Source organism: Sus scrofa, chromosome 17 (genome assembly GCF_000003025.6).
Source record: "Sus scrofa isolate TJ Tabasco breed Duroc chromosome 17, Sscrofa11.1, whole genome shotgun sequence".
Taxonomy (NCBI): Eukaryota; Metazoa; Chordata; class Mammalia; order Artiodactyla; family Suidae; genus Sus; species Sus scrofa.
The window spans coordinates 33,295,658-33,438,876 of record NC_010459.5 but is presented as its reverse complement, the minus strand read 5'-3'; the positions used below and the strand labels follow the sequence as shown (position 1 = coordinate 33,438,876).

The following is a 143,219-nucleotide window of genomic DNA, read 5'->3' as shown; positions in this document are numbered from 1 at the left end:
CCTCATGGTTCCTAGTCGGATTCGTTAACCACTGCACCACAATGGGAACTCCATGGTCTGAACTCTTGATGATGCTCCCACTCCTCTCGCCACTTACTGGCTTAAGAATGGGGAACACAGAGGAGTTCCCATTGTGGCTCAGCAGTAACAAACCTGACTAATACCCATGAGGACTCAGGTTTGATCCCTGACCTCCCTCAGAGGGTTAAGGATCCGGCATTGCTGTGAGCTGTGGTGTAGGCCAGCAGCTGCAGCTCTGATTCAGTCCCTAGGCTGGGAGCTTCCAGGAGTATCTCTGAAAAGTGGAAAAAAAAAAAAAAAAAAGAATGGGGCACTTGGGGGTTCCCATTGTAGCTCAGTGGGTTAAAGACCTGATGTTGTCTCTGTGAGGATGCAGGTTCAATCTCTGGACTCACTCAGTGAGTTAAGGATCTGGCGTTGCCACAAACTGTAGTGTAGGTGAAAGACGCCACTTGGAAACGGTGTTGCCATGGCCGTGGCATAGGTTGCAGCTGCACCTCTGATTCGACCCCTATCCTGGGAACTTCCGTATACCACAGGTGCAGCTATACAAAAAAAAAAAAAGAATGGGGCACACAACCCAGCTCTTGCCAGGAGCAATGAGGGGAAATCTGACGAGGTTCTGGGAAAGTTTTCCTCGGTCACACACATGGACATGCTTCCTGTCTTTTCTGCCTCCACACAGTGACAGCAGCGTGTCATCCCTGGAACTGACATCCACGGTCATCTTGGGACCCTGAGGGGGATGAGACTGAGGGGATGAGCCGAAGAACTAGAGATGGCAGAGCAGGAATATGGAAAGGAATTGAGTTCCTTCCAAGTCAGGAAATCGAAGTAGCCAACTCGGAAAATCCTCTACTTCTCAACTTCTTGAGTGAAATAATAAGATTTCATTAATGTTTTCAGCACTTTGAGTTATGTTCAGCCATAAGTTTCCTAACAGTATAAAAATTGTTTATACTCTGCTTTTTAATTAACCTCTTTTTTGAAACTTTTATTGCAGGTTTGCATTTCTTGCTCATTTGCTTCCAGCCCCCCATTCTGGGGATTCCCTGTTATTTATTTATTTATTTTGTCTTTTCTAGGGCTGCACCCACGGCATATGGAGGTTCCCAGGCTAAAGTCTAAGTGGAGCTGTAGCTGCCAGCCTACACCACAGCCACAACAACGCTGGATCCGAGCCACGTCTGTGACCTACACCACCGCACCTGGCAACACTGGATCCTTAACCCATTGGCAAGGCCAGGGGTCGAACCCACAACCTCATGGATGCTAGTTGAGTTTGTTAAGCGCTGAGCCACGATAGGAACTCCGGGATCCTCTGTTAGAAAGGAGGATTCAGAACTGGTCAGGCAGTTGCAGGGCTCCAGCTAGGATTCTGGAGAGCAGCTAATCTCCCCAGATTGGGAGTGTTGGGGCGCAGAAGGGAAGAGTCTAGAAGAGGGAAGGCCCAGCTCAGCTGTAGGAACAAGGGGGTCCAGGGGTTGGGCCAGATGTGGTCAGGGTCTAGAGCCCCTGCAAAGGTCAGCAGGTAGTCAGGTCCTGGGCCTTGGGGGAGGGAAAGTGTCAAATGGAAGTGGGGACCAGAGAGCCCATGGAGATAGGAACTGGCTTTTGGGCAGCAGGGTCCTCTTGCAGTCCTGGCATATCTCACTTAGTATCAGTAACGGGTGTTCTTAATGAAAATGCCAAAAGGAAACCTACTCCCATTATATTAAATGGGGAAAATCATGCACACATTAGGGCAAAACCTTCAACCAATTCCCCGAAATTTTACTAATGTTCAGGAAAATGTGTACATACACAAACCACATATGTGTTCATATATGTGTGTGTGTATTTTTTAAAAATTCTATTTGTCAGGATGTAAGATGCTTAGCCTCACTTCCAGAGCATCATCAATTGAATGAACTGCTAAACATCCGCTTAGGGTAAAGTGACATGACCTCCCTCTCTCTGCTGACAAGAGCCGAGGTGCAGGAAGCTCTTGTTATCACTCAGTTGATTTTTTAAACTATATATTCTTTTATTTGATTCATCCAGGTGTATTTATTGGTGTGTAATTTTTATCACTTGCTTTTAGAAAAAGGAAAATGAAAACACTGTATCAGGATTGTATTTGGAAGCTTAGAGCAGAAGACATGAGAAAAGAGGCACGAACAACTAAAAGGCTCTTACGTCTCATGTAACAAGGAGCCCTGGGTATGCCTCCTCTCCCCTTCCTTTCTCTCTGTCAGAGTGCAAAGACTTTCATCTTCAGCTTTGCAAGCCTCAGAACTGTCTGATGTTTGCTGTACCTCTAGGCAACACATCGATGTTTCAGGCAGAAAACATGGACTAGGGGTAAAAAGGCCAGAGAGGCCAAGTGAGTGAGGTCTGTTCATCTATGAAAGCCTTCCTGGGAGCCTCACCCAGTGACCTCGTCAGCCAGCATCCCTTGGTCCTAGAGGGTCTGGGTCACTTGGTTGCTTTTTCAATATTTCTACATGTAACTCCGATTTATCTATTTCATGTGAGTTAAAATGTGAAACTTTTTTTAGTCCCAAGTAATTTGGTTTAAAATAGTCTATTGAGGGAGTTCCCACTTGGCTCAGGGGGTTAAGGATTCAATGTTGTCTCTGCGAAGATGCAAGTTCCATCCCTGGCCTCGCTCAGTGGGTTGAGGATCCAGCATTGCCGCAAGCTGTGGTGTAGGTGGCAGATGTGGCTCGGATCTGGTGTTGTTGTGGCTGTGGCATGGGCTAGCAGCTGCAGCTCTGTTTTGACCCCGAGCCCAAGAATGTACATATGGTGCAGGTGCAGGGGTTAGAAAAAAGAAAAACTCTCTCTATATAGATAGATAGATACATAGATACATAGAGAGGTACTTAGATATAGATATTTTCTATTGAGGTTTAGGGGTGTATTTTTATATGCTTTCCTATATAAACATTTGCGCAAAAAAAAAAAAACATTGCTATTAAGAGACATATGTATATACCATTAAGTTTTCACATTGTAAATGAACAGTCATTTTAACTGGGGCAACATTAACTAGAGAAACATCCTGCAGGATGTGCCTTAATACTGGGGAGGTTTTCCTACATACAGTTCTACTTCATCTTTGGCAAGAGCTACCTAATAAAGAAGCTGTTGTGTGTGCCATATTTGATGTAAACTGCCCTCTATTTTTGGACATTTAGAGTATCTCCAATTTTTCACAGTTATAAACAAAGCTGTATTGAACATCTTTGTACAAACATCCTTACCCATTTGTCCAATTGCTTTTGAGATAAATCAAATCCTTGAAATGAAATGGCTGGGCTGAAGTTTCTACAAATTAGAAATTTTGGTACCTATGGCCAAATTGCCCTCCAGAAAGGTTGTACCAATTCCACTACGTCGCCATTACTGGAGCAATGAACATGCATCACGGTGGTACGCTGGCCCACCTAGAGGGAGAGAAGGATGGATGCCTCGCTTAACACAGCCTTTGGAAGCAGAGAGCTTCATAATTCAGGCACTAATTACATTTGGAAATGAGGTTAGCACATGGAACCGACCCACTCATCTCTCTGGAGTTTCAAGGTTCCATTCCTGGGCAGATGAGACAATAAAACAAAACTGGTGAAACGAAGTTAATGTGGATCCAGGACACTTACACTGATGAATGATTCCATTTAGGACAGACTTTCAGGGCAGTTGCTCAGCTCTGACTTGACGGAGCATCAGCATCACGCTCAGTCCCAATGTTCCCAGGCCCCAAAGTCTCCTTCCTGAAACACACACACTGATCCCATCAGCTCCCTTCTTAAAAGTATGTTATGATGCCCGACCCCAAACATGGTCTTGAGAATAATGTCTACCATCCTAATAGAACAACTGCAGTTATTCAGTACCTAATAATAACAGCATCAATAATAATAATATAAAAGTTAGCCCTTTTTTATATTAGTTAGTAAAAAGTTAGGAATGGAGAGTTTAATGAAAACAGTTTCAGTTTGAGATGATGAGAAAGTTCTGAAGGTTAGTGGGGATGGTTGCACAACCATGTGACTGTACTTAAGGCCTCTGAATTGGGGAGAGTTAAAATGATCATTTTATTTATGCATATTTTACTACAGTGAAAAAAATGTAAAAAAAACCAAAAAAACAGAAAAAACCACACACTGACTTCCAGTTTCCAGGCCAGCATGTAGGAACTTAGAAATTGTCAGTCAAACAAATAAAAAGCTGAGAAAAATCAACTAAAAACAACTCTTCTTAGATCTATAAGAGAACTGAGGTCACAGAGCAAACTTCAGTCCCCTGAACAGGAGAGACGGGCAGATACAGAGAATCAGACTTACTGGAGCAGAAACCTCCACAGAACCAGGGCCAGGGTACGAAAACCTGAACCGTAATCAGGGGATTCCAGGTAAGAGAGATAAAAATTCTAGGGGAACCTAGTCATTAGGAGCATCCATGCTTTTGTGAGTCTCACCCCTGGGAGGTCGACCAGGTTCTCGCAGTGCATATTGGAATTTCAATGAATATAAGAGAGCAATCCCTTCATGCTTTGGACAGGAAGAGAGGAAATATACTGTATTTTATTTATGTATTTATTTATTTATTTTTGTCTTTTTGCCATTTCTTGGGCCACTCCCACGGCATATGGAGGTTCCCAGGCTGGGGGTCGAATCGGAGCCATAGCCGCTGGACTATGCCAGAGCCACAGCAACGCCAGATCTGAGCCACATCTGCGACCTACACCGTAGCACACAGCAACGCTGGATCCTTAACCCACTGAGCGAGGCCAGGGATCAAACCCGCAACCTCATGGTTCCTAGTCAGATTCGTTAACCACTGCGCCACGATGGGAACTCCTATACCATATTTTAAAATATGCCAGGAGTTCCTATCATAGCTCAGCAGAAATCTGACTAGTATCTATGAGGACGCAGGTTTGATCCCTGGCCTCACTCAGTGGGTTAAGGATCTCGTGCTGCTGTGAGCGGTGGTGTAGGTCTCAGAGGCGGCTCAGATCTGACATTGCTATGGCTGTGGCTAGGCTGACAGTTGTAACTCCGATTCGAACCCTAGCCTGGGAACCTCCATATGCCATGGGTGAGCCCCTAAAAAGACAAAAATAAGATAAGAAAATAAAATAAAATAAAATAAATAAACAAGACCCCCCCCCCTTCAGGAAAAACTATTTTACCAGAGCCCAACCTATTAGGGTTTTCTCAGAGCCTACTTGCCCTGGGGTAAGTGAAATACAGAACTCAAGCCTTCTCAACCCATTCCACCCCATCTAGGGGAGGGAAAAACCTGAAGTGTCCTTGTGAAGGTCACAGCCCAGAGAAACAGGCTCACTAAAGACTGAAACCTAATCATGGGGCTGTATTGCTTTCCCTCCCCTCCCCTCCACCATCACATCATTAAAAATCTGTCTACCAGAGTTCCTTTCATCCAGCCTGGCTTTCAACAAAAAGTTACAAGGCATACTAAAAGGCAAAAACACGGTTTGATGAGACAGACAAAACATCTGAACCAGACCCAGAAGGAGCAGGGATGTTGGAATGACCAGATTGAGAATATAAAAAACCTTGATTAATGAGCTAAGGGCTCTAGTAGAAACAGTAGACAACAAGGAAGAACAGATGGGCAATGTAAGCCAAAAGATAGAAATCCTAAGAAAGAATGAAAAAGAAATGTTAGGGATTAAAAACTGTCACAGACGTGGAGAACGTGGTTGCCAAGGGGGAGGAAGGAGGGAGTGGGATGGACGGGGAGTTTGGGGTCAGTAGATGCAAACTCTTGTATTTAGAATGGAGAAGCATGAGGTCCTGCTGTATAGCACTGGGAACTACATATAATCTCCTGCAATAGGGCATGATGGAAAATAATATTTTTTTACAAAAAGAGGCACTCCCCATGTGGGTCAGCAGGTTAAGAACCCAACTTAGTATCTGTGAGGATGTGGGTTCAATCCCTGGCCTTGCACAGTGGGTTAAAGATCCAGTGTTCTGACACGCCGGGGTGTAGGATGAACGGTTAAAGATCCAGTGTTCTGGAGTTCCCGTCGTGGTGCAGTGGTTAAGGAATCTGACTAGGAACCATGAGGTTGCGGGTTTGATCCCTGGCCTCTCTCAGTGGGTTAAGGATCTGGCGTTGCCGTGAGCTGTGGTGTAGGTTGCAGACACGGCTTGGATCCTGTGTTGCTGTGGCTCTGGCATAGGCCTGCAGCTACAGCTCCGATTCGACCCCTAGCCTGGGAACCTCCATATGCCACGGGAGTGGCCCAAGAAATGGCAAAAAAGACAAAAAAAAAAAAAAAAAGATCCAGTGTTCCGACAAGCCGGGGCATAGGTTGAACACGTGGTTCGGATACAGTGTTGCCATAGCTGCAGTGTAGGCCTCAGCTGCAGCTCCAGTTTGGTCCCTAGCCCAGAACTTCCATAAGTCATGCAGGTGCACCCATTAAAAAAATAATAAATAAATAAATAAATAAATAAAACATATATGTATGTATAACTGAGTCACTTGGCTGTACAGCAGAAGTTGGCATAACATGGCAAATGAACTATACTTCAATAAAAAAAATTTTTAGGCAGTTCCTGTTGTGGCTCAGTGGTAATGAACCCAACTAGGATCCATGAGGATGCAGGCTCGATCCCTGGCCTGGCTCAGTGGGTTGGGGACCTTGAGCTGTGGTGTCGGTCACAGACATGACTTGGATCCTGCATTGCTGTGGTATAGGACAGAATTGGTAGCTCTGATTCTACCCCTAGCTGGGAACTTCCATATGCTGCAGGTGCAGCCCTAAAAAGAAAAAAAAAAATTTTTTTTTAAAACTCAGGCAGCTCTTCAGAAATGAAGTGCTCCCAGACTTCCATGAAGACTCATAATGTGAACAATTCTCCAAATACAGCAAAAATGTTCAGATGTAGGGAGGCCTCCAAGTAAAATGTCTCTTCCACATTTCACGTGGGTTGGGGCTGGACCGACTCAGACACTTGATACCATTCTCCTGACAGATGCTATCATCTGGTGCTGAATCAGAGGATTGGAGGTGTTGCCTTGACCTCAACTTCCCTTTTCCAACTTTAAGTTCATGTTCACAGTATTCCCAAGAGCCTCAGTAAGCCCAGCCCTAGGAAGGTAACCTAAGGACAGAGGCGAAAAGAGTTTTAATAATTGCCCTGTCTTATCCTGTTTCTTTCTCCAGTCAGCTCACTCTGCTGTCTGCTGAGCTTTGAAGTGTAACTCAAAGGCCTGAGCTGATTGACTCCTGAGCACCGATCCAGTCCAGCTCTCAGCCCAATTAGCAAGTGCTTTATCCTGAGACGGGGCAAGCGGGTTGCTGCCAGGATATTATCACTCAGCTCTCCAGCCAAGCTGTTGGGAGAGGAGGGGCTTTTGCACCCAGAGGCAGCAGGCATATCCTTCCGCAGGAGGCTGAGTGAAGTGTACAGAGGGCTGAGGAAGCACCGAGCAGTCACCCAACCCGAAGAGAGGCTGGGGGTCAGGGAAAACTTCCTAGAAAATCCGATAGTTCGGATCAGTCTGGAAGGAAGTGTAGGAATTAACTCTACTACACAGGAGAAGGTGCTGCAGTCAAAATATCTGCGCAGGCAGAGTTCCCAAGGTGTGAGAGTTCAAAAGACACTCAGGGAACAAGCCCAGGAAGAGAGCTTAGAAATTAGTCAATAAGTGGCTCATCATTGCTCAGGGCATCAGACCCCCGGGGGATCTGATAGGTTCTACTGCAGACTCCAGCCCATAAGCACACAAGCAGAAACGGACACCTGCTGTCCAGGGACCCCTGGATAAGGGTCCTTCACAGAAGTCAATTCTTCATTCACAGGTGCCCAAACAGGCCAAGAGAATGTCAAAGGGGCATTGGCAGCAAAGCATGGCCTCTGGAGCAATATTTGCTTTGGTCTCTCTTGTGCAGACTGGAAATTTACCTCCAGTGACTAATGGTCTTTATTTCAAAGTGAAGCAAGTGAACGCTGACTGAAAGCTTTGCAAGTGTGGAGAAGGCTTGACAACTGATGTGTTTCACTGTAGGGCAACTGAGTGCCCAGCCAGATTTTTCTGAGAAGTCCCAAATGTCACAACAGCCCATCTTTTCTTTTCCCTGGGGCAGCTGGGTTTCTTCATAAAGGGAGCTTCAATCTGCTGCTCGCAGCGGGGAAGGGGTGGCAGAGGATGGGTGGAGGGTGGGCAGGGGCTGTTGCTTAAAGAGCCTCGGTGTAAATATTCTGGAGCTCTGCTGGGAACAGACTGGGGTGTCATCCTTCAGGGGGCAGCTTTTTAGTCAACCTCTATGTCTAGTCCAGCGCCCCCCTAATACACACACACCCTTTTCCCTATGCTGGACTGTGACCACTAAACCTGGAACCACTCAAGTTCGAAGTCTCCAGAGATCTGATCCCAGGTATTCTCCGAGGGGTGAATGCCTGACTGCAAGGAGTCAACATGCCCCACGACAGAGACTTTGACTCAGTCCTTCTGCTTCACCTCCACTTGCTGTGCTACCTGGTTCTCCCAGCTCCTGAACCTTCTGGGATTCCGGGGTGAATGGGCTGCTCCTTCATACACGTCCCTCCTTAGACGGGAGGATTGACTCCCCTCCATTTTGCAAAATCATTTGCCACACCTTAATCTAGATCCCATCTTCACTTCCGATGTTTCAGGGTTGGAGATGTCTCCTGGTTTCATAAAGGCAGAGCAGGTGTTTGCATGTTCTCCTTGCTGTCTGGACTGGCTTTTTTGAGAAGAGAACAGGAGAGAAACAAGGCTCAGCGACTTCTGAATAAGCTTAACAATATCGAACTGCAGGAGTTCCCGTGGTGGCTCAGCAGGTTAAGAACCCGAGGATGCGGGTTTGATCCCTGGCCTTGCTCAGTGGGTTACGGATCCAGGATTACCACAAGCTGAGGCGTAGGTCTCAGAGATGCAGTTTGGATCTGTTGTTGCTATGGCTGCTGCGTAGGCATTAGGCTACAGCTCCAATTTGACCCCTAGCCTGGGAACTTCCATATGCCAAGGGTGCAGCCCTAAAATAACAAACAAGCAAAAATATCGAATTGCACACTTCAGAATGGGGAAGATGCTAAATTTAATGTTATTTTTGTCTAAATTAAAACACAAAACAAAACTCAGCCATCTTGAAACCAGAAATACCCCGATTGAGTTTTCTGTGAATTTTGCACAGCAAATACAAGCCATTTCCTTGAAAATCTGTTTACTGGTAGAATGTGGATATTTGATTCCTCCTATACAATTTATTGAGACAATTATTGGGAATATCTGAAACAGTGGTTCTGGGAGTTCCCTGGTGGCCTAGTGGTTAAGGAGTTGGCATTTTTATTGCTGTGGCTCAAGTTGCCCCTGTGGCCTAGAACTTCTGCATGCTGCAGGCTTGGCCAAAAACATACAAAACAGCGATTCTCAAAATGCGGTCTTCACACCAACAGCATCAACATCACCTGGAAACTTGTTAGAAAAGCAAACTCCTGGGTCCTACCTTAGACCTACTAAATCAGAAGTTTTGCAATCTAAGTTTTAAAAGGCTCTCCACAACTAAATGTTGAGTATCAGCTTTGTGATGGTTGATTCGTAGCTAAAATTTAAGAATCACTCATCTGGAGCAATAAGGGGGTGTGCAGAGAATGAAATCAAGCATAGGCTGAACATCAAAGGGAGGCTCCAACTCCATCCCAAGGAGAAAAGGTAAAGGGAACCAGGAAGGGGGAGGGGAGGTAATTCATCGACTGACCACCATGTGGCAGGTGCCGTGCTTGCCTGTCTACACACTTATGTCATTTAAATCCTCAGTCTCATCGAAAAATAAAGACTTTTTCCCCCATTTTACAGATAAGAAAACTGAGACTTAGGGAAGGTGACTTATCTGGTTAAGGATTTCAGTCAAGGAATTCGTAGGTCCTTCTCTTTATTTTCCACACCTCCCTCTTTTAAAATTAACCCCAGAGTTCCCATCGTGGCTCAGTGGTTAACGAATCCGACTAGGAACCATGAGGTTGCGGGTTCGATCCCTGGCCTTGCTCAGTGGGTTCAGGATCCAGTGTTGCCGTGAGCTGTGGTGTAGGTCACAGACACGGCTCAGATCCCGCATTGCTGTGGCTCTGGCGTAGGCCGGTAGCTACAGCTCCGATTGGACCCCCAGCCTGGGAACCTCCATATGCCGCAGGAGCGGCTCAAGAAATGGCAAAAAGACAAAAAATAAATAAATAAATTAAATTAAATTAACCCCATCACTGAGAATATCTCTGGCTATGGGGGACAGAGAAAAGCAACAAGACTTCTCCACTGCTTGGTAAAATCCTAGCCATCCTCCAAAGCAGAACACAAATGTCACCCCTTCTGGGAAGTCTTCCAGAACTTCCCTGCTCAGAGTTAATCTTCCCATAGCACTTTGCACAAGCCAGTCTTGGAGTACCTCATGCACCTTATTGCAAAGGTTCTCAAACCTTTGGTCCTAAGATCTTTTAGCAATCATTGATATTCGCAAGCAAATGAACCTTGACCTAAACCTTACAACTTATGCAACAATTAACTCAAAATGGATTAAAGATTGGAGGTAGGGAGTTCCTGTTGTGGATCTGCAGCAGTGAATCCCATCTAGCAGCCACAAGGACATGGGTTGGATCCCTGGCCTCGCTCAGTGGGTTAAGGATCCAGCACTGCCATGAGCTGTGGTGTATGTCACAGATGCTGCTCAGATCCGGCATTGCTGTGGCTGTGGCGTAGGCCGGCGGCTACAGTTCTGATTCGACCTCTAGCCTGGGAACTTCCATATATGTCACGGCTGCGGCCCTAAAAAGACAAAAAGCAAAAAATAAAAAAAAAATTGGATGTAAAATGTTACAATACAAAATTTTAGAGAAAAATAGGAGAGTTCTTAGACATAAGAACAAAAGCATGATGCATAAAGCGGAAAAAAAAGATAAACTGGATCCCTCAAAATGAAAATCTTTGGCTCTGAGAAAGAGCCTGTGCAAAAGACAAAAACACTAAGAGAAAATATTTGTGAACCACGTACATGACAAGGGTCTGTTATCCAGAATACATAAAGAACCCTCAAAACTCAAGAGGGAAAAAAAATCTCATCAATTGGAAAAGGGCAAAAGACATCAACAGACATTGCACTGAAAAGGATACTGTCAGCAAACAAGCATGTGAAAATATTTTCAACATCATTATCCCGAGACATCACTACACAACTATTAGAAGGACTAAAATAGAATATACTAACACCAAATGCTGGTGAGGATGCAGAGAAACCAGAGATCATCCATAAATTTCTGGTAGAAATGTAAATGGTAGAGCCACTCGGGAAAAGGTATGCTGACTTTAAGCACGTGCTCACTATACTAACCAGCAATTGCTTTGGGGCATTTATCCCAGAGACGTGAAAACTTAGATTCACACAAAAACATGTATGAATGTTCATAGCAACTTTATTCATGATAGCCAGGAATCAGAAACAATCCTAATGTCCTTTCCCAGGAGAACATTAAACAAATGCTGGGGCATCCATTCCAGGAATATCCCTCAGCCCCAGCACGAAACACACACGCAACAACGTGGATGGATCTCAAGGGAATTATGCTGAGAAAGCCAACCTCATAAGTTTACATCTATTCCATTTATATAATAATATGTAATGACAAAATTACAGAGCAGGAGAACAGAGGTTAGGGAAAGGAAGTGAAAGGAGGTGGCTGTGGCTTCAAAAGTTGTTGCACGAGGGATCCCTGGGGTGGATCTTGATGCTGAGGGTGGTCACACAAGTCGACACGTGTGATGGAGTTGCACAGAATTAAACACACATGCATGCATGCAAATACATGTAAAATTGCTGAAATCCAGTTAAGACGGGCAGGTTGTATCACTGCCACTTTCCTGTTTGTGATATTGTACTGAAGTTATGCAAGATGTTACCACTGGGTAAAACCACGGGAAGGGCACTCAGATTGCTCCATATTATTTCTTATAACTTCATGTGAATCAACAATGATCTCAAAGTGAAATATTTAAAAAAGAATTGAGGACCACAAAGAGATTTTTTGTTAATGTGGGCTGTATCAACTGGTATTTACCATATTCAAAACCAAAGTGGAAATTTTTTTTCATTTTTGAAAGATTTATTGAAGTAGAAGTGATTTACAAGGTTGTGATAATTTCTTCTGTACAACAAAGTAATTCAGTTATACATGTACACACATCTAAAATGGAGACTTTTTAAAGTATTTATTTATTGACTTATCTTTAAGACAATAATAAACAAATGTGTTAATATAAACAAAACTCTTTTATGACAAATAAGCATGTTTTCAAAAAACAGTGAGAAGTAGGACAATGTTTTACAAATGTACAAATTTCTTGAATGGCTGGCTTCACAATGGGATTCTCATGCCTGCTTCTGTGCTAACATATTGTGATATCACGCGTTGTGCAGCTTCTGGAAAATTCCACTGTACGCCTGTGTAAAATTGAGAGTAAAAGATGCAAATAATGTCCATATTCTTATGAAAAGACCATTATAAAATGGTCTCAGGGACCTGGCCCCAGAAGTCCCGGGACCACCCTTCGGAAACTCCCGCACCGAGATCATTTGTCCGCGCATGTGCTCCCGCACTGAGTCAGGACAGGGACACCTGCGTATCCAAGTGCCCTGTACAGTGCCGGGCAGGAAGCTGACACTGAAGAAATATTTGATGAACCAATGGAATATTAAAAATGTGTTAGCCCTGCGGGGGAGGGGGTAGTGAAACAGAGAGAGAAGGAGGAGGGAGGGAAGGGCAAGGAGAATGGGGAGGGAGGGAGGGAGGGAGGGAGGGAGAGATCGCCAGCCTGGCCGACAGTCCATTACTGTAGACTTTCAGTTGAGTCACGAAAGGTCAGTGTGTTCTGGCGTAGCTTGGCCTGTGGAACAAACATTGCTCTGAGAAGCCAGGCGGCTCCCGGAGCATGAAACATGGGTCGCTCAATGACCAAGTGGCCTTTTGAGAAAGGTCTCGCTGTGTCCATCTCTTGCAAGCTTGACCTTGAGGTCTTTCCACCCCATTCAGTCCAAACGCAGGAAGGAGGGGCTTAGTGGGCTGGGCAGACACCTCATCAGCTTTCTCTCCTGACCTCTTATCCTCATGCCCCTAACTCCCTAGGTCACCCCCAGCACCCTCCGTGGCCCGTGTCGGTAGCTGCTCTGGGAAGAGGCAACAGCTTCTAGCGATCAGTCCAGACTACGAATTTCTTCTCAGCTTTCACCCAAGGTATTCAGCAAAGCACAGTTTAGTAGGGAGCACAGAAAAATGCAGAGGCTGGCTTAAAATTGCCACTGAAAAATGTTGGTCTCCACTTCGCATTAGACACTGAATCAGATGGGAGAAGATTCCGGGACAATGACACTTGGCCCCGAATCTCAAGGAGCCCCAGGTCCCCTGGGAAAATGACTGGACCCCACGGTGGCTGGCAACGGGGATGCTGGAGTGAAACGCGTGCCCAGTGAGGAGAAATCACCTTTCCCTGGATCAGGGACAGAGGTGCATTTGATTGTGTCCTTGAGAGGAAGAAGGCTGTTGCCAGGCAAGCGGAAGAACAGCACACCTGAAGGCACCCCGGATTAGGGAAGTGATCATGCAGACCCCAGGTAACAGTGGAAGTTTATTTCTATTAGCACAGTCTAGGCTGAAGTGGTCTTCTGGCTCCTATGGTGACCCCACACCTGTCCTTCCTGATGCTCCCCCACACCTGAGGCCCTGCTGTCATCTGTCTTCATGGTTCAGAACCATCCCACCTGCCTTCCAGCCAGGGGGAGCCAGCAAGCAGAAGACTAGACATGCTCCTTCCTCGTGAGGGCACAGTCCGGAAGTTGCACACTTTGCTTCCGCTCACATCCCATTTGCCAGAACAGAGTTGCCAAGGAGGCTGGGAAATGCAATGTTGTTTAATATTTTTACAGTATTATCATTTTTATAAAAATCAAAAACAGAAAATAATAATTTTAGGAATATAGATATGTAGTAAAACTAATGTCTTTTCCTCTCAACTCATTTTTTTATTGAAGTATTACAGTTTTATGAGAAATGCAATTTTAAAGGGTGAGCGTCTACTGCTTTATAAGAAACTGGGGAACAACTAGAGGTTTCTGACCCCGCAGAGAGATGAGAAAGTGAAGGCAGCTTCGAGAAGCTGGAAGCTAGGTATGTTTAGAAGTTATGGGATGGAGAAGGAAATATAATAGGAAAGGTGGGTTGGAGCCACATGGTGAAAAGGGGCCACTTCATTTCGTAAGTCAGTGGTGTCAAACTTGAGCACACAGTACCTTCCCACGAGGATCTGTGAAAGCCCCATTGCCGAGCTCCCACCCCCGTGTCTGATTCAGTAGGTCTGAAAATGTACATTTCCAACCAGTTTGAGGGGATGCCGGTGCTCCTGGCCCAGGAACTTTGAGAAATGTGGAGCCATAGAACGTTTTAGAGAGAGCAAGATGACAAGGTCTGTATGTATCTCAGAAAGCCGATTCTATTACAGCAAAGGGGAACGAGCTGTCCTCCAGCTGCCCAGCGCACTAGAGCTTCTCACCCTCTTGAACCTTAATGTTCCTAAGAAATTTCACTCAAGAAAAACAGGGATGATAAAGAGCTTACGAAGCAGAGTTCATGGAAGCCCACTGCCTGAGGGCCACTCTCACACCTGAGTTTTTCCATCAGTAGTAATAATGAGGACTATTTACCCACCGAGGGAGCCAAGGATGATCAGATGAAAAAGTCGGACACAAGGCGGTGGGGACTCATGCACTCACCTACACCACGGCTTGGAGAGAAAATCAGTGCAACCCCTAGAAGGCAATGTGACCGGCAAACCAGAATTTTAAATGTCCATACCCTTTGACCCAGTGGTTCCATTTCTAGGAATTGAAACTACAGATACACTCATGTTTATGTGCAGAAGACAGGTTATTCAATGCTCATTGTACTGGCAAGAGATGGGAAACAACTTAAATATCACCCGCAGTGAGCTGGTTAAATAATCATGCTGCATCTGAAAATGGAATAATGAGCAGCTCTTAAAAACAACAAGTTAGATATGAGCCAGTTTAGAATAATCATAGATAGATATATAGATGTCTCTCTCTCTTTCTCTCGAGTGTGTGTGTGTGTGTGTGTGTGTGTGTCAAGAGGCAGAACTCTGTTGTTGCTGCCATTTAAAAAATATACATTTTTGGAGTTCCCGTTGTGGCTCAGTGGAAACGAATCTGACCAGCATCCCTGAGGACGCAGGTTGGATCCCTGGCCTCACTCAGTGGGTCAAGGATCCAGTGTTTCCATGAGCTGTGGTGTAGGTCACAGATGTGGCTCAGATCTGGCATTACTATGGCTATGGCGTAGGCCCAAAACTACTGTTCCGATTAGACCCCTAGCCTGGGAACTTCCAGATGCTGTGGGTGCGGCCCTAGAAAGACAAAAGACAAATATATATATATATATATATATATATATATGTTTATAAATGCAGAGCATATCTCTGAAAGGATTCAGAAAAACAATCTGCCTTTTGGAATAGGAGTTAGAATGGAGGTCCAGGTTGAGGAGGAAACTTACTTTTCACTGTAACCCTTTTGGTTTGCTTTTTTCCAACCCTGCAGATGCATTACTTATCTAAATAAGTAAACATAGAAGCAGTGCCGTGTGCTTTACATGCTTTATCTTACTAAATCTTCAGAATAACCTACAGGGAAGTACTCTTACTATTCACAAGGCACAGGGACATCAAGTCATTTGGGGCAGGGGCAGAAGGGGGTGGAAGGAGCCTCGATCCCTAGGGTTTGCCAATTTCCATGGTGTAAATATTCCCTTCCTGGCTGATTTCAAGCTGCCACTGCGATGTCGTTGAGCGGAGGTGGGGAGAGGTGGGCACAAAAAGCTCTCATGAGCCCAGGGGAAGTAACTCCAGCACAGCCACGGAGAGAACCTTGCACCCCCAGCCAAGGTACCATTGATTCCTCCCACCTTGGACTGAAAGGGTTGTTTATCAAGAACAAAACAAATGTAAGCAAATATACCACTTCAGGACTCAAGAACAGCTTCTGGGGATCTTTATAGATGCTGGGGCATTTATTTATGGTATAAACAACCTGCCTGGCTTTATAATAAATTTGAAACAGAAACCCAGAAATTAAAATTAAGCATCTGGGTTTTACATTTGCAAATTACTTTGCCATTCTCTTTATGAAATACTGCACACAGCTATATAACCATAAGGCAGTAAAAGAACAATAAATTAATCAAAGTTAGCATTCTGTCAGCACAGCCCCACGTTCTTACCCCGGGCCGGCTATCTAAATAGGAAAGCGGTTTAGAAATTTTCCCAGTGCTTTACTGGGAGAGGTGGGGTGAGAGGATCAAAAGACTTGGATCGGGGTTGTGGTCTAGTTCTGCCATTTGTGAGGTAGTCAAGAGTTCCCGCTGTGGCTCTGAGGGTTAATGACCTGACATCTCTGTGAGGATGCGGGTTCAATCCCTGGCCAGGCTCAGTGGGTTAAGGATCTGGCATTGCCGTGGCATAGGCTGCAGCTGCAGCTCTGATTCAACCCCTGGCCTGGGAACTTCATGTTGCAGGTGTCGCCATGAAAAGAAAAAAAATAAATAAATAAAGAGGGAGAGAGAGACAGGATAGTGCCCTCTACATAGATTTGTACAGGCAGGTTTGCCAAGTTTAACAGATGAGGTAAACATGTGGTCTACACCTGGATATAAAGCTGGATGGTTTTCCTCCAAAACTATCCCTCAGAAAGAAGTAAGCAGGAGTTGCCATATATTCAAGTTCTTACAAAGCCTCAGAGTCATTCTTATTCCCCAGACTCTCTCAGTTAAAAACTATTGTTTGCAGTTTATAGATGTCACCTGAAGGAAGGGATTTCAAAAAAAAAGTTTTGGACACAGATGTAGTCATTACACTGGGAGTTGACCTCATATCCCTTGCAAAGATGTAATCCAGGGAGTTCCCGTTGTGGCTCAGCGGAAACCAATCTGACCAAGAACCATGAGGCTGTGGGTTTTATCTCTGGCCTTGCTCAGTGGGTTAAGGATCTGGCGTTGCCCTGAGCTGTGGTGTAGGTCACAGATGTGGCTCCAACCCTGTGTTGCTGTGGCTGTGGTATAGACCGGCAGCTGTAGCTCCAATTCAGCCCCTAGTCTGGGAACCTCCATATGTTGCGGGTGAGGGCCTTAAAAGCAAAAAAAAAAAAAAAAAAAATTTAATTTTTTAAAATGTAATCCATTAAATGTTAAGATGTGATCATAAATATAAACCATCAGGACCAACAGAAAAATGATAACTGATTAAGACTGAGTGAACTGGGACTTTAAGGATCAAATATTTTAGCAACAGCATCAGGTAAAGGCTCAAAAAGTACTGGATCACAAGCTAATTAGATAGGAGTGAAATGCATGTGATCTAGAAAGTGAGCTGGGTGGTTCAGAAACCATCCCCAGCAGGAGTTTCTGGGGTGGCTCAGTGGTTAAGGAAACCGACTAGGAACCATGAGGCTGCGAGTTCGATCCCTGGCCTTGCTCAGTGGGTTAACGATCCGGCGTTGCCGAGAGCTGTGGTATAGGTCACAGACTCGGCTTGGATCCCCTGTTGCTGTGGCTCTGGCGAAGGCTGATGGCTACAGCTCCGATTCGATCCCTAGCCTGGGAACCTCCATATGCCGCAGAAGCGGCCCAAGAAATGGCATAAAAGAAAAAAAAAAAGAAACCATCCCAGCAATAATAAATATATGAGATAAAAGATGCACAGGAAGAGAAGGAACAAAACTGTTTTGTAAAATGTCAAAGTGGGGGAAAAACCTAATGTTTCCAAATTAATAAATGATTATTAATATCTATTTAAATAATGTCAATAACCACGAGTATGTGCATACCTAAAATCATAAATTAAATATTATAGATGTTTGATGATTTCACCTAGAACCTTAAGAATTTATATATTCAAGATGGCCCGCCAAACATCTTCTCTTTTGCAACCTTCCCATTGTGAAAAATGGGAGAGTCATTATATGTTTGAGGTCAACTAACACTGGGACATGTTAAGTATAAGCACTTACAACTCACTAAGGTCTGAGTGGTTCGGGACAAGTACTGTCAGGGTCATTCGTACTATTTTTATCATGACTGTCCTCACAGACTGGGCCCTTTGGTTGTGCTCCTGTAATCACTTAACTGGGATTGGATTTCCTGATCTGCCATTTTCTAGCTGTGTGATCTTGGGCAAATTACTAAGCTCTCTGTGCCTCCGTTTCCTCATCTGATCTGCCATTTTCTAGCTGTGTGATCTTGGGCAAATTACTAAGCTCTCTGTGCCTCCGTTTCCTCATCTGTAAAAGAGAGATAGTATCTCAAAAGGTTAAGAAGTCAATAATTTAGTATATGCAAGAAGTGTATGAATCAGTACTTAGTAAATGCTTCTTTTTTGTCTGTGTGTATCTTTTCCTTTTTTTTTTTTTAGGGCTGCTCCTGCACCATATGGATGTTCCCAAACTAGGGGGTCCAATCTGAGCTGTAGCTGCTGGCCTACACCACAGCCACAGCAACCCCTGATCCAAGCTGCATCTGCAACCTACACTGCCAGCTCATGGCAACACCGGATCTTTAACCCACTGAGCGAAGCCAGGGATCGAACCTGCGTCCTCATGGATACCAGTCAGATTCGTTTCCTCTGAGCCATGATGGGAATGCCTAGTAAATACTTCTTAAATATTAGTTGTTATGATTTTCATCAACAGAGAACTGTAACTGTTTAGAAACAGCAGTTTTCCTCACAATAGTGGATTTTGCTGGCAGAAAACTTGTTTCCACCTTAGGATCTCCAGCTCACGCACAGGGCCCAAGGCCCAGCAAATGCTAGTTGAACCAATAAATAAATTCTACAGAGAAATAAAGACAGTGGAGTTCAGGGCCCTGCACAGCACCTGGTTCCCATTCGCTGCAAGAGGCAACATTCTGAGCGTTGATACCTATGGCGCCGCAGCCTCATTTCCCTCTGGCCACAGTGCGGTAGAGCCGGCAAAGACTGTGGACAGACTGCTCCCTTTTGCATCCTCACAAGACCATATGTTCCTTCGGACAGCAACTGGGTCTTATTCATCTCAGTCCCTAATCCAGCAAACGCTAGGAGCTTAATCAGTACTCACAGAGCAAACGAGAGATGCAGGGTGGTCTGCGTTACTGCATGTTCTTTTTAAACTGAATTGTATTTTTCTTTTTACATCTACAAAAAGGAAAAAATTAATACCAAAAGCACATCCATAAAAAGTTCAAATCGTACAGAAGGGTTGAAAGGATCACTTAGGGAGAATTCTTGGCATCGAGAAGATTATTTATCCAAATATTTCCTTTATATATTCAGAAACTAACATGTAAGCACATGTAACACGCAAGTTCCATAAGTTTTTTTTTTTCTTTTGTCTTTGTAAGGCCGCACCCACGCCATATGGAGGTTCCCAGTTAGGGGTTGAATCCAAACTGTGCTGACCTACACCACAGCCACAGCAACAGTGGATCCGAGCCACGTCTGTGACCGACACCACAGCTCACAGCAGCACCAGATCCTTAACCCACTGAGCGAGGCCAGGGATCAAACCCACAACCTCAGGGTTCCTAGTCGGATTTGTTTTTTTTTTGTTTGTTTTTTGTTTTTGTCTTTTTGTCTTTTTGTTGTTGTTGTTGCTATTTCTTTGGCCGCTCCTGCAGCATATGGAGGTTCCCAGGCTAGGGGTTGAATCAGAGCTGTAGCCACCAGCCTACGCCAGAGCCACAGCAACAGGGGATCCGAGCCGCGTCTGCAACCTACACCACAGCTCACGGCAACGCCGGATCGTTAACCCACTGAGCAAGGCCAGGGACCAAACCCGCAACCTCATGTTTCCTAGTCGGATTCGTTAACCACTGCGCCACGACGGGAACTCCCCCTAGTCGGATTTGTTAACCACTGAGCCACGACAGGAACTCCCTATTTATTTTTTTTTTTTGCACAGAAATAACCATTATTTAATTTTGGATTATCTGCTTCTATTGTTTTTTCTTTATACATAAATACACATATATTTTAAATTAAATTGGGATCATACTGTTTTTTCCAGTTAACAGTAGAATTAAATCATTTTATCATATCATTAAATATTTTTCTGCAACAGAATTTTCTTCTCATTACTCAATGAATTTATCGCACCTGTAGTTGTACAATGATATATGTATGTATCTAAATAAAATTTGAGGTCATACCCTAGATCCTAGTTTACATCCGATTTTCCTTTAACAATGTGGTCCACACATATCCTGTGGTAGCACAGACAGAGCAAATCCCTTTTATATTCAAGTTGGTGGTACGTGAGTGTCTCTAATATTTTACTATTAAAAATGACCACCATAAAAATCCTTCTAGCACATGGATCGTGCCACAGTTGGGTAAGTACTTCTATAGGATAAATTGTAAAAACTAAATCACTGATTCACAGTGTATGAATTTTAAAATATATTAATAAACAATGAATTAGCAAATTGCTTTCCTAAAAGGCTGTGTGTTTCCTACTTTGATCTCCAAGTGTGCTTTGGTGCCGTATGGTTGTGTACATGTCAACCAGATTCCCCAACAGTTTATTTTCAATGTCTCAGTAGTTACGGAATCGAGGACTTGGCCCTGCTCGCTCACTGTATTCCTTTATCCTTCTGAAAATCAGAAGCAACTCCTGAGAACTTAGCAACCAATTTTCTGCAGCAAATGCTCGGAGAAGACCTAACAAAGAATCTCTATGCCATTCCCAGAAGGGAGAGGAGGAAAGGTTGGAATTTCTGAGCCCCGAAGTGGCTGATGGGAAGAACATCTGAAATTAGAACAATCCCTCAAGTTTGGGAAACAGAGTGGCTGTCTCCGCTTCCATCTTTGCGTTCTGTGACTCAGACACTAATTAAATAGACAAAAGGCCATCTCTGTTGGAGTCTCACTGGGTGCACTGTCTCTAGTGTAGTGTCCCCGGGGTCTGATTTGGATACTTACTACTTGTAGCCCTCCAGAAGCTTCTAGGTAATAGAAAGAACCACAAACAGATGTCCTGGCCAGAAGCTGAACAGCGCCACCCAGCTGTCAGCCTCATCCATGATGGCCCGGGCCCACTTTTAATTTCAATTTTAATCCAAGTAATAAATATACATGATTTTTTTAAGTTGTATTGAAGTATGGGTGATTTTCAAGGCTAGGATAATTTCTGCTGTAGAACAAAGTGATGTGGTGGTTCCGGGACCAGCAATATTATCACCAGCATCACATGGGACCTATTCACACATCCATTCTCTCTGATTCTTTTCTCACATAGATTATCACAGAATATTGGGTAGAGGTTTTTTGTTTTTTTGGGTTTTTTTAATCTTTTGCCTTTTTAGGGCTGCACCCTTGGCATATGGAGGTTCCCAGGTTAGGGGTCCAGTTGGAGCTGTAGCCACTGGCCTACACCACAGCCACAGCTACACAGGATCCTAGCCGCATCTTCAACCTACACCACAGCTCACGGCAACGCTGGATCCTTAACCCACTGAGCAAGGCCAGGGATCGAACCCAAGTCCTCATGGATGCCAGTCAGGTTTGTTTCTGCTCAGCCACGATGGGAACTCCTAGAGTTCTCGTACTATACAGCAGGTACCCATTGGCCAATCATTCCATATATCTCAGTATGCATATGCCAATCCCAAACCCCCAGGCCATCCCTCCCCACCTGGATAATGTTTAAGAGTTAGTTACTACCAAGAGTTAGATTCTACTAAGAGGCTTATAGCAAAAACCCCCTTCTCACCACCAAGTCCCATCCCATGAAGGAATAACTCATTCTATGGTTACTTCTCTGTACCTGATTTATGGTGTCACGCCAAGATTTTTAAATGTTAGCTCCCCCTGACCCTGACCTTTTTGTTTGTTTGTTTAGGGCCACACCCATGGCATATCAAGGCCAGGGGTCGAATCAGAGCTGTAGCTGCCAGCCTACACCATAGCCACGGCAAGGCGGGATCCAAGCTACATCTGCAACACATACCACAGCTGGCGACAACACCGGATTCTTCAGCCCCTGAGCAAGGCCAGGGATCGAACCCACATCCACATGAATACTAGTTGGGTTCATTACCGCTGAGCCACGATGGGAACTCCTCCCCCACCACCTTTTTTATGGCCATACATGCAGCATATGGAAGTTCCCAGGCCAGGAATCAAATACAAGCCACAGCTATGACCTAGGCAGAGCTGCAAAGACTCTGGATCCTTTAACCCACTGCACCTGGGATCAAACCTGTGCCTCTACAGCGACCTGAGCCTCTGCAGTTGGATCCTTAACCCACTGTGACACAGTGGGAATTTCCATTTTAGCCCTTTTCAATTAACTTACAGCTATGGAAAATAAAGATTCAGTTTTCTCTCTCTCTGTCTCTGCACGCACGCGCACACACACACATACACCCTCTCCAATTTTCCCCAAATAATTATATCATAATTTCTGGTTAAATCAATGTACTGTTGTTACATTACAATGACAATGTAATATTATTTCCAGCTGAGCATTGTAGTTTATGATGATTACAATGTTTTTCTTATAAATTGTTTTTGTTTTCTTGGCTTTGATAATCACCTCGTGTCTTATTTGCTTAGTTTTCTATTTAACAGCTCCAATCCATCCCCAAAAATCTTTGCCAGAACTCCCATCCTTTACAGTCACCTCAGCTTTGTGCTCAGTCTAGAGGCAGTACAGCCTAATGTGGTGGTGCCTGGACCAGCGATATTATCACCAGCATCACCTGGGACCTAAGGAGCAATGCGAATGCTCAAGCCCGACCCAGGACTTGCTGGTCAGCCTCTCTGGGGGGGAGCCCAGCAAGCTGAGTGATGCTGAGATGCCCTCAAGCTGGAGAACACGGTTTGCATAACTGTTAAGAGCCTGCACATCAAAACCCTAAGGCTCCTGGGGGGTCAGATTTTGGCTATTCCAATTGTTTGTAATTACATCTGTGATATAACAGCCTCTGAGGCTCCATCTTCCTATTAATAAGGTGGGGACAAGCGTCTCTCCCTGTAAGTGATGTGAGCCCAGCGTGTTGTGTGAGGAAGCATAGCAGGCTCTAGTTTTTCTTGGCGGCAGCCCTCCTGCAGCCTAGATGCAACAAGCAAGGGGAGTTCAAGCAAAGCCTTTCCCCGGCCCTTCCCAGTGTCCCCCGTGCAGAGGACAGCCTCCATCCAGGCACCCACCCCAAGCTTCCGTCCTTCCGCACCGCCACAGCCCTTCGGAAGACCTCCTCCCATACCCGGCATCAGCTTCTCTTCCCCTAACCCCTTCCCATCCTCGGCTCCCCCGCTACAAATATTTCAAACCCCCTGATTCTCTGCCAGTCCCCTGCCACCTGCAGCCCGCAGCCCTCAACCCCCCTCCCCACTCCCACTACCCTCTAGCAGCGCCCTCTCCCACTGTCCATGCCTTCCACACTCCCTGCTATTTTCCCACAGAACCCCAACCCCGCCTCTGCCTCCAGGCTGGCTGCCCCTTGAGTGTCCTCAGCCCCTGCAGCTCCGGGGATGGGACCGGAGCATCACCACTCTGCTTCCCACTGCCCTTCCTTGATCCCGGCACCCCAGGCACACCACCTCCTCGAATGATCCCACCTCAGGGCCTTTGCACCTGCTTCTCCCTCGACATGAAATGTCCTGGGCGGTATGCATCCAGCTGATTCTTTTACTTCCATCAGGTCTCTGCTCAACAAGTCACCTCCTTAGGGAGGTTCTCCCAAACCCTCCATCCCCAAATAGCACCTGCTTTATTATCACCTGCTTTAGTGTCCTTTGCAGGGCTAATGTTATTTGAATCACATGATTCCACGATATCTTTTTTTTTTTTTTTTGCCTTTTCTAGGGCCGCTCCCGCGGCATGTGGAGGTTCCCAGGCTAGGGGTCCAATCAGAGCTGTAGCCATCGGCCTTCGCCAGAGCCACAGCAACGTGGGATCCAGGCCGAGTCTGCAACCTACACCACAGCTCACGGCAACGCTGGATCCTTAACCCACTGAGCAAGGCCAGGGATCGAACCCGCAACCTCATGATTCCTAGTCGGATTCGTTAACCACTGAGCCACGACGGGAACTCCCCCACAATGTCTTATTTTCTATGTCAGCCCCTCAAAGGCCGGGGCCTACGGGAAGGGCCTAAAGCCTCCCTGCTGCTCCTGCCCTTTTCTTCCATGTCTCCTGCAACTATTGTGTTCCAGTCATGTCCAGCGCATGTGAGGCTCCAGGGAACTAGGCATAGGCATGTTTGCTGACAGGGAAGCCGAGGAAGAAGGTCCTACATGTTCACATAAATGCCCGCCATTAGGGGGGGCTGAGGGGGGTAAGACAGTGTGAAGAGCCTGGGGTCTCAGTTCAAATCCCAGCTAATCAAGCTCCTCCCTTTAGCCTCTTCATCTGTAAAATGGGGCTAAGAACAGTACCTCACAGGCATGAGAATTCTTTGTTACCTTCTATGCCTGACAGAAAACTTTAATGAATGTTGGCTATTGGTCATAAGAATAAGAACAGATTACCACTGTAACTTAAACCAGGAGTTCCCATCGTGGCTCAGTGTTTAACGAATCAGACTAGTATCCATGAGGACCTGGGTTTGATCCCTGGCCTCACTCAGGGGGTTAAGGATCCGGTGTTGCTGTGAACTGTGGTGTAGGTGGAAGACTCGGCTCAGATCCCGATTGGACCCCTAGCCTGGGAACTTCCATATGCCGTGGGTGCAGCCCTAAAAAGACCAAAAAAAAAAAACCCTACAAAATACACACACAAAAAAATTGTCCAGGAGTTCCTGTTGTGGCTGGTAGAAACCAACCCGACTAGTATACCTGAGTTAATTAACGGCCTTTCTAGATTAAAGGAAACTAAAGCGACATGACAACTAAATGCAACATGTGTTCCTCATTGGCTCCTAGAGGACAGCTATATTACTGGGACAATAGCAAAATTTAACTATGGAAGTTGTATTAAATCATATTATTGTTAAAGTTCTTGATGTTGATCATTGTACTGAAATTTTGCAACAGAATATCCCTGTTTTTAGGTAATACACACAGAAGTAGTTAGGAATTAAAGAGCATGATGTCTGAAACAAAGTGTTTTTTTGGGGAAAAAGTACATATATATATTGCATATAATATATGCACAAACATATACACAAGAGAGAATGTGATAATGCAAGTAGTAAAATATAAAAAATTATTATGACAATTTTAAAAGTATATGAGGGCGTTCCCGTGGCTCAGCGGTATTGAACCCAACTAGTATTCATGAGGACGCAGGTTGGATCCCTGGCCTCACTCAGTGGGTTAAGGATCCGGTGTTGCCGTGAGCTGTAGTGTTGGTCACAGATGTGACTTGGTTCCCGAGTTGCTGGGGTTGTGGCATAGGCCAGCAGCTGCAGCTCTGATTCAACCCCTAGCCTGGGAACCTCCATATGCTGCGAGTGCAGCCCTAAACAGCAAAAAAAAGTTTTTCAGTGACCACACTAACAGAAGTGGCTTGACCGCAACCCTCAGGCACTGTTTAGCTTATTCTTCTCCTTCGTTACACACTAATATTGTCAAAAAAAGACCCTGGGTATTAGCTTATTTAATAGTATCTGATAGTTAATGTGTGCAAAGCCTGACCTAAGTGCTTTAACCATCTACCCTCAGTGGATTCTCCAACTACTATTCTTCTCATATTACAGATGAGGACTAGAGACACCATAACGTTAATTAATGGTGTTCCCTGGTGGTCTAGCAGTTAAGGGCTCAGAGTTGTCACTGCTGTAGCTGGGGTTATTCCTGTGGCCAAAAAAGTTTACTTGTGCAAGGTCACCCATATGATTCCATGAGGCACAGAACCTCAACTAAGGTAGAGACTGTCTTGTTCACAGCTCTTTCCCTGGCAATTTAGAACAAAAACGGTGCCTAACATATTATAAGCACTCAATAAATATCTAGATTCAGTTAACAGATATAAGGCATCTAGGAGGCATTGGAGTACAAAGCAGTGAAAAAATATTTAAAAATTCATGCCTAAATGGAGCTTACATTGAACGCTCTCAGGCCTGCACCCAATTAGCCACCCTAGATATAAATATGTACGTGTATGTACATTTCATTTGGTGCTATCAACCCTGAAAATTAGGGCCTACCCACTTTGCAGAAGAGTAAACTGAGGGTCCAAGTGGGGCAATGTTTTGCCCAGGATCCAGGGGCTTAACAGGAGGCAGGGCTCTAGATTCCAACCCAGACCGGGCGGTTCCCAGGCAATCCTTATGCATTAATCAAACCGACCAATCCAATCACCCAATCAGTGTTTATTTGGGCCTACTGCGTGCAGCTCCTCTTCCAGCGCAGGCCAGGAAGGGAGGAGGTTGTGCTGCGCAGGCGGCTTCGGAGACCGGGGAGTTACAGCCAGATCGCGGGAATTTGGCGCCCATTTTCTGCTGGTTAGGTGTTCTAGCCTGTGATTGGGCCTCGGCGCGGCGTGAGTACGCCCGGCTGCGGCTGGTCGGCCGACCTTGGCAGGACCCAGGCGGCGCGGTACTCTTCCGGCCTCCCGGGGGATGGGCCACCAGGAGCCCCCGCTGGCCCGAGTGCGGGCCGGACGTGAGGCTTATATAAAAGGGTTACGTAAAGGGCTCAGCTGGCGCGAACACGTGGAGAGCCGCGGGAGCCCCTACGCTCAGTTCTCCCCCGAGAGCGCCGCTGCCATCACCCGTGCGGCCGCAAGCTCCATTGCACGCTCGGCCCGGGCCAACGCCTCTCGCGCCGCTCCGTACCGGAGGCAGCCCTGGCCCGGAGCGGACCATCCCCAACCCGGGGCCTTAGAGGGGAAACGGGCTGCCCGGAAGTGGAAAGGAGCCGGCCAGGTAAGGGTGCGGTCCGCGGAGTAAAAGCCAGCAGCCAGCCGGGGCGACCCCGGAGCCTCCTGGGCAGAGCAGGAGGGCCCCCAGATTAGCGCGCTCAGGAACGCCGAACTTTTAAGGCGACTCTTTCCACCCGCAGCCTTTCGGGACTTGGGTCGGTCCGCGGGGATCCGTTCGAGCTTAATTCAATGGACTGTTTACACCCGGGAGAACACAGGGAGGGACGCGGGGAGGGGCATCCCAGAGGGAGCCGAGCGGGGGAACCAGATCTCCACAGGCCGATTTGGCGCTTAAGGCGATTTTCTTAAGTCACGACCGCTGCAGGTCCTTGTTTTTCGTATTGTTATAGGATAAATCAACTGAACAGACGAGGAGGTTTTGCTTTTCTTTCCGGCTCCCCCTCTGAGCCATTGCCCCGTGGTTTCGTCTTTCCCGCTTTCCCCTCCCTTCCCCCGTTCAGTCAGCCGCCGTGGCTTCCGTCTTAAAGGGGCCGTGGCGGCCGGAGGAGGAGGAGGTGGGACGCCTTGCGGCCTACGCTCCTTGCCTCCCCGCCTCGGCCTGCGCGTTTAACCGGTTCTTTCGCCCACAGGTCACAATCCAAGGTCCCGATCCTCCGCGTCCCGGGGCCGGACGGAGGGATGAGGCAGGGGGGGCCCGGGCAGCGCCGTTGCTGCTCCCCCCGCCGCTCGCAGCCATGGAAACGGGGGAAGAGGACGGCGCCCGCAGAGGTACACAAAGCCCCGAGCGGAAAAGGCGAAGCCCAGTGCCGCGGGCGCTCAGCGCGAAGCTGAGGCCGGCGGCGGCGGCCCAGGCCATGGATCCGGTGGCGGTCGAGGCCCCGGGCGAGGCCTACCTGGCGAGGCGGCGGCCCGAGGGCGGCGGCGGGTCAGCGCGGCCGCGCTACAGCCTGCTGGCGGAGATCGGGCGCGGCAGTTACGGCGTGGTGTACGAGGCAGTGGCCGGGCGCAGCGGGGCCCGGGTGGCGGTCAAGAAGATCCGCTGCGACGCCCCCGAGAACGTGGAGCTGGCGCTGGCCGAATTCTGGGCCCTGACCAGCCTCAAGCGGCGCCACCAGAACGTCGTGCAGTTTGAGGAGTGCGTCCTGCAGCGCAACGGGCTAGCTCAGCGCATGAGCCACGGCAACAAGAACTCGCAGCTTTACCTGCGCCTGGTGGAGACTTCGCTCAAAGGTAGGGGCGTCTCGGGCCGCCTTGGCTACTCAGGGCCTGGACCCACGAATCCGGTGGGCTCTGCTCAAAGTGACCCCAGGACCTCTTACCTAGACCCTGGTCTTGGCCCTGTCACTCTGAACCAGACACACCCTCCTTTCCAAGCCAAGCATTTGGGCTGTCCTCTCAGCTCAGGATCCAGGATCCGGGATCCGTTCTCAGCACTGTCGTTAGCTGGTATTTTCATAACAAATGTTCATTAAGCGCTAACCATTGTCTCGGTAAGTGCTCAATAAGTGTGAGCCATTATTATGAAACGTGTAGCACTTTTAAAGTCGGATTTGAGAGTGGAGGGGGTTGGATTCAGACTTGGTGGAAGGACTAACAGAGCCCCCCTCACACTCCTGGGCCTCTTCTCTTTTCCCTCCTAAAACAAACAAAAGTTTGCTGGACCCACCCATACCCCTTTCTTCTCTGGCTCCCAAAAGCCTGACACCCTCCAGCCCCGCCCTGCAGATTCTTGCTTCCTGGTCTTCCTTTTCCTCAGAGACCCCCAGCTCTTCATCCCAGGGCAGTCAAGCGAACTGGCGGTTTTCGGGCTAAGTCCTCTTGGGACTTGAAAAATAATAACCCCACAGGTGGGCCTAGAGCGGTCACGCAACAACTTCTAACATCTTTTTCCTCTGCTTATTCTCAGCCCTCTGAGGCTGGCTTGCAAGTGGCTTTATACATAGGGAAGGTGGAGCTCGGTTTGACAAGGGGGTTTTGCAGTCCCGGGAGGCTTAGTCCTAGTTTCAGGGTTTTAGCTGCAGTTAGGCAGTGGGTACATCCTGAGTGCTTGGTACTCACGTGTCTTGTTCAGACTACAAGTAGCCAAGGGTCTGTTCAGAGAGGAAGGAGCCAGTGGGCTAGGAACGCTTGCTAATCTGAGCCGCTATGCTATGCCCTAGATAGCTTATCGAGTGACTTTAAGTAATAACTTGAAAAGTAAATCCTCTCCTCTTTCTATAAATGGAGAAACAAAGGATTAAAGGGGAAGAAGTTGATGAAGGTTAATCAGCTTGTAAGGAAAGTCGGGTTGTGCTCTTGGTTTCTTTTACAGTTTTTCGTAGCTTAAGCGATGCGAACCCAGACCTGCCATGATTCAAGGTCTTGATCCTTCTAAAAGGGGTGATGGTGTCCATCCTACCCCGAGGATGAACTGGACCTGACCTTACTAAGAAGGGGTAGGATTTGGGGTAGGGTTGGTTAAGGCATTGTGTTTGGAGCTTTGGCCTGACTTTAAGATCCTACAAGCCCATCCCTGTTTCAAGTCAGTCGTTTGACAAAGATGGAGGGACATGCTCTCTGTTGTTATTCCCTGGGGTCCCTTTTCAAACTAGGCTTCTACTTTTTATGCCAATCCCTGCCTCATCCATCCTGAAAGCCCACCCTTTCTCCAGGGTGAGTATATTCGTTTTGAAAAGAATTTCCAGGAGGTTCTTTGGGCTCACCTGTATTCTGCAAGCTCTTCATTCTCAGACTGTCTTCTCTGTGGTTAATGAGTGGTCTGGACTTTGATATTACACAGCTGTCTTGGGATGTAGGAATTTGCTTTGCCACAGGATCCCCTTCTACTCGACGTTCATTGATGCCAGTCTTGAAATGTCAAGCTGAGTTGGAAGTCTTTGCTTCATCTCTCTACGCAAAAATACTGCGCACACTTTCCTCACCTGTGGAATTTGTCAAGACTCCACAGTCAACAGTGGCAGCGTAGCATAGTGACTAATACCATGGGCTCTGGGGTTAGCCTCGCTTTTAGCCATGGCTTCTCTGAACTGACTGCATGGGACATGGGGCAACTTGTTAAAAACCTGTGGGGAGCATTCCTTTAACCGTGGAGTGCAGTACCTTTGTTGTAGGGTTGCTGTGAAGCCTGGGAGTATCAACAAGTGCTCCAGATGAAAAGTTCACTGCTTCAGTTAATTTCAGGCTGCATTTTGAATCTTCTCCCACTGACAGTTCCCTTTAAGATTCAGTGTTCCTGGGAGATCCCTTCGTGGCTCAGCAAGTAACAACTCAGCTAGGATCCATGAGGATGGATGCAGGTTCGATCCCTGGCCTCGATCATCACAGCTCTTGGACCTGGCGTTGCCATGAGCTGTGGTGTAGGACACAGATGCAGCTCAGATCCCGCGTTGCTGTGGCTGTGGTGTAGCCCAGCAGCTGTAGCTCTGATTCCACCCCTCGCCTGGGAACCTCCCCATGGCTTGGATGCGTCCCTAAAAAGACCCAAAAAAAAGATTCGGTGTTCCCTGTTCAAGTTTCCCAAATTCGTTTGACCGTGGAACACATTCCGTTTCCTGTGTTGTCGGCAGCGCCAAGTTGACAGAAACCCTGGGATTTTTCTTCCTCCCTTTGTGAACTAAAACTGAGGCCTAAAAATAATTTGCTTTAGGCCGCATACTTAATATGTCCCTTTTAGTTATTTGGAGTCTTACATGAATGAGCCTCTACTCTAGGTCAGTTCATGTCATGGGCTCCGGAATGGAGCAGTAAAGACAGTGCACGTGGCCTCTGCTTATAAACTCAGGTTCAGATTTACTTGTCAAGTGTTAATTTAACAAGCTGTAAATAGAGCTTTTTGCTCTCAATATTCAAGTGGAGAACAAAGACCCAAGTTATTCCAGGTGGTTTTCCTGACTTCAGCTTCCACAATGTAGCAGTCCTGGTCTGCCTCCCCCCCTTCCCGCCCGGGAAGATTCCTTTTGGCTTGCAGATAATTTAGTTCAGCTCTGTCTTCAAACAGAATGTCCTTTGCAGTCACCTCTTCCCCAGTCTCCTGCAATCCAGGATAATTTTGTTTATTTATTTTTTGTCTTTTTGCCATTTCTAGGGCCGGTCGCTCGGTATATGGAGGTTCCCAGGCTAGGGGTCGAATCGGAGCTGTAGCCGCCGGCCTACACCAGAGCCACAGCAACACGGGATCCGAGCCACGGGTTTGCGACCTACACCACAGCTCACAGCAACACCACATCTTTAACCCACTGAGCAAGGCCAGGGATCGAACCTGCAACTTCATGGTTCCTAGTCGGATTCATTAACCACTGAGCCGCCACGGGAACTCCAGGATAATTTTGAATAGACTGTAAAAGTGTTAAACTGCTTTAAAGTCTCAGTGAACCAAATCCACAAACTTTTACTGAGTCCCTATAGTGGTATTTGCAGGAGAAAAAAAAAAGGAAAAAAAAAAAACCTCTTTGCCCCAAAGGAACTTAATTTGAGAAGTCTGAGGAGCTGTGGAAGACTCAGATGCTCATCAGGGTCACAGGAGGAAAAGGCAAGTTGGCTCATTAACATGTGCTTTGTACTGCTTTGTGCAAATTAACACGAGTGAGAATCTAGAGTCAGCCAGAAGTTAGCAGAGAGGGTGGGCTTTTGATGAAGGGGGCCTAGGAAGTACTTGAATAGGTAAAGAAGAAAGTCAGTTTATTTCACAGTTGGGCCAAAGAGAGAATGTTTGTTTTTCCTCCTGTTAAGTATCAACTCTGCCAGAAGGCGTTTCTGTAGTTTTTTGTTTTTTGGTTTTGGGGTTTTTTTTTGTCTTTTTGCCTTTTCTAGGGCCGCTCCCATGGCATATGAAGGTTCCCGGGCTAGGGGTCTAATTAGAGCTGTAGCCGCCAGCCTACGCCAGAGCCACAGCAATGCGGGATCCAAGCCTCGTCTGCAACCTACACCACAGCTCACGGCAATGCCAGATCTTTAACCCACTGAGCAAGGCCAGGGGTCGAACCTACAGTGTCATGGTTCCTAGTTGGATTCGTTAACCACTGAGCCACGATGGGAACTCCTGCCGTTTTGTTTTTGTTTTTTTTAAATCCTGTCTGGACATTCTCTTGTGGCACAGTAGGTTAAGGATGCACCATTGTTACTGCAACCGCTCAGGTTGCTGGCCAGGAACTTCTCTATGCTGTGGGCACAGCAAAAAAAAAAAAAAAAATCTGTATAAATAGACCAATGTCAAAGAAAAAAAGGGTAAGGAACCTCTTAATGCAATTCTTAGTCGTCTTCAACTTTGATAGACTTCTGTGTCTTACGTCCTTCATTTCTCTCTGAGCATAGATGGACCAAGCAGGTCTGCCCAGAGAACAGAAGTTTGAGGCAGAGTGCCCCTTTGTGATTCAGCAGTAACGAACCCAACTAGTATCCATGAGGACTCGGATTCAACCCCTGGCCTTGCTCAGTGTGTGAAGGATTCGGCGTTGTCGTGAGCTGTGGTGTAGGTCACAGATGGGGCTTGGACCCCCCTTTGCTATGGCTGTGGTGTAGGTCGGTGGCTGCAGCCCTATTCAACCCTAGCCTAGGAACTTCCATATGCCTCGGGTTTGGCCCTAAAAAGAAAAAAGGGGGGAAAAAAGTTTGAAACAGTCAGTACTGAGCTGTCTTAGATGTCTTATCTGACCTGCTTCACAGGGAAGGAAATTGAAGCCCAGGAAAGGGACAGGCCTTGCCCCAGTTGAGTTAGTGGTAGCTTTCAAACCAGCCTCCCAGGCTTTTTTAAACCAAATTAATAGTCCTGTAAATTTGGTTGATGGGTTGGTGGCTTTGTTTAACTTTTCAGTACTTTTCATTAAAAAAGGGTTAAGATGTCAGCGGTTTGCTTTTATACTCTCGTTTTTCATCGCCAAAGGACCCTGTCCTGATTGCACCTAAAACGGGGTTACTGCCAACTTAAGACAGCTGGCAAGCCTGAGCTCATTGTCAAACTCAGAAATTCTGGAGCTCTGCGGTGCACACCACCGATCCTTCTGATAAGTAGCAACAAATTAAGGGCCCCCCAAAATTGAGGACAAACGCTCAAGGCTCATAAAACAGAATGATTAGAAGTTTGGGAGAGCTAGGAGCCTAGCATATCCCACCTTGGTAAAGCTTGTATGTTTTGCCAATTATTTGATGTTTGCTGCTCTCAAGGTACCTTAAGGTGACTTGACATGGGTGGGCATCTCGGCCCTTGGAGGTGGTCTTGTCTGCACCCCGGTGCCCGGGGTGACTGTGAGCCACATACTGTATAAGAGGCCACAGCTTCCTTCATGAGGCATGTACGAGATGTACCCAGTGTCCACAGTGCAAGGTCGGGGGGGTGGGGGGTGCCCTGGAAAATGGGAGCGTAGAGGCCTGGGGAAGCAGGGAAGGAAGCAGACCTCGGAAAGCTGAGGGGAGTCGGTGTGAGGAGGAACCAGAGTCTTGCTTGGTGGCTGGGGCGTCGGCCTGCAGACTCCTCTCTGCCCACTGAGAGCCCCGGGAGACCTTGGGCTCAGGGCCAGGCCGCCCCCTCCCAGACCCCTAGAAAGCAACTCTGAATGCTCTCCTGCCGCACCTTGGGGCCTCATTAAGGATGAGGGTGAGGTAGAGGCAGCGAGGTGAATGGTAATTTTTGGCCACCCTGACATATATAATATATATCAAGGAGGCGTTCAGAGCCCTGGAAATGAATGGGATAGAGTAGAATGTTGGTATTGACTGGGGGTAAAAGATCTTTGTCTCACTTTCACTCTAAATAAAAGCTCCTACTCACTGATTGTTCTGGGCCAGGAGCTGTTCTAAAGGCTCCTCACCTGTTAAGTGATCGAGTCCTCACAACCCCGTCTTGAAGTCACTGCTGTCATCATCCCCGTTTTCCAGGTGAGGCAGCTGAGGCACTGATGATAGTGAAATTGCCTGGTGTGAAACAGCTAAGCAGATGCCCAAGCCAGGCTCGCAGCCCCGCGTCCTGGACGGGCCCCACATTCCTTGACAGCTGTGCTGCTCTCTTGGTGGCTTAAGTTCTGGACGCTCCTGTCTTGCTTGGGGCTTGGGCATGATCGTATTGCACTCGGAAGCTAATGGCTACTATTTAGTTTTCATTATGTGTTAAGCGGTACTTGCGGCCCTGCTAATTTCTGCCGGTGCCACCCACCCCTGTGTCTCAGCTGCCAGGGACCCTTCTGCCTCCTCTCTGGTCTACTCCTGATTGTCTTGGGACAAACCACACAGACTTCTCTCTTGCTGCTGACAGGCTGCCTTCCTTCTATGTGCACTGGGGGTTTTAGATACCAGCCCCAGGAGATGGAAGCAACCCTTACTTAATTGAGAGCTTTGATTAATTGAGGTTGCTTTGGGTAGGGCTTTTTTTTATAATGTAAATAAACTCTCCAGGAGAGCTTAGCTTCCCAATAGAATGTCCATTTATTTTCAGCTTGCATTTGATTTTTGGTGGTGTTTAGCCAGGGGCCCTCCTTGGATTCTGGATGCTCACCTAGTTGTCTTAATTTACACATATTCTACATGCTCTATACTCACATGTTCCCCGTTATTTCTCCATTTTAAGCCTCTCCAGCTAGCAGATCTCATCTGGATTCATTTCACCCAGCTATCAATCGCCTGCTCAGTATGTGTGTGGGGCGTTACAGGAGCCCAGAGACGTGGTCTCATCCCACTGTGGTACCCAGACCTGCTGTGATGCCCAGTCTAAGGGAGGAGAGTGTAGCCGAGGCTGCTTCGCTGCAGCCTGGGAGAGGTGCTCTAGGGAGAGCAGCGGGCAGGAATGTAGCTAAGTGGAGGGGACGGAAGGATGAGTTGTTAAAGGTAGGTTAGAAGCGAGCCTGGCGAGGAGTTTTCATCGTGGAGCAGTGGTTAACGAATCCAACTAGGAACCATGAGGTTGCGGGTTCGATCCCTGGCCTCGCTCAGTGGGTTAAGGATCCGGCGTTGCCATGAGCTGTGGTGTAGGTCGCAGATGTGGCTCAGATCCCGCGTTGCTGTGGCTGTGGCGTAGGCCTGTGGCTACAGCTCTGATTAGACCCCTAACCTGGGAGTCTCCATATGCCACGGGAGCGGCCCTAGAAAAAGCAAAAAGACAAAAGAAGTGAGCCTGGCGAGTGGCAGGCCCGTTGCACAGGAGAAAGAAGCGAGCCAGGGCTGCCTGGCCAATGGCATCTGCATTTTCTTTAACAAGATCTCTGCAACATTTCCAAGTGCTATTAGTTAAGCTTTCATAGATTTTCGTGGTTCATCCTCTCGTCTTAATCCTCTCCACTTGAGGTTGGAGTTTTTGTAATCTGGTCATACAAGAAAATCGGGATCCATCAGGTTGAGTAACTGGTTCAGTACCACAGGGGTGAAGGGTCAGGGTCTAGGTTTATATCTGACGTTCTTTCCAATTTCCATGTTCTTTACATGCTGCTTTATGACCGTCCAGACTCATTAACACCATACATACCCAGTAGGTGTCTGCCCTGGGGTCCAGGCACCTTGCAAAGATGCTTCGTATATTACAGCTAAGCCCGTGGAGGTGGATGTCTCTTCCCAGTTTATGGGAAATGAAATATTCGTGGGGACTTAAGAAGTTTGCCCAGGGTCACATAGCCATGTAAGCATGGGAGTAGGTGATCTTGACCCCACACCTGGCTGGCTCCTTTCCACTGGGGCCGAGTTCCTAGTTGGCCTCCTGGCCTCTGTAGGACATATTTTGCCCTGGCAGCCACCCTTAGCCACCCTTAGGGGTCTGTTCTCTGGTGTGCAGTGACATTTGATTAATGAAGTGCTTTGAAGTGAACACACCCTGTGGTGTTGACACTGGGCCCAGCCTCTTTATAGTGACGCGGCTCAAGGTCGTTGAAACTGGGGCCAGGGCTTGGTCTGTGTCCTCATCTTGGAAGAAGCTGCCGAATGGGCCTCATCTTCAGCATCTTCTTAGGATCGTCTCCCAAACCACTTCTTTAGTTAAACGTTGTTAATATTAAAATTTTTAACTATTCCAAAGCAGGGATGGCTATGGTCATATCAAATTCAAACCTCATTTCTGAGTTCCTTTATAATATTTGCTTAAACGTAACTTTGAAATTTTATGTTTTTTTCCACTTCACATTAAGCATGCTTATGGCATGTCATGTAATCTCTTGCAGCTTTTTTTTTTTTCCTCGGCGGCACCCGCAGCATGTAGAAGTTCTCAGACCAGGGATCAAATCCCAGCCACAGTTGTGACCGAGCTGCTAGAGACAACGCTAGATCTTTAACCTGCTGTGCTGCAGGGGGAACTCCTGTTTTGGCTTTTAAAGTAAATTGTGTTCAAGTAAAACGTGGCCCTTTAAAGCAGTCAACTAAGTGGCAATGCCCTTGTTAACAGATAAGTACTTGTAGACAGTTAAGTTGCTTCTATTCCTCACTTTTACTGTGCTGTATGAAATAGGAGTTCTGCGTTTGTTTTTTTTTTTTAGTGCTTGGTGTGCCTTTCTGTTGCTGACGGTGGTAGGTTTTGTTTTTTAGTTTTTGTTTTTGTCCTTTTGGTACTCTTAGAATAAATTCCTAGAGTGGGATTTTTATGTCAAATTGACTGAGCATTTTGAAGACTTGTGATAAATATTGAATTGTTTATCTCAACACACTTGTCAAAAAATCATGATTCCTCCTCTTGTGAAAAATGAATCTGTATTTTGTGTGGCTGGTCTGTCAATTCTAGGGACTTGGTGAAGGTTAAGCTCCTGGGGGTGGGGGCGTACAGGCCAGTACTTCCAGGGACTTGTGTCCCAGTGCGAGGGGATGAAAGGTCTACACATTAACCTCTGCTGCTGTGCTGGTGCCAAGAGGCAGTGGTAAAGCAGCACGGCTAGGAATCCAGACTGGAAACCGGGGCCTGCCTCTAACCGTCAGACCATCAGCAAGTTAGTTAGTCCTTCAAGCCTCAGTTTCGAAAGTTCAAGTGTACTTTCCTACACTTGTGAAAGTAGATGCACATTTGGAGTGGGAAGAAAGGGTTGGCTGCCTCTTTCCATCACAGTGTGACAAGTTACTAAGTTCTGTTGATGCTTAACCTCCAAGGCCTTTCTCCCCCTCCCCTTCTTGCGGCGCCACCTCCTTTGCCAGCCCTCAGACCCTCCTGGGGGCCCCTGCTGGCTGCTAGTCTGTTTCGGCTGCTGGTCTGTCCTGCCCTTTCTAGCTCCTCCTGCCTCCGGAGGGAACCTGTTTCGTGGACTCTCAGACATGCTCTTTGACATGTTAACATCTCTGAAATCAGTACTTAGTGGCAAACCAGAGTGTTGTCAGCAGCCTGGATGTCTTAACCTAAATAGTATGTCTCACTGAGCGGTGGTGACTTCTCAGTTCCAATAAGCAGCTTCTCTCCAGAATACTTAGAATTTCTAGTCACTTCCCATTTCTTAGAGTTCAAATGCTTTTAGTCCACCAGACACTGTTCCTCATGTGACCTTGACTCCAGCTTCATCTTCATCCCCTCCTACCACAACTCTTGTGTGACTGCCCCAGATGACTTGCGTCCCTTGCTCTAAGCTTGCACCCCGCCAGGCAGCGTGCTCACTCTTCACCCTGTGAGACAATCTTCATGGCCACTGGCTCTCAACCTGCCTTTCTCATCCCGACCCCCTTTCCCTGCTCCTCAGACAGAACTGTGCCCTGGTCCTTGTGCTCACAGCTGTAGCCATTCTTGTACTGACCAGAAACATTCATGAGGGCAGGGACTGCTGCTTATCTCTGGTGTCTGGCAGGCAGTGTGTGCGCTCAGGAAGTGTTTAGATGGAGTTGACGAGAGCATCGAAGTCTAATTTCTGGAAGATGCTTAGAAGTAGACTTACAAAATCCTGGGTATTTTGTATCCCTTTCTAGGAAGTGTCTGCCTCTCCACAGCTCCTACTGACTTTATCCTCAGGCTGAGCCCACCAGTCCCCAGTTTCTGAGGAAAGCCCATTTTGTTGGGAGACTTCAACACTGCTTATGCCCAAGAGTGATGAGATGCAAGCACCTGCTTTGATTTTTTTTTTTGTTTGTTTGTTTGTTTGTTTTTTAGGGCCACACCCAAGGCATATAGAAGTTTCCAGGCTAGGGGTCTGATCGGAGCTGTAGCTGCCAGCCTACACCACAGCCACAGCAATGCCAGATCTGAGCTGCGTCTGCAACCTACACCACAACTCACGGCAACACCGAATCCTTAACCCACTGAGAGGGGCCAGGGATCAAATCTGCATCCTCATGGTTGGTTGAATTTGTTTCCGCTGAGCCAAGATGGGAACTCTTTTTAATTTTCTTTCCTTGTGAACTGTGGCCTAGGATATGTTTTGAAACAGAGTTTATTTTGTGGTCTTCTGACTACCTGGACTTGGGAAAGATAATAAAACACCCCTGAAGGAGGGCCTGCCTCTAATCAAAGTGCATTTCTTCACCACCACCCCCCGGGACCCAGGAGTTGGCACATTCTGGTGGGGGCACTTGGCTGTGCGGGCTCACACCCTCCCAACCACTTGTGGGTACTGATGGCACCAATCTTGGGCAAATAACTACTTCACCTTTCTCAGCTTTAGTTCCCCCACCTATAAAAGAGTGTCCAGTGAGACGAGACAGCCTAGCTCACGTAACAAGCCTGTAAGTAGTTCCTGGGATCCCATAGGCTCTCAAAGGTTAATTTACCACAAAACCTTATCACCTCCAAATAACACCCTCCCTCTTTTCTCCAGCGCTGGGCAGCTCAATGTTTAACCTCTTTTCTTTTCAACTCAAAGAACTGTCAGATTTATACCAAACAAGGGAATTATAAAACTTAAGTAAAGTTTGTTTCTTTCAGCTTGAAAAGCCTTATTTCCTGTGGGGATTCTGCTAGTTGCTGGATGTGTTTGGTCCAATTTTACATCCTGAAACGGGAGAAGCCGCCACAGGGTGACTTCGGGGACCCACTGAGCTCATTGTGAGAGGAACCTGAGCTAAAACGCCACTGGTCACCCGACCTCCATCAGCGCCACCCGGTTGGGGGACCCCCATGACATTTTGAGTCTCAGGATAAGTGTCAGCTCCGAACCAGGGCTCGCTCATCCCTGAGAGGTTGACCGCCTTCTCTTCCCGGTGCACAGACTCCGGCCTTGGCTGGTTGGAAGAGGAAGTCACCTGAGAAATCAGGCGCAGGTCAAGTAGGTTGGCATTCAGGCTGGGCCCAAAGGTACACACTCTCAGATGCACCTGCAGAGATTTGGGGAGAAGGGTCATTTTTTCCACGGAGAGGTCACCTCAGATAAAAGCAGCCCGCTCTGGCTAGAACACGGGTTTTAGCCATCACAGCCTGAGAAATGTAATCGACTCGTCCACGTTCATGTTCTGATCTCGGTTTCATCTTTGGCCTACCACGCGAGCTGTCTTCTCTGGCCCACGGCACTGGGAGCATTGAGATCCGGGACTTGCTAGGACCTGGCTGAGGTCCGGTGGGCATGATGCCTTTGGTGATGTGAGTCCCCTCAGAGTACTGTGACTTAACTCACAGTACCACATGGTGTGAGTGTGTCTGATGGGTGAGAAGACAGAGGCTGAGAGGTCTGAGGACCTGCCTGCCCCAGGTTCTAGCTGTCTTGCCATCATCCTCACAGCCAGTAAACCTGTGGGCAGAACTGGAGTCTAAACCTAGACCCCTTGTCTTGCAGTCTGTGCTCTCCTGTTGCCTCTCACAGAACTGTACCCAGAGCATCACGGGCCACATCCCGGTGTGGGGTCACTGAGAGGCCCAGGTAGGCAGTCTGCCTGCAGGAAAGGCCTGGAATTCTTACCCGCCTCTCGTGTATGTTGCAGCCAGCTGGGGCTCCTGTATGCAAACACATGCTGTGGCTTCTCCTGAAACAAGCCCCAGGCCCTTGCCTGTGCGAAGAAGTGCTGTTTGTCTCTGCGACAAGTAGCCGCAAAGTCGCCCGGTTTCCATCCTGTCCCGCTCGCGGAGCCGGGTCTGCCTCTGAGGCTGCCTCCTGTGCAGCGCCATCATCCCCACACAGCCCCTCCTTCAGCATCTCCTGAGCCTCGCTGGTTCCGCAGAGCTAGCTCCCCAGGCCTGGGTCTCGTACCCCCCCACTCGCTGAGTGAGGGAAGTTTTTTACCTTTTTTCTTCCCTGGCTTCTCATAACCTGGACTTAATGTTGTATGCAGTCTGTTTTGCAGAGTTGTTTTTCTTTTGGCTGAGGTTGCCATAGTTACCAACTTTGTATCTAAAATAGTCCTCATTCCCCACCCTTTCTTTCCCCACCAGAAGTTTCACTGTTTTCTGATGTGGCCTTTGCAGAAGGAATTTGATGGCTTTTTAATAGTTTCCTTTCTGGCTCTACCACCAGCAAGCATTTCTTGCTCCCCTTTCTGTGGGTCTTTACTCCAGAGTCTGGATTGATCAGGTCTCAGATCACCGCTTCATTTTGCAGCCTTTTTAAATAGCCTCAGCCCAGTAGAGCCGATGACCTAGAAAGAGGATTATGAGATGAGAAACAACTCAAAATAAATATTAAAAAAATAAACAAACCCATCTGCCCTAAACTGGCTTTGCCTTTATTACTTTTGATTGTGAGCGATGTAAACAAATAATATAATTACCAGGAAAACGTGGTCTGTCAGATGGTGGTCAGAAACCTAAAGCTTTGCCTTGTTCATCTAAGTCGTCGTCTTGTATCAACCTACAACTCCCAGACCACTGGCTTTGGTAGACTGGCTGCCTTGGTAATTTCAGGGCCTTTTGGCTTAGCAGGATCTCCTCCAGATCGCTGGTTCTGCTAATGACTGGTAAAAGAAACCGTCTGGCTAAAGCTCTCTGAGGAGGTGTAGCCTTTACTCTCGGCACAAGGGAGACACTATGCAGGAGATCAGAGGCTTCGTCTTGGGGGTCTGGCTCAATCACGAATGGCCCGTGCCTGCACCCTGGGCAGGGCCAGCCTCCTCATCAGCACCATGAGACACCTGCTTACATAGGCTCAAGCTTTTCTGGACACTTGCAGCCATCAAATGACTTCATTCTGGGGGTTCAGTGTACCACTAATTGCTTGCTTTCTTTTTTTTTTTTAAGTCTTTTCTAGGGCCGCACCTGCGGTATATGGAGGTTCCCAGGCTAGGGGTCTAATCGGAGCTATAGCCACTGGCCTACGCCACAGCCACAGCAATACAGGATCTGAGCCTCGTCTGTGACCTATACCACAGCTCACAGCAACCCGGATCCTTAACCCACTGAGCGAGACCAGGGCTCGAACCCTCAACCTCATGGTTCCTAATCAGATTCGTTAACCACTGAGCCATGCACGACAGGAACTCCTTAATTGCTTTATAAAATATTATGGGGTTTGTTTGGAGGTGCCGGATCATGGGGTTTCCATGGGTCGCTTGTGGAAGGGCAGACCTGGAGTTTCAGGCTCATACACCTTGATTCCATCTTAGATCTGTGCTTCATGCTTCCTCTTTCCACCTCTATGAGCCATTTGTTCCCGTGCTTCTGTTGTCCAGCCCGTCTCAGCCCAGAGCTGCCTCTGGCTTCTCCCTGCTGATCTACAGCATGTCTCTTAGGGGTCACTCAAGTCCTGCCCTTCACACTGCTTTAGATTTGGTGACTCCTACCCACCCTTCACTGCTCATAAAACTTGACCTTGATACAGATGCATAACTTAGGATGCGTGCTGTTTTACGTACTTGTTATCACCTTGAAACTAAACTTCAAGGAGACGGGCCTTTCCTGTACATAACTTGTGCTCAGCCTAGGGCAGGCTACCAGGAAACAGGGATGAGTTGGAGTGTGTCTGAAATAAAACCTCGGTGCCATTCTAGATGTAGTGACAGGAATCACTGTCCAAGGCAGAGAGGAAGCAGGGCTAGGTCTTTGGCCTGCATAGAATAAACAGAAATTTGTGGTCTTTTTCATACGTTTCCCTGTGTCTCAGCAGCAGCCCTGGGAGGTGCAGGTGCCATCATAGGATGTCCTGCCTGTGGGGGGCCAGTATAATGAGCACAGGGTTTTTGTGTTTCTTAAGCCTCTGTGAGCCTCGGGTTCTTCACTTTATGAGGCGGGACTATTTCTTCCTACTTCCTAGGGTGGTAATAAGTATGAAATTGAACATCAGGTGCCAGTGTTGCTGTTCTGTAAGTTACACGTGGCCATTTACAGGTGAAGAAGCCAAAGTGGCGACTGGCAAAGCTGAACTACGTCACCTCCTGGCCATTCAGCAATAACACAGAGTTCCCCAATCTCGTTATCCCTTGGCTCACCCTGTGTGAGTAGAGATGGGCCTTCTGGTGCAGAGTTGGCTCCTTGCCACTTGTGCTGGTCCTCTTGGCTTGGAGCACCTGTTACCACTGTCGCTCCTGCTCTAAGATGCTGCCCAAAAAAAGTGGTGCGAGCGTGTCCTCACCCAGGCTCTTTCTGGTCTTCCTCTGATTTAGGAGAAAGGATCCTGGGCTACGCGGAGGAGCCCTGCTATCTCTGGTTCGTCATGGAGTTCTGCGAAGGTGGAGACCTGAATCATTACGTCCTGTCCCGGAGGCCGGACCCCGCCACCAACAAGAGCTTCATGCTGCAGCTCACGAGCGCCATTGCCTTCCTGCACAAAAACCACATCGTGCACAGGGACCTCAAGCCAGACAACATCCTCATCACGGAGCGGTCTGGCACCCCCATCCTCAAGGTGGCAGACTTTGGACTCAGCAAGGTGTGTGCCGGGCTGGCGCCCCGAGGGAAAGAGGGCAATCAAGACAACAAAAATGTGAATGTGAATAAATACTGGCTGTCCTCAGCCTGCGGCTCAGACTTCTACATGGCCCCTGAAGTCTGGGAGGGACACTACACCGCCAAGGCCGACATCTTTGCCCTGGGCATTATCATCTGGGCAATGATCGAGAGAATCACTTTCATTGACTCTGAGACCAAGAAGGAGCTCCTGGGGACCTATATCAAACAGGGGACTGAGATCGTCCCTGTTGGTGAGGCGCTGCTAGAAAACCCAAAGATGGAGTTGCACATCCCCCAGAAACGCAGGACTTCCATGTCTGAGGGGATCAAGCAGCTCTTGAAAGATATGTTAGCTGCTAACCCACAGGACCGGCCCGATGCCTTTGAACTTGAAACCAGAATGGACCAGGTCACATGTGCTGCTTAAAATTCAGGGCAAAGCATCTTGGGTGTTTTTAAACTAGGTGAGTGTCCCCTTCGTGTTCCGCATGCACGCTTCCTGGACTGCTGGCTTCTTTAGCCTGGGCCCCGGGGAGGGCCCTGTGGAGTTGGGGGGAAATGCAGGTTGAGGAGAACTAAAGGCCTGTGGTCAGAGATTCCCCCCCACCCGGGGTCTCTAAGAGGAGACGTGGGATGATGTGAGTACAGATTGGAAGGTCTAGAGAGGTTTGCTGAGTGGATGCTGCATTTGAGCTGAGTCTCTTAAGTTTTTTAGAACGTTTTTCCGCATTAGTAAATGCTTGCTGTGGAAGAGGTACGGACAATTTCTTTCAGATTAAACACTATCCTGAAATTGTATCCTTCTCCTCACGCATCCAGTTCTGCATAGTTTAGCTCCTGCTGTAGTTAGGTTTGGTTTTGTTTCCTGCTCTTCTTTCAACAAGGATCTGAGCATTTCTCCATGTTACACTTAAAAAGCATGGCTTTCAGTAATTGACATTTCCAGCATAGGTACCATGATGTCGCCATTCTCCCACTTTAGAGGTCAGATGGTTTCTCCATTTTAGTTACTATAAACTGTGTGAGTGAATATTCTTTGGGGAGGGGGAGGGAAAGGGGCTCACCCATAGCACATGGAAGGAAGTTCCTGGGCCAGAGATCAAACCTGTGCCACAGCCACAGCCTGAGCTGCTGCAGTGACATCAGAGATCTTTAACCTGCTATGCCACAAGGGAACTCCATGAATATTCTTGTAGAGAAAATCTTTCCTTATTGTTTTGAATTTTTTATTATACTTGATTTATAATGTTCTGTCAATTTCTGCTGTACAGCAAAGTGACCCAGTTATACACACATATATGCATTCTTTTTCTCACATTATCCTCCATCAAGTTCCATCGCAAGTGACTGGATATAGTTCCCTGTGCTGTACAGCAGGATCTCATGAAGTCTTTGCTTGTTTAACAGGTTTATTTGGGGCTTTTCATTTGTCAGGTACCACGCTAGGCTCTGGGGTAACGACGGTAAGCAAAATCAGAAACTTGGTCCCACCCTCCTGAATTCTGCAGCATGGTCAGGGAGAGAAACATTAAATCAGAATTTATCAGAGTTGCTTTACAATGTAAGGAAAATGGAGCTTTTGGGGAATCGTGCCCAGAGACAAGAGTAGGAAATTGGGAGTAGTCCACATAGAAGGATGACCTCTGCCAAGCACCCAAAGCCAGGGGGAGCCCAGCACCTTTGAGAGCCTCTAGCAGTTTGAGTAGACAGGTGGTGGTTGGGAAGGACAGTGGCCTGCCAGGAGCATGGACAGAGCTGAGCAATGATCGTTCCCTTGGACCAGGGTCTGAGATGTAAGCAAGGGAAATGAGATTAGAGATAAGATGAAACATGGGACCCTGGCCTGTGACCTTGAGTTAGGCATTTGGGAGCCATCTGCGAGCCAGAGCACAACAGCGTAGCATGACGAACCTCAGTATGTGTGAGCTGATTTGAACTGGAGATTGGGGGACCAGTTGGACCAATTACTTCATTACTCACACTAGTAAGAGATGCTATTGAACTTGAAATGGGGTTGCCCTGAGGGAAGAGGAGTGCCTGGGTCTTTGAGGCAGAGGACAGGCAAGACAGCTGGCCCGTGTGGAAGTGGCAGGAAGTAAGAGATATTGGGAGATTAGTGTCAGCACACTCACATGCTGGCTAGTGTGTTGGTCAGATTTGATTTCTTTTCCTTAAACCCGCAGCCTTGTTGTGTGGGAATGGAGAACATTGACCACCATAAATGCTAGGTATTTTCACATGTACCATTTTATTTCACCTTTGCAGGCCTGCAAGGGGTCCGGGCATTTACCAGCTAATATAAGGGCAGGCATATCTTCCTGTGTCCCTGCTCCCCAGGCCACCTCCGCCTACACCTTTTGTTCTTAATACAGCAAGCTGAAAATAAGCTACTCACAGATTTTGCCGAAGCCTTGAGAGGAGGTGATGAGGATGGAAGCTGATCCCAGTGGTCACCAAAAAGGAGCCTCAACACCCCGGGCTCAGAGCCCTCCATTACCTGGGTCGGTTTTTTAGTCCCTTCGTCACCCTCAGATTTCTGGTCAAAGTTGGTTACTACTGAGTTGAGCCTGTTCTCAATGAACCTCTCAAATGAGTCACCCCAGGTTTAATTCTTCCATTCCGCAAATGTTTATTATCTAACACGTGCCAGGCCAGTTTGTCCTGCTGCCCAGTGAGTAAGAGAACAGCATCCCATAAAACTCACTTTTTGGGTAGTACCGTGTTTGAACCTAAGTAGGGTTGGCTAGACAGTGTTTTAATTGTATTTCATGCTGTCACTTCCCATTTCCGTCTCATCTTTTCCACTTTAAAAAAAAAAACTCTTAAAATTCAAGGTTGCCGGGGTAAGAAGAAGGTTTGTCATTGGAAGAGGGACCTGAATTATGGGGTTGTCACAGCTCATTGAGATGACGGCTCCCGTGCGGACGTCCACACTTGGGATTTGTGCTGTGTCTCAGGACAGAGTTAAAGCTAATTAGGAGTGATTGTTTCAGGAACAAGAAATAGGTGACCTCGAGATGAGAAAAGATCAGGAACATAGTTAGGGCCAAGTGGCTCAGATTCTGTCACCAGTGAGGAGAGAGGGCTTGGTCTGTTGGTGCCTGTCCTGCCCTGTCCTAGCTAGCACTTAGAATGGTGGGCTGGGTCTGTGTGACAAGGAGCTGAGCCCTATGGTACCAAAGGTTCAGATCAGTTGTGATGTAAATGAGGAGAATCTGGCTTGTTAGAGAATCGGAGGCTTGAGCTGGGAAGAACTATATTCAGTCCAGACTCCCCTCTGTCCCAATCAAGCTTTATAGATGCAGAAGCTAATTCCATATAGTCATTTTTATTTATCGAGAAACTGTTTGCCAGGGACTCTGTCAGGCACAGAAGATGCATTGGTGAACAAAACCAACAAAAATTCTTGCAGTTGTGGAGCTTACATCCTACTGGGGAGACAGAGAAGCACAACTATTAGCTATGAGTTGGGGTTGGGGGGACTTTAGACCAGGATAAGGGAGAGTGGGATGCAGGGAGGTGGGGGATGGGTGGAGGTCTGCTTCCAAGTGGAAGGGATCAGGGTGGGTCTCCTTAAGACCCTTTGAGCAAAGGTTAGAAGGAGTTGAGGATTTCTGGAGGAAGAACAGCATCCAGTTAGAGTCAGCAACCGGTATAACAGCCTGAAGGCTGGATCATGTGAGCAGGGAGGAGAATATAGGAAAAGAGGCTAGAGGGGCAGCTAGGCGTCAACTAGAATAGCCCTTGTCAGGAATTTTGGCAAGATGGAGCGTCATTGGTGTGTGCTCCAGCTATGTGATATCTGATCTTTTGAAAGGATCACTGCAACTGCTGAGCAAGTGAGAGGATGATACAGGATAAGATAACCCAGGTGACAAAGAATTGTGGCTTCTGGTGGCTTTGAACAGTGGAGCAGGGGAGGTGATGATTGGATTTGGGGTGAATTTTGAAGTCAGTCAACAGGATTTCGTGCTAGATTGACGTGAGATGTGAGAGAAAGGAGTTTCAGATGACTCTTGGCCTCCAAGCCATTGGAGAGGCTCCAGTGAGACTGAGGAGAGACATTAGGAAGAACAGGTTTGGCTGGAGAAAGTTGGGTGTTAGTCATCTGAAAGTCTGGAATGCCTGTTCAGAAGCCAAGTATAGAGGTAGAGTGGGGGGAGTTGAGTTCAGGGGAGAGGTCTGGTCTGGAGGTACGCATTTGGAGATGGCCAACGTACTAGAGTGGGCATAGACAAGGGGGCCAGAGATAAAGGAGACCTGGGCATGGCGTCCTTGGAAGCCAGGTGGAGAAAAGATGTCGGGAGGAGGAGGGACTCGGCCACGGCACATGGGCAGGTCGGGTGAGATGAGACTGGCCGTTGGGCCTTGACCATTGGGTTTAGCCACTGGAAAGTCAGCGCTCATGAGCAGTTTCGGTGGCACATAATGAGGGGAACCCCTAATTAGAATGGGCTTGAGAGAGAAGGCAGGAGAGGAATGGGAGACCATTGAGAGAATAGACCACGGATTCTTTCAAGGCTTTGGTCTGAAGGCCCTGTTGTACTCCTGAAATTGAGGACTCCACAGTTTTAGGTTATATCTATGGATATTTGCTGCATTAGAAGTTAAAACTGAGAAATGTTTTAAATGTTCCTTTCAATGAATAATAATAATTGTTACGTATTAACTTGGATATCATCATCTATGAAAAATAACTTTTCAGAAACTTTAGTGAGTAGAGTGGCACTGTTTTGTATCTTTTTAGCAGTCTTAATATCTGTCTTGATAGTCAGCTGGATTCTCATTTGCTGTTGCTTTCAACCTGGTGCCATGTCACTCATCATGTAACTTCTGGAAAACTTCACCCAACACTTAGCAGAGAATGAAAGTGAAAAAGGCAAAGAACCATGAAAAGGCTTGTCTCCAGGGACTCCCAAGGTACAAACCACATTTTTTGATGACTCGCAAAGGGCTGCTGAGAAGGAGCAGGAGACCTAGGAAGCGAAGGATTATCCAAGGTCTGAACTGGAGGGACGAAAGTATGTGTGCTAATTCCTTGCCAGCCTTCCTCCTAAACCTGTGGTCATGGGGCAGACTCAGTGAGCTAGGATTGCAGGTTTCAGAGTAGTGCCTAGATTGGGACGAAATGGTTTTCGTGTTTTTGCAACCAGGAGTGGAAATACAGTTCGGATTGGAAACATGGAATTCCTCCCGAAGGGGTGTTGCCTAGTGGACTGGCCAGGCCTGAGTCCCATTTCTGTGACCGCAGGCAGGTTATTTACCTCTCTGGGTTTTGTCATGCGTAAAATGGAGTCAATCCTACCTGTTTATCTGAGGTTGGAAGGGCCCTGTATAAACCGTCTAAATGCAATGCTAAATGGTAGTTTTCAATACACACTTGGGCTTGAGGTGGAAGCATTGCCTTGTCTTCCGTTCCGATGCAGACAGTGGTCTTTGGTTGCCTTGCTTCTGAGGGTTATCAAATAGCTTTCTTTTTGGAAACAAAGCTATACTCAGGGCAACTCTATCCCTTTGCTTGTTCCAGAAAAATGTATCTTTTTAAAGATTCCTCAGTGATTCTCCCTTATGTGTCAACTTTTGGAATACATTTAATAATTCCTAATGGTTCCTACCAGCCAGCCACAAACCTTACCCAAAGCAGGAAGCCAGCCAAACTGATGTTCCAGGTGCCACCGCCCACATGGTACCAGGGAGGGTGTTGTGGGATGAGGGACTCTGCATTCACGGCCAAGTTTACTGTCTAATATACAAACCTTAGTTACTAGGGCCTTGTGAAACCAGAGCCTTGAATGACGTCTCCTTGCAGTAGGCAGCTCGGCCCTGCCGAAGGAAATCCAATTTCGGCGTGACCTGAGGGGTCATAGAAAATAGTTTTTGCACCATATGCGGTCTTGGTAGCAGCCCAGCATGAGAAAGAAATCAGGGCTAAAGAAATCAGGTTTTCCCTGGCCTGGGGTCCAAAGACGTGGCTCTGGGCTAACATGCTGGATGTACTGGGTTGGCCCCCTGACCTGGGCTTCCGATTTTGCTTCTGTTTTATGAGGAGAAATTTTTTAAGGTGGAGATTCCTAAACCTCTACTTGAACCACTCGGCTGGACTTTTTTCGTTTCACGTCACAGGCAGCAGGACACATGCTCACGCTGAAGCCGTAGAAGGCAATTCAGATCATTTGCTTCCTTGTGGCTGCAATTATACCCAAATTGTATCATAGTATAAGTATCAAGTTAATCAAAAGTAAGATGAGGAGTTCCCAGTGAGGCTTAGCAGGTTAAGAACCTGACGTAGTGTCTGTGAGGATGCCGATTTGATCTCTGGCCTTGCTAAGACTACAATCTTAAAAGTGGGAAAATGCTTACTGTGGTCTGTTGTAAATAGCAAAGTCTTCGAAACAGAGTCCCGGGGTGGCAGTGGGGAGGGTAAATTTTAAAAAGGTTTAAGTGAGAAATTGGGAACCCAGGGCTAGATAGGTCTCCGGGCCCCTTGTCTGGTGAGTGATTTCCAGCCCGGCCATCAGGACGGCCCAGGAGCACATAAGACAGCCTTTCTCTTAGGACCACCTCTGTGTGGGACAGGCGGGAGGAGACCATGGATGAGACTTAGCTTCAGGGGGTGTAAGACCCCCCCCAACCCCGAGCCTTGCCCCCGGAGTCTAGAAGGCTTTGATGGAGGGCGGCAGCAGCACCAAAGATGAGGCTGACTGATGGACCTCTCTGGCCTGGGTGCTTTATGCCCATTAGTTCTCTTCTTTTCAAGTACCTTCCTAAAGCTCACGGAGCTAGTAGGGTCAAAGCCTAGATTTGAACCCAGGCCTAAGTGCATGGCTTTAACCAATATCATGTATCGCCTCATTGAATTGCCTATAACACTCCGGTGTTTTCAAAATTCAGCAAACAATTGAGCATCCTGTAGATTGCATTTCCTGTCCTCTTAGCACTGCACATTCTGAGATTGAGTAACCGGCCCACCCCAGGTGCCTGGCCCTTGGTCAATTTCTAGTTGGGAAGGTGTTTCTTCTACTCTGAGAAAGTTCAGAGGGTGCTGGTGAACAACCTTGAGCCCCGAGGACAGTGAGCTGGGACAGTGAGGCTGTAACTGCTGAAGGGACCCGGTCAGAGGTGTGATTCTCACAGCCCAGAGGCCCCTCCCTCAGTGCTTGGTGGGGCCTTGAACAGCCCAAAGGGAGGATGGGGGAGCAGAAGAGGGAAGTGGCTGATTAGGTCCTTGGAAAGAATGCAAGGGTGCATTAGTAGAGAGATCCTTTGGAGGGGGGTGGGTATTTAGCCAGTGACTGTTCATTCTTAGATCCAAGCAGATTGGGGGGGGCAGTCCCTGGGCACCCACCGGCCTTGGCCCTCCCTCACCCCCACCCCTCTACTGCTCCTACTGTGTCAACTAAGGGAGGAAGCTGAGCTGTCTGTTTTGTAACAGGGTGGTTCCCCCCAAGGATAATCTGCAGGATATCGAGAGGGGACAGGCCTGCCCTGGGGCTGTTGTTGCTCACATTCCCCCTCCTCCCTGGCATCCTGGGCTCCTCCTGGCCTGGGCAGCATCCCTTTGGGCAAATCAGAATAGCTCTTATAATCCTCCAGCTGTGAGCAGAGCTGGGGTCCTTCCAACTCCCATTTCCTCTTACCCCAGGGGCACGGACAGCCCCACCAGCAAGAACAGCTCTCTTGCAAAAGCCTGTCGTCAGGGGCCCTCTGACTTGGAGGAGAGCAGAGGCCCCGCCCTGTTACCTCCAGCCTTATCACACTTCATCTGTATAACTGTTTGTTATCTGCCATCCTTCTGCCAATGAGGAAGTGGAGACTCACTTGGCTGCAGTTTTGAGAGTCAGGATTTGAAACCTAGTGTCTCACTGGGAATTCCACCCTGCCTTCTACCCCTCTAAAAGCAGCTTTTGGTGGGTTTGTGTCTTGAGGTGGATGGTAGGTCCCCCAACTTGAGCTCCACACGAGAGGCCGCTGGCATTAGTGTCAGTGCCACCTGTGTCTTTGAGAGCCTGACCAGGATCTCTGCACCGCCCCCGCGGCAGGGCCACCTTCTGCTCTGTCAGGTGAGAGCATGGGTGCCATGACTCCTCTGTATCACTGATACAGCCCCACAGGGCAGGCAAGACATCTCCACAACCAGGGGCCGGGCAGCAATAGGCAGATGACACACAAGTAGGCACAGGTTAAAGTTTCCAGAAGGTTGGAAAGCAGGAGACCCAAAGCATGCCCCACGCGGCGGTGGCAGGAAAGCACTGGCATGGAAGGGGTGCTGACAGGACAGTCTACGCACCAGGCCGAGGAAGGGCTCTGATGTGACAGGAGCCTGTTCTAAGTGAGCTTGGCCTGGACGCTGGAGGTGGAGGCGGATCCTAAGCAAAATGGCAGGGTGTGCCCAGTGTCCCCTGACCCCTCTCCAGCTCCTTACTGAACCTTGACTGGTGATTTGCCCCTGTCAGTGGGGCTGCCTGCAGCCCTGTACTGAACGATTCGGAGGCCAGGTAGGATTTGGTGAGCCAGACAGCTCGCCTCTTAGGGCAGCCCTTCCCGGCGGAGGTCTTGGTGGTGTGGACCAATGCTGCCCTCTAGGAGGTCACGGCTGAGCCAGGGCCCGGAGACGGGGAGGCTTAGTTATAGTTGGTGTGGCTCGGCAGAGGTACAGGAAGCCTGGAGAGTGGAGGGAAAACGTCCTGGAAGAAGGGGTACCTTGGGCTGGTTCTTAAAGGTGGGTTTAGGGGCACCTTGTAAGGTAGTAAGTGAGGAGGCCATGTCTCAGGCTTGCCCTAGACTCATCGTGGCATACTGAGGCTTTGTTGGGGACAGAACGCCGCTGGCAAGGGGAGAGGGGACTGCTGTGGCAGTAACATGCCCACCCGGAGGAGCATTCAGGGCCAGGACCCAGAGAGAACGCCCGCGGTTCGGCCGCTGTAAGCCAGGGCGGCCACGTATAAGCTCCCAGCCCCTCTTTTCAATTTCCACTAGAGAGTCTTCTGTGATTTTACAAAATCAAAGGAAATGGAGACCTCCTCCAGCATTTCTAGGATTCAGAGACACGGCGGGCCTTAAAACAGCCAGCCAAGTTTAAAATAAATCAATACCGTAAAATACTGCAATGAATTCCCCAACTTTAAAGGAATTTCGCTTTCAGTTAGAGGTGCCAGGGGGAAGCTATAACTCGGCCTGCGTCGTACACAGGTCAGAATTCTGTAGTTTGTTTCTTTGTAAAAGAAAAGTGATGTCTGGGGACTCGGGAGGAATGGATTAGGGCCACCCAGGCATGCCGTGGGGCGTAATGAGGAAGATGAAAGTGCTTCTGTTCTCCTGGGCTGCAGAAAGGATCGAGGCGTGGGCAGGTCATCTTATGAATGGTGGGTAACCTTGGCTTTGCGTAACCCCGAGGCATGGTGCTGGTGCTGGCGCCGCGGTGGAAAGCAGGTGGAAGGCAGGATTTAGGTTTATCACGTCGGACTTAGGTTTTGACTCTGTGTTCCAGTGGGAAAGTCACAGGTGATGAGCCCGGTGACTCATTCTGCATTTACTTCCATCCTTTTGAAAAAGGAAAACCCTTGCATGTCACATATGGCTCCCTTTTGTTTTTTTTCCTTTTCTGTTTTTTTCGGACATGTCTAAGACATGTCCTCCCAGAAAGTTCCAGTCTAGGACAAATCTAAGGCATGGGCTGGAAGGGTAGTGCTGTCAGATCTTGGCAGAGTGCAATGGGCCTTTCCAGCACAGCCCGGCCTTGTCCCAGACATAAGGAGAGCTGGAGTCACAAGTAAAGACTCATTTGTTGTTAGTAACCAGATTGCAGGCTTGGATGTGACGAATGTTTGGAAGGAGCCCTGGGTGTGCTTGGGACAGCAGAAATATACCACACCCGAGACCAAACAACAGGGCAATTTGTACCTTCAAAAAAAAAAATTTTTTTTTTTTTTTTTTGCTTGGGCATTCAGGCCAGTTGCCTAAACTGAAATCCAGATGTCACCACTGACGCCATCCAGAGATCCTCCTCCCTGCCCCCACCCTGAGCATCTCAGGGCTGGGGACCCAACCAGGTGTAGCCTGGAGAGCCTGTCCCTCCAGCGCAGTGTTTAGGAAGTCCTGCAGCAGGGGGACAGCTGTCCCTGGAACTCTGATTCCCCACCACCTCTTGTATGTCCATCTCAGTGGAAGTCTGCTGGTGATGCTGTAGGCAGGCCCGGAAAAGCTTCTTCAGACTCTGCAGCCTAATAGTAGGGGGCTGGGTAAGGTTTAGAAAGATTGTTCCCACTTGATCAGTGGAAGGAACTGAAGATACGAGGAGTAAGACGTGTTCTACCTAATAGATCCAGAGTCTGTCCTTGTGAACTTGACTCAAAATCAACAAGCTCTTGCCACATTCCTCCCTGGCTCCTCCTCACCAGCTCCCACTCCCCACCACACACGCAGTGTCCACGACAAACCTTAGTACCAGTGGTTTTCAGAGTGTGGTCCCCAGGCTGGCAGCATCTCCTAGAAACTTCTTAGAATGCATGCTTTTTTTTTTTTTTTCCTATTTTGGCTGCACCTGCAGCATGTGGAAGGTCCCCACCAGGGCCAGGGGTCAAACCCATGCCACAGCAGCTATCCAGGCTGCTGCAGTAACAATGCCAGATATTTAACCTGCTGCACCACAAGGGAATTCCCAGAAATGTCTGGTTTTGGCACCACCTCAGACCTGCAGAGCTGGACGCTGGGGAACAGGTGTTTGAATAAGAACCCCCAGGTGATGCTTGATACACGCTCAGGTCGGAGAACTAGCCTGGCAGAAGAGGGTAAAGGCACCATGTGCTCAGCATCTTACCATGCTGTTTTCAGAAAGCTTGGATCTAGGCCTGAGAACAAGGAGGGCCTGCCGGGTTCTAAGCCAGACCTCTCTTCTTCTCTCCTTCTGTACCTAGCACGGGGCTGTGGACTGGTCGCTGTTGGCAGTGCTTTCCTCACCTGGAAAGCCAGATTACAAAAGGACCCCTCTGGCCCACTTCCCCCTGCTCCCTCAGGCCTGAGTTTCACAGTAGGTGTGGTTCTAGGAGGTGACTCCTAATTGTTGCTTGCTTTCCCCCAGGCATTTGACTTGAGGAAGAGGTGAGGTCTTGCGGGCCTCCTGCTCCATGGGGGAAGAGGAGGAGGAAAACAATTGAACCTCTCTGGGGCTTGCCTAGCCCTGGGGAAGTGGGCTTTGGAGCAGGCAAAGTCTAGATGCTCGGGGGAAGTCCCAGCAGGGGAATAACAGGCCCCTGGGAGTCCACTGTGGTAGGGTGGGAGGTCCCTCTTAGCAGAAGGTGGCAGTGGGGTATAGGAAAGGGGGAAGCAGCAGAATGGGAGGTCGGGCTGACGTCTGTCTCCAAGTGGAGCCTTAGACATGGCTTTGAACTGGACAGAGAAACTTCACTTATTCGTCCCACAGGCGATGTATTGAGCACCTGCTGGTGTGCCTGGCTAGGGCCGTGGAGGTGGCCTTAGTCCCTCTAAACCTTAGGCCTTTCCGAGCCTAGGAGTCTTCGTGTACAAAGTGGGGGTGCTAACACCCATAGGCTTGTCATGAGTGAATGGAAAATTCATGTCGAAGTAGCCCAGGGGTGCTGGGCGCGCAGTAGTTGCTCCACAGGTGTTGAATCCTGCCGTGCTGGTAACAGCTAGACAGACGTAGTACCTCAGAAGGTGTGCAGGTTCTCGTTCTTCCACCCCGTCTTGGATAGAAAGGAAACCACGCACCTCAGAAAGGCCTGTTCATTTTTTATTGATTGCCCGTGTGTGTGCCAGGCACCGTGGAAGGTGCTTGTGAGGCATCAGTGCAAAACCAGACCTGGTCCCTACTCTTGGCGCCCTTACACATACTCAGCTTGAAAGGAAAGTCCTCACAGGAAAGACTGTCTTACAGGTAGAATTTCAGGCATGTCTGCAGGGAGGGAAGAGCAGAAAATAGGGCACCTGCCCAAGAGGTCAGGAAAAGCCTCTTTTGTGAGGAGGCGACATTGCCATTGAGATCCAAAGGATGAGGCCTCTGCCGAGCAGAGGGGCCAGGAGCTGGGAGGAGTGAGGTGGGCAAGGCCGAGACTCGTGCCTGATCTGTAGGTCCTCGGAAACGGCCACACGGTAACTTTCACCATCCAATTCACGTGTTTCCAGAGCTGGCTCTGGCCAGTGGAACCGAGAGAGGAGCGTGGAAGCAGGCAGCCCAGTTAGGAAGCTGGTTCTCCCGGTCGAGTGGATGGTACAGCAGGCAGAGAAGACTGAATCCAGGGTGTGTTTTGGAAATTTCTGAAGGGCTCACGGGTGGATGGACTGAAGGAGGTTGAAGGAAGGGGTGGCTCAAGGGTGACTGTTGGCGGTAGCTTGAGTCACTGGGCAGGGGAGCAGAGCCCCACGCGAGAGAGTGAGCACCTAGAGCAGAGGGGTTTTTTTGCGGAGGAGGAACACACAAATGCATCTTGCCTGTTTCGGCAACCCACCCTCTCTCCTCTAGCCGGGTATCTGTGGCAAGTTGTGAGTCATTGTCTGGGTCCTCTCAAGGCTGTTGACTCTCACATTTGGGGCCGAACATATAAAGCACCTTCCTGGGCATGGAGTGACCTCCGGAGACCCCGATCTGCCCTCACTGCCTTTATTGGGAGCTGAGTCTCGATGTGTTTTGTTCTTGCCCTTTGTGATCAGTTTCTCATTAGTTGACTGATGTGTCTGGCTCTTCTGAGTCTTTATTTGCATGTTTACTCTGCTATAATCATATCTTAAGAACATCACCTTTTATTTTTTACATGACTTTTGCTTTGATAGAGCTGAAAACCTTTGTAGTGTCCTGTCACCTGGGCAGGCTGGCAGTTCTGCCAAAGAGCAGCTTTCTAGCCATGGCATTTCACGGAGGGGGGGGGGGGGCGTGCACGTGCGTGCGTGTGTGTGTGTGTGTGTGTGTTTAATAGTTATGTAACATCAGAACCATGATTACTGGCTGTGAAATTGATTTTAAGAGCCACTTTCATTTGTACATTAGGAAGTACTTTCTATATGGGGTTAAGGAGAGTGTTACAGGGGAAGGGGGCGGGGGAAGTCTCTGGTCTCAGTTGCCTTCGGGTTTCTAAGTGCAAATACCAGGAGCAGAGGGGTTTAACCTGACGTCAGGCCAGTGGGGTGGGGGCTTCAAGGCAGTCCTTCAGCTCTCCTGTTATATTCTTGCCTTAGTTTGAATTCTCTATGGGCCTTGGGGTGTCTGCTGGCCACCCCCTACCTCCTGACAGCCCTCCTTCCCGGGAACCTGGGAGAGCTTTTTTTGCACTAGTTTATTAGCAAATTCTTACAGAGATGCGCCTTGCTAGGAGATGCACCTTGCTAGCCCATGCTAGCGGTCCTGTATGTGCCATATTTATTTCTGTTTAAGAATGAGTGTGGTGCAGCCTGGAGCCGTTACCATCTGTAAGGCACGGAGGTGGAGAGGGGCTGGGGAGGCACCTTCTCCCACCTAAACGTACCGAGCATGTGCACTTTGCCCCATTCATACTCTGTTTACGATCCTATTAAATCATCACGTGCATCCTATATAATGGTGTCTGCCTCGCTCCCACTCCAGAGAGTAAGTGATTTGCTCCACTGGCCACACGGTTGGCACGTGCCAGCTCCATAGCCAGAGCTTCCAGAGATGTGGCAGCAGTCCTGTCTCAGGGCTCCCAGGAGCTCAGAGCATCAGCTGCTGGCTCCTTGTTAGGAGGTAAATAATGGCAACACCTAGAATCTGTGACTTCAGATGGCCCTTGAAGAAAGGAAGACAGACATGGGTCTTCTAAGCAGGGGACACCATGTGAGCAAAGGCAAAACACTGGGAATTGGTGGAAAGAGCAGATCTTTGGGCTGGTTCATGCAAGAGGCTCAAGTTGGACAGTGAAGGTAGCACCAAGATGCCAAGTGTCTCAAGTGTCAGCCTAAGGAGGGTGAACTTGGTCTTGCAGCAAAGGTGCTGGGTGGTGTACAAGGCTGGCTTTTTGGCAGATGAGTCAGTCACAGTGAGGGGAGAGCTTGAGATGCCATACCTGACAGCGCAGGTCTACCAAAGGTGCGAGACTTCGGAAGGTTCAAGACTGGCACCTCCCCAAGCAAAGGAGGGGAGACGGGGCCACTGCTGACGAGGTGACTAGAGACCCTCTGTGTCCCTTTTTGCTTCTCAACCTGATAATGCTGGTAAACCTTGGTTTGAATCGCAGCTCTGCGTCTTACTGGCGGGGTGCTTTGGGCAAAGTCACCTAACTTCTCGGGACCCCCATTTCCTTATCTATTAAATGAGGCTCATTTAACACAAAACTCACTGGATGCTGTTGTGAGGACTGAATGCGCGGAAAACAAAGTATCCAGCACAGTTCCTAGCACACTGGAGTCCAGTAAATGGTGGCTTTGAGTCGTCCCTCTCCTATTTTTGCCAAAGCTCATAGGCTCATCATTTGTTTTTATTTCACTTCTCACAAACAATTTGCAGTGCCCTTTTTTTCCCTTAAGAGAGCACTAAGCCCCTTAGCAAGCGCCCCCCAGTGAGTTTCCCCCAGCACACCAGGCCTTGAACTGCTTGCTGTCATCAAAGTCCATATGGTCTTCTTTGGCCCAGACCACTCTGGACATGACCTTATCTGATCCGTGCCGTTCCTAACCACAAATTAATTGTCCCATCCCCGTGTGTATGTGGCGGAGGGGGGTCTCCCCTTGAGCTCTGACAGCTAGCTCCTTGGCCATCTTCCTCCTGGCTGGGGGCCCTGAGGAGACCTCTTCTAGGACCCAGCCTCTCCCCTGAGCCCTTTCTCTGCTAATCACAGCAGCTGCAGCTGAACCCCAGTCTCTTGGGGGGCCCATTGAGGCCGTTGGCAGCTTTCATTTCATCCCTGCACTTAATAAGTTAGGGGGGGATTAGTTAGGGTATCCCCACAGCTGACTGCCAATTACCCAGTCTGTTTTTGGTGACAAAAATCCCCCCTTAGTTTGTCTTGAGTGAGCTCCACCCAGTGAGTACCCACTGAGTTGGTTAAGGGAAATCACCAACCGCCAGGCCCAGCCCGCCTGGTGACTTCCCAAGGCCAAAAAGAGTGGGTTTAACTGGGTCTGTGTGCAGATCCCCAGAGACCTCCAGACAAACCTCAGAATCTAGGTCTTGTCTGGTGATTCTTCTTTTGTGCACTTGGCAAACTCTACTAAAAATTAAATTAAAAATACTGAAGTTACCATCGTGGCTTAGCGGTTAGAGAACCCAACTAGCATCCATAAGGACATGGGTTCGATCCCTGGCCTCGCTCAGTGGGTTAAGGATCTGGTGTTGCCATGAGCTGTGGTGTAGGTCGCAGACATGGCTCAGATCCCATGTCGCTGTGGCTGCAGTGTAGGCCGGCACCTGCAGCTCCGATTGGACCTCTAGCCTGGGAACCACCATATGCTATAGGTGCAGCCCTAAAAGACAAAAAGACCCCCCCCCCAAAAAAAAAAACCCTAGCATTTGGGGCTGTACACTTCAAGGAATCAGAAGGTTTAAGACACTATCAGGCAAGTCAGCAGTGGTGACACCATCACTTCTGTTTCTAGGAGCTTCACGATAACTGATTGCTGCAGTTTGCATAGGAGCGAGCCCTTCCCTGCTTGAAATCAGACTTTTTTGGGGGGGGCACACCCACAGCATGCGGAAGTTCCTGGGCCAGGGATCAAACCCACACCACAGCAGTGATAACACTGAATCCTTTAACTGCTAGGCAACTAGACAACTCCAGACATTCTTGATATAAAGCTGCCTTGTGTTCGCACTGTCCTAGCTTTAAGCTCTGCTCCTCCCTGTCTCAGCTGCACCCTGCTGTACACCAGGCCTCCAGTTGCTGCTCTGAGATGTGTCCTCCGGCTGAGTGGGCCACAGGTTTGTCTCTTCTTGGTGATATTCGTCCGCGCCACGGGCGTCACAGGTTCTGCTTGAAAACCTGTAGGAGAGAGGCCTCACTTTCCCTCTTGTTCGGAAGGGCTTTGGCACGAGAGCTAGAACGGCCCTGCAGCACTGCCCTCCCAGCCTGCTCCTCTTCTGTAGCACTCCTGCCCTGCCTTCTGATGAGAAGTTCTCAATCCAGAGAAAGCCTACAAAGGTTCTCTGGGTTCTCAGTACTCCCTGGGACTCTTCTCAGAATCTGAATACTGAGGCTTTCCCCCCCAGAAAAATCCACACGGTTTACACACACTGTGATGCTTCCTGCGCCTTCAGGCGGGATGTTGCCCATCCTTGGAGTTAGAAGGACCCCTGGGTTAAGGACCTCTGGTCCCAAGCCCCTGGGCAGAGGATTCAGCATCGAGGTCCCCAGGGAAGAATGGGGAGAGGCAGGTGAGTCCGGAAGCCAGGTTCCCCCCAGACGAGATCCTTCTTCCCTTTCCTGCATTTTGCTTCAGCCTCTCCATGGGCGGCCACGTGGGGGTACTTAGCTCAGTTTGTGTTTGTGCTGTCAGGGCCTGGGCGCCAGTCTGTGTCTCGGAGCACTCACAGGGCGCTTGCTCTGGGCACGCGTGAGTAAGTGAGAAGGATGTGAAAGATGGGTGGGGTGGCTTCTCAGGCCAGGAGTAGACCCCTGGCTGCCCCAGGGCGGGTGCTTACTTCCTCGTGGAGCTGCCCTGAGCCACCGCCTGTGTCCACAGTTCGTGCGCTTTGAGTGTGGAGACAGGGAGCCATCGTACCTGGCCACAACCCCATCACCCCTTGAGCCGCTTGTCAGCTAAGGAGAGCGGCTGGGCATGGTTGCTGTTTTGCAGGTGGCTGGGCCTGGAAGGAGGCCACAGTGGGCCTTTAGGACCTGGGACTAGCACAGAGTTGAGGCCAAACCCAAGGCTTTGGGTCCTTACCCTGCCCTTCTCATCAGCCTCTTACCGTGACTGACTCAGGCAGGGGGTGCCCTCTGGGCCAGGCCAGCCCCCACTAGCCACACCTGGATTTCAAGCCCCCTCCGGATGCAGCAGGCTGTGTTTGCAGGCAGCTCCGTTTCCTCTCCCCGTGAGGGCCAGCCTGCCCCCCTGCAGCAGGTCATGAAGGCGAGTCATCGTGGAGGAGCCTCGTGGTTCTGTACCTGACAGGCTGCGTCGTGTCAGGAAACCCTTGCTCCCTTGCCCGTTTCTCCGACAGCCCTGGGCAGTGGGGGGAATCGAGGGAGGAAAACAGTGCCAGCAAAGCCCCAGCTCCTCCCGGCACCTGGCTAGTTGGGGTGCTTGGCAGGAACTCAACCTAGGGCAGGGGTTCTATAGCCGTATTTTTATATGGAACTCCTGTTGTGCTGAGTGAATGAGTCCGCGAAGTTGGTAAATTAACTTTTTGCCGCGGTGCACTAGCTCCCGGTTCCTATCAGTCACCTGGTATTCTAGTTCCTTCTGGGCCTGGCAACCTGAGCAGCTTCAGAGAAGCCCTGTCCCCAAGGAAGCCTGTAGTTCGGGCATGGGAGGAGGACACGGGCATGGTCGGTGGCAGGTGTGGTCCTTCTGAGCCTGCTCACCAGAGTCCCTGCAGAGGCTGGGCCCCTGGGAACGCGTCCTGAAGGAGGCTTGCACAAGGGCCAGGTGGGGCGGGCAGCCAGACCCGCAGTTCCTGAGACCCGGAGCAGAAAGGAAGCATCACCTCAGGGAGGACGGACACAGGGCCGTTTTGTCTTGTCTGGAGCTTTTGCCTGAGCCAGTGACTGCTGTGGGGTTTTTATTTGGGGATGTGACTTTAAGGCTGCCATCATGGCTGGCTAACTGAGTACCTCCTGTGTGTCTCACTGTGCCCATGACAAATACCATTACTGGGCATCACACCCTGCAAGATAGAATTTGCACATTTTAAGTTGAGAATGCTGAGACTTGGTAAAGATGAGCACTAGTAATTGGCTGGGCTGGGGTGTACATTTTAGGTCTTCCTGCTCCAAAGCCCGCTTGCTCGCCAGAGCACCAGCTGTTTGCTGTCCTGTCAACTGTGCTCTTTGAATGGCACTCCCGCCACATTGGGGACCTGCGCGCGGACTTGTGCTGTGTTTTGGTCCTCTGGTCAGGGCTCAGACTGTAAAGCAGGGCAGGTGGTCATGTTTGCCATGAAGCAGCTGTTGGATGAGCTTTGATGACCTGACCTCTGTTCCCTCTCCCTGACACTGTGGCCCTTCTGTAGACCTGGAGACTGGAAACACCAGTCTTCCGTTTGTAGTGTCCCCTCTGTTTCCTTTTACCCTGATGGCAGGACCTCGTCCGCTGTGCTGTGAGCTGCCCACAGCACGGCTGTCCCTGGTTTTGCCCTACTCTGAGCACCGCTGTGGCTTAGCTAAGCCTTAGAGGAATGACGCACCAGAAAGCTCGGCTCCCTGGGCTCGGCCCCTCTGACGGATCAGAAGAGACAGTGGTGCCAGGGCTGCTGACCCTCCCACCCCCACCCCCGGGACTAGCATGTTGGTATCTGAGTGTGAAGAGCCAGCTGTCTTGGTTACGAAACAAATGAAAATGACTCATTTTGAAGCTAATCCTGCTTTGAAGGAGAGGCCTGCCCTCTGTGACCCTGAGATTACCCTGCCTCTGGGCCTCCCCAGCATGAGATGCTAAAAATGAGTACCTTGAGCCTCGGTTCGCTCATCTGTAAAATGGGGATGATTCCTGCGTGGCTCTTAGCTTGGACAAAGCCGGCTTTGCCTATCAGGCCTTGCGCCATGTCTCGTTTGTCACAGGTGTCATTAGCTTCGGTGGTGAGACCGGCAGGCAGGACATTAGGGGGCTCTAGGGAGGGGTGAGTTCTTGGCTTCCACCCGGTAACACCGTAACTTGTGTGCCAGTCAGATGACTTTCTTTCCTGTTAAGTAGATGAGAGGCAGAGAGGAATAGAGAACACTAGACCGTAGATTTGAAACCCCGTTAACTATTTACTAGCCGTTTGACCTTGCCAATGGAGACGGCTTTCCCGTGGACAGGTGATGAGACTGTGTAAAGTAGTGAGACTCTGAGGACTTTGGCTTCACGTCCCTGCTTCCCTGGCAGCGTGGAGCGCCGGTTCAGGTGCCACCCCTGAAGCCCGCAGGCTGGTCGGGAGCCCTCCTGACAAGTGCCAGTGCTCCCTGGGGCACTGACCACCCTTTGAATGAGTAGCTGGGACCGTTTTGTGTGAAGCCGCGGAAAGTTGGTCTGCCCAAACAGCCAGGTGGCGTTTTAGATCTCTAGGTCCCAGGACTTCAGAAATCCACCTGCAGGCCTGAGGAGATGGAAAGATGCCACCATCTGGCCGCCCTTGGGGCCTCATGGGGAAGGTGTGGCGGAGACTCAAATCCTTCCCCATGGGGATCAGAGAGCTGCCCTCCCGCCGCCTCCACCACCACCTCCACTGCCCTCCTCCTGAAAACCATTTTGAAAACACAGGAGCAAAATGTCCTGAATTAAGCTTTGACTTTAGATCAGTCATAGATAGTTGAGTGTGTGACACCCTAAGAACCAAAAAGGCCATCAGCGTCACTGACCAGCAAGGTAGATATCCCTGCCCCCTCCACCACCACCCCCCACCCCCTGCCCCCTCCACCCCCCCCCCCAGCCGCAGCCGCTGCTGGCAGTCTTCCCGGCCCACCCCAGAGGGGAAGTAGCTGCCTCCGCCTTTGCCAGAGGGAAAAGGAGGTGGGATAATGTAAACAGCAGAGCCGCCAGCGTCCCTGATAGGGGGCTAGAGTGCTGAGGTAAAACATAGCTGTGGCTCCCTGAGCTTTTCAAATCCCGTGGTTGCCAAACTTACACATTTCAAAGGACATTATAGTTTAAAGGCCAGCCGGTAAGGGGTGGGGTAGGAGATGGAAGAGTTTTTATTTTTTTGGTCTTTTTAGGGCCCCACCCGTGGCATATGGAAGTTTCCCAGGCTAGGGTCTAATTGGAGCTGCAGCCGCAGGCATACACCACAGCCACAGCCACGCCAAATCTGAGCCACGTCTGCCACCTACACCATAGCTCACGGCAATGATGGATCCTTAACCCACTGAGCAAGGCTAGGGATCAAACCCACAACCTCATGGTTCCTAGTTGGATTCGTTTCTGCTGCGCCATGACAGGAACTCCTACATGGAAGAGTTTTTGAACCACTCCCATTTACTTTCATCATCATCTCACCAAAGAAAGGGCATTTTGACACCAGCAAAGTAGGAAGGCCACACTTTTAGGATAAAGGGTAGCCTTTTATTCGCCCTGCCATTCCCAGTCTCCAAGTTCAGGACTAGGGGAGGGGGGTAACCTGTGAGCCCAGTCAGTCCCCACCCCCGTCACTGCCAGCCCCTCCTCCGCTTCCACCAGCTTCTGTTGGTCTTCATGGGAGCAGGTTGGTTCCCCAGTCTCCTTGGACAGACCAGCCAAGTGCCTGGCTGGCGGAGGAACTTGCCAGAAGGCTGCTCACAGCCTGGTTGGCAGCGCATCCCCCTTTGGTGCTCTGGACCCCAGACCTGTGCGGAGGTACCTCAGCCAAGCCTTCCACAAGCCTGTTCTGAGTGAATCTGTTTACAGATGAAGGGATTAAATGGGTTTTAAACCCTTCTTAGGCTCTTCTTGTTGCTCTAGGAAGGGCTCTTATATTACAAAGTTACCCATTAAAAGCAGAAGCCTTGGAGTAAGACAGCCCTAGTTCAGCTCTTTCTCTACCACTTATTAGCCATGCAGATCCTGTCTGTGGACTTCAGTTTCCCGTCTCTGAAGCTGGGGCGACAGCAGCTCCTACCTCGTAGGGTGGCTGGGTGAAGCGAGCCAGGAGATGGTACAGCCCCGACCGTGACCCCAGTCAGTGGAAAGCAGTGGAGGAGGGTAGACAGCCTGCGGTTATTACACGTAAACGAGTCCGACCTTTAAACGTAAGAGAACATGCCTGGCACATAACTAAGCGCGGAGTCAGTGCTTGCTATTACAATTGTGGAGAAATAAGTCAGATGTACTGAGGGAATGTAGTCCTAAGAGCCGGAGTAAGAAAGAGAAACGTTAGCCAGCACCTTCCCGGATCGCCGACACCTTTCCCGGAGGAGACCAAGTGAGTGCAGGCTGTCAGAGGCCCTGGCAGAGCTGGCTCTGGAAGCACTACCGGAAGGGCTTTGGCCAGTGCCCGAGCACACTTCTGCTGCTCCACAGCCCTGACCTGGGGCGGGCAGCTCCATCTCTGAGCCTCTTGCCTCCTTAAGTCCTCACTCTGAGCTAATTTGGGCAGGTGCCGGCCAGGCGTGCCCTATCGACATCACCTACAGGCTAATCACATCACCCTTTTTCATGGTGCTCAGAGGGGTGCCTTTGCCTTCCGAGAGGGCTCTGTGGTCTGAAGTCAGCGTTCCAACTGAGAGGGACCAGGCAAGGCTGGCTGAAGCCAGTAATCGGGCAGTCGAGCCGCAGCCCGGGGCCTGGGAGTGGAGGTGTGGCACCTGCTAGGATGAAGGGTGAGGGCCCACCGGGCTGGGACCTGGGCCATTTGTTGTTCCAACAGGTGCCTGGGAGGCCTGCTCCTTGACCCCAGGGCCATGTGGTCTGAGCCCTTCCTGCTCATGGCTGAGGAAGGTCCCCCACTGTCTTGCAGGGAGGTGGCTGCCACTGGCTCCTGGGGAAGAGGCACCTTCTCTAATGGGAGACGGGAGAGGAAGCCACAGTTAGGTCTCCTGTGGAAGAAACAGCTCTGTTTCTCTTTCCCCTGCCGACCAGGGAGAAGCAGGCAGGCCTGTGGACTGAGACATCCTGCCGGGAGGGCCGGAGCCAGCGCCAAAGCTGGAGGGAGGGAGGGTGGAGGAGCCTGGGGGAAATGTCAGTCGTGCGTCCTGGCAGGGGACCCCGGTGATCACAGCGTCATGACGCTGGTGTGTCGGGCAGTCTCTCAGAGTGCTGGGCGCTTGGTTTGACCTTCTACAGGCACACTCTGTCCCACTAGTTTATTATGTAAGAGATTGCTGGCTTCTGAATCTCTGCCTCCCTGATTGAGCTGCAGCAGCCATGGGCCCCCTTCCTGCTGTGATGGTCGTCTGTCTGAGGTTGTCATCAGCTCAGGTCCTACCAAGGGAGGGAGGAAAAGCAGTGTTGAAAGATCATAGCTGGTTCCAAAAATTACCTTAGCACCTCACACATGAGCATACAACTACCAGGCTTTTCTGGTCGTATCTCGCACAGACTTCGTGTCTCAGATGGTAGGTCCCCCCCCCACCCCTCCCTGCCCCCATCTGATGGCTCTGCTTCGCCTACTGAAAGCAGCAGGAAGAAGGCACTAGGTCTGCCGAATAAAGCTAGAGTTTGAGAGGAGCTCCTGCTGTGGCCCAACGGGATAGGCAGCATCTTGGGAGTGCTGGGACGTGGGTTCGATCCCTGGCCTGGCACAGTGGGTTAAAGATCTGGCGTTGCCACAGCCGTGGCTTAGGTTGTGACCGCGGCTCAGATTTGATCCCTCACCCAAAGCTCCATATGCTACAGGGCAGCCAGGAAAAGGGAGGGAAAAAAAAAAGCCTAGCGTTTGGGACTGCTCACCACAGGATGTGCTCATGATGATTAAATTTTTCCAAGTCAAAAACTGGCATACAAGACCCACCAGTTGGACGTTTGCTGAGGGGAGTAAGAAGGCAGAGAAACAGGAGCAGCACCTCTTGTCCGCCAGGTGTGGAAAAATCTCTGCTGTCCTCTGCATGAAGGAGCCTGGGTTCTGGGACCTTTTCTTGGTGCCGCCAACTCTCTTATTCATTAAAGCACACTGCCTTTCCCATCAAAAAAGTAAAGGGTGACGATGCAACATGTACTCAATACTGAACATACAGAGGGAACGCGGGGGAAGAAGAAAGGCCACCCATGACAAGTCCTACGACATTTTGGTGTGTTTCTTGCCAAATTTCCTATGCGCAGTGGGTTTTGTTTTCTACATAGCTATGGTCATACTATGTCACACAACTTCATAGCCGCCTTGTTTCCCCACTTAATCCATGGAAGTGCTTCTGCCATAACGTTTAAAATGCCACCCAGCCTTCTCATTTCCTCTGTCATATATCATTGAGTAGATGGATCATTTGCTTCAGTCTATCTTATTTTTGGCTTTGTGGGTTATTGCCTCAATTTAAGTACTACTTCAGTGGACATCTTTATTCATGAAGTCATTTTCATATTTAGGATAAGCGTTTAAACTAAATTTCTAGAATTACAGGGTCTAAATACATCCAAAGCTCTGAAAATGCTGCTAGGTTGCTTCCAGAAGGCTTTGTTGGGGTCTTCCAGCGGCGAGCGTTCTGCATGGCACCTTCCCGTGGCCAGAAACAGTTTGGACGGTTCAGTGGCTGGGGACCATGGTCTCTTTAAACTTGACACACTCATCATCTCTGGTTGGGGACAAATGTCTAGAAGAAGATGGCCTCATCAAGGGGTGGGTTCCTCCCGTGGGCCGGGTCTTTGACAGTTATTCGGAAAAGAGCCCCTGTTTCTCAGAGGAGGGGATGAGGCTGACAGGTAGAAAGTAAATTGTCTAAAATCACCGTGTCCTGCTGCCTCTCGCACAGACTAGCCAAGCGCCTCCCCAGGCCCCAAGGGTGACAGGCCAGTGTTGCCAGACTGTACAGGTGGCAGGTAATGGTGAGGCGGACACAGGGCTGGGTGGGCACACCTGTCGGGCTGCAGAGAGCTTATCGAGCCTTGAAGCCATTGGGGGGGTGGGTTCAGGCACACGGGGAAAGGTTGGTCTTCTTCAGTCATTCAGGGCGAGGGTGGGCACTTAGAAACTCGTAGCTGACGCTCTCCGGGACAGGCAGCTCCCAGCTCAGGGCAGCTCAGACTGGGCAGGATGGGGGCTGGCCCAGGGCTAATCTCTGTGGGCTCTTACATTCTAGGCCGTCCTCGAGACCAGGTCCCTGAGACATGGGCCCCTGGTCTTGTTGAGACCTGGCACCAAGGCCATTGCCAAAAAATAGCTGATGATAATCCAGCCAAACCCTGCTGTAAGTTTTCTACGTGTTAGTCCATCGGGCCCTCATAATAACCTGTGATGTGGTACAGGGGCCGAGACCAAGGAACCAGAGGACTGGGCCACGGTTCCTGCTCCAGAACCTTGTTCCTGCCCACGGCAGTATCAGTGAGAGTCAGCAGGCAGCTCTGGGCACAGCCCTGCCCCCGCCTGCAGGCGTGGTCCCTCCTATGACCAGTGCAGATTCTCAGGCCACAGCCTCACTTTTCTTGTCACTGAAATGGGATAAGTAAACTCGAGAGGGTTGCTGTGAACTTTGAGTGCAACGCGATTAGTCCGAGAGGGTCCCGTGACCTCTTGTTCCTACCAGTGCAGGGAAGCCAGAGGGAGGGATGGGGTTCGTGCTGGGCTTTGTGTGGCCGGCTTTCCAGCCAGAGTCTTCTGCCCCTCAGTCAACATGACCTCAGGCGCAGCACTGAGAAAGGAGAATAGTGTGTATCTGGCACGGTGGTTGTAGTGAGGCCGGATTCACCCCATGTGGGGTGTTTAGGAGCCTCCTCCCCAGCCCCCAGCACAGGTCCCTGAGTCCTTCTGGGTTGCGTGCTGGCACCTGGTGGGGCTTCTGAAACTTGGAGGTGCCCCACACCCACTGACCCCCCTGTCCACTCTCCCCGCCTTCTCTTTCAGGTTGATCCTCGGACCCACAGTCTCATCACGTCTCGCACAGAGGACAGCAGAGGGTACAGGTGGTGGCTTGGCCGGTTGGCGATCTCCCAACAGCTGGATCTCCAGCAATGTGAAGCTTTTGTTTGGGTTTCCCCCTCCTTTTAGTTTTGCTTTTTTTTTGTCATCTTGGTCTTTTCCTTTTTTTTTTTTTTTTTTTTTTTTTTCTTAATTTAAATGATTAAGACTTCAGAAGAGCAGAAAGCCATGCTGTGGACAGGCACCAGTTTCTTTAAAGAATTCAATATGGACAAAGCATATGTATAAATTTCATTTTTAATTTGTATAAGGGGTTAGGGAGCTCTTTTGGTTTTGTCCTTTGTTTTCCCCGCCTTTCTCTTATGCGAGCTCTTAGTGTAACACCCCACTTCCCCAGAGAAGGCCTGCCCCTCCAAGGAGAACGTGGGGATTTCTCCTGGAATCGGGGGTATAAAGCCAGGAGGCCTCCGTGCATCTCCCCACCAGAGGCAGGAACTGCTGGACCCCTGGTGGGCTGCTCCTGGCTGGCCCTTGGGCCTTGGTGATGCTCAGAGCCAAGAACCACTTGGAAGGGAAAGACCAGGGCTGGGCCCCGAGAACACAAGGAAGAAGATCCACATTTCGGGTTTGTTCTTTCAGCCATTGGAAGCCCCAGGCCACACCAGGACTTACAGTGGTGGGAATCCGTTCTTGCCACTGCCCTTGTAATAACCGGGAGTTCCGGGAGGGGGGCAGACGGTGACTGTCTCGTCCTTCCTGGAGGCCGAGCGGCCCGCCCACCCCAGCTCTACAAGCCTACCTTTCTGTTAGTGATCTTCCTCCCAGAGGAGGGTCCCCAGGAAAAACGGTCGTGCCAAACCCTCTGCCCGGGACACAGCTGGGTCTTCGGCCAGCATCTGTCACTCCTGTGAGGTTAGCACCCATCACCTACTGCCTCCTGGATCGTCGTCTTCCCAGATGTGCCCACCTGATGTCCGGGTTGCCGGAGACCACCTGAGCCCGAGATGCAGTTGTCATGTTGGCATAAGAACAGGGTGTCCTGAACTGGCTGCCACTGTCTCTCCTCCCAGGAGGGTGTGCCCCGTGTGCCAGGCCCAAGGGTGTCACAGGTAGATGGTGACAGTGTTGGGTATCATCTCCCAGCCTCAGTGGAAACGTGTCTGATGGGAAAGGGCAGACCTGCCGCGTGCAGGAAGCTGACGGTAGACGCGGCCACTGGGCACCTGTGGGCTCGCCAGACGTGACCCCTCAGCCCCACCACCACCGTCTTTGTTCCGCTTTCCATCTGCACCCTTGCTGCCTCCCTACTCCTGGGCTTCTGAAGCGGGGTGTCCTCTTGCGAGGAGAAGGGGAGCTGTGCCTGCGTCCCCCCTCACCTGGAAGCCCCTTTGGGTGCTCCAGAGGCATCTCATCCATTACGGCCAAGCAGGGAAGGAAAAGGAATTCTTGTTTTGTGTTTGTGTTTTTCGTTTTCTCTAAACCAGCCTAGGATGCTTAGGGAAGGTGTTGGAAGGCATTTAAGTTGGTGTGTGTCCAAGGGGGCTTCCCTGCAAAGCCGCAGCCCTTGGGCGCTAGAGGCTGGGGAGGGACCAGCCCAGCATCAGCCCAGACCTGCAGGCTCAGCAGTATGTGCTTTCCGCCTTTTCTCGAGCCCCTCAGATGCCAAGGCTGCTTCCTCCTGGGCAGACAGACTGCAGGCCGTGGTTAGCAGGACCTGAGTGTGCTCCGCGCCGCAGCTGGGAGGGCAGCATCCCCTGGCTGCGGGCGCTCCTTCTCTGCAGGGCAGCCCTCTCTGTACATGAGCGCCCGAACCCAGTCCCCACTCGGCACCCCCACCTCCCCCTGGCCGAAGCCCTCGCGCTGAGGTCCTAGTGAGGGTTCAAGTCTAACAGCTTATTTACCTTTTGCTTCTCGTTCCCTCCCACCCTCGCCGGGTCTCTTAGCTCTGACTGAGCGAGGTCTCAGAGCTGTGGGTCACAGGGAAGGCGGGTGGCCTTGGTCGGCGTGGCCAGCCTCCACGCACCCTTGTCTCGCAGGACCCCCAGCCCTTCCTTGCTTGGTGGCAAGACCTTCCCGAGCTCCTGAGGCCCGGCTTGTAACCCCAAGTGCCTGTCTCGTCTCCCTCCCCTGCTCTCTGTTTCATCCAGCCGGGGCGGCCAGGTGAAAGTCAGCCCAACCGTCCAGGCCGGCTCTGCCCAGTCGGCGGACTAGCCTGGGTTGGGCCAGGCAGCTGTCCCCTCCCCCGGCCACCCTTCACCTCTTCCCTCTGGGGCTCAGCCTCCTCACCTCTTCCTGCCTCTTCCCCGTCTCCACCCGGGGCTCGGGCCTGGCAGCCGTTCCTGGGCGCGTCATCTCAGCGCCACCAAGTTGGCTCGTCCTGTTCAAGTCCTAGGAGTTCCCACCCTTTAAACTAGAAGTCAGTTGGTCTCTTCCCTTGGACCTGTGAAAAGGATAGGCTGTTGGAGGGAGGAGCTGGGCCTCAGCCCTGTGGACCTGAGCTTCGCGTCCCCCTCAGGGAGGTATCAGCAAGACGGATCGTACTAGTGCCTTATGCCACGGCCCTCCCCGGCCAGCCGCCCGGCTCCTTTGGAAGCGCGTGGCTTCTCTCTCCCTGTCTGCGTCCATCGGTCCCTTAAACTCTCACTCCCACTCACAGCCCCGCGGGAGGATGTCCCCCCACCCCTTGCAGAGAGTTGTAGCCAGGCAGGTGACTCCCCACCACAGGGCACTGGGGGCAGCTCCCACTGGGGACAGGTGTGCTTCAGACAGGTAGGCCCTGCCTCCTCCCACCCAGCGGGTCCCCACCTCTTACCTCCAGCCAGGAGGATGCACAGCCTCTCCCCGCGAGACCGGATCCATCTGACCCCCTCCTGGGCACCGCGACTAAGGTCACAGGCCTTGGCCTCTTCTCATCGCAGAGTCCCCGGGGAAAGGTGGGGAACCCTTTCCCCTCACCAAGAGGTGGTCCACAGCCCCTGGCTGCCTTCCTGAGGGAGCACGTTCAATGTTTACTTAAGAAATACCCTGTTTACAGCTGGAGGAGAAGCGTGCCCAGCACTGGGTAGAGATTTGACCCTGGCCTCCTTTGTGGCACTGCCGGTGGTGACCCCAGAGCGAATGAAGGCGGGGGGGCACGGGCCCTGCACCCCCTCTGCCCCCGACCCCGCGGTGCTAAGACCACTCGCCACCTTCCTTCCTCGCAGCCTTCTTGGCCCTGGACATTCCCCGCCTCCCTCCCTCCCTCCAAGATTCTCCTTAACATATCGGTTATGCCTAGAAAACCAGTGTTGGAGCAATAAGATAATTTTTTTGGCTTGAATCTTTTTCTAAGAAAAGGAAAAAAGCAGGCATCGTGGACCTCTTCTTTCTTGTTCTGCTGTTGGCTGTCGACCTTTGTAGAAGACAGATCTTTCTTGGATGGCTACCTGGGTTCAGCCTGGGGTGTCTAGGAAGCTTGGGGAGGTGGGAGCAGGGCCTCCACCCCTTAGCTCTCCACCCTGCCTTGCTCCGCACCTGGGCTCCCCGCCCTGCCCCCCGAGGGTGCTGCTCACCTCTGCCCCTCACCTGCCGCTCCCTCCATGCCCACCTTGAGGGCTCGGCCTCTAAGTGGGGCTCTTGGGTTCTTACTCCTTTCCCCAACCTGGGCCTGTCTGGCAGCCCAGTTGCTGGAGTCTCCTTGGACCTGGTGACCTGGGAGCTGCCAAGCTTGCCCTGCTCCGCTCCCCGGGCCCCCGGCTCGGGGCTGAGGCACAGCTTTTGGGACAGTGCAGGCCATCTCTGATCCTGCCCTGCCAGGCGTGGATGGCAGGGGCTCCTGTCTGCAGAGGGGGAGCCAGGAGTGTGCCGTGAGGTTGGCTGATGTCATGATCCACAGCCAAGGGATGATTCCACTGCCATCAGAGCCCCCGAAGACTGCAGGGGTCATGGTCTTCCCTGAGAGGCCTCAGGAGGAAGGGAGTTTACTTGGGGACATGTAAAAAATCGTGCTGTGCTCCAGGCGCTTCTTTCAGTCAGCGCAGGGGAGTGTGTTGCAATGATTGACATTCGCGTGGGGCCAACTTGGGTGTGAGGGAGGTTTTAACCCAGACACAAGGTTAGTTTCAAAGACTAGTTAATAAATCTATTTTTCTTTATTTTCTTTTTTTGCACAGAAGCTGGTAATCTAGGACCTACGTGTGAACAACTTTATATATGAATATTTTTTGTACTTGGTTTACTTGGGTTGGTATGATAACATTATATTTAAGTTCCTTGAACACTGTGGATCCCCCTAATGTGTATGAATGACTGAGGCTTTGTAAATTAAGGGACGTTTGTGTGAATAAAGTTATTTGATGGGGTCAAAGAAGCCATATGTGATTTGAAAAAGCGTACTTTGTGCTTTTGTCGCCTCCCATGTTCGGGTCCTGGTGGAGGAGCAGCAGGAGACGAGGACGCCGGGCCTTGGATGAGAAGATGCCCTGTGGCCTTGAGTGGTCCTCGCACTCCACACCTGGGGCCGGAAGCCCCCCCAGGCCTGGTCTGTGCACCCCAGAGTCTGGGGCCCAGCCAGCTCTGCCAGCCCCTCCTTTCGGCCCCAGCTCTGTGTTTCCGCAAGTTCCGCCCTCAAGGATTTTTAATGTAGAGATGAGAGGACTTTCCAAACCACAGCAGCAGGGGGAAGGGGATGTTTTTGAAAAAAGCTCGGCAGTGAGGTGGGCTCTCAGAGGAGCAGGGTGGGGCTGGGCTGAAGAGGTAGCACCTGCTTCCAGAGAGCAGTGGTCGGCCTGGGGGAGGGAGAAAGGGCATATATATATATATATATAGCCCATCTTTTTTTTTTTTTTGCTTTTTTTTTCTTTTGTCCTTTTTTCAGGGCCGCACCCGCGGCATATGGAGGTTCCCAGGCTAGGGGTCTAATTGAAGCTGTAGCTGCTGGCCTACACCACAGCCACAGCAACACCGGATCCTTAACCCACTGAGCGAGGCCAGGGATTGAACCCGCAACCTCATGGTTCCTAGTCAGATTCATCTCCGCTGCACCACAACAGGAACTCCTATATATAGCTCATCTTGATCTGCCTGATTCCATGAGGAGAGAGGACCGGCATTTCTTAAAAGCCATGTGCTTCTGTTACCTCCAGTGGTTTGTGTGGTATGTGCCCCTCTGCTGATGACAAAACCAAAGCTCAGAGGAATCCAAACTGCTGGGTGCATGCTTGGTGCACCAGGGGAAGCCACGTGTCACGTGGCGGCTGGGAGGGGAGATTCAGCCTCACTGCACGTCCCTGTCCTCGTGTACAGTGCAGGCAGTGGTAGCTACCTTCAGAGCACCTGAGGTTTCAGTAAGAACCTAGTATTGGGCCCAGCACCTAGTGGGCTCTCAACGAATGGTTCTGTAGTTTTCTTTTCCCAAAGAGACAGGTTTGGCATTCACCAGGCACCTGCTGCACGCCAAGCCCTGACTCCTGGCGCTGCACAGCCTCTGCCAAGCCTAAAACTGGACAGTTGGTGTTTGACATGGAACCCACCAACCTGGGCTCCTGAGGAGACGTGGGGAGCCCAGGAGGAACAGAGCTGCAGCAGGACAGAGTCAGGACTTTGGAATGTAGATTCAGAGGAAAAGATAAGACAGGCTTCCTGCCTAATCTGAGAGCCAGCGAGCTGCATTCCAGGCCAGACTTTGGTATCCAGTGGCCGCTGAGGATGAAGCTTCTGGCAAAGGGTACTTGCGTGCTTAGCCCAGGCACTAGCCTCAAGCTTGGAGAACAACCCACAAGTATGTTTCTTCTTAATAACTGCTGAGATAATTTCACTCCTTTGAAGTGTACACATGAGTGGTTTTTAGTATATTCAGAGTTGGGCAACCATCACCACTATCTAATTCCAGAATATTTTTATCACCTCGAAAAAAAAAAAACACAGGCTCATTTGCAGTCATCCCCTCCCAAATACACCTCCCCAGCCCCACCCGTGCTAGGTGACCATTGATCTGCCTTTGTCTCTATGGATTTGCCAGTTCTGGACATTCCAGATAAATGGAATCATGCAGTATGTGACACAAAAGTTTCTGTCTGGCTTCTTTTATCTCTAATGTTTCCAAAGCTCATCCATGTTGTTAGCATCTATGAGTGCTCTGTTCCTTTTTATTGCTGAATAGTATTCCATCATGTGGTAGTGCCCCATTGTATCTCCACTCACCAGTTGATGGACTTGTGGACTCTCCATTTGGGGGCTGTTGCTACTGTGAATATTGACATACAAGCTTTTATGTGGCCTCTGTTTTTAATGCCCTTGGGCACATACATATCTGGAAGTAGGATGGCTGGGTCATATGGTAACAGCATAATTATTGAGGACCTACCAAATTGTTTTCCAAAGAGGGCACACCAGCCGTGAGCAAGGGTTTCACTTTTTCCGCATCCTTGTCCACACTCGTCACTGTCTTTCTTGTCATCCTAGTGGGTGTCACAGATGTCTACACCACAGTACTGCTAAGGTGGTTTCAGATCCAGTCACTGCTCCAGCAGGCGTGGGGCGTAGGCTTCAGAGGACACAAGACAGGCTCTGCTGTCTGTTGGTTCCTTGACTTTGAGGCAGATTGCCTTTCTGACTTCATTTTTCCCATCTGCAAAGTGATAAATACCCACTTCGCGTGGTGGTTGGCAGGACTGAAGGATTTCGTGCCACATCCATGGCGGCCACTCCAGGGCTTTTCCTCTTCCCTGTATCCTGGGCCCTGGGGGTTAGCTAGGGCAGGGATCAGAAATGAAGCGACTTTGAGGGGCTCAGGTGTCGAGTCTGGGCATGGGTGACAAGGAACAGTGGGAGGACCTTGCCCAGGAGCCTACAGGGTAGAGGGCAGTCCCAGGACATGAACCAGGGCTCCCGAGCTGGCCCACTCTGCCTGCCGCCCCCTCCATCCCTGCGGTTAATTCACAGTCCATTTCATTCCCGCCAACCTCTGAGAAGGAGTGAAACCCACTACTTGAGAAGGAATCACCCCATGTGGATGATGATACTATTGGGTTCCAATTTCTTTTATCAGGAAGAAGGATGAGCCAACTTTTTCAGTCAAGGACCAGAAAGCCAGCACTTGACTCTGGGTGGGCCGTGGCCCCTGCCGCTGCCCCTCAGCTCTGCCGTTTTCCCACACGAGCAGCCCCATACAGCGTGTGAGCGGCTGAGTGTGGCCGTGAGCCAGCTAGATTTTAGTTATGGACACTGAAATTTGGATTTCATAGAATTTGCACTAGAGTGTCAAGAAATAGAATTTTCCTTCAGCCGTTTGAAAATGTTAGAACCACACACCCAGAACATTCGAGAGCTGGGCCCATGGCGCACAGCCAGGATGGGGCTATGTCCCCAGGCCTGTGTTGTTGGGTCCATAGCAGAGAATGAGATCATGCAGCACGTCGGTGATGGAGCAGGAAGCAGGCCCAGAGGCGCTGCTGCATCTCTTGCTGGCCTATTGGCCACAGCCCTGGGTGTCCGGGAGGGAAGGGCAGTGGAAAGAGACACCCGTCACCCACCATCTGACATATTTCCGTGAATCTAGAAGCAGCAGAGTATGAAAAACAGTTGGAACGGGAGTCAAGAAACCTGAATCCAGATCCTGCATGGCCTCCTACCAGCTGTGGGATGTGGCAAATTCTCTCTCAGCTCTGGGCCAAATAGTATGGTGGAGTCTAGAGTTAGAGAGGCTGGGCTCACTCCTTTGCCACTTAACGGTCTTGCCACCATGGCCTGGTACTCTCGGAGCCTCCGTTTCCTCTGTGAAATGGCAATAACACCATTACCCACTTCATAGATTTTTCTGAGAATTGATGATAGTGCATATATATTCCATTATTTAGTGCCTGACATGCAATGCAGCAAATTAGCCGTAAATGGTATCTTTATAATACTGTTTTAAGTGGAAAATCATCCTTTAAGGTGCTCAAAAAAGGCAAGGGGTGCTCAAAGTTCAAGTACTGGGAGTTCCCCTCGTGGCTCAGTGGTTAACGAATCCAACTAGGAACCATGAGGTTGCGGGTTTGATCCCTGGCCTCGCTCAGTGGGTTAAGGATCCGGCATTGCCGTGAGCTGTGGTGTAGATCATAGATGCAGCTCGGATCCCGCATCGCTGTGGCTGTGGCGTAGGCCGACGGCTACAGCTCCAACTAGACCGCTAGCCTGGGAACCTCCATGTGCTGCCAGTGAGGCCCCAAAGAGACCAGAAATAAACAAACAAAAACAAAACAAAAAACAAAGTTCAGGTACTATTCGAGAAAGGCTGCATGTTTCATTCTCTCCAGGTCCCAATGCGTAATTAAAGCTCTGAGAAGTCCTGTAATGAGTCCTATTTCTCAAACGTCATGAATCATCAGTCACCAGTGCTTCTACACTGAACACCTATTAACACCTCCTGACACTAGTGCTCCGGGGAAATGCTATGAAGCCCACTTTGGGAGATGCTAAACAAGACCATTCATTCTCGCAGTTCTCAGATCCTTCCCCAGTCAGGGGACTTGAGCCGCCCCATCCTGTTCCGCATGGGGCTAGAATCACGACCCTCTTACAAAAGCCTCCAGTAATTGCCTCTGCTTGGTCTGCTGTTCCTTGAGGGCAGATCGGAATAGAAGGAATTTAATAACCGGGGTCTGGGTCCCCTGCCAAAATTCTGCAGGGCCCCAATTCAGACAACTCGAATGCGGTGAGAACAGAGAGCAGGGCCCCAGCCAGCAGGCCAAGGCCACGGCCAAAACCCTCTCACTCCTGGTTCCCACGTTGGCAGAGCCCAGCCGCCCTCCAGCTACTGTTTACCCAGCGCGATGAGCAATTAGCCTTCTGCTGGGAGGCACCTGTCCTTAGCGAGACCGCACACAAGCCTGCCGCGACACGGCCTGGGTCCCAACCAACCTGCTCTACTTCTTTAAGGACTCAGTTTCCTCAGAGGTAAAATGGGGTCATAACTGCACCTGTGTCTGTGAGGATCGGTGCAGCTGCCTGAAAAGAGACCCCCAAATAGGAGCAGCTGAAACGAGGGAAGCTGGTTTCTCTCTCACACAAAAGTGCAAGGCGTCAATCCAGGGCTAGGATGCACATTACACGACATCATCGGGGGGTCCATCTCCTTCTGGCTTCCTGTGGCAACATCTTCAGCATGTGGCTTCCATCTTTAAGTTCACCTCCCCGTCTAGGAAGCCTGCTGGAATTCCAGGCGTTTTCTCATCTCAGGCAATAGCAAAGGGGGAGGGGGGAAGAGAGCGTGCCCCCCACCCCCGTTTTGACGGAGCCTTCCCTGAAGTCCCCCATCAGCCTTCCACTTACATCTCACTGGCTAGAACTTAGCACGGGGCCACATATGGTGCCGAAGGGGACACCAAAGGGGCAGTGGCCTCTACCTAAGATTGAGGGGAGACTGGATGTTGGGGAGACAAGGAGTGACTGTGCCTCCAGCTCATTCTAATAAAGGTTAGGGATTCCCATTATTAATAGTAGTTGCAGGGAGTTCCCACTGTGGCTCAGCGGTAACAAACCCAACTAGTATCCATGAGGATGCTGGTTCGATCCCTGGCCTCACTCAGTGGATTAAGGATCCAGTGTTGCTGTGAGCTGTGGGTGTAAGTTGGCTGACACAGCTTGGATCCTGTGTACCTGTGGTGTAGACCAGCAGCTGCAGCTCCAATTCAACCCCTAGCCTGGGAACTTCCATGTGCCATGGGTATAGCCCCACCTAAAATGCAAAAAAAAAAAAAAAAAAAAAAAAAAAATTGTACTTGCAGACATGAGTTCAAAAAGAAAAGAAATAACCAGATTAGCCAGAGGGGATCCAGGGCACCTAATTCAGAATGGGGACAGTGACCATCTGTGGGGCGATAGCAGGGAAGCTCCCTGATGCTCAATACATATGTATCGAGTGCCGTCTAGGTGTCAGCCCTCTTCTGGGGCTGGGGACAGACAAAAGGTGGATGAAAAGGCAGTATTCTTTGGGGACTAAGAGAGTGGGGTCTGAAATACAGTGCCAGGGTTAGAGTCCCAGGCCTGCCACTTCCTGTGTGATCCCAGGCAGTTTGCTTAACCTCTCTGGGCTTCATTATGAAGTTTCCAGCTAGGGGTCAAATCAGAGCTGCAGCTGCAGCTGCAGTCTACACCACAGCCATAGCAACATCGGATCCCAGCTGCATCTGCAACCTACACCCAGCTTGCAGCAACACCAGACCCTTCACCCACTGAGCGAGGCCAGGGATCGAACCCACTTCCTCACGGACACTGAGGCACAAGAAGACCTCCCGGGCTTTGTTGTCTTCACTTCTAAGATGGAGAAGATGATAAATACCATCACACAATTATTCTGAGAACTGAATGAATTAATGCAAGTAAAGTGCTTTGAACCCTGCAAAAACCTCTGCTCTCTCTAGAAGACTCGCATTGCTCCTGACACCTATTCTGCTTTCCTCCGCTGCCTTGCGTGTTCACTGAGCACCCACTCTGCTGGGCACTGCAGAGCCAAAGACGAACTACATCTGGACCCGATTCCCTCACCCCAGGGATGTTCCTGCACTCCCACCTGTGCACCAGCTGACAGTCCGGAAGGAGACCAGGCAGAGGTGTGGAGTCAGGAGGGGACAGCCAGAGAACGTACCCTGAGGACACCGGTCCAGGCAGGATGGATCTAAGGGGCTCAGAGACTTGGGGTTGGTCCCAGGCTCTTGGCAGGAGGCAGCCTGTCCACATCTGTGTCCCATAGTTCTGGACAGGCAGCCAGGCCTGTGGACGGATGGACGGGACCCCGGGGGAGGAGGCCACCCAATTCCAGCACAGAAAATAGTCCTTTGTTGTCCTGGGTCATCAGATGAGCAGTAATCTGGGAACAAAAGGTGATTAGCCGTGGATGCCTGCAGAGCTGGGTCAGTCGCCCTCGCCCCACTGCCCAGCCCATTCTCTCTGCTCTCAGGACAGTTTCTCTGACCCCTTCCCCTCCTCCACGCATAGACACAGACACGGCCTCTTCCTGAGACCCTCGCACGCCCTCCCCAGCCACCTCTGGAACGTGGTTACAGCAGTGAGTCCTGCCCGCCTGTGTCGGTTATTCATCTATCACCTCTCAGTTCTAAATATTCCTTCAATATGTGCTCTGTGATAAGCAACAGAATTCCTCTAAGCATTTCTCCTTTAAAAAAAGCATGATTTTAACCTCTGAGGAGGAGATTCCAGAGGGCCATGGTGGGAGGAAACAGCTCCCTGCAAATTCCAGCTTGGGGCTGGAGACCTGCGGTGGATCCCTATCCAAGCCAAGGGCACAGAACTTGCCATCTGCCTGAGACTTTGCAGCTTCCACCCAGTGATAACCTTTCCATGGCACTCTTTTTTTTTTTTTTTTTTTTTTTTGTCTTTTTATCTTTTTAGGGCCACACCTGTGGCATATGGAGGTTCCCAGGCTAGGGGTCCAATCAGAACTGTAGCTGCCGGCCTGCACCACAGGGACAGCAACGCCAGACCCGAGCTGTCTGCAACCTACACCACAGCTCACGGCAACACCGGATGCTTAACCCACTGAGCAGGGCTAGGGATCAAACCCGTGTCCTCATGGATGCTAGTCAGTTTCGTTAACTGCTCAGCCACAGCGGGAACTCCTCCACAGTATTCTTTTTATTTTTTTAATAGTTAATGAATATTATTACATTTATAGGTGTACAACAATCATCTCAACCAAATTTTACAGCATGTCCATGCCTCAGTGCACCGCACCACCCCCCCAACCTGCCTCCTTTGGAAACCATAAGTTTTGCAAAGTCTGTGAGTCAGTATCTGTTCTGCAAAAAGTTCATTGTGTCCTTTTTTTAGATTCCACATGTCGGTGATAGCATTTGATGTTGGAACATATACACAGTGGACCTTTATTCAGCCACTGAAAGGACAGAAATAACAGCATTTGTAACAATATGGATGGACCTAGGAATTATCATACTAGGTGAAGTCAGTCAGATAATGAGACACACCAACTCCACAACATTCTTGAAGCCGCAGCCTCTCCATGGCCTGCACACAGCTGCCTGTGGCCTGGAGAGTCTCACATACCCAGTAGGGCCCCTTCTGCAAGCCTGTGTGTGGCCCAGATGGTCTGAAGATCACCTGTCCCAATTGCACCCAGGCTCCCACTGCCCAGGACACTGTTTGCTAAAGGCTTGCTGCCCCTACACTTATATACCCTGGAGGGTTGCCTATTGCTTTCCCAGAAATTCCAGACCAGCTGCAGCCTGGCTAAATCCTCCGACTGCTCTGCTCTCTGGGGGCTGCACCATACCTTTTCCAACAAGGTCTAAACCGTTGCCAAGTTTGTCCTTCCTCGGGCATTTATGAAACAACTACCACTGACGTCAAACTTAACGGTGAAAGACTGAATGCTTTCCCCCTAAGATCAGGAACAAGAAGGGCTGTCCACTCTTACCCTTCAGCATTGTGCTGGAGTTTCTAGCCAGTGCAAAGAGGCAAGAAATAGAACGAAAGAAAGAAAAAGAATGAGATTAGGAGGTCCCGCTGTGGCTCAGTGGGTCAAGAACCCAACGTTGTCTCTGTGAGGATGCAGATTTGATCCCTGGCCTCACTAGGTGGGTTAAGGATCTGGTGTTGCCATGGCTGCAGCTCCAGTTCCACCCTTAACCTGGGAACTTCCATATGCCACAGGTGTGGGCTTAAAAAAATAAAAATAAAAACGTATGGGAGTTCCCATCATGACTCACTGGTAACAAACCCAACTAGTATCCATGAGGACACGGGTTTGATCCCTGGCCTTGCTCAGTGAGTTAGAGATCCAGCATTGCCATGAGCTGTGGTGTAGGTCGCAGATGCGGCTCGGATGCAGCGCTGCTGTGGCTGTGGTGTAGGCTGGCGGCCACAGCTACAATTCAACCCATAGACTAGGAACTTCTACATGCTGTTGGTGCGGCCCTAAAGAAAATAAAGTATGTAATTATGGGAGTTCCCATTGTGGCTCTTAACCCAATTATCATCCATGAGAATGAGGGATCAAGCCCTGGCCTTGCTCAGTGGGTTAAAGGACCCCTCGTTGCCATGAGCCATGGTGTAGGGTATAGACGGGGCTCAGGTCTGGTGTTGCTGTGGCTGTGGTGTAGGCCAGCAGCTGCAGCTGCAATTCAACCCCTAGCCCAGGAACTTCCCTATGCCATAAACTAAAAAAAAATAAAAAATAAAAAGTATGAGATTAGAAAGAAGTAAAGCTGTCTTGATTAGCACATGTAATTTATGTAGAAAAATCCAGTGGCATCTAAAAAAAAATGCTACTAGAATTTGTTGAGTTTCGCAAGGTTCAGGCTACAAGATCAATATACAACAGTCAATTGTATTTCTCTATGCTAGCAACGAATAATCAGGAATCGAAATACAAAAAAAAAAAAAACCATTTACAATGTCATAAAAAAAACATGAATTACTTAGCGATGCCAGATACGAAAGACTTGTACACTGAAAACTATAAAACTGAGAGAAATTACAGAAAACATACAAAATCGTGAGATAGTAGTTGATTTTCACTATTTGTAGATTCCTCATTTGTGAATTCACATACTCTCTAATGTTCATTCATGACCCCAAGATTCACAGGCTGCCCAGGGCAGCACAATGGCACTGTTCCCAGCACAGGTCAGCAAGGTGATGCTCTTCCTTCTCCTTTCAGACTCTCAGGAAGCGTCCTTTTCCAAGTCTGCTTAATGCGATGCTCTTCACATTTGTACTGTTTGTTGGTGATTTTTTTTTTTTTTTTTTTTTTTTTTTGGTCTTTTTGCCTTTTCTAGGGCTGCTCCTGCGGCATATGGAGGGAGGGTCCCAGGCTAGGGGTCTAATCGGAGCTGTAGCCTCCGGCCTACACCACAGCCACAGCAACATGGGATCCAAGCCGCATCTGCGACCCACACCACAGCTCACAGCAACGCCGGATCCTTAACCCACGGAGCAAGGCCAGGGACCGAACCCGCAACCTCATGGTTCCTAATCAGATTCGTTAACCACTGAGCCACGACGGGAACTCCATGTTGGTGATTTTTAAGTGACCCCCAAGCATAGTGCTGCCGTGCTCCTTCATGCAAGAAGTCTGGGACATGCCTTATTTCCAACACTTGAGGGTTAAGAAAACTTCATTCACACCTGAGTTATAATGCTGTTGGCTGTGAATTCAATGCTAATCAACAGTAAATGTAACAAAAAGTGCCTTTAAACAGAAACACACAAAAAACAAGTTTATTTATTGATCACTTAACTTAAAAGAACCTAACCCTATATTTCCCCTAGGAGTGATGGCTCAGTGTTCACTAATTCAGTGTTCATGAAGATTGTATAGACTATAAGAACTGGGAATAATGAGACGACTATATTTGTTTATAGGTCAGAAAATTCAATATTAAGATGGCAATTCTTCCCACATTGATTTATAGATTCAATGTAATTCCAGTCAAAAATCCCAGCAGGATTTTCTGTAGAAATTGATAAGCTGATTTTAAAATTCACATGGAGGGAGTTCCCTTTGTGGCTCAGTGGTTAACGAACCTGTCTAGCATCCATGAGGATGCAGGTTCGATCCCTGGTCTCACTCAGTGGGTTAAGGATCCGGTGTTGCCATGAGCTGTGGTGTAGGTTGGGAGCTGTAGCTCTGATTAGACCCCTAGCCTGAGAAGCTCCATATGCCACAGGCGCAGCCCTAAAAAGAAAAAAAAAAAAAAAGGCAAAATAAAGTAAAATTCACATGGAAACATAAAAGACCTAAAATGGTCAAAACAGATTTGAAAAAGAACAAAGGCTGACACTATCTGGTTTCAAGAATTATTATGAAGCTACAGTACAATCAGAACAGTATGGTATTGTCATAAAAATAGACATGTAGTTGAATATAACAGAATAGAGTCCAAAATTATACCCACACATATTTGGACAACTGATTTTTGACAAAATTATGTTGACAGTGCAGTGAAGAAAGGATAGCCTTTATAACAAACGGTGCTGGATAAACATATAAAAGAAAAACACTTTTAAATTATGCCCCACACTGTATACAAAATGTAACTCAAAATAGATCATAGACTTAAATATAAAACCTAAAACAACAAAATTTCCAGAAGAAAATGGAGGAGGAAAATCTTTGTGATCTGCGATTAGCTAGGCAAATAGCTCTTAGATATCTGCTCAATCCATTAAAAAAAAACCAAATGGATTGAACTATATCAAAATATAAAACTTCTTCATTTCAAGAGACACTTAAGAGAATGAAAAGACAAAACACAGGCTGGGAGAAAATCTTTACAAACACATATTTAATAAATGACTTCTATCTGGAATATTAAAAAAACTCTCAAAACTGAACAATAAGGAAAAAAACAATCCTTGCAGTTCCCCAGTGACTCAGTGGGTTAAGGATCCATCATTGTCACAGCTGTGGCACTGGTTTGATCCCTGGCCCAGGAACATGCTGCAGGCACAGATCCCCCCTAAAAGATAACAAACAATCTGATTAAAAAATTGGCAAAATACATGTAACAAGAGAAAATAAACAAAGGCAAACAGCGCATGAAAAGATGGTCAACATCATTAGTCATTAATTTAAAAATTAAATGGAAACCCCAATGAGGTAATCCCTACATATCTAACATAAGGGCTAAAATTAAAAAGACTGACCACAGTAATCTTGGTCGATGTGCAGAGGAACTAGAACACTTAGGCACTGCTGGAAGGTATGGGAAATTGGTACAACCACCTAGGAAACACTTGGATAATTTCTTAAAAATTAACGTACATCTCCTATATGATCAAGCTATCCCACTCCTAGGTATTTATCCAAAAGAAAAAGAAATGTATGTCCATACAAAGACTTACATGATTGTTCATAGAAGCTTTGTTTGTAATAGCAACAAACTGGAAACCACCCAAACAACCATCAGGGTATCAATATACAGATAAGCAAATTGAGACATATCCATGCAATGGAATGATCCTCAGTCATCAGAAGGAATGAACTCCAGACACACAAGAACAGGGAAGACTCTCAAAGCAGCTATGCTGCGGGAAAGGCACCAGACATAAAAAAGAGAATCGTATGAACGTATGATTCTATTTATATAAAACGCTGGAAACTCAGCCCAATCAATAGCAACTGAAAGCAGAGCAGTGGTTGCCTGGGGATGGTGAAGGGCTGGAGGGGAGGATTATGAAATGAGAAGGGGAAGGAGGAGGAGGCTTTGGAAGTGACGGATGTGTTCCGTATCTTGAGTACAGACACAGGGTCGCAGGTGTATGCATACATTAGCCATTACTAAATCACACGCTTTAAACAAATAATGCCATTCGCAGCAACATGGATGTAACTAGGGAGCATCATCCTAAGTGAAATAAGTCAGAAAGAGAAATACCATATGATACTACTTATATGTGGAATCTAAACTGTAACACAAATGAACCTATCTCCCAAACAAGCAGCTTCACGGACACAGAGAACAGACTTGCGGTTGCCAAGGGGGTGGGCTTGGGGAGGGATGGGGTGGGAGGTTGGGGTTACAGATTTCAGCTATTATACATGGAGGGATAAATGACAAGAGCCTACTGTATAGCACAGAGAACAATAGTCAAAGTCCTATGACAAACCGTAATGAAAAAGAATATACATAAAAAGTTAGTATATTTACATACCTGAATCACTTTGCTGTACAGCAGGAAATAACACAACATTGTAAATCAACTATACTTCAGTACAAATTTTAAAATAGAATATAAAGGGACGTTCCCATTGTGGCGCACGAGAAACAAATCTGGCTAGTATCCATGAGGATTCCGGAACGATCCCTGGCCTCGCACAGTGGGTTGGGGATCTGGTGTTGCCCTGACCTGTGGTGTAGGTTGCAGATATGGCTCAGATCCAGTGTGGCTGTGGCTGTGGCCCTGGCTGGCAGCTGTGGTTCCAATTTGACCCCTAATGGGCGAACTCCCAAATGCCTCGGGCAAGGTCCTAAAAAGAAAAAAAAAAATGAATATAAACATAACATAAGAAATAAAGTATTTGAGAGTTCACATTGTGGTGCAGAGGAAAAAAGAAAGAAAAGAAAATATTTACAACAAAAAATCGAACACTTATTTACTTATTTATCTTTTTAGGGCTGCACCTGTGGCATATGGAGGTTTCCAGGCTAGGGGTCTAATTGGAGCTACAGCTGCCAGCCTACACCACAGCCACAGCAACCCCAGATCTGAATCGTGTCTGCGACCTATACCACAGCTCACGGCAATGCTGGATCCTTAACCCACTGAGCGAGGCCAGGGGTCGAACCCACAACCCCATGGTTCCTAGTCGGTTCCATTTCCACTGCACCACGATGGGAACCCCTGAATACTTTAAATATGTACAATTTACCCTATGTCAACTATGCCTCAATAAAATTGTTATTAAAAAAATGTTGGGGGACATAAGAGTCAGCTTGAAGGAACTTCCAGAGGTCAAACTTGGAACAACTTGACCATCAAAAAGAACAATGATGACAGAGTTCCCACTGTGGCTCAGTGGGTTAAAAACCAGACGAGTATCCATGAGGATGTGGGTTCCATCCCGGGCCTTGCTCAGTGGGCTAAGCCTCCAGCATTGCCACAAGCTCTGGTGTGGGTTGCAGACATGGCTCAGATCTGGCATTGCTGTGGCTATGGCATAGGCCTGAAGCTGCAGCTGCAATTCGACTCCTGGCCTGGGAACTCCCATGGGCCACAGGCTCGGCCCTTAAAAAAAAAAAAAAAAAAACGGACGATAAAGATGGAATTTTTAACACATTGCACAGTAATAATAATAAAAGAATCCATAAGTGTGAGGTAATACTACCAAAAGGGGGAGGGGAGGGAGAGGAAAACTTTTCTTTGTAGAAGGGTGTAGAAAGAAAAAGAGAATTAGGAAAAGCCCCACATTGCAGCCACCAATGCAATAACTGATTCAGGCAAGCTACCAACTGCTGCTCAAATCACTGAGTGAAAATCTGGGGAGAATTCACACAGGATGTTCACACAGTCTTATATACCCTCCTTCATTGCACAGCTGAATTATTTACAAAGGGAAAGACTAACTTCCCGGTGGAGAGATCTGCTTGAGCCACTTTAATCCAGTGATCACACTGAGCGTCACTGGTGACAGGACAAACTGGCAGGACGCCCTCCTTATATAACGCGCTGGCGAGAGGGCGACCTCACCTCCGCAGGGCTGTTGCCCAAAATGTTCCACCCGAATCTAATCACGAGGAAACAATCAGTTACGCGCAGATGGAGGGACATTCAACTTGACAACTGGGCTGTCTCTTTGTAACATTTGCCGATGCCATGCAAGAAGAACTAGGCGGCGTGGGTGGTACTGTGGGCACGATTCATTCCAGGTCGGTCACTAAAGGAACAAGACAACCAAGTACATCTCTAATCTTGATGGAATCCTGGGCTGAGAAAAAGTCCAAACAAAACAGCTCTAGAGCTCATGGGGGGAATGCAGAATATGGGCTACAGGATGATCGATCCTAAGCTGATCTTATTGTCACAATATATGATGACAGTGTATTGCAACCTGGTGAAAACTTTTGGTTATTTTGGTGCGTGGCGTTTTTGTATAGAACGACGCAGTTGTTTCTGAGTGATACGTGAGAGGTATGTGCTGAAGCATTTAGGGGTAAAAGTTATGAGGGCTCTACCCATCTAGCTCTGGACTTTTCGTTCCCTCTCTCTCTCTCTCCAGGGAGAGGGGGAAGAAAGAAGGAAATGAAGAGAGGGAAGAGGAGGGGAGAGAGAGAGGGAGGGGTGGGAAGGGCCTGTGTGACACTAGGTGAAGGGTAGAGTGAGTTCATTTCATGTTTTGTAACTTTCCTGCAGGTATGAGATTGGAGTTGAAGTTAAAAGTTGGAGGAGAGGAGTTCCCTTCATGGCACAGCAGAGGCGAATCCGCCTAGGAACCCTGAGGTTGCTGGTTCGATCCCTGGCCTGGCTCAGTGGATTAAGGATCTAGCGTTGCTGTGAGCTGTGGTGTAGGTCACAGATGCAGCTCGGATCCCGCCTTGCTGTGGCTCTGGCGTAGGCTGGTGGCTACAGCTCCGATTGGACAGACCAAAAAAAAAAAAGTTGGAGGAGGGTGGGGAGAGGTAGCTGGCCCAGAGGGGGTCTCTCCTGCTTGGGAGCTGGCTTAGGGCTCCGACCTTTGAACACCAGGCTGCAGCTGGGTCTCTCCTACCATCACCTCACACTTCCTTCTCCTCTGAGCAGCTGCAACCCTGCCTGGTCCTTCGTCCCTGAGCCACTGAGGTGGGGTGCTTGTCCCCTCCTGCCCCAGGCTCCTTTTGCAGCACGTCCCCCTCCTGGACCCCCTGCGGTGGAGCTCAGAATAGGCACTCTTCGGGGAGGGGCAGAGATGGAGAAGGAGCCCGGTGGCTGGGGGCATCTCTCCAGCTCCTGCCACAGCCTCAAGAGGTGCGAGGCTACCAGCTCTGCTTGTAGATGGCAAATTGCACGTGCCTACAGCCCCGCTCGCCCTCAGAAACCCTGCCTGGCTTCCCTCAAGTCCCACTGTGGCACACAGGCCCTGGGTCTGCCACTGTCCCCTCCCTTCCTCCTGGCCTCACTCGCTGCTCCAGCCCCAGCCATCTCTGTGCTGTTTTGAGGATACACATCAGGGACACTGACCTCAGAGCTTTTGCACATGTTGCTCCCCAGAAATGCCGCCCCACCACCAACCCCAGCTCCCTCCCTCCCCTCCTGTTGTCCTTGGTGGCTTTTCTTCTGAGCACACCTCGCCACCTCACCTGCCATCTAGCTGTCCTGTCTCCCACTAAAATGCCACTGCCCCGTCACTGCTGTGTCCCCAGCTCCTAGAAGTGTGCCTGCAACATAGTAAGTTTAATACGACTTCTTGAGTGACTGATGCCAAAGCCAGTCCCTGCCCCCCTTGGCACAGTGGCTTGGGTGTGCGTGTGCATGTGTGTGCGAACGTGTGTGTGCGTGTTGGGCTGGCTGAGACCCCCCGCCTGGGTGTAGGCAGAGTTCTCCGAGGGCTGGGTGGGTGCCACGCGCAGCATCAACACGTTACATAATCTGGCAGCGGGCAGGCTGAGAGGGGCAGGCAGGGCCTTTATTAGGTGCTTGCTTCCCCAGCCACATCCCGAGCTGCCAACCCTTCAGCTTTGTGCTCCCTAATCGCCCCGACAGGCCCCACCGCCCATTCACTGTGCCCACTGGCTCTGAAAGGAGGCTGCACGGATGCCCAGGGCCTGGGAGGAGCTGGTATGTCCGGATGCTGCTGCCCGGGCCTCACCCCATCCAAGCACCGGTGACCATGGAAGGCCAAGCCTGCCCATCCCCTGCCTGTACATGCCTGGGCAGCAGGTGCTCACCCGAGACGCTACCTGTCTGCCCACTGACCTTTCCTGCACTGGGACTCATGTCCTGAGCTGCCAGGGGAGGCCCAGCCCAGGCCTCAGGCCTCTGCTGCCCACAGAGTGACCCTGGGCAGGTCACAGGCCCTGCCAGCCTCAGCATCTCTTCCAGGGAGTGGTCCTGCTGACTGACCCCACAGTGCTATGGACGCACATCAGGGAATGAGCTCCCTCTCAGAGTCGGTGAGCAAGGGTCACAGTCACGGAGGGGCTGCTCTGAGCCAGGCCCAGGCCAGCTGCTGGGGACCCAGCATCACCCTTATGTTCCACCCACTATGGCCTTCTTGGCACTTAGAGCCCAGCGCAGGGAGACAGACGTAAATAAAGAAATGGAGGAGTGCCCGTAGTGGCGCATCGGAAACAAATCCAACTAGGAACCATGAGGTTGTGGGTTTGATCCCTGGCCTCGCTCTGTGAGTTAAGGATCCGGCGTTGCTGTGAGCTGTGGTGTAGGTAGCAGACACAGCTTGGATCCTGTGTTGTTGTGGCTCTGGCGTAGGCCAGCAGCTGTAGCTCCGATTAGACCCTCTAGCCTGGGAACCTCCATATGCCATGGGAGTGGCCCTAAAAACCAAAAATAAAATAAAATAAATATTAAAAAATAATAAAAAGGAAATGTATGCAGCTGTGCTTGGAAGGAGGGAAATCAGGGCAATGGAAAGGAGGGGTCAATGTGGCAGGGCAGGTGCCCTGCAGAGGTGACATCTGAGCAAAGCCCTGGCTGAAGGGAGAGCAAGCCAGGCGGGTGGCAGGAAGGGGGGCAGCAAGACCAAAGACCCCGAGTCGGGAAGGGATCTGGCTACACGGGAGGCCACCAGCCTCTTCTCCCATCCCAGGTGAGGAGCCAGCGTCTCCTTCAGCCCTCGCTCCCCCCAGAGCATCTGCTCTACAAGGCAGGCACCAGGAGTAACCCCACTGTACAGATGAGAAAACCAAGGCACAAAGAACGAAGGGACTTGCCTGAAGTCCGCTGGCTGGGGAGTAGCAAAGGATTTGAACCCAGGCAGTCCTGCTCCAGAGCCTAAGCCTCCAGTCAGGATGGAGGGAGGCTGAGGCCCAAGGAACACAGAATATGCCTGACAAACGCCGGCTCCCTCGCCCTTGTCTTTGCACAGGGTACTGCCACCCGGATCGGCTTGTTAGGACACTGTTGTACCTGATTCAGTGATTGCTCTTATTGTGCCCATTTTACAGACGAGGAAACCAAGGTCAAGAGCTGTTGAGTCCTTAGCCAATTTCACACAATTAGATAGAGGCAGAACAGGGATTGAACCTGGGCCTGTCTACTGCCAGCGTTCATGCAGACCTAGAGGACCAGTCAGTACGGAGGGGGGCGCAGGAAACCCCCACCCCCACCCCGGTGGGCGGCCCGGCCAGGCAGTGGGAGGGGAAACCAAATCCAAGCATTGTTTTACACAGGGTTTTCTTCTGGTGGGAAAAAAAGCAGTTCACTGTTGAGATGACCACTGCCTTCTGCCTGCTGAAACGTGGAGAGCCGGGGTAGGTGGGGGGCTCTGTCTGGCTCCTTGTCCAGGGAAAGAATTTTCAGGTAGATTTTAGCCAGAAGCTGGATTCTACTTAGAATGTAAAATGCATGTGTGAAGTATTTGCTCTGAAGTGGGACTAGGTAATTGATTTTTTAAAGAAGGTGACCTTTCCGGGCCCTGGGAAGCGCTTTCAGGTCCCTTTCTTATTCTTCTGTGCGTAAAGGCAATTATCCGGGGTCAACTCTCCACACAGGAAATGGGTCTCGCTAATTTTGCACAACAAATGTTTCACTGTAGCTTCTCCTTACTGCAAAGAGGATTATTGTATCAGCTTGTTTCACATCAGAGAGGAAAATCAGGCCCTGCCTTCACAGTGGATGGAGGTGAGAGACGGCAGGGAGCTGGACGATCCCCAGGCTGCCCCTCGGCAGAGCTGCCGGGAGTCCCTTTCTGTGTGGCAGTTTCCTTGTTTGGACAACCGCCATCATCACAGCACCTGCTGCTAACAGTCCCCTCTAATGCCACACAGCACCCCTTCCTCCGTCCTGCTCTTTGGTATTTCCCCTTCACCTTGACTCCAGGAAGGGCCATGGGACTTGCTTTGGCCAACAGGACAACTGCAAGCGCAACACAAGCAGAGGCTTGCAAGGCACATGCTGCTCTTTGGGAAACTGAGACCACCCTCTAAAGAGCTGAGGTAGCCCCCTGGAGGATGGGGCCACGAGAGAGGTCCCAGCCGAGGCGCTGGACCCACCAACCTGTCAATGGAAGGACAGGTAAGGGAGGCCACTCTAGATCATCTTAGCCCTGGCAAGCTGGTTCAGATCAGAACTCCCCAGAAGTCCCACTGGATTGTGAGAAATAATTGCCTGTTTTAATCCACTAGATTTAGGGGGCTGTTTTGTTCCACAGCACCGGTAACTGATACATCACTCTTGGTCTTCTATCTGTTAGGTTCTTTGGTAGTTGGGTAAAAGGAGAATTTATTGGAAGCTCATCAGGGATCACAGAATTGAAGTGAAGTTTGGAGAGCCAGGTTTGGAATCAGGCAGCAACCAGACTCTCAGGGACCAGCCCGCAGAAGAGGCCATTCCACCAACGCTTCCATCCTTGTGCCATCGGCTCTGCAGTCAAGGGCCCATTGGCTGCATGTGGTCACAAGTCCAGCCTTGGCTCTACCACATGGTAAGAAGCAGGGCCTGAGGAAAAGACACCCACCGGGGCAGTGAGAAAGTGTGAAGCCTCCAGAGCTAGACCATCTCAGTTCAAATCCCAGTCCGTGTGCCCGAGCAAGTCCATCTCTGAGTTCACCCTGGCCCTGTGTAGATGCGCTGAGAGCCGCCTCTGTGTTCTGGGTTTGCTGTGAAGTTATGTAGAAACCACTTAGAAGAACACCCACCGTTCAGAAAGCGTTCAATACATGTTAGTTGGTCTGGATTTTACCTGTAGTGGTTATTGCCCCACTTGTCCTCATGGGATTTCCTTGCAGAGTCTAAATCAATACAGCAAATATAAAATCTCCTTTATGGATAGCAAATGCTTTTCGCAAGTTACTCTTGAGAGTAACTCTTGCTACTAAAATTTGTTATTCATGATTTATGATACATTTAACATTTCTTTTCTACCAGTTGGATGCTGGGTTAACTGGCTTTGTTTTCAAAGAGCTCATAATGCACAAAGTCATACCTAAAATTATGTGTATGTATAATTGAAAAAAGGTTTTTTTTTAATTTTTACAGTTAGTCCTGCAGCAAACGGACATTTCCAGGCTAGGGACTGAATGGGAACTGCAGCTTGCCGACCTTCACCACCGCCGCAGCAATACCAGGTCCAAGCCGTATCCGCAACCTATGCTGCAGCTTGCAGCAATACCGGATCCTTAACCCACAGACTGAGGCCAGGAATTGAACCTGTATCTTCACAGACACTATGTTGGGTTCTTAACCTGCTGAGCCACAACGGGAACTCCCAGAAAATATTTTGATAAGGTAAATTAAAGTACAGTGAAGTGGGAAAAATGTGAGTTGGTACAATAATGAATATGGTAATAACTATTATTCTTATATTCTGTAGTGGGAGAGGAGAACTATAGAAATGATCCTGTGACTTGTCAAATCACTAGGACTCCATACAATGTGGGGGAGAGAATTCCCGAAAAGGAAATCAGGGCTCAGTTAGGAAGCAGAGGATGGATACAAATGTCGTCACTGGAGACGTGGCGGCATCATTTCTGGTACTGAGCAGAGCGTTGCTCAGGGGGACAGACCTCGTCCCAGCCCCCTCAGCCCACCTTCTGGCTGTGGGGAGGCTGGCGCTGGATGAGCGTCGATAATAACAGGATGATTCCTGAGGACACTAAATGCCAGGACGAATGGGAAACAAACAGACAGGGTGCTGCACAGACGATGTGATGAGATGAAAGAGAATGTCCCCGTGCAGGTGAAAAGAGTGCATTTAGCATCTGCTCTGATTTTGCAGTTCGGTGTATGCAAAGTCCTCACGTGCTCTATCTGTGTCATTTCCCGCCCCCAAACCCTGGAAGTCCTGGGTGGGGGATAGGGAGCCCTGGCCCCCCGTCCTTGCTGGGCTCCTTGGGCAAGCCCCTTCTCCTCTGCGAGCCTTGGTTTTTACACGGATGTGATTAAGATGCTCAATCAGTCAGCAATTCTACAGGAACATTTGAGCCTCCCTGTGTTCCTGGGGAGACCCGAATAAAGGGGATGAAAGTGGGGGAAGAGTCCCCCTTGTGAGTCAGCTTCTCTGTCACCTCCCCTCCAAGGCCAAGAGACACTTCTGTAGGTAGACACCTGAGGCACCAAGGAGTCCCACCTGCAAACCACCATTGCACATCAAGGATGTCTTGAGACAGACAGGTGTGGCTGGAATCCTCGCTTTGCTCCCTACTTGCTGTGCAAGCTTGGGTTGGCCACGTGACCTCTCTGGACGGTCTGCATCATCTCTCCAGTGGGGAGAGAAATGAGGAGATAGATCTGGGCTCTAGAGCCCACACTCCACCATTGACTCGCTCTGCGTCTCGGCTTCTTCCCTTCACTGGGCCCCAAACATGCTGGCAGCTTGGGATTCCTCACCCCCAGCTCCCCCACTCAGGTCTGCCTCTCAAGGGACACAGCCACTGAAGGAGCCCCCAGAATACAGTCTGCCCCCTCCTTCCTCCCAGGCTCGATGGAGGAGAGACATCCAGGAGGCAGCGAGCACAGCCCAGAAATAGAACACCAGCTGGTGGGCAGCTGACCCCAAGGCATGGGGCCTGAGCTGAGTCCTGTTGCCTGGCAACAGGCACCATCCCATGCCGTGGGTGGCCAAGGGTTCTTGGTGGCGGCCCATGTCACCCACCCAGACCAGACCTTGCCTGGGCACTGGAGAGGGCAGGTGGAGTGTCCCCTACAGGGACTTTGCATTAAGTGTGGCTCATAGAAGTACACAGGCGCTACCGCGTACTCCAGTTGTCTCTGATCCTGACCAGAACTCAGCAGCTAGGGACCATTCTCCTCTCTGGACAGGTGAGGGGGATGGAGGGGTCAGAGGTCGGGGAGAGGTTCAGAATGGGTTTGGTGGGAGAGGAGGAGATGGAGAGAGATGTGAACGTCCCTAGAGGGGATGTGGTCAAGGCCCAGAGCGACTTGGGGTGGGAGGGGCTCCCCTGGTCCCTGCGCTCCGGGGGCTCCGGGAGGCCAACCTTTCCGCAGATACACTCAGGTCATGGACCTAGACGCACTGAGCCTCTGGATACGGACCCCTTTCTTCAGACAGCCCCTCAGCCCTTCCAGCCTAGCTTGGGTCTCTGGGGACTCCTTCGAGGCCTGGGACAGGGACCCAGCACTACGCATGGCACAGGCCTCGGGCCAGGCTTCCACGTCTCCGCTCCCTATCTGTGCGACCCTCCACAGATGAGGCCACCCTTCTGGGTGTCACGAGTTTCTCCTGGGGAATATCTCATAATGGGTGTCCTTATCCTCAGCTGAAAACACTGAGACTCAGAGGAGGAGTTTCTTCGTGGCACATTGGGTTAAGGATCCAGCGTTGCCACTGCTGTGATTCCGGATAGAGCCATGGTGCAGGTTTGATCCCTGGCCCAGGAACTTGCACAGGCTGCAAGTGCAGCCAAAACCAGCCAACCAACCAACCAACACCCCCCCCCAAAAAAAAAACCCCACGGAGACTTGGAGAGGTTAAGCTACTTGCCCAAGCACACATAGCTGGTAAGGGCAGGGCTTGGATTCAAGGTGTTCTATCCCAGCTATCTCTTGCTGTGTGACAAACTACCCCCCAACTAACAACTTAAAATAACAACTCTTCTTGTGTGCTTGAATGTGCAGTTTGGCAGGGCCTGGAAGAGACCGCTTGTCTCTGCTCCTGTTGGTCTGAGCCGGGTGGCTCAGGGGCTGGGGCTGGGGCTGGGGTCTCTCAAAGTCTTCCACTCCCGGATTGGGTGGTCACGGCTGGCTGTGGACTGAGACTCTGGCTAAGCAGCTCTCACCACATGGTGCCTGGCTTCCAAGCGCCTGGGAGGGTCTGTCTCTCTGTCTCCAAAGCCCCCCCACCCCCCAAGGACTGGCAGTGTGGGTAATAAAGCTTAGGGGGACGCAGCTGCCCGGGGCTGACAGGTCCCTGCCTAGGATCCCATTGGAATACTATCCCTGAAGCCTGGGTCAGCCTGGAGGGCAGGGCTGGAGCAGCTGGTCCCCAGCCTCCCCTAAAGGCCGAGGAGGTAGGAGGGGCTGGCCTGAGGAGGTCTGAGCTGGTCAGACAAGCTGGCCGGCCAGGGAGAAGCCTCAGGCAGAAACAGACCTTTAAAATGCAAAGCAGGGAGTTCCCATTGTGGCACAGTGGTTAATGAATCTGACTAGGAACCATGAGGTCGAGGGTTCGATCCTTGGCCTTGCTCAGTGGGTTAAGGATCCAGCGTTGCTGTGAGCTGTGGTGTAGGTTGCAGACACAGCTTGGATCCCGTGTTTCTGTGGCTCTGGCGTAGGCCGGTGGCTATAGCTCCAATTAGACCCCTAGCCTGGGAACCTCCATATGCCACAGGATCGGCCCTAGAAAAGGCAAAAAGACAATAAATAAATAAATTTTAAAAAAGAATACAGTTACTAACACTGTGGTAATAGAATGATCTTAGAAGAGTTGAGATAATCAATGATACAATTGAAGAAAAAATAAATAAAATGCAAAGCAGCCCCTGACACAGCTGCTCCCACTTCGAAGCCAGCCCAGTCCAGCCAGAAGCCCAGGAGTGCCCTTTGTCCCTGCTCTCGCTCACCTGCCTGCTGCCTCCAAAAGTGTGGGGTCCGTGTCTTTCTCCTTGCCCCACGTTCACGCCAGAGCCTGACCACCAACCCCTCTTGCCTGGACCCTTGTAAGAGGGTCCTCGCTGTTTGCCCTGCCCAGTTCCCAATCATATTCCACTCAGCAGCCAGAGAGTTTTAAAAACATCACTTTCTGGGGTCCCCATTGTGACTCAGTGGGTTAAGAACCCAACATAATATCCGTGAGGATGCAGGTTTGATCCCTGGCCTCGCTCAGTGGGTTAAGGAGCCGACATCACCGTGAGCTGTGGTGCAGGTTGCAGAAGAGGCTCGGATCCTGGCCGCTGCAGCTACAATTCAGCCCCTAGCCTGGGATCTTCCATACGCTGCAGGGGTGGCTGTGAAGAGTTAAAAAAAAAAAAAATCACTCCCTGTTTCAAAGGTCTGAGAAAGAGTGGCTCAGCAGGTTAAGGATCCAGAATTGTCACTGCTTTGGCTTGGGTCACTACTGTGGCTCAGGCTCGACCCCTGGCCCAGAACTCCTGCAAGCCATGGGTGTGGCCAAAGAGATTTAAAAAACAAAAGGCCTAAGGACTTCCTTTACTTAGAATAAAACTTAAGCTGTTCAAACTCAGACCTCCTGAGGCAGGGCCGTCAGCCCTTTACCCTCCTCCTTTTGCCAAGAATGATCTCCGCATCTTTGCCTGGCTGATCCCTTCTTGTCCTTCTGGTCTCAGCTCCATTGTCATCTCTGTGGGGAGGTGCTCTCTGCCCACCTGGTCTAAATGAGCCCTGACCCCCACCCGAGGTCATATTTACACCCTGTGACATCACTGATTTGTTGGTTGGCTTTTTGCTTTTTCTCCCTTCTACCCACCCTTGGCTGCATGAGATCAGGGACCACTTTTGTGGTGCTCGAACATGTGTCCTAGGTAGCTGAGCAGGGCTTGGTGGAGGATTAAGAAACACTTGCGGGTGTGCGGCAGAGTTGAATGAATAAATGCATACCCGGCACACACATTCTTAGGCAGGCACTCTGTCACACACTCAGAGCCTCTCCTACACTTGCGCGCGTGCGCACACACACACACACTCATCCACGCTTGGCTCACACATTCAGAAGCTCCCAGGCACATCCTGTCAAGAAGCTCTGCGATACTCGGGTGCCTGTAACCAGGGATGCTGCCGCCCCCTCCTGGTTCAATCTGGGAAGTGCATCCAGATTGGGGATGCGGAGCAGAGGCTCATCCTAACTGCTTCCTTGCAGATAAGGGGGACTCCTGCCCGCCCCCTTCCAAGCGGGGTCTTCCTATCATTTCTTGGCCTTCCCCCGCTACCCTGGTGTATGGCCCCAGGCCTGAACCTCAGGACGTTCTAACCAGGTGTGCAGAAGGAAGACGGGAAATGAGGAGCAGTGGGAAACTGTGACTCAGGAAGTCACCTCTCCAAGCCAAGCTTCAGGGTCATTGTCACAGGCCTGGCATGGTAGGAGGGAGTCAGCGTTTGTGCTTCATGGGTTTGGAATCCGATGTGAAAGGCTTTGAATGCCAGGATGAAGCCCTGGGTTTTAACCTGTGTTCATAGGGAGTCGCCGGGAGTTTCTGAGCAAGGAAGGGACAGGATCTAGGAAAACTGACCAGACCACGTGCTTCCATTTGTTCATTCAGTTTATCCAGCCATCCATGGGAATCCAGCAGCAGCCGGACAGACATGATATTGGCCTTCACGGAACATGGTCTGGGGTGACACGTGTCGGAGGAGGGATCTGGACACCGAGGGATCTGGCACCACCCCTGTCCTAAGCATGGTGAGTCCCGGGGTGAGAAGAGACTCACATTAAGAGCCCAGCTCCTGCCCAGGTAGCCCGGGGGGCAGAGCAGATGTGAGGGTGTGCTCAGCGTCTGATCAGTGCAGCCCTGGGCTCAAGGCCAAGCTGGGTGCTCCTCAGCCCCTTTCCAGCCTGCCTGACTCAAGAGCTGCAACCACTGGTTTTTTTCCCCCCAGTCCAATCAAATAGATGCAAATAGCATGCAAATTTATGCAAGAGGTCCTAATTCAAGGTATGTTAAGTAAATGTACTATGGTCTGCCTGCTGCAATTATAGTCAAACTCAGCATTAAGGATGTGACCGACATGAGATGCTGAGCTGTTTTAGTATCAGGCCGCACAACCACATGGGAGACAAGACGAGGCCCAGAGTCCCAGACACGCCACGTGGGAGATGCACACACAGGCAGGTGTTTGTAGAAGATTCGCTGCTCTCAGGAGGTAAGAAAAGAGGAAGGGACATATTTCATTCTCGCCCAGGGCTGAAGCTCCAGTCCTTCCTTCAAAGGAACATGGACAAGGAGTTAGAAGTCCGGGATACTCACCCCTGCCCGGGCGCTAGGTAGTTCTGTAACTTCCAACCAACCACTCCTCCAACCTGTTTTCTCATCCATATAATGGGTACAGTGACAAGGAAGCATGAACAGGACTATGGCAGGTGTCTTAGGTTAGGGTCCCCAGAAGTTAACCCTAGGACAAGGATTCCAATGAAAACAAAGATTCCATATAGTAGAACAAGAGATGCAGTTCCCTGGTGGCCCAGCAGGTTAAGCATCAAGCGTTGTCACTGCTGCAGCTTGGGTTGCTGCTGTGGTGTGGGTTCCAGCCTTGGCCCTGGAACTTCCACATGCTGTGGGTGCAGCCAAAAAAAAAAAAAGAGAGAGAGAGAGACAACATGCTATTCTATGATATGATATGATATGATATGATATGATATGATATGATATATGATAGAGTATAATTACTGTGAAGCGTTCCCATGAAAGCTGGTAGAGGATGGAAAATCAAGAGAGAACGGTCACTAGCCAAGCAAGGTGTGTCATCTTAAAGACCCACTTTGGACTGATCCTGCAACAGTGCTCAGAGATACACAGAGGTCATAGCTCAGACTTGTCCCATTTGGAGGGTAAGGGAGCGGAGGTATTTATACTCCTGTGATTGGAGGAAGTGAATTCCTCCCAGGAAGGCATACATTTCCAGGCACCTCCCTCTCTGTAAATGCAGGCCAGGAGCAGTCCTCTGAGAGCCACAGATGCTGGCTGCTGGCAGGGAAATCACACTGGGAGCTGGCACCCAAGGGGTTGTCTGCTGTAGGAGGGACATGCTCTGCAAACTGTGAAGGGCTGTGCCAGGACCTCATTTTGACTCTCATCTGAACTCACCGGTTAGCCCCCTGTCAGTCATCTTACTTCTTCTGGGCAAATGAGAACAATGGCGCATGTGGGTTGTCATGAAGGTAGGAGAAGTTGAGGGAGAGTATCACTGTTGGGGAGACCATGTGGAAGGAGCCCCCCCAAACGCTGCTGGGGGGAGGGCAAATTGGAGCAACAGCTGTGGAAGGCTATGTCGCCGGATCCATGTAAATGACAAATACACGGAGCCTTCATCCCGGCAGTTTGAGCTCCAGGATGTTGGCCAGCCTGTATCCTCACACACATGGGAAATGGCGTGTCCACAAGTTTATCCATTGCAGCTCTCTTTGTCATAGCAGAGAAATGAAAATAACAGAATTACGTGCACTCATATAATGGAATATCCGGCAAAAAAAAACAAGAAGAGAATGAAGTTCTCCCTGTGCTGTTATTGCATAATCCCCAAGCCCTATAGTTAAGATATAAAAAACCAAGATGGATGAAAATCAGAATAAAGAACAAGGTGTAGGAGTCTCCATGTGGCTCAGCAGGTGAAGGATCCGACCTTGTCACTGCTGTGGCTTGGGTTCAATCCACGGGCGTGGCCAAAAAAAAAAGAAGAACAATGTGTATATATATTTAACAAACTCTGGTATAGCCTGGCATTGTCTTATGCGCTTTTAATTTTTAAATTTATTTTTATTTATTTATTTTTGGTCTTTTTAGGGCCGCACCCATGGCATGTGGAGGTTCCCAGGCTAGGGGTCCAATCAGAGCTGTAACTGCCAGCCTACACCACAGCCACAGCAATGTCACATCTGAGCTGCGTCTGCAACCTACACCACAGCTCATGGCAACGGCGGATCCCTCACCCACTGAGCGAAGCCTGGGATCAAACCCACGTCCTCATGGATACTAGCCACAACGGGAACTCCTGCCTTTTAAATATGACTTCACTTAGTCTTCTAACAATCCAATGAGATGGGTATTATTATTATGCCCATTTTGCAGATGAGGAAACTGAGAAGCAGAGAGGTTGAGTAACTTGACCAAGGTCATGAAATAAGTGAAAGGCAGAGTCAGGATTTGAAGGGTGGAAGGGCTGGAGAATCTGTGCTTTTTATCACTAGGTTATATTTCCTCTCCGTAGCTGGAGATTACTCATAACCATGCATAAGAACTCTGTTTTCCTGCCAGTGATTAATTTGAACACGTACATGCCCCACTTCTGGCCAATGAGATGTGAGAGGAAGCCTGGGGAGACTCCTAGGAAAGGTGTTAAAAGAGATGTCCAGAAAAGAGTCTCCTCTCTTCCTGACGTTTTCATTGTGAAGCTGTCAGTGGAGGCAGCCACCTAGTGACCAGGAGGGGCCCAGCCTGAAGACAGGCCCAAGCGCAAAGGATGAAGGATTGGGTCCTTATAAAGCCATTAAGCCTTCAAGCCACTGAAATAACGAGGCCTGGGCTCCTGCTTTGTGAGCTAACAAACATCCCTACTGCTTCAGGCAGTGGTTCTCAAATTTGAGCTGCACTGTATCACTGGTCAAAACACAGACGGCTGGACCCTTTGCAGTTTTTCTGATTTAATCTGCAAAGCCCAGAATTTGCATTTCTAACAAGTGCCCAGGAGTGCTGCCCCTGGCTGGTCTGAGGACCACTCTTTGAGAACCACTGTTTAAAGCATTTTGAGGTAAGTTTTCTGCTCTACAAAGCCAAAGCATCTTGAGGCAGTCTGTGACCTGGAGCTGTGCACTTATCAAATCTGCAGGGGTCACGGGTCAGGGAGGCAGCAGGGGATGATGGAATGAGCACCAGAGTGGAGCCAGGAGTCTGGGACACTCCATCCCTCCCTTGCAACCTCGGGCTATTGCAAGGTCGGCTTCCCCATCTATAAAGTGGGAAGGAAGCTGGATGGATGGGGTTATCCTAAGCTTCCTTCTGGCTTTGACCAGGATTCATGGGAACAACCAGTCAGATCTTGGGGACTCAGGTGGTATCAAGCCGGACCCCCTTGTGGTGTCAACAGCTCCTCTGTCTCCCCTCTTCCCTGAGGGCTCTGCCTGCTTCTGCAGCATCAAGTCCTGGGAGGCAGGGGCGGCTCCACAGTCATCCTTCACATAGTAAAGTTCCAGGCAGTGGAGTTCCTGTTCCAGTAACGAACTGGACTAGGAAACATGAGGATGTAGGTCCAATCCCTGGCCTCACTCAGTGGGTTAAGGATCTAGGGTTGCTGTGAGCTGCAATGTAGGTTGCAGACAGGGCTTGGATCTTGCATTGCTGTGGCTGTGCTGTGGCTGGCAGCTGTAGCTTGATTTGACCCCTAGCCTGGACACTTCCATATGCCACACTCTTGACCCTAAAAAGCATAAAAAAAAAAAAAAAAAGGCTCATTTGCAGCCTGGGTTTGAACTGAGAGGAGAGGCCACCAGAGCCAAGTCTCTCCCCTCGGGGATCCGTCTCCCCCACTTAAGCTGGGATGCATCACAAGCCAGCATCCGAGGGGCATGACGCCTGGGCCTGTGGGAGCCACTCCCCGGGGAATCTCACTGTGGAGGTGTTGGGTAAACACAGACTTTGGCACAATTTCTCCCTCCCTATCCAATCGGTTACTGAAAACTGGCTTCCACCTCCTAAATGTCATTCGAATCTGCCAGGTTCTCCCGGTCTCTCTGGCCTGGATCCTAGGACGCAGCTCTGACTGGGCTCTCTGCCTCTGGTCCCGCCCCTGAGCGCTCCTGGCCCACCAGGGAACACCTCTGGGTGAAGTCCACACTCCAGAGCCTGGAACACCTGCAAGGCCCTTCCTATCTGGCCCCTACCCCTTCTCAGGCATCCCTGTGCCCTGTACACTCCAGCTGGACCAAAATGCTATAGTTTCTGGAATGTTCCAGGCTCTCTCTCACCTCTGAGCCTGGAACATAGGCTTCGCATCTCCCCCTCCCTCCGTGCAGCCTCTTATGTCTCAGGGTGGATCCTACACCAGCAAGGGCCAGATACAGGATTTCCTGGGCCTGGTGCAAAATGAAAACATAGGACCCTGTTCAAAATGTATTAAGAATTTTTGGGAGTTCTCATTGTGGCTCAGGGGAAAAAAATCCCACTAGGAACCATAAGGTTGCGAGTTTGATCCCTGGCTTTGATCAGTGGGTTAAGGATCCGACATTGCTGTGAGTTGTGGTACAGGTCACAGACACGGCTCAGATCCTGTATTGCTATCGGGTAGGCCGGTGGCTACAGCTCCGATTGGACCCCTAGCCTGGGAACCTCCACATGCTGTGGGTGTGGCCATAAAAAGTAAAAATAAATAAATAAATTTAAAACAATGTATTAAGAATTTTGGAGTTCCCGCTGTGGCTCAGCGGGTTAAGAACCCCAATAGTATCCATGAAGATGTGGGTTCAATCCCTGGCCTCACTCAGTGGGTTAAAGATCCATCATTGCCACAAAGCTGCGGCACAGATGGCAGATGCAGCTTGCATCCCGCGTTGCTGTGGCTGTGGCATAGGCCGGCAGCGGCAGCTCCAATTGGACCCCTAGCCTGGGAACTTTCATACGTCATACCTGTGGGCCTAAAATATATACATAGTTTCAAGACACAAAGCAAAGCCTTAAACCAAGTTTGCAGCCCTGCTAAGCTAGGGCCCCTCATGACTGTACACATTTTAGGCCCTTGAAGCCCACCCTGTTCCAGGCTGTCACCCTGGTATCGCTACCCAGGGCCTCCTCTGTGCCCCAGGGCCCTCTGTGTGTCCCTGCCTCGGTAATGACCATCCACAGCAATTGTCTGTTTCTCTCCTCCCACCAGACTGTGAGCAGCAGCGGGCAGGACTTGCGTCTTATCTCGTTCCCGGAATGTCCCAGATGCCTGGCACGGAGCTTGGCAGAGTAGGCACGCAAAGATCTGTGGAGTTGTCATTCAGTGCATAAACAATCTGTTCAACAAATATTTTTGCAGAGCCTCTGATGTGCCAGGCACGATTCTGTGGGTGGGGGCTGAATCCCTGAATCTGAGACCCTGGCTCTTGTCAAGTTTATGTTCTATCGACGGGGATGCACCCTGAGTGTCTTAGGTTGGTCCTGGCAGGAGCTAGAGACCCTGCGGCCAGGGATCGAGCCCTAACCCGGTGTTTGGAGGGACAGGAGCCCTGGCAGGGGCCTGGGGAAGCGAAACAGGAAAGAGGAGAGAAGCCACATGAGAAAGTGAGGGGCGGGTGACTGTGGACATGGGGTCCCCTCCAAGGGGACTCTGGGAAGTGGTCTCTCACCCAAGGGGGGAGGATGATGGGCGCTGATCTACTACCTCTCATTCTTCAGCATCATCCAGATGCCCTGGCCTGGCCCGGCCCGCATGTGGGCTGGGTCTGGAGTCCTTGAGTCCCACCTCCTGCTGGTCAGAGTCCTGGGTGCCGCAGCCGCAGGAGGGAGCAGGCTGGGAGAGCGGTGAGGACATTCAAGAAATGACAGCTGCAACACGTAAGTAAAGGAGTCATTAGGAGACGTTGAGAAGGATGAAAGGCACAGAGCCAGAGGGGGGCTGCTTGGGGGGGGGGGACTGCAGAACTCATGGATTTGGAAAGGACCTCTCCACGCCATCAGCCCACCTGCGGCCTCAGCAGCAGCAGGTGCCCGCCCTCCCCAGAGTCATAATGTTTCTTTTAGCTCTTAATCTGGACCATATATCACAATTTCATAGGCACCAGTGCCATGAGAGATGAAGACCTAAACTGCTAGAGACTTTTAATTCGGCTTCAGACAACCCCTGCCCCGCCCCCGCCACTGGCCTGCTGGCCTGGAGAGCCCGAGACATCTCCTCTGCCGCCCACCGGTCCTGACATCCTGGAGCAAAGGTTCCCCGGCTCCCACCTTCCAGAAGCAGCTGTCATGAAGGGGGCAGGGGCTGGCCCACTTTCTGGTAGGAGGTGGGGAGCAAAGTCCTGCATCACCCACTGCAGCTGGAGGGAGAACGAGGCCAGTGCATGAGCCAGCCGGGTGCAGCAGTCAGCATCCACAGAGCACGCCCCCTACTGGCTGCCCCTGTGAAATCACACTTGTTTGATTTTTGTCTTGATTTGCCACCCCGGGGCCAAAACAGGACTTTGAAGGCCAGGGCCAGACCCGGGTCTAATTTGCTTCTGGGAGGGGCTGGATCACCCATTCCTTTGTGAACCAGCGCCACGGCCCTTCCCACTCGGCTTGCCCAGAGTAATTCACAAAAGCAGAATTGCAAGCCCTGGCATGGGACGCACAGAACTCACAGACCCAATCATCTTCAAATTCGCTCACATCCATGATCATACGGATTTGGCAGAAGTACGATTTCCTCTTTCAGAAAGAAGGCGGTGGACACTGAGGCTATGAGCTGGTCTAGAACCTAAGTTCCTGCCCCTCAGTTCAGCGTCTTTCCATCACTCAGGCTGTGTCCCCCCTTCGTGAAGATCTTAGGGAAGCATATTTTTTTTAACTTTTTGTTTTGTTTTGTTTTGTTTTGTTTTAGAATTGAAATACAGCATAGTTGAAAAACAAACACAAATGAGGGCACAATTCAGTGAATTTCACAAAAATTTCTCTCTAGCTTCAAGATCCAGGTCAAGAAATAATATTTCCCCAGAAGTTCCAAAGTTTGGTGTCACTGCTCAGCCACCATCCCTGGAAAACACTTTTTACTTTCTGTTTGGCTTGTGGTGGCATTGTAACTGTTCTGGCAAGAATTTCCATTCTTGGGGAAAAAACCCCAGAGTTTCCAGGGAGACAGTGTTTAAAGATATAAGAGCACCAGGCTGGGGGCTGGAGATTTGGGGTCTATGACTTTGGCTGTGTCACTTCTGTTCCCTGGACCTCAGTTTCCCCATCTAAAAAACTTGGTGATTTCCTCAAGAACAGGAGCTGAAACCCTCTCTGGGAGCCCAAGGTTGTCAGCATCCTTGATTTCAGGTTCTCTCTGGGACATTGGGGCTCTGCAGCAGCTGGCAGCAGAGAGCTACACTGACCCCTAATAACTGTCCTGTGGGGCCCGGGCTCAGCATATGTGTGTCCCCTTTGGTGGCTGCTAATAAAAGCCCATAATAGGTGTGTCTTGCATTTAGGATGTAAACTGATAACAACTTTTTTTCTTTCTTTTTAGGGCTGCACCAGCGGCACATGGAAATTCCCAGGCTAGGGGTTGAATCAGAACTACAGCTGCTAGCCCACACCACAGCCACGGCAACACCAGATCTGAGCCGCATCTGCTACCTTCACCAGATCCTTAACACACAGAGTGAGGCCAGGGCTCAGACCACTTCCTTACGGACACTATGTTGGGTTCTTAATCTGCTGAGTCACAATCAGAATGCCTCCTGATAATGCCTTATAATTGTCCATACTTGCTAACTTTTACTATGTGCTTATAGCACCAGGATGGGTGGTAGTTCCTGCCCTCAGGGAGGGCACCATCTCAGCGAACCTACACTGCCAGGCAGCTAGCAAATGCCAGATGAAAAGCCCAGATGAACAAGGCTGCAGGAGCTCAGAGGAGAGGGGACTGTAACAGTAATCCAAGAGTTCTTCCTGGAGGAGGCAGCTCCAGGATCTGGACCTAAAAGATTATGAACTGGTCACAATGACTCTTGCTAATTTGTATAGAACAGAGTTTACACAGAGTAGTAGGTGGCTTACAGAATTGTTGGAAAGAGTGAAGAAACGACCCCAGGTTCACCTTCCAGAAGTGACTCCCAAAGCCACACTGCAGAACTGGGCCTCCAAGTGAGTTCTCTCCCCTACCACAATGAGGAAGCTGCCTGCAGAAGTGAGAAATAGCTGCTCTGCTTGCTGGCTCCAGAACCACACTGCATCTGCTGTGACCCACGTGGGCAAAGCCTGTGTCCTGCCTCCCTCCCCACCTCACTCAGTTCTACACTTAAGTCTTGCACACATGCATCTGATTGGTCAGATGATAGTACATTCAAATCCCTAGCTGCCCAGGAGTCTGCGAAATGTGTGCCTAGCTTTTCATCCACTGCAGCAGAGAAAGTTACCCTGGAAATAGGTTCAACTAGATATTGTTAGAATTCACCAGTGCAACTATTTGGGGTGTAGTGTTCTTTGTCAAAGGGTTTGTAGTAACGAACTTAATCTCTTTAACTGCTATAGAGCTGCTCATATCTTCTGTTTCATCTTGTGTCAGTTTTACTGTTTTTGTTCATTTTGGAATGTGTTCCATCTAAATTGTGGAATTTGTTAACTAGTTTAGATTATCATCAAGCCAATCCACTCTGTCCTCTACACGTGAATAAGCTTTGTTCTCCTCAGAAATGGGAGATGCTGGGATGGTTTTCACATGTTTGTGCAAGAGCTAGGTCAGCTGCTTAGAAGTTGACAAAGTATGGAGGGTATGGGGACATAGGGCTCTTTATGGCCAGGCCACTTCCTTAGGTGGGATGAAACATCCCATGTCCACCATCCACAACTACAGAAGCTAAATTATTTGATGTATTGGGATGGAGAAGGGGAGAGGTTTACTGTTTCTTGAGTACAGAGGACACCTTAGGGAATGCCTTGTCTAACTTTCTCTGGAAACTGTTCAACCACCCAAACCATAGGGTAGGACCCAGCCTACCTCCCGTAGCTGATTGGACCAAGGGTAGACTCTTTATCTTGGCTGCACCAATCTCTTTCCTGGAAATAGAGATGTGGGACCAAGAATGTAGTTTGGGCTGATCTCTTGAATGGAAGAGGTCGAAAAACATGGTTCTTGGTGCCCAGCAGAGAAGTACAGCAGAGATGCAGTGAGTGACGGGGGAGAGATTTTCATGAAGGACTGGTTTCCAAATCTGCACTATGCCTTTGTCCTTGAAGCTCCAGAAGAAAGATCTATATCCCTGTAATTCTTTTCCCTTAAGCTACCTCGGAGGTATTTACAACCAAGAATCCCAACTATTGTAATTGGATTCTCCAAGAAAACCTCCCTTGTCATCTCCCTTAATTCAGCTGATTAAAACAAAGTGGTATGAGAATGGCAGAGAGAGGAGAACTGTTTGTTGAACATATATATGTGTGTATAATGTATGTATATATATCTGTGCCTGTGTTCATATATAGATATATACATATATATGCAAATGAACGTGCTTATTTATGCATGCTCATTGCATAATAATATTATGCATAATAATATTATGCATGCTCATTGCGTATAAGCCAACAGAAGTTGAAAATCTCAGGGTGAGATGATATATATATATAAAGATGATACAATATAAAGAATGTCATGACACAAAGACAAACATCATATGATATCACTTATAAATGGAATCTAAAAGAAAAACAATGCAAATGATCTTATTTGCCGAACAGACACCAACTCACAAACGTTGAAAACCAACCCCTGGTTATCAAAGGGGACAGGTTTTGGGGAGGGATGGACTGGGGGTTTGGGACTGGCATATGCACACTGTGGTATATGGGAGGGTGGCCAACAGGACCTGCTGTAGAGCACAGGGCACTCTACCCGATGCTCTGTGACAATCTACGTGGGAAGAGAATCTAAGCGAGAAGGTGTGTGTGCGAACCACTTGGTTGTACAGCAGAAATGATCGCAACATCATACATCAATTATACTTCAATAAAACTTTAAAAAATGGGAAGTTCCTGTTGTGGTTCTGTGGCAACGAGCCTGACTAGTATTCATGAGGATGCAGGTTCGATCCCTAGCCTTGCTCAGTGGGTTAAAAGATCTGGCACTTCTGTGAGCTGTCATGGAAGCCACAGATGTGGCTTGGATCTGGCGTTGCTGTGGCTGTGGTGTAGGCCAGCAGCTGCAGCTCTGATTCAGCCCCCAGCCTGGGAACTGCCATATGCCGAGGGTGTGGCCCTAGAAAGCAAATAAGTAAGTAGGTAAATAAATAAATAAATAAAACAAACTTTAAAAAATGAAAAAGAACATCGTGACAAAGGGAAGCATGATAAACCTTTATGGTTAGCTGAGCTTTGCCCCAAATATCCACTAAGAGAACCTAGTGAGTGATGTGGATCCAGGGAAGCCACTCCTTTCTCAAGGGAGTCAGAACAAAAAGCTTCAAACCAGTGCATGATGATCTAGTCTCACCCCATCTCCATCAACTCTTCAATGTCAGTAATTAACTGAGCCTCCACCACCTCACAACTAAAGTTGTATGTGTAACAAAGGAAAATTGCATTCATATTTGGCATCGGTATTTCTCTGGTGGGGAGTAAGAGTGGGGAAAAAACACCTTGAGGGAGTTCCCGTTGTGGCTCAGTGGTTAATGAATCCGACTAGGAACCATGGGATTGCATGTTCAATCCCTGGCCTTGCTCAGTGGGTTAAGGATCTGGCATTGCCGTGAGCTGTGGTGTAGGTTGCAGATGCAGCTCGGATCCTGCGTTGCTGTGGCTCTGGCGTAGGCTGGTAGCTACAGCTCCAATTTGACCCCTAACTGGGAATCTCCATATGCTGCGGGAGCAGCCCAAGAAATGGCAAAAAGACAAAACAAAACAAAACAAAAAAACCTTGAGAAATCACTAAGGTGAGGACCTAAGAGTTAGTTGGCAGGATCAGGGCACCAATGAGGAAAAGTCAAACATCCATGCCTGAGATGCATGCTTTTCTCCAGGGACGGGGCAAAAAGGAGAGAAGAAAGCAGAAGCAGGAAAGGGATTCTCTTGCAGAGATGGGTGGGCCTGGACTGTGGAGGGCAAAGGACCTGGAAGAAACCCAGGGTGTTGGGAGACCAGGTGGATTTTGAGAAGAAGGCTGGGCACGGCAGTGTGATTTTGCTTACAGAATGGTGGTGTATGATACAAATCCTTCCTGTAACTCCCACAGTTTATTAAAGTCTGTTGTTTTCACAGATGCTTTGTGTGGGTTGGTTTTCTTTTCTTTGGCAGGGGATGGTGGTGGCAGTGAGAGGATGGAGCAGCAAGGGGACATTTGAAGGATGGAACCCAGAGTGGAACAGGAGCAACACTTGGGGAAATAGGAGTCCAAAGCTGAAATTGACATGAGGAACCTCAGCCATACTCCTACTCCACCCTGGAAAATCACAGATACCTAAAAGGAACCTTTAACAGGGCTTCCTGGCCAGGGTTCTGGCCAATCTTATTAGGATCGCAAGAGGAAGGGAGGCCCAGGATTTGGATAAAAGTGTAAAAGATTGCAACTCCAAGCACAAGAAGTATGCTCCAAACACAACAGCAGTAGCATCTGAAGGTTGAGGTAGACATACCCAGGAAGATTGTGTGCCCAGATCTATGGCATGGATTACAACCAGCCTAACCCAATCTCAACAGTCCTATTCCCTTCTTTTCAGCTAAGGGTGGCCTCATGCCCCAGTTCTGGCAAATGAGACCCAAACAAAAGTCACAGTGTGGGTTTGGGGGTTCTTAAAGCTTTTGCTTTCTCCTTCTACCCTGAACACAGACACGATGGTTGGTGTGGTGGCAGCCATCTTGTTACTATGAGGAAAAGGCCAAGAGAATTTGCAAAGGTGTGTGTCCTGACATAGTTAAGCTGCTGAACCAAAACCAACAGTCTCTGGTCTCATTATATTAGAAAAATAAACCTCGACTGGATTATAGTCTCTGGAGTCAGATTTTCTGTTTGCACTAAACACATTCCTAACTAGTACAGAGGTAGCTGAAGGAAATCATGCCCCAAATTACTTGATTTTACTCATGTTTGAGAATTAGAGACAAATTCAGAGGACGATTTAATCAGATGTCTGGAACCAACAGGCGCAGCTCCAGCCCCAGTGAGAACAGAAAAGAACTGCCAAATCTCATTACCGAAGGCTCAGAACAGCCCTCCAGTGAAGCATCAAAGTTAATAGTGTGTCTCAAACTCATCCACAGGCAAAGCCAAGGCAGCAAAATGAAACCAGTGATGGATGCTGCCATATCAGCTGTTAGTTTGCAATAGTTTTAGTCTCTTCATCATCAACAACTTCAGGATCCCACTGGAGGAAGGGATGACCAAACAAGAGCCTGGAAAGGATCTGCCATTTCTAGCTTGCAGGAACAGGAACAGGCATCGTGGGCAATAAAACTCAACCAAGAGTAGAGTCTCTCTTTTACATATGAGAAAACAGACAGAATGAGAGTTTAAGGGCTTTCTTTGGATTTAAATTAATTGATTTAGGAGTTCCATGGTGGCTCAGTAGGTTAAAGATTTGGTGTTTTCACTGCAGTGGCTTGGGTCGCTGCTCAGGCACTGGTTTAATCCCTGGCCCCAGAACTTCTGCATGCCGTGGGCATGGCCAAAAGTAAGTATGATATTAAATTAATTGATTTGTTCATCAAGTACACATTAAGTACCTATTGCATACCAGGCCCCATGCTGCTTGTCAGCAAGATACTCTGAGTATAGTGGAGACAGTAAACCACTGTTGGAGACAAATAACTACAACATACAGCAAAGGGATCTTGGGAATCTTTTTTTTTTTTTTTTTTTTGGTTTTTAGGGCCTCACAGCATATGGAAGTTTCTAGGCATGAGGAAGTTACCAGGCTAGGGGTCAAATCAGAGCCACACCTACTGGCCTACACCACAGCCAGAGCAACACTATCAATCCTTAACCCACTGTACAAGGCCAGGGATTGAACCCACGTCCTCAAGGACACTAGTCAGATTAGTTTCCACTGCGCCACAGCAGGAACTCCTGGTCTTGGGAATCTTGGTAAAGCAACAAAATGTGTTGGAGTCTTGGGGTGTAAGGTAACTTTGTATCCAATGCACAGGAGGAGGAGAGTCAGTTCAGCTGTGCTGTTTACTGTTGGGGCACATATGATATGAGCATATAGAAATAAAAGCAAAACAGAGGAAAAGGAATGGACTTATCCATGAGGCAGGGGCTCTGTTCCTGTTTGGTCCCCAGCAACCAAAACATGTTAAATGGGCACATTTCTTCATCACTTAGAGTGTTTGAGAGGTGCTTGCTGGGCACCTTTGGTATGTGGGTAAAAGGGTTACTGCCATTTTTCGAAAGAGGACTGAGACCCAGAAAGAAGATTTCAGTCTCTGAGGAGACCGAGACCCTCAAAGGCAATGAATACTATGTCAGGGTTTGAACCCAGATATAACCTGAATCCAAGTCCAGGCTCAATGCATAACATTACACTGACTCCTTCTACTGGTCAGGACACCTTTAGAAAATCCACCTGAATCTGTCTTAAACAGAAAAGAGTAACCAAAGAGTCTAGGTACAGATTCAGGTAAGGGTTGGTCCAGCAGTTCAAATGATGTCATCAAAAGCCATCACTTTGCAGGAGTTCCCATCGTGGAACAGTGGTTAATGAATCTGACTAGGAACCATGAGGTTGCAGGTTCAATCCCTGGCCTTGCTCAGCGGGTTAAGGATCCAGTGTTGCCGTGAGCTGTAGTGTAGGTTGCAGACACGGCTCGGATCCCGCGTTGCTGTGGCTCTGGCGTAGGCCGGCGGCTACAGCTCCGATTCGATCCCTAGCCTGGGAACCTCCACATGCCGCAGGAACGGCCCTAGAAAAGGCAAAAAGAAAAAAAAAAGCCATCACTTTGCTCACTGTGCTGTGTTGTTTAGCTTTTCCTCTGGCTCCATACTTGCCTCATCACAAAATAGGTCCATGTTCTCCCGGAAGCATCATGGTCCCATTGTTCTAGACTTCTCATCATCCACACTCTCGACTAAGGGAAGAGAGAAGATATGCCCCGGTAGCCCTTACAGAAATGAGAAAAAAACAGCTTCGCCTTTCCAGAAATTTGGGCAAACATTTTCTCACATTTCATTGGCTCTGGTGGGTCATGTGCCCATTCCTGAAACATTAGTGCGGGTCCCTGAGGATGACTTTTATGCACAGAAATATACATTACATTTACATTTATTTTACATTTTATTTTATTTTTTTTTTGTCTTTTTGCTATTTCTTTGGGCCGCTCCCTCAGCATATCGAGGTTCCCAGGCTAGGGGTCCAATCAGAGCTGTGGCCACGGGCCTACGCCAGAGCCACAGCAACTCAGGATCCAAGCTGCGTCTGCGACCTACACCACAGCTCACGGCAACGCCGGATCGTCAACCCACTGAGCAAGGCAGGGACGAATCCGCAACCTCATGGTTCCTAGTCGGGTTCGTTAACCATAGCGCCACGACGGGAACTCCCTATTTTACATTTTAAATTGAACATTAAATATATTAAGATTAGAAGTTAAAAACTGAGTTCTTGGAGTATCTGCTGTGATGCAGTGGGTGAAGAATCTGACTGCAGTGGCTTGGTTCGCTGTGGAGGCTTGGGTTCGATCCCCAGCCCAGTGCAGTGGGTTAAAGGAGCTGGCATTGCTGCAGCTATGGCTTTGGTAGGTCCCAGCTGTGGCTCAGATTCAATCCTGGCCTTGAAACTTTCATTACTTGCAGATTCAGCCATAAAACTAACAAACAAAAAAATGCCCAGTGCTTTAAACTGTTAAGTTCAACTTATAAATCTTTATTCTACCTCTAGATCTAGAAAAATTTTGTAAGTGGATTTCAGGGGGCCTTTGCAATTAACTTAAACATTTTAAACTGTACTATGAAATTTAATACAGTTGATTTTATTTTTAAGCACTTCAATAAATAAAAAATTTTAAATATGTAAGTAATGTTTGCAGTCTGGTGACTTTTAAGGCTTCTTACATGTTTCAAATCATTTTACAAACTTAATAAAATCATTATACTTTTTAATGTAAAATTATAAATCTAAATCAATTACTCAATTACATTTTTCAATTGGAATCATAAATTGACTTCTTAAATGGTCCAATATACCAAATAATCTTAAATATTACAAGTACTTTAAAAATACGAAATATACATAAATTATTCCTAAGCCAAGCATGCAAGAAATATTGAAATTGTGAGTGTGATTTACTTGACTGTTTCTGTTAACAATACTAAAATTTCTTTCTTTCTTTCTTTTTTTTTTTTGGTCTTTTGTCTTTTTAGGGCCACACCCAGGGCATATGGAGGTTCCCAGGCTAAGGGTCTAATCAGAGCTGTTGCCGCCGAACTACATCACAGCCACAGCAACACCAGATCCAAGCTGTGTCTGCAACCTACACCACAGCTCATGGCAATGCCTGATCCTTAACCCACTGAGCAAGGCCAGGGATCAAACCCGAAACCTCATGGTGCCTAGTTGGATTCATTTCCTCGGCGCCGTGACAGAAACTCCAAACAATGCTAAAATTTCTTGTGTCAAGACTCTACCCCACTTAGGAAACATGTTGTTGAATTGTTTATTTCTCCCTTCGATTCTGTCAGTTTTTGCTTCAAGTATTTTGTTGCTCTGTTGTTAGGTACATATATGTTTATAATTCTTATATGCCCACTATGTCTTATTAATGTCCTTTTTGTCTCTAGTAACATTTTTTATCTAAAGTCTATTTTGTTTCTTATTTTTACAACCACTCCAACTCTCTTTTTGTTACTGTTTGCACAGGGGATCTGTTTCCATCCTTTTACTTTAACTTTGTTAGTGGCTTTTAATCTAAAGTGTATCTCTTGCAGTCAGCATGGAGTTGTTTCATGGAGTCAGCACTTTGTTCCATTTATCCATTCTACCAGTCTCTGCCTTTTATTTGGAGTATTTAAATCTATTTGCATTTAATGTAATTGCTGATAAAGCAGGCTTTATTTCTGCCATTGCTTTGTTTTCTTCTATTTCTACATTTTTGTGTCTTTTTGTTTCTCCATTCCTCCATCTTTGCCTTCTTAATTATAACAGTGTTTTCTTTTTTCTTTTTTCTTTTTTTTTTTTTTGTCTTTTTGCCATTTCTTTGGGCCGCTCCCGCGGCATATGGAGGTTCCCAGGCTAGGGGTCGAATCGGAGCTGTAGCTGCCGGCCTACGCCGCAGCCACAGCAGCGCGGGATCTGAGCCGTGTTTGCGACCTACACCACAGCTCACGGCAACGCCGGATCATTAACCCACTGAGCAAGGGCAGGGATCGAACCTGCAACCTCATGGTTCCTAGTCAGATTCGTTAACCACTGCGCCACAACGGGAACTCCAACTGTGTTTTCTAATGTACCATTTTAATTCCTTTGTGTTTTACTGTATTTTAAAATTATTTTCTGGTCTCCCTAGAGAATACAATTAATATCTTAAATTAAAACAATCTACTTCAGATTAATGTCAATTTAAATAGTCTATAAATACTTTGCTCCTTTAGGGCTTCATTTCCTTTCTACCAATGTCCTTGTTATTGCTTTTAAGGAGCAATGAATTTTTTTTTTTGAATTTTTATTGTATTTGAGAGCAACTTTAGGATTGAACTTCCCCTCATTCTGTTCCCAGTATAGTCAGTTCTTGGGTTGGAACTTCAGAGAGTTCTCTCTCTCTCTCTTTCTTTTTTTTTTTCATATGGAAGTTCCCAAGCTAGGGGTCAAATCAGAGCTGTAGCCACCAGTCTACACCACAGCCACAGCAATGTAGGATCCAAGCTGTGTTGGCAACCTACACCATAGCTCATGGCAATGCCGGATTCCCCAACCCACTGAACAAGGCCAGGGATTGAACCTGCATGCTCATGGATACCAGTCAAATTCATTTCTGCTGCACCACAGTGGGAACTCCCAGAGAGTTCTCTGTTTAAAGCCTCCTTTCTTGCCCTGGGTAAAACCTGTATGCTACTCCTCCTGAAGCCTGCCCTTCTCACAGTAATATCCTTGCTTCTAAAAAATGGGGTAACTTCTGGTCTTTGTGGCTTGCATCTCCTGGTATGGAAACTCTGCCTTATGATCAAGAAGGACTCTAGCATTCTCAGCCTGTCACACCTGGGATAGGGTTCCATCCTATGTGTAGGGCTGAGGAGAGGAAAGTAGGCCTAGGCCTCCCAGCCACTCTTGCCTGGAATTAGCCTCTGCAACCTGGAATTGAGTGGGGTGAGAATTGCAAGCGACCTGTGCAATACTCTAAGCTTGAGCAGCAATCTGGGGAAGACAGAGTCCTGTGTTCTTCCTGTAACCACCCAGGGCTGAGCTTCACCATCCTGAACTGGGAGAGAGGGGAGCTAACAAACCATCATTCAAATGGCATAGACATTTGCTCTTCTTGCTTACCATGAAATATTTATTCATTTGCTGTATGTCTATAAGACAATTTCAAGAAGGTTTTAAGTGGCTTAAAAAAAAACCATTTAGGAGTTCCCATCATGGTGCAGCAGAAACGAATCCGACTAGGAACCATGAGGTTGCGGTTTGATCCCTGGTCTTGCTCAGTGGGTTAAGGATCCTGTGTTGCTGTGAGCTGTGGTGTAGATCGCAGATGCAGCTCAGATCCAGTGTTGCCATTCCTCTGGCGTAGGCTGGCAGCTACAGCTCCGATTCAACCCCTAGCCTGGGAACCTCCATATGCTGCAGGTGTGGCCCTAAAAAGACAACAAAACAAAAGAAAACAAAAAACACTTACTAGTTATGATGGTTCCACTTGAGAGATGGTCTGTAGAGGTCCTCACACTACCATCTGGAAGTTGTTTTAAAGAGGAAACTTGGATCTTTGCTTTAGTCAAATTGCCTGCCTACTAACGTCTTTGAATTTTTGCAATTGAGATTAAAAAAAAAAATCCTTATTGTTGTACATTTCTGTTACTTCTAGTCAATAACATCCAGATTGGTCCCAAACTTTATGAAGGCTGAGCCAAGGCCAACAGAACTTTCTCTGTCCGTAAATGCAACATCAGGTGAAACTTAGCTTAAAAGACATTCAGTCACAACATCTACACTTTCATGTAATTTTCCCCCTCCTGCTTACTGGCCTATCTCTTCCACTAGACTGTGATCTTGCTGTCTATAGCCATCCTACCCTGAATGTGCCTGATCTCATCTGATCTCAGAAGCCCAGCAGGGTCAGGCCTGGTTAGTACTCGGATGGGAGATTGTGATCTTGTTGAGTCAGCATCTATATTTTAACTTACGTCCGCAATCTCACTCTCCAGTACTGGGCCTGGTGCTTCGTATGTATTCAATTTGTGAAGAATGAATGGCTGTTGTCAAGGTAGCTTAATTACTTAAGACCGTTCACCCTTTAGCTGGTCTCCACGAATTTCCCAGATCCATTTTGGAACTTTGCTCCAAGAACTGATCACCCAGCCAGTCTTATTTATCTTGGCTGCTGGGATGTCTGATAATGTTGAGGTTAGACAGGGTTTGAGTTATGTTTCTATCACTTTGCCTAACAACCTTGAGTGCACGCTTTAACTTCTTTGTGCTGCAGTTTTTCCTCTGTTCGATGGGGATAACAATACCATCAGCATTAAATTTTACCATAAGAATCATAACTTCTATTACGGAGTGCATACTGTGAATTAGACACTGTTCTAAGCTCTTTGTATGTTTCGGCTAATTTAATCTTCACAACAACCCTATGAAGTAAATACTGATTATCACCCCCATCTAATGCAAAAGAAAACTGAGGCAGAGAGATTAAGTAATTTTCCCAAGGATACACAGGTAACGAGTGGTAAATCTCTGATTTGAACCAAAGCATCTAGCTCTACCCCATCATTTTTATTCACTGCTTATTTTATAAATAAATATAGCATTTTGAGTTCAAAATATGTATTCAAATGGGTTGTCAGAGAGTTCTTTTTTAAAACAAAAATCTGATCATGCCACCCACACACCCAAGGCCTACACAAGTTTAAAATGCCTCAGTGGTTCTGCATCATCCTTAGGATCAAGGCAAAATCCCGCATTGTGATCTCTAAGCTCCCACCCCCACCCTAGGCTCTCTCAGCCACCCTCCCCATCATTCTCTCTGCTTCAGCCTCTCTGGCCTCCTTCTGTTCCCTCACGCTCACCAGGCTTCCCTCTTCTGCCACAGGACCTTTGTCCATGCTCCTCTCACCATCTAGAATGTTCTCCACCATCGTCCTTCCTCCTCTTAGCTCCTGCTCATTCTATACGTCCTCAGGGAAGCTCTCTTTATCCACCCAGACTACATCAGGTCCTTCCACTAGAGGGATCCGGAGCACCAGGCACCTTTCCTTGTTGCACATTTATATTTTGTGTGTGTAAAAAAAAAAACCAAAAAAAAAAGGAGTTCCCGTCGTGGCGCAGTGGTTAACGAATCCGACTAGGAACCATGAGGTTGCGGGTTCGGTTCCTGCCCTTGCTCAGTGGGTTAATGATCCAGCGTTGCCGTGAGCTGTGGTGTAGGTTGCAGACACGGCTCGGATCCCGAGTTGCTGTGGCTCTGGCGTAGGCCGGCGGCTACAGCTCCGATTCGACCCCTAGCCTGGGAACCTCCATATGCCACAGAAGCGGCCCAAAGAAATAGCAAAAAAAAAAAAAAAAAAAAAAAATTGTGTGTGTGATTATTCTACAGTATCTGGACTGTCAACTCTAGGATATCAAGTGCACTACTTGTCTTTGCTAATCACTGTATTGCGCTTGCTACCTTAGCGTCTTGTACCTTGCCTACCTTTGCTTTTTAGGGCTGCACCTGTGGCATATGGAGGTTCCCAGGCTAGGGGTCCAGTCAGAGCTACAGCTGCCGGCCTACATCACAGCCACAGCAATGCAGGATCCGAGCCACGTCTGTGACCTACACCACAGCTCATGGCAACGCCAGATCCTTAACCCACTGAGCGAGGCCAGGGATCGAACCTGCAACCTCATGTTTCCTGCTCAATTCATTTCCACTGCCCCATGATGGGAACTCCAAGTAGGGTCTTATTTAATATATATTTTGGAATATTAACAAATGAATGAATGAGAAATAGGTGCCTCTGACCTAAACTGTAGCCCCAGGCCTCATCCTTGGCTCAAGGGCAAGAATCTCAAAATTCTCAAAGAATCTCAAAATCTATGTAGCTGCTTTGGCCTAGGCTAAGGCTATCTTGACGTTCTCATTCATTCTTTCATCCAACAAAGGTTTATTCAGTGCTTAGATGCTTGGTATTGTTCTATCAGCTGGGGTTTTAGTGGTAGACAAAAAAGTCTTCGCTCTCATGAAATTAATATTCTGGTTGAGATGGGAGGTCAATAATAAACAAATAAATATGCCGAATACTGCCCAGTGGAAGAAAACCAAAATAGGGTAAGTACAGTCAAATGGGGATGGGTGACCACTTTTGCAACAGTGGCCACGGAGGCTTCTCGGATGAGGCGGCCCTGGAACAGAGATTGTTTAAAGTGAGAGAGCCTGGAGGAAAGGATCCTGGGCAGAGGAAGTGCAGGGGCCACAATCCTGGAGCAAAGAGTAGGCTCCCCTCATCTGCGAACAGGCAGGGGGCCCATGGAGCTGGAGCATGGGTTGGGGGTCCCAGCAAAGATGGGCAGAGTGCCAGGGTTACACTCCAACTCCTAGGGGTAAGGATGTGGACAGCTACACGCCTTTGTTGTGTACTTAATCTGTTCGAGGTCCTGCCGCAAGCCTGCTGTTGGGGACAAAGGAGCCAGAAATGAATCTGCTTGAGGCCACTTAATGCCCACTCACCAGCACCATCAGGCAAGTCAAGCAGACTCTGTCACCACGCTCACCCGGGATGTCTTACTGTGGAAGTACTTCTGGTCTTGGACTCACTGTTTTCAAAACGGAAGCACTTTTTTTTTTTTTTTAAATATTAGCTAGCATTATTTATGACTACTTTTAGTTTTAGTTTTTGGATTTTTAGGGTCGCATCCTCAGCATATGGAGGTTCTCCGGCTAGGGGTTGAATCAGGAGCTGTAGCCGCCAGTCTACGCCATAGCAATGCCAGATCCGAGCCACGTCTGTGACCCACACTGCAGCTCAGAGCAACACAGGATCCTTCACCCACTGAGTGAGGTCAGGGATCGAACCTGTGTCCTCATGGATATCATCAGTCAGATTCGTTTCTGCTGCGCCATGACAGCAACTCCAGAGAGCACCTCATGAATCCAGCCTTCCTCCCTCCCCACTCCCCTGTGTCAACGGAGTGATTATGTGTGTGGAGTAAACTGGAGAAATTAAGCAGGAGACTAAGAAAAGGCCCCAGAAACCTCGAGGCCCCAAGGAAGGCCCCTCTGAGATGCTCTAGCTCAGAGGACCTCACGCTCATTTACAAACATCAGCATCCCCTGAAGATCGTGTTGAAGCAGCGGTCGGGGCCCCGCCCCCAGAGTTTCGGACCTGTTGGCTCCTCTCCAGCCCCACCCATGGCCATTCCCTTCTACACAGGCTCACACACATGGACAACCCCCTCCACCTGCCCAGGCCTCTGCCAAGTGCCATGCGACTGTTCCAGTCTCTCTGTCTGCAGTGGCATCGCCGTGGTTGACTTCCGCTCTTAGGAGTCCTAGATGGTGTGTTTTTCCAAAGTGCTCCCTGACTGCCCTTTCCCCAGCCAGCATCCCAGGAAGCACCAGTCATTCCTCCTGGGCTCCTTCAGCAGTTGTGGAAGGCTGTTCAGTGTGGTGACTCAAAGGCCTGGTCCCACATGTCCAGAATCAGGCCTGGCCGTCCAAAGTTCTGTGGCATTAACCAAGTTATGTATCTCTGTGGGCCTGTTTCCTCATTTATAACTTGTCAGAGAGGTCCTCCCCAACCTCAATTTGTCTGGCTCCCTTTCTTCATTTAGAATAGAATAGAATAGAATAGAATAGAATAGAATAGAATAGAATAGAATAGAATAGAATAGAAAGAATAGGATAGAATAGAAAGAATAGGATAGGATAGGATAGGATAGGATAGGATAGAATAGAATAGAATAGAATAGAATAGAATAGAATAGGAGGTAGAGATAATGATAACTCCTTCTTTGTGGATTTTCTAGGAGGAGTCAGGGAGTTAATCCACCCTCAGAACTGTGCCTGGTACATAGTAAATGCTGAGCTAATCTCAGCTCTGGTTATTCTGGGCCATTCTGGTGAATGTTCCTACTGGTAAACTCTCCTCATTTCTATCAAGACTGGACAGCTCTTTTTTGTTGTTGTTCCTTTGTTTTTATTACAGCAGATTTGCAATGTTGGGCCAATTTCTGCCAAACAGCATAGTGACCCAGTTATACATATAGATACATTCTTTCTCTCATATCTTCTATCATGTTCCATCATAAGTGATTAGATATAGTTCCCTGTGTGGATAGCTCTTATTGGAAGCAGCTGGGTACCTGTTAAAAAAGAGGATTTCTTCTCTACCCCATAACTTTTGGATCATAATCTGAGGGGGTTGTTGGTGAGGCTCTGGATTCTGCATTTTTTACCAGCGCCTCTGGATGACCCCCCTCCCCACCCCAATACGCGGTGAGAACAAGAGCTTGGCCAAGCATGGGTTGGAATCCACTTGAGGCATCTGTTACGGAGTGGCTTTGAGCAAGGCACTTTCTTGGGACCCCGGGAACCTCGTGTATTAAATGTGCAGACCCTGGGCTATTGAGACTGCTTGTGGAGCCCACAGACTGGGCCAGTGTGCCAGGAATGCTTGGGACTTGGCTGTGGGGGCTCCTGGCTGCTCTGTCTCCTCCAGAAAACCAGTCTCTGATCCAGCCAGCCCCAGACCAGCCCCCTTGTCAGCACAGTCAGAGCCAGCCTTGAACTCAGCCAAGCTCTATCTACAGAGCTTGTTCCTTGCTGGGTTCCCCTCGGTCAGCGTGGCCCTCTCCTTTCTCTCTTTCTTCAGCCAGTTATCAGCATCCTGTGTGCGAGGACCCAGGCGGAGAGCCAGAATGGGCAGGGGAAGAGCTGTAGTGGAGGAGACAGGACTACACAAAAAATTTTACACATGTAACCTTATAAGTTACAAGTGCCTCTTAAGAAAAAGCACACTGGCGTTCCTATTGTGGCTCAGCGGGTTAAGAACCTGACATAGAGTCCGTGAGGATGCGGGTTTGATCCCTGGCCTTGCTCAGTGGGTTAAGGATCGGATATTGCTGCAAGCTGCAGCCTAGGTCATCGATGTGGCTCAGATTCTGTGTTGCTGTGGCTGTGGCCCAGGCCTGCAGCTGCAGCTCTGATTTGATCCCTAGCTCAGGAACTTCCATATGCCACAGTGTGGCCGTAAAAAGAAAAAAAGAGGAAAGGAAAGACATACTTCTTCACGTTTGAATGCTGCTTTCTCTTTTTAAGTTGTTTGGGAGTGTAAACCGTTAATGCCAAGTGCTGGGTATTAGAGAAACGGCGTGGATGAAGGAAGGAAGGAGCCATGGGTGACGAGCTGGTGGAGGCACAGGTGGGAATCCTTCACCCAGGAGGGAGGGCAGTCTCGCTGAGAGGTGGGGGCAGCAGTGCCCTGCGCAGAAGCCCCACGTGGGCCTTGGAGGGGAGAACTGCTCTTCCTCTTGCCTTCACTGACTTAACTGTCCATCAGGCTCAAAGGACTTTAAAAGGTGTGACCTGAAATCTGCCTTTGGTAAACTCTCTTTTTTCTCTGTTTTTGGGGGGTGTATTTTTCTTTAGTTTCCTAGTTGATATTCTATTTGAAAAATTCCAACCGAGTCTTCGGCTGCTCTAAGGAGAGGAAGCTCCTCTCATTTCCATAAAGCAGTAAGACTCACTTCATAATAGCTTATTTTCCTGTGGTGCCTTAGAGATTATGAAGCCTGCCTCCACCAGCTCCCCAGGCCCTCGTGTAAGGCGTTGTGCTCCCTGTGTGCCTGGTACCAGGGCTGACCTGCAGCCCGAGCTCCGGCCGTGGTGTTGAATGGTCGGATTTGAGCCTGGGACACTGATTTTATCCCTGGAAACTGAGTCTCAGAGGAATGAAGTGGCCTGTCCATCCAGCCCAGCCAGACACTGGCATAGCCTAGACCAGAACCAGATGTAGAATCGCATCTCGGGTGATCCATCCTGGAGAACGGCCAAGGGGTGGGGGGGTGGGAGGACCTGGCACTGGGAACACCAAGAGTGGCCATTTGCAGGAACATAATGCCATGGTCTGTGCACGCGGGTCAGAAAGAAGAATTTTCTAGATTCAAAGCAAGGTGAAGAAAAGACAAGTTTATTCAGGTGAGAGATGCTGTTAACACAGAGGGCTGACTTCCTAATAATCAAGGAGGGCCAATGCCAAGGGTACGGTCAAGTGTTTTTATAGCCCAGGGAGAAGAGAGGCCTCAGGATACACCTGCTGACCTGCTAATTGGTTGGGGAAAGAGGGGTCTTGGGATACACTTGCTGGTTGGTTGAGGCATATAAGGCCCCTATAGGGGCCGAGTGAGGAGTGGGCCACATATGTTGTCTAATAGGGGGCAGGAAGGAGTAGGCCAGTTGCTCAAAGTGGGGGAAGGGCATTGCAATGGGCCGGGTGGGGCAGTGAGAAGGGTCTGGTGATTTTTGTCTTAGCCAGAGGCTTTGCGTTCTATGTCCTTGCAAGGGCCTTGAAGTCCAACAAATAAGACAGCTTCGTTTCAAGGGACTTGCTTTGAATCTAAGCTCTGGCTTCTGGCTAAGACTTGTGACTGCCAAGCCTCTGTTTACCATCTGCAAAATGAGAAGAGGAGGGCTATAGCTACTAAGCAGGGTCAGTGGGATTAATAGGAGGCCACGTGTATAAAGCACTTGGCCCGCAGCAGGGACGAGTAAATGCGAGTGTTCCCCTTGTCCCTACCCTGACGCCAAGAACAGCCCCCATCCTCACCCTCCTCCATCCCTGCCCTCCTCGGGTCCAGCAGCTTTGCAGCAAGAAGAACATTCTCCCCGCTGTATTGAAGGCAGACATGAATCAAAGGGCCTGAAAAACAGCTTCTTTGTTCCCAAAAATGTTGCAAGAAAGAAACATCTTAAGTTCTCAGTTGCCATCTCCCTGGCACACCCTGACTGGTTTCCTGAAGAATGAATGACAAAGCTGATTGCTACTTCCCAGAAAGGAGGCAGAAAAGGAAAATAGGACACACATTTTGTGAAGGCTTTTCATCCTTCAGTAACTTAGCACGAGGGCGCTGCAAACTAGGGGGCCTATTGGGATTCTGCTTCCGGAGCCTCTGCGCCTTCATTTTGCTCCTTTAAATTCTTCATTTCCACCCACTCTGCTTCTATTGATCTGCTTCCGTCTTCCTTGCCTAATCTGAGCCACTCTAATTGGCCCAGAGGCCTGCTGCAAGGTAGATACTCCCCAGGGTTGGCATACTTTGGGGACTTTAACCCAGACTGGCATGGAAAGACCACAGCTTTGGAGGCAGACAGGCAAGGGTCCTTCTCTGCCTGACCCTGGGCGATACTGGGTTGCTCCATTTCCGTTTCCCTGCCCATAAAATGGAGAGGGTGTGTGTAACTGCCTCAGACCCTTGTGGGGATAAACAAGGTCAGATGTGGTGACACAAAAAGGCAGAGGGTTTTTTTTTTTTGGACAATAAGCCACTGCATGCTTGCAAACAATTTTATTACGCCCAAGAAAATATACGAGCACTGAAATACCAGGTAGCACCAATGGCTCCATGACCAACACGGCGCGGGTGCCATCTGTTGTCAAATTTCAAAGATTCACAGCTTTCTCCAGGTCATTACGAATCCAGCCCTTGTTCCTGCAACCTGTGGTCTAAATTGAGAAAGTAAAATATGAACACAATGTGTGGAAAATGACTGTGAATTTCAGCACTTAGATTAGAAGACAGGTTCAATTCCCTGGCTTTAACTGTTGGCTTTTCTCTTGGTTATAACAAATAAACATGCGAAGGCAAAACTGATCAACCGTTTCATTGCTTTTAAGAAACGACAAGATGAACAGCTTTCCTAAATCAGTGTGTCACTGCATTTAATTTGATGATGTTGTTTAGAAAGTCTGTGCACTGTTTTCTGGGCTCAAACATATCAGCCATTCATGAGAAGAGAACTGAAAGACAAACGACCAATTCCTAGGAAGGAGTGGAAATTATGGTGCTGGTTGATTGTAAGCACAGACTCCATCCCCAGGGGAGAGGCCCGAGGCTCTTGCAGGATTAGGAAACAATAAAAAGAAAGCCCCGTTGGCCACGCTGAAGGGGTGGGGGTGGGGGTGGGGGAGCCTGAGTCTGGAGCCTGAGCCCTGGCAGTGGAGACCCATTGCTGCTGGAGGTTGCAGGGCCTGGGGCAGGTCCCTCCCCTTCCTGCTGGGCCTCCCCATCCTCCAAGGGTGACTGTCATTCCTATGCCTCCCACTCCTGGGTGATGTGAGGCTCCACGGAGGGAGGCCTGCCAGTACTGGCACTTTAGTCCTCAGATGTCTTTCGATCGTCACAAAACCCAGTGAGGCTTGTCACTTGCCCAGGGTCTTGGAGCTAAGAAGAGAGGCCAGGATTAGCACGCTAGTCTGTTTGCGGTCACTATACACTGGCAGGAAACACAAACACGTGATTGTAAGTATCATGACTGTCAGCACTGCCGTGATCTGTGCATGAGGGTTGGAAACGTAATTTTCCAGCCTAGTCGGGTGAAGAGAAAGAAGAGTTTATTGAGATATGAGATGCTGCTAGTGCAGCGGGATGACTTCCTGGTTATTTGAGGGAGAGCTGACCCCGAGTGTGTGGTCCTGTGTGTTTTTATAGCCCAAGGAGAGAGGAGAGGCCTCAGGGTACACTTGCTGACCTGCTGCTTGGTTTGGGGAAAGAGGGATCTTATGATACGCTTGCTGGTTTGCTGGGGTGTATAAGGCCCTATAGGGTGGGGTGAGGAGTGGGCCACAGAGCTTTCCTAGTAGGGGGCAGGCAGGGGGAGGCCAGGTTGCTCAAAGTGGGCAGAGGTGGCATTACAATGAGATGAGTGGGGCGATGATACGGGTCTGGTGATTCTTGTCTTGGCCAGAGGCTTTGAGTTCTATCTCCTTGAAGAGGCCTTGAAGTCCCACAAGGGCCACCAGGAGGAGGGTGCAGCCAAGAGAGAAAAATATTCATTCGTGAACAAGTATTTACGGTATAGTATGATCCGGGCAGTGTTCCAGGCATCAAGCTTATGGTGGTTTATGAGCACAGTAGGGGGGATGTACAATAAAGCAAATAAATAAAATAATTTGGGATAGCACTAAGCTATGCGGAAAGTAGAACGTGGATTTTCAGTGATGGGAGGTGAGGGGTAGCAAATTTAAGCTGAGGTCGGGTTGCTGTGGGGAGTGGTCCCTGGAGGGCTGTCAGGAGGTCCTGGTACCAGGATCGGCAAGGGCAAAAGCCAGGGGGTGGGGGTGGGGGGTAAGGATGGGGAGATGGGGATAGCTTGGCCTGTCCAAGTTCAAAAGGAGGCAGAGTGGCTGGGATTGGTAAGAAAATGCTGGAAGATGAGAGCAGAGGTGGGGCAGGTCCTGCTCTGAAGCTTTGTAGGGAAGGGTGAGAAGATTTCCCAAGTGAGATGAAAGAGTTAAGTAAGTAATGCATGCCAACGTTTTCATTGCTTTATTGTTGCATAGGAAATATGGTCATCTGATGCCAAATGCAGATGTTATCAAAAAATAAACCATCTCCCCACCACCCTACCTCCTGCCTGTCCAGATCACATTTCTGGAGGCTATTTAGGAGCTGGTTTCTTGAGTGTGCTGAATAGCTCGGTAAGATGCCACACGCACACAGTCACCCGCACACACCGTGCCCCTCAGCACTCCATTTCTCTTGCCAGTGGTGGCTTAATATTCGTATTTTGCTCTTCACATCCTGGAGACCCCTCCCTTTGCATCAGTACTGATAGAGCCCTCTCATCACTGTGGGGTTTGTCTGCAGGCACTCCATTCCGAGGGTGTATCGGCGTTTATTTAACTGGTTCCCTAGTGATAGTCACAGGCTATTTCACTTGAGTGCTTTAAGGGGAAGGAACACTCAGAGGTATATTCTAGACAGAGCCTTGCTGCGTGGAGGAGGGCTCATGGGGACAATAGCGGAGGCCACCGTCTACCTGCCCAGTGAGGGAGGGCTGCCACGGTTCAGGAGAGAGACGATAACGGTTGGGACGAGGTGGAGACAGCTGGGCATGAGAAATAAGTGGATGCTGGATGTGTAGAAAACAGAGCTAACAGTGGTAGGTGATGGCTTAACTGTGGGGTCAAAGACAGCTTTGAGCTCTAGGAACTGGGGGATGGTGAGACCCCAGTTCTCTCAACAGCATCTCATGTCTGACTTCTGCAAATGGGGCAGGTGGTAAAGGCAGGAGAGCTGGCAGTAAAGGATGTCTCTTTGGCACGAGACAGAGTTATGTGGCCCAAACCAAATGACCAAAAAAAAAAAAAAAGCATGTATTATACCCACTAGATGTAACACAATGCTTATTGGGAACTTTCCACCTTCCACATCTGAATGGAATATCCGCTCATCTCGCCAGCTGCTCTTTCTCAGTCACCTTGGCAGGGCCTCCTCTACCTGCTGTCTGAACAGCGGCACTCCTCAGGGACCAGCCCTGAGCCCTTCTCTTTTCCTGCCTGCATTTTCCTGACTCCGTGGAGGATCTCATTCTGCCCTGTGGTTTTTAGGCATCTCTACGCTGAGTCACAGATGCCTATCTGTGGGTCTGGCCTCTTCCCTGCATTCTCCCTGGAAACTTGATGCCTCACTGCTTACTTGACACCTTCACCTGGATTTTTAATAGATGCATCACTACTTAACGTGTTCTGGAGTTCCCATTGTTGTGCAGCAGAGATGAATCTGACTAGGAACCATGAGGTTTGTGGGTTTGATCCCTGGCCTCACTCAGGGGGTTAAGGATCCGGCACTGCCATGAGCTGCGATGCAGGTCACAGACTCGGCTTGGATCATGTGTTGCTGTGGCTGTGGTGGAGGCTGGCAGCTGAAGCTCCGATTAGACTCCTAGCCTGGGAACCTCCATATGCTGCAAGTGCAGCCCTAAAAAGCAAAAAATAAAAAATAAAATAAAATAAAAAATAAATTAAACAGATACTTAACATGTTCTGTAAGAACCCTTGATACTCTGCTCACAACTCTGTCTTCCCAGGTCTGCCACAGATCAGTAAAGGGCCACCCCATCCAGTAGCCACCCGGATGCACAAATTATGGTCTCAGGAGTCATAGTCAGTCTTCAATCTCCCCTTCAGCAGACCTCATCAGTACTAACCAGATGCATCATCCCAAGTCCATCATTTCCCTTCAACCCCACCACCCCCACCTCTCACTTCATCATCTTTCTCTGGATAACGTTACCCCAGGAGACACGTCTGCTCTCGCTTCCTTCATTCTTGTCTTCCTGGAGTGATTCTCCACTCAGCAGGTAAGTCAGTTCATGCCAGTTCCCTATTAAAAACGTCAAAGTGTTCCTCTTACAGCTGAAATGATGTTCTTAAATAAAATTCGTTATAAACAAAGACTTCTTTTATGTATAAATCAATACAGTTCTTTCTCATGGCTCTTGACCACCTCCCGAGTCCACTGACAGCACCCCAGGCTCTCTGTGCTCCAGCCTGGCAGCCTCCCTTCTCCTTCCCGAGCACCTGGGACCAGGGTGTTTGCCCTCACTGTCCCTCTGCCTGGATCACTCTTCTCTTGGTCGCCCCTGTGGCTGGCTCCTTCCTCACCTTCGGGTATTCCCAGCTTGAAAGTGCGCTTCCCAATTTGATCTAAAGCCCCTCCATTCCCACCTCACGCTGCCTCCACCAGTGTGAGTGGAACCACTTCACAGCTTGCCAACTCTGAGAAAATCCTGTGGGAAATTCACAAGCAACTGGCCCCATGTTTCCCATTTGTCCCTTTGATGTTTTAGCGCTGCGTATGTATTAGCGCTTTGGGCAGCTGTGCAGATAACCCACCCTTTGATCTGTCTCAGCCTGTCACATTGTACAATAAATGCCATGATAAATGTCAGCCAGTATTACGGTGCTTCCTTTACCAACCCCAGCACAGAGGATGGCAATAAAGATTGTTCTGTTGATTCATTACCTTTCTCGAGTTCACTGCCATTTTGATCATTCGTGCCCTTTGTGCTTAAAAGTTTTGTGCATTTCATTTTGATCAATGAAGCAATTTCTCAGAAATCCACACAATCACTGGGGCAACCTGCCACATTCATTTCTCCACTTGGTAACTGCGCTTGTGCTCCTTTCTGGAAACTCCACCTTCAGCAGAAATAGTTAAAAGACTGGAAACCCATATTTGGATGTAATGAGAGAATACTTATAAAATTCTTTTATTAAATTCAAGTGTTACAAAACAGACCATCTTCAAGGTAGAACTACACAGACTCACAATGACTGTCAATACCTCCATTTCAAAGACTGTGATATATCTTTCAGTTGAATGGTCAGCCTGGACACAATTTTCTTCAAGGAATTGTACTTCTTTCTGGCTGGCCCCTTCGACTGCTTAATCAATGGCGCAGAGCGGGACAAGTGTTTCAGAAAGCCAGTGGGAAGCGTTCTGAGAGCTCATCAAAGTCCATCTTCCTCCTTTCTTAACAAAGAAAATAAATACCCGGTAGTGCTGCTGCCTCTTTTCCAAGAACAGTCGTGTTCTCGGAATCATACACAATGGATGTTTTCTACACACAATTGTATTCTAACTGCACCACCATGCTGTTCTGATGAAGCTTTGGTAGCGTGTTAGGTCCACACCACTGGTAGAGTGCTCTGTCTGCAGAGTTAGGAAAACACTGGTCTTCTCTCAAGTCGGGCACACGGGCCACACAAGGTGCTCCATGGGGAGGGAAGAAGAGGATATTAGGATTTGTACTTAGGTTTACTTTATTTTAAAAAAATTTTTTACAGCTGTACCTGCAGCATGTGGAAGTTCCCGGGCTAGGGGTCAAATTGAAGCTGCAGTTGCTGGCCTATGCCACAGCCACAGCAACACTGGATCCAAGCTGCATCTGCAAGCTATGCTGCAGCTTGGAGCAATGCTGGATGCTTAACCCATGAGCGAGGCCAGGGATCAGACCCACACCTGCACAGACGCTATGGCAGGTTCTTAACCCACTGAGCCCGAACAGGAACTCCTGTACTTATGTTTATTTATTTATTTATTTATTTATTTAGTCTTTTTGCTATTTCTTGGGCCGCCCCTGCGGCATGTGGAGGTTTCCCAGGCTAGGGGTCGAATCGGAGCCATAGCCACCGGCCTATGCCAGAGGCACAGCAACGTGGGATCCGAGCCGCGTCTGCAACCTACTCCACAGCTCACGGCAACGCCGGATCAGTAACCCACTGAGCAAGGGCAGGGACCGAACCCGCAACCTCATGGTTTCTAGTCAGATTCGTTAACCACTGCGCCACAACGGGAACTCCCTTATGTTTATTTTAAAGTGAGATGGACATTAAGCTTTATTAGTATGTACTACGGGATGTGACCCCAAAGGTCACGTGTCATGGACACGTGGAGCACCAGCGTGGGGGGCTGTGGCTCTCTTAGTCATTTATTGGCCTTCAGCACATTGTCATGTACTGCAGTTTCCCTGCTACGGGAAATCACCAACAGGGATCATTTGACAGAACTCAGATCTTTAAATGGTAGAATTTTTATAACACTTTTAAAGTTGGCTACATATGCTTCCAGATTTTTTTCCCTAAGCGTTCACTAACAAATGGTTCTATTAAAAAACAAAAATAGGTTCATAATCTGCATATATTTCTTCACATCTTTTCCTGTCAGTATTTATAGCTTTAGCTCATTTTTCCTACCTTATTCTTTTGAATATTTGCATAGAATAGTCCTCCCTCTAATTGTTCCTAAAAAAAATCCAGAGGGTGAATTTTCATAAGTGGAAAGGATAATTACTATTTAAACTGATGGTACACAACAATTACTGCAAGAGTTCATAAACAAAACATATGCTTGATTCTCAAAGCTATGAAATTGAAAAAAAAAAAAAGCAGAATAAAAGAGACAAAGGAAAGCAAGGGAAACAATGCAAGCGCTGTCTGGGATGGACACCGCTATAAAGTAGCACACCAGCTCGGCCACTACGGAGCTCAGAGCCCGGAGCTCAGAGCCCGGCAGCTGGTCCTGAGGCGCTGTACTGGTCCTTGCAAAGGTGCTGGGATGCCTGCAAGTCAAAGAAAGGATGGCCAAGAAACCCCCATGAGTCAAAATCTTGAATTTGGGAGTTCTCATGGTGGCACAGCGGAAAGGCATCCGGCTAGTATCCATGAGGATGTGGGTTTGATCCCTGGCCTCACTCAGTGGGTTAAGGATCCAGCATTGCCATGAGCTGTGGTATAGGTCACAGGTGCGGCTCAGATCCTGCGTTGCTGTGGCGGTGGCGTAGGCCGGTAGCTGTAGGTTGGATTTGACTCTAGCCCTGGGAACCTCCATATGCCGCAAGTGCGCTCCCCCACAAAAAAAAAGCAAAAAAAAAAAAAAAAAAGAAAGAAAAAAACTCTTGAATTTGCATGGGCATTCTTGGGGTAAGACTCTTCCATGATGAGATGCATCCCTGCTACCCTATTATGTGGGCCCTTGGGTTTGAATTTGTGTGCCGGAGCTGTCCTAACAGGGCTGCCGCAGACTGGGTGGCTTAAGCAACAGAAATTTATTTTCTCCCCCCTCTAGATGGTGGAAGTCTGAGACAGGGGTGTTGGCAGGTTTGGTTTCTCCTGCGGCCTCCCTCTGTGGCTTGTAGATGGCTGCCTTCTCTCTCCATCCCTGTTGTCTCTTCTTCTTCTTAGAAGGACACCAGTCCTATCCGATTAGGGCTCACCCATTTAACCTTAATTATCTCCTTAAAGACCCTATCTCCAAATACAGTCACCTTCTAAGGGACTAGAGATTAGGACTTTAACATATGAATTTCGGGGGGACACCACTCCGTTCATAACAGGCTGGTTTCCATATCTCTTACTAGACATTCCCTCACCACACATGCTCCCCAGTCCACGCTGATCTCATTCCACCCGCAACACTGCTGAACACGTCCCTCCCCTGAGTCCCACCTGGTCCAAGTACCATCGTTTCTCCCTTGGACCACAAGTCTCTTTCAACTTGGCTTCATGGCATTTATTGCTTGCTCCCTCCAATCCATTCGCCACACATTGTAAACATGTATTTCTCGTCGACTCATCTCACCCTGGTGGGGCTCTTCTCTAGCTTGTCACTTGCTTAAGTTAAAGTGCAAACTCCTGAGCATAGCGGACAAGGCCTTGCAGGACCAGACACCTGCCTCCTGACTTCATCCCCCAGCATCTTCCCCCAGTCCCCTTTCTTCCGGCCACACTGGCCTCCTTTCATGCCCTCAAGAGAGCCAAGCCTTTTCTCATTTCAGGGCATGAGTTGGTTCCTCTGACAGGCACACCCTTCTGATCCATCCTTCACATCTCAGATGAAAAAAAATTACTGGAGTTCCCACTCTGGCTCAGTGGGCTAAGAACCTGACTAGTATCCATAAGGATGTGGGTTTGATCCCTGGCCTTGCTCAGTGGGTGAAGGATCTGGCGTTGCCGTGAGCTGTGGTATAGGTTGCAGACGCAGCTCAGATCTGGCGTTGCTGTGGCTGTGGTATAGGCTGGCCACCGAAGCTCCGATTCGACCTCTGGTCTGGGAACTTCCATATGCTACAGGTGCGGCCCTAAAAAGAAAAAGAAAAAAGAATCGCCGTCACAAAGAAGCCTTCCTTGAACCCCACTGGTCAGGGTGCCATTGTCCCAGCCTCCCACAGAATCCTGGGCTTTCTTTGCAGCAGTTATCAAACATCATAGCTATTGGTGTGATTGTTCAAATACATCTCTCACACTGGACTGAGCGCTCTGGGAGGGCAGAGCCCCCAAGGAACTGTCCATCTCTGCAACCCAATGCCCAGCCCAGTTCCTGGCATGGAGCAGGCACTGAATAAATATTTACCGAATGAATAAACTCTTTCTTTGGCTGTTCCCTCCATCTGGGAGGCCTTTTTCATTTTCATCCAATGGACAAACTGAGGCCAGCCAGGACCTCCGTCTCTCTAATTAGACTGTGAATTCCTCCGGGGCAAGGTCTGTGTTCCCAGTGCCCAGTAAGGGTATGGTGGCACATAGTAAAGCTGCCAGTTGGAGCAAAACATGTTTACGTTGCTGTGTATCCAAGTCCTACGAAATTGCCCTATTGATGGTTCTTGAAGCAAGAAGTAAATACAAATTATCAACCTCCTGTCCAGTTCAGAATGACCATCACTGGTAGAAACAAATAACACAAAATTAAACTGAGGATGGTTAAGATGCACCTGCTGAAATTGTTATTTTTTAAAAACTCAGGGGGCGTTCCCATGGTGGCATCACTGTAACAAACCAGACTAGTACCTTTGAGGACTAGGGGTCCATCTCCGGCCTTGCTCAGTGGGTTAAGTGTCCGTTGCTCCCATGAGCTGTGGTGTAGGTCTGTGTGGCTGTGGCTGTGGCTTAGGCTGGCAGCTGCAGCTATGATTTGACCCCCTGCCTGAGAACTCTCATATGCCGTGGGTGCTGCCCTAAAAAGAAAAAAAGCCCCCCCAAACTCAGAAGACTCCTATCTTGTGGATCACACTGAAAACTGCAAACTCTGGGGAAAATCAGATTTGGTTGAAATAGTCTAACTAAAATAGATGGCCCATATGAAATTTGTCCTTTATTAAACATTTCTGGAGGATTGCCACTGACAAATTTTAGACGTGCAAAATTCTACCAAAGAAAATTGAACTTTCTAGTGGCAATGCCTTGGCTGGAAGCCAAAGATCCCCCGAACACACCTGTAATCAGGTAAGGTGGGTTTATTACTTGTTGGAGCAAAGGAGCACACACGTCATGGGGAAACTATGGAGTACCTCTGTAAAAGGGTTAGGAAGAAACTAGTACAGGATTTGAGCTTTGTTGGTTCATTTGGGGAGGGTCTATGAAAGTGGGGTTTGCTTTAGATTGGATGATTCCAGAAAGCAGGTGCAATACTACAACTGGGTATCTTGATAACTCTAATCTCTAAGGAAGGCGGACTCCAAGAAAAATAAAACTCTCATGGCAATGTAGCAGCCCTTCATTTTAGCCAAGAGAGGGGGATGTTTGGTATTTTGTGTGTGGGTAGGAACCATGTTTTTGTCAGTTGTTTAGACAAGATTATATGGTAGCCTAGCTCTGTCTCATTTCATCATGCTGTCACAGTAAGCTTGTCTGAGGTTAGTATTCTGTGATATTGTTTATGTTCGGTAGGAGGGTAACATAACCAAGCTGTGTCAAGTCACCTTCAGAAGACAAAGCTTGGTTTTTTGTTTTTTCAATAAAATGATGTTGACACAGGAAACTTCATAATAAGAGAAAGTAAAACTCTACATACAAATTATTAAATAAGTAAAGTGTTTATATGAACTGCCTATTTACACGCAAAAGAATCACTCAGAGAAGATAATTTCATAAAATAAAACGGGATTGGATTCTGTTTGACTATATTGTATTAAAAAAATTGATCAAAGAATTAAGTCAGCTTGATGGCACTGGCTCCGGAAAATTTCTTTCAGGGCAGCTGTTTATCACTGTTGATATAATCTCAATTAAAATGATTGGATTCTTGTTTTGTTGGGGGGTGTTGATTTGCTAGTGTCTTTGGAGAACAATTTGGCCATATCCATGCAAATTAAAATTGCATTTGTCTTTTGACACAGCAATTTTACTTTTGGAAATTCATTCTACATAGAAAACTGCACATTTACACAGAGATATATACGAAGATATTACTGCAGCATTGTTTCCAGAAACAAAAGACTTGGATAAAAATTAATGTCTTCCAGTAGAGGACTGCTTAAACACTCTTACGGCACATCCATGCCACTGAAAATTAGGCAGACTCTACACTGTCAGGCAGTCCTGCAGTGACAGGCGTTAGTCCACCCTTATGCACCCTCATCTCGCGATGAGAAGCCAAGAGGCTCCAAGAAGCTATTGCCCAAAGCAGACCTCCACCTCGACAGTCCAGGGTCTTGCTGGGGCCCCGTCGCAGTCATTACTCATGGCAGGCGGGTGGTGGAAGTGGGGAGCGGACCCCGCGTCACTCGTGACCCGCAGCTTCCAAGCTGCCCGCATCACCATGGCAACTGGAGCTGACCCCGCACTGATAGAAGGAAAATGAGGGCCGGAGCTCGGCTTCGGCCCCAACCACCCCTTCAATCTGAAGAGCCTGGAAGTCTCTGTGACCCCAGCTCCCACTCTTCTTGCACAGCGGTGTGGCTGCAGCCCCGCGCGGGAGCCGCAAAGCGCTTTCCCGCCTCCCCCGCCCCCGACTTCCAGGAGATGAAAGCGGCTAAGCGGGGGTGGAGGAAGGACCTCCGCAGCTGCGAGTCCCGGCGCGCGCAGGCAGCTGCCGGACCCCGCCCCTGGCGACCTGTCTCCCGGGTTCCATATCACCATGGCAACCCGGGAGCGCAGTGCCAGCTTCCCTTTCCTGGGCAGGTACCCGCAGCCCCGGACCCCGCCGCTTCCCGCGCTTCCCAGAGGTGCCGCATCACTGTGGCAACCTGGAGTCAGGCGCGTCGGGCTGGCGGGGGCTCTAGGGGCAGTCATCCCGGATGTGGCCTGGCATCCCTAGGAAAGGGACGGAAGGAGTGGCGGGCTCGAGGTGTGGGAAGGGAAGTGAGGGCGGGGAGAAGAGTGAAGAAAATGCAGGGCAGTCGAGGTCCTTTTGCTTTGGGTATGGGGAAGGTGGCGGCCCGATGTGGTGGTCACTGCTGCGAGGGGGGAGGGCGGAGGGCCGGGCAGCGGCGCGCCCTCACCTCCAGGCTCAGTTCTTCCCCAGGCCAAGATGGGCGGGGCCTGGGCTCTGGGTCAGGCGGACGGCAGGGGGCAGTAGCGGCTCGCCTGCGCTGAGCATCCTTGGCGTGGAAACCCCTTGGCTGGGGTGCCGAGATCCGGGGAGGCTAAGGGTCTTCCTCACCTTCGAATCTGACCGCGACGAGACCCAGGTTTAGGACTCCATCGTGATGCACCGTGTTCTGGAGCGAACGAGTTTCTGCCCAGCGGTCCCCTCGGGCCCAGGATGTATCAGCTCTCCAGCCTTGCACGTAGCGACTTAGCTACGTGGTTAAAAGCACACAGTCTGAGCTCAGACTGCTAGGACTAGTTACCCTTCCCAGCCTCACGACCTTCATCCGAAAGTGGTAGTAATGATAGTAATTATCTTGGGATTGCTTTTGAGTGTTAAACAAGATAAGGGGACGTGCACAGTTCCTGGCCTCAGTTTCTGGCCTCAGTTTCTGGCACAGGGCAACTGCTCAATAAATGCTTATTCGGTGACCTTGAGAAAGTTACATAACCTTACCTCCTCGGAAAAAAAAAATGGAGATAGTACCCACCTAACACAGTTGTGACGATTATAAGAGTGAATATTTGTCACGTTCCTAGAATAGTGCCAGGCACATAGTCCTTGCTATATAAATACTCTCGATTATACTACTGTGATTATAGTATTGCTATCACTGTTATCATCTGTTCACCTGCAGTTGCTCGTGGATTGAAGTGGATCGATTTCTCCTGCTAACAAAAGGACTTTTAGCTTCCGGCTTGATTTCAGATATGTCTGCCCACATTTCTCCTTTTACCCTCTCAAAACTTTTCAACCGTTCACATGGTTATAAGAGGGAGCAGGATGTCCTTAAAAATCCCTGGGATTCGGGTGTTTGTTATGCTGCTGGTTCTTTGCGTGACCTTGGGCAGATCATTGACAGTTTCTTCATCTGTCTTTAGGGCACCTTCAACAAGGGTGCCTGGCACTATTTATATATGTTTAGCCCTTCCCAGTAATATTTGCATAAAAATTAATTAGCACCTGGTGTCGGTGAGGCCTTAGAATAGTCACCTCGAAAGTAGCAAGTGCTGGGAGGAAATTACAGATGAGATAACTGTGGGCGTTGTGAGAGAGGGGATTCGATTTCTCAATGTATACGTTGTGTTTCAATAGAAATGCCAAGAAGTATGGATGAGGATGGTTCCATCCCTCCACCCAGTGAAAAGTCAGAACATGAGACCTCCCCTCCCCCGTTTCTCTGTGGGCAGCGAAATGCATTCTGGCCTGCAGGTCTAACCTGGCCATGGCTACAGCTTCCCAGACTCCGCCCCCTGGAACAGGAGCACCTGGTAATAGCTTTTATTTTTTGTTTTCAGGAACCCTCCCTTCACTCACCTTAAATGATAATCCACTAGGTCAAAGAGGAAGCCATGTGGCATGGAGGTCACAGGGAATTGGCTTTGAAAGTCAGGGGGGATTTGACCATCCATGTGACACTGGATAAGTCTCTGGGCCTCAATTTCCTCATCTTTCTTTCTTTCTTTTTTTTGTCTTTTTGTCTTTTCTAGGGCCACACCTGCGGCGTATGGAGGTTCCCAGGCTAGGGGTCTAATCGGAGCTGTAGCCACTGGCCTACACCACAGCTCACAGCAACGCCGAATCCTTAACCCACCAATCGAGGCCAGGAATCGAACTCGCAACCTCATGGTTCCTAGTCGGATTCGTTAACCACTGAACCATGACGGGAACTCCTTCCTTACTTTTCAAACAAGGGTAGTGATGCCCATATGAGATACAGTGCTTAAGGGGACCACACTACCTGATGCAAAGCAAATGCTCAAAAAACAGTATCCACTGTAAACCAGCTATAATGGAAAAAATAAAAATCAGTATATAGAACACAGCAAAAAGCAGTAGCTGCTCTCTTCACCATCGTCATTATTATTATATTGGGAGGTTTTTTTTGTTGTTTTTTTTAAGGCTGCTCCTTCAGCATATGAAGTTCCTGGGCCAGAGGTGGAGTCAGAGCTGCAACTTCAGCCTGTGCCACAGCCACAGCAACACCAGATCCAAGCTGCATCTGCCGATCCTTAACCCACTGAGTGAGGCCAGTGATGGAACCTGTATCCTCACAGACACTCTGTCAGGTTCTTAACCCACTGAGCTACAACAGTAACTCCTGTTGTTATATTACTAGTTTACAAAAGGCAAGGTAAGAGTTCCCGTTATGGCGCAGCGGGAACAAATCCGACTAGGAACCGTGAGGTTTCAGGTTCGATCCCTGGCCTCTCTCAGTGGGATTAAGGATCTGGCATTGCCGTGAGCTGTGGTGTAGGTTACAGATGCAGCTCAGATCTGGTGTTGCTGTGGCTCTGGTGTAGACCGGCAGTAACACCTCCGATTAGACCCCCAGCCTAGGAACCTCCATATGCCACTGGTGCAGCCCTCAAAAGACAAAAGCCACAAAAAAAAAAAAAAAAAAAGGCTAGGTAAACTTTGGTAGCTTTTTTCCTCTTCTTTTTGCCTAGCACATAGTAGAGGCCCAGCAAATATTTGTGGAAAGAACGAGCAAATCCATGCAGGAAGCTCTAGTAAGAGGCAATTTCACATTGCCCTAACTACTAGGAATTAACATTTATTGAACACTTGTTCCGGAAGCAGTATTATGTCCCATTACCTCGTTTAATACTCAAGTTTGAGATGACTTTGTCTAGCCTTCTGATGTGACTCCAGAAGCGTTGGTGTCATTGATTCACAGTCCCGAAGCTGACAGTGACGTCTGCTGCAGATTTCTTCATTATTGTCCTAATGAGGCCAACAGCAGCATCATTTCTGTGACGTGGGCTCTGCTAAGGTAAGAGTCTGGTGTCATGCTGACGTCAGGCTCTGTGTTCTTATCTCCCCAAGGATGAGCTGGCTTCCCTGATGCAATTTCCTCGCCTCTTATTCATGGATTGCTTGACATTACACTCCTGAGACAGCAGGGCTCAGTGAGCCTCTATGGCTGCAGTCCTTCAGCTTGCAAGGGCCCTGTTTACTGGGAAACATCGCACAGCTTTGGATTCTTCCTTCTTCCTCTGTGGCCACTTTCAGACCCGTGCAGCAGCCCAGGGAAGGATGGACCAGGGGAGGCTTTTCTGCTCCTGATCCCTTCACTGTATTTGACTTTGGGGTTAGAGAATCCTTAGGAGTCATCTGACCCAGTGCTTTTGATACGGTTCTGTCTTGGGGTGGGGGTTAGGTCTCAAGGACCCCTTTCCTCCAGCAGGAGCTGCTTTTAGGGGAGAAGAACTACTTGGACGGGCAGAGGTGGGGGCATCCTCCCTCTGATTCAACCAGAGCAGGCTCTGCGACGTCTTTATTCACACTGAGGAACACGTTTCTTTTCATCATTCAATAGACACTTTGTTAGCAGGTCAGTAGAGCCATCACGCCGAGGCTTGAAGCCAGATACGTATGCTTTTAGTTGTTCATTCAGCTCATTCCCAGACTCCGTGCCAGGGTGCTGGGGACCCAGCAGTGAACAAAAGAAAGCTCTTGCCATCAAGCAGCTTATATTTTAGTAGAAGGACACAGACCATAAAATAGGTGTCAGCAGAGGCCTGAAGGAAGTGAAGATTGAAAATGGTGGATGTTCGGAGTTCCTGTTGTGGCGCAGTGGTTAAAGAATCCGAGGAGGAACCATGAGGTTGTGGGTTCGATCCCTGCCCTTGCTCAGTGGGTTCAGGATCTGGCATTGCCCTGAGCTGTGGTATAGGTGGCAGATGTGGCTCGGATCGCAGGTTGCTGTGGCTCTGGCATAGGCCGGTGGCTACAGCTCCGATTCAACCCCTAGCCTGGGAACCTACATTTGCCACGGGAGCGGCCCAAGAAATAGCAAAAAGACAAAAAAAAAAAAAAAAAAAAAAAAGGTGGATGTTCTGAGCAGAGGAAGTGGCTGGGGTGGGAGGGCAGAGTGGCTGGCGAGGAGGGAATGATGGAGCCAGAGGACGAGAAGAGAGGGGTGGGGTCTGGACTAGGACCCTAGAGGCCATGGAAAGGACTTTAGGTTTTCTCTCTCTCTCTTTTTTTTTTTTTTTGGCTGCACCAGCAGCATGGGGAAATTCTCGGGCTAGGGATCAAACCAGCACCACAGCCGTAACCAGAGCACAGCAGTGACCGTGCCAGATCCTTAACCTGTTGAGCCACAAGGGAACTCTAAGGTTTTTCTTCTGAGGGAGATGGGAAGACATGGGAGGAATGAGAGCAGAGGGCTGCCAGCACCTTCCTGATAGGCCCATCCTGGCGACAGGGTAGTGAATAGATTTTTGGGAGGAAGAGACCAATTAGGAGGCTTTTCAAAGAGTCCAGGTGCGAGGTGACAGTAGCTTGGACGGGGGCGGTCAAGTGTGATGAGATGAGGGGCACTAGATTTGGGATGTACTTGGGCAGGTGGAGCTGAGCTGTTGCCATGAGCTGTGGGATAGGTCACTGATGTGGCTTGGATCCTGCGTTGCTGTGGCTGTGGTGTAGGCCGGCGGCTACAGCTCTGATTGGATCTCTAGCCTGGGAACCTCCATATGCCGGGGGTGCGGCCCTAAACACACACACACACACACAAAATGAATGTCTCCAAGGGTTGAGGCCTGAACACTTGGGCGAAAGCTGCCATTTACTGAAGGAGTGAGGACGGAGGGTGACATTCATCACAGTTTGCCGATTCAACTGCTCTCCCAGTGGAGGCGGGACCACTGTTCCTTCGCGTTAGAAGGTCTGAGACCCGAGGGCATGTTGGCTGAGGTTTTCCCATAATTATGATTTTCCTGAGGGCGCCCAAGCTGCATCTCTGATCCCCAGTGCTAAACCTCCCAGTGCCTACACCGCTTTCATTTCTTTGGGCTCCACTTCAGGTCCAGAGGCTGTGACCAGAGGCAGCAGGTGGCCCACGGTGTGTCCTGACGCTGGGCTGGCTCAGGGCCGTGAGGGCTCCTGTGTGCAGATGAGCATGTGGGCTCTTCTTTTCCAGCAGTGGCAGAGGTTGAAGCAGAAGCAGATGTTGAGAATGGCCAGGGCACTGAACACCCCAACCAGGAACAGCTGTAAACCCGGGATGTTTACTTGGAAAGGAGTCAGGGGACTTGAGTGTTTCTGAGAGCGTGCTTCCTGCTCCTGTGTGTGTTGTGTCTGATTATATATAATTTGTGGTTTTCATCATTCATTCATTCAAGTATTATTTATTATTTAAAGTAGTATCCTTCCACTCTTGTTGGGTTTGACAGCTTCCCCTTGGATGGAAGAGGTGTGACTTGGATGTGAGGTTGCACCCCTGTCCCCACCGTTGTGCCAAGTGTCTCACTGATGTGTGTCCCCAGACTGAGAGTGGGAACAGCCCTGGGGTCTAAATTTTTAAACTGGGTGTTTTGGAGGCTCGACCTACAAGGAGGTGAGATTGTTTCCATGTGGGCCTGAGATAAGATGGGGGCCTCGCAGGAGCAGGAGGGGATTCAAGGGAAAAGAGGGTGGGATGCAGCCCAGAGAATGACACAGGCTGAGAAGTCCTCACTTGGGCTGGCTGTGGGCAGAGGTCCATCTTTTGGAAGCTTTGCTCCATCAGAAACATGCCCAAGTGACAGAGACCGCCTTAGGTGTCTTGAACAAGAAAAAGCAGGGTTTGGGGACAAGAGCTGTGGGCTGGGCAGTGCTGGCCCTGGCTTCCCTGCCGAAAGCTGCTCTCAGAACCTTGGCCTGCGAGGCCTCTCTCATCGCTTCCTCTGTGGGTTGGCATCTAGTCTCGTGGCCATGGATGGTCTGCCCTTGCTCCTGGTGTTAAACCTTCCTCCCAGGCAGCAAGAAATGGAAAAGGGCAGAGCCAGTGAGTTCTGACTCTTTTTATCAGGAAAGCACAAGCTTTCTCAGAAACCCATCTCCTCCCCAGACCCTAGCAGCACCACCTTGGCCAAACCCATGTCCTATGAGTCCCTGCCACACAAAAGATAGGCTAGAGAGGGATGTCTATAGCTTTGCAGCCTTCGCTGAGAAAGGGGTAGGGCAGCTCTGCCCAGGGGAACTCGAACTCAAGCCATGTATGTAATAGTCTAGCAGCAGATTTTTCAAAAGGTATATATATATATATATATATATATATATATATATATATATATATATAAACCCCAGCTGAAATAAATGTTTAAGATATGTTTTATTTAATGCACTATATTCCCAAATCATTTTAGCGTGAAATCAATATAAAAATGATTGAGATCATTTGAACTTTTTTTTTTGGTGTGAAGTCCTCAAAATCTGTTGTATATTTAGCACATCTCATTTTAGACCAGCCACACTTCAGGGCTCAGTAGCCACATGTGACTAGTGGCCAATGTACTAGATAACTATACATGTGGACACTGTGTCGAGTGAACAGACCAAGAGCATCCTGCCATAACTATTTTGTTCCATAACTATTTTGTTTCTTTTCTATAATTATTTTCCTTTTTATTCACCCAGTTGAATTTGGAACATGCCACCTCGTCTCAGCCTGCTGAAGAGAAAGAAGAAAAGGGGATTTGGTTTGTGTTAGGACTAACATAACACAAGGGGAGGGAGGTAGGATGCAGACTTTGAGACTCGGGGTCACTGATGGTGGGAGAAAAAGAACAGCAAGAGCTGCGCTGCTGGCTGTAGAGATAATCAAAATCTCGTAAAAATCAAAATGTAATATTTTCTGATTACAGAAATAAACATTTCGTAAACTGTACAAGAATATCAAAAAAGAAAAAGAAAAGAAAAAGGAAAACGAATTTCAATGGAAAATGGAACCAGAGCATATAAAATGGAAAAGCTCAGGCTCATTTGCCCTCAGGAAAACAAAACTTAAGGACTGAGAGACTGATTTCCTGTAAATGCCTGACTACAGAAGGTTGATAATTTTGGCATTTTCCTAAATGATGAGACTTGGTCAGGGGTTGCCTCCCTGGAAAGCTGTTGTGTTTTTTGTTTTTTTGTTTTTTTGTTTTTGTCTTTTTAAGGCTGCACCTGGCATGTGGACGTTCCCAGGCTAGGGGTCCAATCGGAGCTGCAGCTGCTGGCCCACACCACAGCCACAGCCACGCCAGATCTGAGCCACATCTGCGACCTACACCACAGCTCATGGCAACGCTGGATCCTTAACCCACTGATCAAGGCCAGGGATGGAACCCACATCCTCATGAATACCAGTCAGGTTTGTTACTTCTGAGCCACGACGGGAACTCCCAAAAAGTTTTACTTATGTTTTCCAGAGGCGAAATAAGAAATGACCCAAAAAAGCAAGCTGGGAGTTCCCGTCATGGCGCAGTGGTTAACGAATCCGACTAGGAACCATGAGGTTGCGGGTTTGATCCCTGGCCTCGCTCAATGGGTTAAGGATCTGGCGTTGCCATGAGCTGTGGTGTAGGTCGCAGACGCGGCTCGGATCTGGCGGTGCTGTGGCTGTGGTGTAGGCGGGCAGCCATGGCTCTGATTAGACCCCTAGCCTGGGAACCTCCATATGCCACGGATGTGGCCCCAGAAAAGACAAAAAAAAAAAAAAAAAACCCAAAAACCAAAAAACAAGCTGAATTGAGCTTTGTATGACCGGACTGGTTTTGTCCGCTCAGGGAATTTTCAAGCTGGTCTCTGGTTTTGATCTTAACTGACTCTAAATGACCTCTCTTGTCTTTGCTTTCCTGCCGGTGCACACAGTCTACCCTCAACCCTCGGCGCTTGCAGCTGGCTGCAGTCTGTGTGTCCTGAACTGCATTTCCTCTGCTATTCCTGCATGAGCTCATCCTTTTGACACTTTTGAGCTTGCCTCGGTTTACCTCTTTATTTAGGCCAATAAGACAGTGGGGAAAACAAAAATGCCAAAAATAAAAGGTCCATACAATACCAGCAATAGTCCCTGTGAGTGGTATATGGTGTTAACTTGCATGCTGACATATGCATACATACTTCTGTTTATAGTACCTTCTCAAGACTTTGTCCTCGTTGGGACTACCGATGTCATTGAAGGAAGGTGCTCGAGTTATGAGGAAGAACATTCTAACAGGGTTGCCAAAGAAAGATCGGGATGCCGTGCGCGCTCTAGCACAAGGATGGTTGGAACACAGGCTAACGTGTGGTCTCACCTTTTTTTTTCTCATACTGATCATGACCTATGGCAGTTGCTAAAAAAAGTGAGTCCCTTTCTCTTGCTAGTTGGATATTGCTGAGCGAGATTATCTAGACTTTTTTTTTTTTTGTCTTTTTAGGGCCGCAGCCATGGCACATGGTGGTTCCCAGGCTAGGGGTGGAATCGAAGCTGTAGCCACATGGGGCCAGAGCTACTATAAATGACCTTTAAGATTTCTTCCAACCTTAATGATCTATGCATAATGCTTATCTTTTTTTTTTTTTCTTTTTCTGACCAGCTATCCATGTGAAGTTTCTGCGCTGATTCTGAAAGGTGGTCCTTACTCTGCTCACCTGTGCCGTCAGGAGGCAGGGCTATGGTGATTTCCTCAAGGGCTTTTCTCAAAGTATGAACCCTTTCGAGGTAGAAGCAGTTCTCCCAGAGGATGGAAATTGCACTCTAAAATCAGCATTGTGTTGGTCAGCTCTCGTATATCCTTGCTCATCTTCAGTCCAGTAGTTCTGTTAGTTGCCAAGTGGGGATGTTGAAGTTCTTATATGTAACTGTTTCTGTTTCTCCTTTCAGCTCTCTCAGTTTTTGCTTCTTGCATTTTGATGCCCTTTTATTTGGCGCATACATACTTAGGATTATTATGTCTCAGTAGATTGATTCTTTTATCAGTCGTAATGTCCCTCTTTGTCTCTAGTGATTTTCTTTGCTCTAAAGTCTGCCTTATCAGATGTTAGTATAGCTATTTCTGCTTTTAAAATGTTTAATATTGGTAATATCTTTTCACATTTTACCTATGCTTAAACTGCCTATGTTTTTGAATTTGGAGTGAGATTCCTGTAGGCAACATATATTGTGATCATTTAAAAAAAAAATCTGTTTCCAGTGTTCCCATCATGGCTCAACAGAAACGAATCTGGCTAGCATATAAGAGGACACAGGTTCGATCCCTGGCCTTGCTCAGTGGGTTGAGGATCCGGCATTGCCATGAGCTGTGGTGTAGGTTGCAGATGCTGCTCAGATCCCACATTGCTGTGGCTCTGGTGTAGGCTGGCGGCTACAGCTCTGATTTGACTCTTAGCTTGGGAACCTCCATGTGCCACGGGAACAGCCCAAGAAATGGCAAAAAAAAAAAAAAAAAAAGACAAGGCAAAAGAAAAAAAATAAAACAACCCAAAACTATTCTGTTTATTTCTGTCTTTTGATAAATGAATTTAGACCATTTATTTACATGTAAGATAATTGTTAAGTTAGAACTTTGGTCTATCATTTTCTTATTAATTTTCTTTTTTGTGTGTGGGCTTTTTCTTCTTCTTCTTCTTTTTTTTTTTTTTTTTTTTTTTTGGTTTTTCAAGTTCACATTGCAGCATGTGGAGATTCCCAGGCTAGGGGTCGAATCAGAGCTGCAGCTGCTGACCTACACCACAGCTCATGGCAATGCCAGATCCTTAACCCACTGAGCAAGGCGGGGGATCAAATCCACATCCTCCTGGATACTAGTCAGGTTTGTTATGTGTGAGCCACAATGGGAACTCCTATTATTACTTTTCTATTCATTTCCTATGATTATCATTTCTCTTGTTTCTCTTTTCTTGACTTCCTGTGAGTTTCTTGAACATTTTTTAGGATTTCACCTTGATTTCATTGTAATGTTTTTGAGTGTATCTCTTGCTACAATTTTCTTAGCACTTGCTGTTGGTGTTACATTAAATATATGTGACTTTACCCCTCCAAATAAAGCATGGAAACATTAATTTCATTTAGGTCCTTTTACTTTCCCTGTTTTTACCTATCTCTTTTTCTTTATCTTTTAAATGATTTTTATTTTTTCCATTGTAGTTGGTACTTTCCCTGTTTCTAAATGCCATTTACCTGGGCATCAGATGGTGTTTTGTTTTTGTTTCAGTCATCAAGTATGCTTATAAACCTCATGAGGAGAATAATCTATTGTATGTACTATGCCACAGCCACAGCAACGCCGGATCCTTAACCCATTGAGCAAGGCCAGGGATCGAACCCACAACCTCATGGTTCCTAGTCGGATTCGTTAACCGCAGAGCCACAATGGGAACTTCTGTGTCCATATTC

At 49.0% G+C, this 143,219-nt stretch overlaps 1 protein-coding gene across 3 annotated transcripts; it reads left to right on the top strand.

The window, feature by feature from the left end:
- Positions 25,549–106,152, top strand: STK35 (serine/threonine kinase 35). Of its 3 annotated transcripts, XR_002339848.1 has the most exons (6): positions 25,549–26,963; positions 27,550–28,150; positions 42,317–43,066; positions 96,006–96,145; positions 101,832–101,990; positions 102,211–106,151. XR_002339848.1 is itself a non-coding variant. In XM_005672793.3 (4 exons), exons 1-3 carry the CDS (start codon positions 26,658–26,660, stop codon positions 43,027–43,029), a joined length of 1,620 nt encoding a protein of 539 aa, XP_005672850.1. In that variant the 5' UTR covers positions 25,552–26,657; the 3' UTR covers positions 43,030–43,066; positions 67,165–71,547. The 3 variants fall into 3 exon arrangements, 1 of the variants encoding a protein (XP_005672850.1); XR_002339847.1 differs by having other exon boundaries at positions 101,832–106,152; XM_005672793.3 differs by lacking the exons at positions 96,006–96,145; positions 101,832–101,990; positions 102,211–106,151 and adding an exon at positions 67,165–71,547 and having other exon boundaries at positions 25,552–26,963.

Excerpts from the sequence above, each read along its gene's own strand:
- STK35 (XM_005672793.3), top strand. The coding sequence starts at position 26,658 with ATGGGCCACCAGGAGCCCCCGCTGGCCCGAGTGCGGGCCGGACGTGAG. Across the intron at positions 26,964-27,549 it reads AGTGGAAAGGAGCCGGCCAG|GTCACAATCCAAGGTCCCGA; the intron begins GTAAGGGTGCGG and ends TTTCGCCCACAG. Across the intron at positions 28,151-42,316 it reads GGTGGAGACTTCGCTCAAAG|GAGAAAGGATCCTGGGCTAC; the intron begins GTAGGGGCGTCT and ends CCTCTGATTTAG.